This window comes from Micromys minutus (assembly GCF_963924665.1).
Source record: "Micromys minutus genome assembly, chromosome: 24".
Taxonomy (NCBI): Eukaryota; Metazoa; Chordata; class Mammalia; order Rodentia; family Muridae; genus Micromys; species Micromys minutus.
The window spans coordinates 39,375,913-39,489,358 of NC_137959.1; the positions used below are offsets into that span (position 1 = coordinate 39,375,913).

General features: G+C 47.9%; 2 protein-coding genes across 2 annotated transcripts; both read right to left on the reverse strand.

Moving 5' to 3' along the window:
* Nucleotides 1-7,679: 7,679 nt before the first annotated feature.
* GCSH (glycine cleavage system protein H) lies at nucleotides 7,680-18,583 on the reverse strand. The gene is made up of 5 exons (XM_080937007.1): nucleotides 18,392-18,583; nucleotides 14,583-14,662; nucleotides 12,989-13,052; nucleotides 9,794-9,925; nucleotides 7,680-8,857 (listed from the first exon to the last, which is right to left on the reverse strand). Exons 1-5 carry the CDS (start codon nucleotides 18,528-18,530, stop codon nucleotides 8,760-8,762), a joined length of 513 nt encoding a protein of 170 aa, XP_080793133.1. The 5' UTR covers nucleotides 18,531-18,583; the 3' UTR covers nucleotides 7,680-8,759.
* A 4,422-nt stretch (nucleotides 18,584-23,005) lies between these two features.
* On the reverse strand, nucleotides 23,006-100,500 carry LOC308436285 (polycystin-1-like protein 2; the record flags this gene model as incomplete). The annotated part of the gene is made up of 43 exons (XM_080937146.1): nucleotides 23,006-23,185; nucleotides 25,102-25,233; nucleotides 25,658-25,759; nucleotides 27,279-27,489; nucleotides 29,506-29,666; nucleotides 31,355-31,482; nucleotides 33,115-33,248; nucleotides 34,097-34,424; nucleotides 36,350-36,535; nucleotides 38,360-38,497; nucleotides 40,468-40,561; nucleotides 42,221-42,425; nucleotides 44,205-44,433; nucleotides 48,360-48,567; nucleotides 49,485-49,690; nucleotides 50,496-50,695; nucleotides 52,137-52,283; nucleotides 53,518-53,696; nucleotides 54,197-54,298; nucleotides 56,530-56,760; nucleotides 59,591-59,784; nucleotides 61,141-61,360; nucleotides 62,228-62,359; nucleotides 63,490-63,616; nucleotides 65,097-65,221; nucleotides 66,976-67,158; nucleotides 69,029-69,160; nucleotides 70,122-70,313; nucleotides 70,719-70,864; nucleotides 73,939-74,115; nucleotides 75,348-75,489; nucleotides 76,341-76,461; nucleotides 80,082-80,289; nucleotides 81,079-81,196; nucleotides 83,150-83,199; nucleotides 83,998-84,075; nucleotides 85,438-85,842; nucleotides 87,927-88,150; nucleotides 91,329-91,476; nucleotides 94,142-94,252; nucleotides 98,671-98,856; nucleotides 99,353-99,517; nucleotides 100,206-100,500. 43 exons carry the CDS (start codon nucleotides 100,498-100,500, stop codon nucleotides 23,006-23,008), a joined length of 7,380 nt encoding a protein of 2,459 aa, XP_080793272.1.
* Between the last annotated feature and the right edge of the window lie 12,946 nt (nucleotides 100,501-113,446).

Sequence of the window (113,446 nt, forward strand, 5' to 3'; positions counted from 1 at the left end):
GCACCCCAGCAACACCTTGTAACCCTGCACACAGAGCAAGGCTTTACAAGGGGAGGTGCACACACTAAGTCTAAGGAACCTGAAAATACCTGCATCTGCATCACAAAGTAGTCTATCTGACAACAAAAGTAACGGTCCATCATCTCCACAGTTCATAATCCTACCAAGGTGACGTTTTCGCTTTTCCAGAGTAGCCCTTTGCAGCTGTGTGTGTGTGTGTGTGTGTGTGATGAGAAGAGTCTGAAGGTGTGTGTCTATGCAGATTGATAGTGAGGAATGGGGTGAGCCCCATGCTGCAGTAGAAACTGGCCCCCACAATGGTCTAAGAAGATGATCCAGCTGCATTCCAATATACTGCAGCAAAGGAGATTCAGCATTTGTTTATAAGCAACATTTTTATATGTATTTTCCCCATGACCTGCATTGACTCCTTTGACGTCAAGGGAACTAGTCAGAATTTGGTCAGATCACTACATAGCAATCCATTAAATGCCATTTGAGAACACTGAGGTTCCTGGGGCAGAAACTAATGTTCCCCTAGCAAGAGAATGTGGCTGCCCTTTTTCTAATTAAAAAAAAAAAAAAAAAATGGGGCCAGTGAGATGACTTGGCAGGTAAAATGCTCTAAAAGTACAAACCTGATGAACCAAGCACAATCCCCAGAAGCCACAAGATTTAATTTAAAAAGAAAACAAAAGATACTGAGCTGGCTCTGTAACTCCTCCCACACTCCCTAGACCTTCCTAGACGCTTGTTAGTCAGCTAGCCTGGAGTACACAGAACAGAAAAGAGCAGGAGCTGGAAGGAGAACCAACTCCAGAAAGCTGTCTTGTGCCCTTGACACACAAGCCTGGGCACAGTCATGTGATACATGCATGCTAACATAGGAATACCCAATTATACTAATAAACTTTTTACTATTTTAAGGATGGGGGGGCGGTAATTTGCATGTGCTGTGCCCATGAAGGCCAGAGGCACTGGTGCTTTGGGAAATGGGAGTTCCAGTTAGGAGGCACCTGATGCAGATGCAAGGAACCAAACGTGGGTCGTCTGCAAGAGCTCTGGAAAGGTGCTCTCCTTTCCAGCCTCAAAATTATAAACAAATCAGTTAGTTCGTGGCTTCAATGTTAAGTTTTCCTACTATAAATATACCATCAACTTTTGCGACCCTTTTTTTCATCTAATACATATTAACAGTAAACAAAACAAGCAGCAACCAGAGCTGGGTATAATAGCACACGTCCATCATCTCATCCTGGGAGGCTGAAGCAGAAGTTCAAGACTTGTCTCCATCTTCCCTCATCACCCTCCCCCTGCCTCCACTGCCAAAAATAAAAATAAAATCACCAAAACCAGAGATGTGTGGCTTCATCTGTTTGTTTTGGCTTTTCTTTAAGATTTATTTGTTTGTTTGCTTGCTTATTATTTGGGACCCTGGAGAGGTTCTTCAGCAGTTAAGAACATTTGCTGCTCTTGCAGAGGACCCAGGTTCAGTTCCCAGCACCCACATGGCAGCTCACAATTGTCTGTAACTCCAGTTCCAGATAATCTGATTCCTCTCTTGGCTTCTGCAGCATTGCACGTATGTGGTACACATACACATATACAGGTGAGTATGTATTAGTTTTATTTGTGTTATGTGTATGAGTGTTTTGCCTACATGTACATGTGAACTTTCTATGCCTTAATCATGGAGCGATCCTTCTGCCTCTGCTTCTTAAGTGCTAGGATTAAGTCATAACTTATATACAGACTTCTTTTATGTGTATGGATGCTTTGCCAGTATGTATATGTACCACAGGCATGCCCTGTATGCTAGGAGACCAGAGAAGAGCATTGGACCCCCTGAACTAGAGTCAGTCATTAGCTAGGTGTTGGGTACTGAACTTGAGCCCTCTGCGAGAGCAGCCTGTGCTTTTAACTCCTTCGCTGTCTTTCCAGCCCATGTTTTTCCATTTTTTAACTCATGGTTTTGTGTTGTTTTCTTTAAGATTTATTGATTTTATGTATATGAGTACAAAGTAGCTGTCTTCAGACACACCAGAAGAGGGCATCAGATCTCATTACAGATGGTTGTGAGCCACCATGTGGTTACTGGGAATTGAACTCAGAACCTCTGGAAAAGCAGTCAGTGCTCTAACCACTGAGCAAACTCTCCAGCCCCTAAACTCATATTTTTTTTATACAGGGTCTCACATAGCACATACTAGCCCTGAATTCATTATGTAGTGAATTCATGAATTCCTGATCCTCCTGCCTCTACCTCCCGAGTGCTGTGATCACAGAAAACTCAAGCCTTCAAACCCACAAACCTAGGGCTTCAAAATTAAACTACATGTGTCCATCGACTCATGTAAAAGTGTGCACATGGCCTGCTCTTACTCACCTGCCTATTCCCTTGAGACGGGCTCTCGTGAGCCTGAAGTTTACCATTTCAGGTTAAGCTGCCTGCCTAACAACAAACCCAAACATTTCTTCTAGGGTGGGCTTGAAAAGATGGCTCCATTATATTTTGCCACACGAGCAAAGAAAACAGTTTGGTTTCCCAGTACCCACATAAAAAGCCAAATGCTATGATGAATACCTTAAATTCCAGCACTGGGAAGTAGAGACAGGAAGATTCTTGGGACTTGTTGGCTAGCCAGTCTAGTCAAAATCAGAGAACTCTGGGTTCAGTGAGAGAACATGTCTCAAAAAATAAGGTGGGTGAGGGCTGGAGAAATGGCTCAGCAGTTCAAAGCATGTGCTACTCTTGCAAAATACCCACATTCAGTTCCTTGGCACCCACATGGCAACTTACAACAGCCAAAACTTCCACTTGCGGGGGGTCTAATGCCCTCTTCTGGCTTCTATGAGCACCTAGTATGCTCATGGTATATGTACACTTAAGCAAAACACTTGCATACATAAAATCAAAATAAATAAGTTCTAAATTTATACAGATATAAGAAATAAGGTAGAGAGAGATTGAAGAAGATGCCCAATGTCAGCTTCTGGCTCTACACACACATGCGCATCTGAACATATGTGCATACATACACACAAAGACACACAAGGAATAGGGTTTTAGTTCAGTGATGGAAAATACTGAATAAACTAAGTCGTGCATATGACTGACATTACCTTCACAGCGGTGCGGCTAATCATGGGATACAAAGCTTCAATTGGCTGTGTCCATCTGACGTAAACAGCACAACCCTCCCTAGTTTGGGATTTTGTTCATTTTAAAGACAATATTGCTACTGAAGCCAAGATGTCCTGGAATTTGTTAGCCTCAAACTCATGATCCTCTGGCTTCTGCTTCTGAAGTGGCAGGACTTCAGGAAAAGACAAAATTACATATAGCTACAGGTTTTAAATAAGAAATCAACCCTAATCAGGACTGGACACATAGCTCAAGTCAATAAAGCACTTGTCTCACAAGCATGAGATCTGAGTTCAATCCTGAACCACCAGCCAAAAAATGTTAGGTATGATGTCATATGTTTGTATTTCTGATACCAGTATGTCAGAGATAGGTGGATCCCTGGAGCTGGCTGATCCAATTGATGAGCCTCGGTGAGACACCCTATGTCAAAAAACAAGACACACATACACACAGTGAAAAATTTTAATAAAGCAAAATAATTAAAAGTTAGCATGTAGCCGGCAGACTCTCCAGGAAGAAGTGTGTCCCAAAGCCAGACTTTGAAACTGTGAAGCAGAGAACCATGGCCAACCACATTATTTCATAGAACTAAGCACATGACCCTTCTCTTGGGCCTGGACTGTAACACAGTACCTCTGGCTCACACCAACACAAAAGAATATCCTTCCGTCGCTCAGCAGAGCCACATCTCATTCAATCTCATCATGTATAACCTGAAGATGTTGAACCATGTCATGTGCCAGAATCACTGTATGTAGTAGGCTAGAGGTTCTGTTTTACCTTGAAGATGGTATGAACACCTGGTCAAATGTGTACAGGACACAGAGATACTGTGTCCCTGCAGCAGATTCCAAACATAGCAGATCTTTGAAACATTTTGATTTAGAACTATCAGCTGATCGGCTTAGATAACTCAGAACTTGACTCTGACATCCCATAGTTTTCCTTTTCTGCTTTAAGACTACACTGATTTGCTGGGTGTGATGACAAACACCCTTAATCCCAGTGTGATGGAGGCAGAAGCAAAGGCAGGCGGATTTCTGTGGGTTTGAGGCCAACTTGGTCTATATGGTAAACTCCAAGATAGCCAGGACTACAAAGAAAAAAGGAAAAGCTGGTCTTCCTGGGGACCTGAATCCCAGAACCTACATGACAGTTCACATCCATCTGTAACACTAGTTTAGCCTCCGAGGGTACCATGGTATACAGACTTACATGCAGACAACACACGAACACAGTTAAAGAATGAAAAACAGGGGGACAGAGATGTCATTCTGTAGACAGAGCAACTGAACAGCTCATACAGAGTAAAGGGTCCACTCCCAGCAACCAGGCACAAGGAAAGTGTGGGCAGGAGGATTAGAAATCTAATGTCATTCTTGACTACCTAAGAAATTCAAGGTAAGTTGGGGTACTAAGACCCTGTCTAAAAGAAAAAAAAGTGTTCATTCCTATTCCAATTATCAACTTCATATAAGCAGAAGCTACCTAAATGTGTTGAGAACATGGCCTCATGTTCTTGATACACAACCACTGCAAGAAACATTCTCTTGTTGATTATGTCTGCCACAAAAATAAAGAGGCAGTGTACATGTTTGCCTGTCAGTGCGGTCAGAATACAAGATTCCTACTAACTGACACATTCCTAATCTACCAGCAAGCATGGAAAAGGAGGTTGACTGGAAAGAAGCCAAAGCCCAGGATACTGAAGGCAAAAGCACATGCTACTGATGTAGGGAGGCTGGTTTCAGAAACCTCCTATCCACCTTACTAACAGCCTCATCTTACTAAGAGTTTGTCCTTAACTTCAGAAGGTCCCTGAGGGCTGCACCAAGTTCCTCCTAAAGTAACCTAGATCACGCCTCCATAGACCACGCCTTTCAAACGGCTCCTCCCCCGCCCCGCCCAATCCAGGTTCTCCCAGAGCCACACTCCCATCTTCGTCTTGCTTACCCGCCCTGAAGGTTGCTTCCTTCCGCGGCTCTGCCGCCCGTGAAGTGTCTAGGGAGTGTTCCCCGAGGTGAGGACGTAGCCACAGCTACTTAGACGCTCTTATGGGGCCGCGAGGCAAGGGAGGTAAGGAGCGGCTGGTCGCGGCCCACAAGAGCGGGACTGTTGCCCTAGGTTACGGTCGCGTCGGAGGCGGGCTTAAATACAGGCTTGACGGAAGTGACGTAACGCCTCAACAAACCAGCTCAAGGGAGCGTTGCTCGCTGGGGCCCATAGGGTGGTTTCAGGCGGCTGGCCAGCGGCGCCTGCGCGTTGCGCCCCACGTGCTGCCCGGCATCGTCGATGTTGGGCGGCCATTGGAAACAACCTTTTGCCTTCTAGAAGACTACTCCCTTTTTTAGGTAGAATCGTCCCTTCCTTTTTTTTTTTTTTTTGTTTAAGACTTATTTATCTTATGTATGTGAGTATAGTCTCTCTTCAGACACATCAGAAGAGGGCATCAGATCTCATGACAGATGGGTTGCTGGGAATTGAACTCAGGACCTCTGGAAGAGCAGTCAGTGCTCTTATCCGCTAAGCCATCTCTCCAGCCCTCCCCCATCCCACCTTTTCATTCCTTCTTGAGATCTTGTGTGCTAGTGGAATGCAGGAGCAGAACTTGGTGAGAGGACTCATTCCACTTTGCATATTTTTGAGACATGGTTTTGTAGCCTGGTGTGGCATCGAACTCATGGCAACCCTCTTTCCTCAGTGTCCTAAATCAACATTGAGGGGATTGAGGGTTTCCACCCATGTGGATGAAGGATTTGTTCTTTTCAGTGCTGCACACTTTACAGGGATATAAGTAGCCCTTTCTCAAAAGGGGGCCCCCACTTCTCCACCTTGCTGTCCCTGGGTGCCTTTGAGTACAGAAAAACACACCCCAGGCTCAGAACCTATGCTTGAAGTCAGGCATTGGGTGGTAAATCTAGCATCCCAACTCATGTCTAGTTCCAAGGCCCCTCTACTTTCTGGTTTAAAAACTATTAGGAAAACAAGTCTCCAAAAGCAGGGTGAGTCAAAGGCACTTGGAAAAAATAGCTAAGAATTACTACTTTCTTACATTTATAGCATTATTATATATAGTATAGCATACATACAATCTATAGCATAGATTTATAGCATTAACGGCTTCTAAAGATATGGTGTATGCGACACATTATTAAGTTGGAACAAAGTCCTCTTCTAGACTATGAATATGTTAAGATATTTCCCCCATACATATATACACGTATATATGTATGGGGGAAATACTTTAGCATGCATGATACATATTGTAATATATATTGCTATTCCAGTGTATTTCACAACATACAAGGGTGTGACACATTTCTAAAATTTTATTTGTATTTTTAGATTTATGTGTATATATATATGTGTGTGTGTATGTAAAATATGAGTATATATGTATACCATGTTCTTGCTGGGTAGTAATAAAGGCACACTCTTGTCATTGTTTTCTAGAGGTAGGGTTTCACTATGCTGACAGGTCAGACCACCAAGTCAACATCTTCCCTCTGTCTGAGTGCTGTTATTACATGCATATCCCACTAGACCCAGCCACTCAACCATACTCTACAAGTGAAGGTAGGCAAAATTCTTTTTAAACATCCAGAGAAAAGCTCAGAAATGTGTATGTGGGGGGGGGGGTCAGATTTTCCAGTCTGCTGAGGCATTTCTGAAGCATCTTTTCCATACAGGATACTGTGTGGAGAGCCCTCTAGTGGTTCTACTAAGACCCAACATAAAGTCAGCCTCCAAGGTGTTTGTTTTGTGGTGTCTTCTGAACAATCTTATTTTTAACTTTTAAGTGTATTGGTATTCTGACTTAATGTTTGTTGGTGCACCATTCCATCATTCCATGCCTGGTGCCCATGGTGGTTAAAAGACGGATACAGTACTTTGGAACTGGCATTACAGGCATTCATAAGCATCGATGTAGATTCTGGGAATTGAACCCAGGTCTTTTAAAAGAGCAGCCAGAGCTTTAACTGCTGAACCATCTCTCCAACCCCTTACTAAATAATTTCTGAGGTTTTAATCCTTTGAAAACTTTCAAAGATATTAAGACAAACAAGGCAAAGGAAGAAAGTATCCTTCCAAAGATTATTAAAGTCTGGCCAGGTTGTGGTGGTGCATGCTTTAATCCAGCCCTTGGAAGATGAAAGCAGGAAAATCTGGAGTCAAGGTGGTCCTTGGCTACACCCTCCAACTTAGCCTGAGTTTCCTGAGAGCTAATGCAATTATCAAGTGTAGAACTATATGCTGCAGTCAGAAGGAATGAGTTCAGACTGCCCATGGGATCTGTAGCTAAAAGATGTGCCTTGAACTCCTGATCCCCTGGCTTCCACCTTCCAAGTGTTGGGAGCTACCAAGCTTGTAACATCTGTGTGCATATAATTCCAACAGCCAGCCAGCAGTTTTATAATTGATACCAGAGAATATGCCATACCAGCTTTCTGAAATCCTATTGGCAGTAAGTACACTTGAATTGTAAAGAACAGTTAAGCCAGAGCCAGGTAGTTCCAGTGTCTCTTTTTATTATCACAGGGAAAAGAGTGAATGCAAGTTATAAAAATGAATTTGACTTTGGGAAAAACACAGGGTCAATGCATAGAGGACAGTAGGTAAAGGTCGACCTCAGCATGTGCACCTTGTGTATTTGTGATACCTTCAGAGGTCACAAGGCATCAGATCTTCTGGAACTGGAGTTAGGGATGGTTGTGAGCTACCATGTGTGCTGGGAACTGAACCCCTAGGTTGTCTGTAAGAGAAGCTGGAATAGCAAGTCCTCTAGCCTCTGGCCAATTTTTTTTTTTCCTTTTTTTCAACAGTTTCACTTGGTTAGGCAGAGTACACCTCCCTGTTATCCCTAGCACCAGACACAGTAACTTCCTATAATTAAAGTTAACCTTTCTAAAACTAGCAGTCATTAAGTGAAACATTAATATCCAAATGAAACCCAAGATGAACAAAGAGGATGAATGTTTTATTTTTGTTTCTCTCGATGTTGCAAAGCCAGTGCTTCATGGTGGAAAACTAACAGTCAGCACAGCACATGGCAAACAAAGACAGTACTCTCCTGCCTCTGACACTGTACACTTCCTGTATTCCTAGGCAATGAGAGGACACTAAGTCTCTGACCAAAACCCAGTGGTGGATATGGGCAAGTTACAAAATTGTGTAAGATAGAACCAGTTATCCTGAACTATGAAATTCTTATACCCAGTAGGTAGGGTCTCACCGTGTAACTGTGGCTGGTCTGGAACATGTTCTGTAGACCGACCTCGAACGAACATCTGCCCGTTGAGTGCTGGGATTAAATGGTGGTCCTCACCCAACCCAGCTTCATAACCACTTTTTACTAAGGCCTCTAAACACCAGAGCTTAACCCCTAGTCTAAATACTTAGTATGGTGATTATCAAAAAATCTATACACTGTGTTTATCTGCATCCATTAGGAAGTTGGGGGTAGGTGTTCAGTAGCACTGTCAAGAATAGTTTCTTTCCCTCAGTATTGCTAAGTTATTTCAAGTCCTCTATTCTTCACTAGTTTAAGACAAGCATCCTAGAGCAGGTCATGTCCGGTTTTATCTGGAAGTGGAGGGTGACACGGTCACGGTCACTCCTCAATGGACTTCACATATTTCTCATATGCTTCTTCACTCATTAACTCATCCAGCTCAGAAGGGTCACTCAGTGTCATCTTGATCAGCCAACCTGTACCCAAAACAAAACCTTAGTTCAAACTGCCTTTTTGAAAGTCAAATTCATTCAAAATGTAAAATTTCAAGTCCCTCAAATTAATACAGTGTCCTTATTTAAGTGATGTTGTTACTCTAACATACATCCATTCTTTCTTCAATAATTTAGTCCTAAGACATTAGTGGGCTGGAGTAAGATGGCTCAGTTTTTAAGAGACTGCTGCAGCACAGGGCCCAAGGTTGGTCCTGAGCACAGAGATCAGGTGGCTCACGACCTAGTGACTCCAGCCCCAGGGAATTCAATGTCCTCCCCTGGCCTCTAAGGGCACCTGCACTCGAATATCCATCCCCTACACAGAAACAATTTTTTTTCTTGTTTTTGTTCTTCAAGACAGGGTTTTTCTGTTTAACAGTCCGGCTGTCCTGGAACTCACTTTGTAAACCAGGCTGGCCTTGAAGTCAAACATCTGCATGCCTCTTGATTAAAGGTGTGCACCGCCATAATTCAAATAACTTTAAAACATTTTAAAACAAAACCCTGGGACCAGAGAATGATGATGGCTAGTCAGTTAAGAGCACCTGCACATACATGTTTGTTAAAGGCAGACTTAGTATCAGTTAGAGCTAATGGCATGGTGGGGCACGCCTTTAGTCCCAGCACTTAGAGGCAGAAGCAGGAGGATCTCTTGTGAGTTTAAGACCAGCAAGAGCTATGAAGAGACCCTATCTCAAGCCATCCAACCCCCCCCCCCAGGGGGGGAGCATGCCCTAGACTGAAGGGCAGGGCAGCAAGCCAAAGAGAAGCACAACCAAATCCTCACATTGCCACTTATTGGCTGTATGATCTCCGGTTACACTGTTAGGGTTGTTCATCCATCTGTAACATGGAGAAAAGTGCTACAGGCATACTTGACTGAGTTACCTCAGGATTAAGCTCTGAGCAACAACTCACCGTCTTCGTAACAGGATTTGTTGACGAGCCCCGGGTTTTCAGCAAGAGCTTCATTGACTTCAGTTACCTCTCCTGACAGAGGAGAGTAGAGTTCACTGGCAGCCTTCACGCTCTCCAAAGCACCGAACTCCTCTAAAAGGAAGCAGTGAGGAAAATTAGTTAACATCAAGTTAGTGACTTAAAAATTCAAAATGTGTATTTTTGTATTTTAGGAGTGCTGGTGCACACCTTTAATCACAGAGGCAGGAGGATCTCTTAAGTTTACAGCCCACCTGGTGTATAGGGTTGAAACAAACAAAGACAAAAACAGAATATATGGTAGACGCTGTGGCTCAGTGGACAGAACGTTTGCCTTGCAGTCATGTACCGTAGGCTCATTCCTCAGCACTGCACCTGACAGGCAGTGACAGTGCTGACACCTGAACCAGTGCTGACAGCAGGAGAACCAGTTCAAGGTCATCCTCAGCTATACTGGGAGTTAAGAGGCTAGCCTGAGGTAAAGAAGATCCTGTCTCAAACAAACACCCCAAACCAAAAAAAAAAAAAAAAAAAGACTTATTAAAAACTCCTTGAGATGGTTCCTTAGGTAAAGATGCTTGCTTCTAAGCCTGGTGACCTGAGTTCAATCCCCAGGACCAAGGTACAAAGAAAGAACCATCTCTTGCAAGTTGTCCTTCTGACACCCCTCAAAACAAAGTGTTTTAAAACAATTTAAAGACAAACCGTAAAGTGGTTACCTCCCATTCAGTCATGCTAAAATACTCTAAATGTCTTTATTTACAGTCGAAGTTCTGTTGGGTTCATACAAGGAAGGCATAAGTAGCTTAACAAAGTGAACAAAGACTCTGCACATCCGTGAATGGCGAGCTGCTGGTGTGCTGATGCTCAGTAAAACATAATTCTTTCAATTTAGTGTTGCACATCCTGGCCTGTGAAGGAACCCTAAACTGTGTACACAGGACACCACCCAAAGGACTTGGTGAGGCTGAAAGAACTGTGCCAGGATTTGAACTGCAGCCCACCCCAGGGAGCCTGCAGCTTAGAGTGCGCAAAGGTCACCCACCTAGTAAAATGAAACCCAAGTGCCTTCCTTACTCCTGTGAAGAGACACTGTGAGGAAGGAACTTACTAAAGGAAGCGATTAACTGGGGCCTTGCTTACAGAGGGCTCTAGTCTCCTATAATCACAGTGGGGAGGGTAGTGGCATGCAGGCTGTTGGTGTTGGGCCAGTAGCTCAGGGCTCACAGCTGATCAACAAGTCATAGGCCCAGAGAGAAGCACGAGCCTTAAGCCTAAAAACGCCACACCTCCAATCTTACGCTGAGTTCTACTACCTCGGGCCCAAGTATTTCCACATGACCTTATGAACTATCTGCTCCAGTCCAGAGACCCTGTTTTTATTTTGTTCTGTAAAAAAGGTACCTGCTGCCAAGTCTGGTGACCTAAATTCAATCCCTAGACCCACAGGCTGGTAGGGGAGAACTAACTGCCCCAATTGTCCTTTGATACATGCATGCAGTGGCATATCACACACACACACACACACACACACACACACACACACACAAAACCACAGGCAGTAGTGGTGCACACCTTTAATTCCAGAAGGTAGATCTGTTTCAGGCCAGCCTGGTCTACAAAGTAAGTTCCAGAATTGCCAGGACTACACAGAGAACCTTATCTCAAAAAAAAAAAAAAAAAAAAAAAAAAAAAAAAAAAAAAAAAACAAAAAAACAAAAAGGAAAACAAAAACCACCACCACCAAAAAAACAACAAACCAAAAACAAAAAAAACCAAACAAACAACAAAAAAAAAAAACCAAAAAGAAAAAGAAAAATCAAGAATGGATAGGGAGTTCTATACGGCACTGACGCGGTTCATTTCAGGCTTGCCTTATGCACAAGGACCTGAGTTCAGTTACAGAACCCATGTTACAAAGAGAAACTTTGAAAACCTCCCACAAGATAAGAGTGGGTATGTATGGAGAGTCTGCTAAAGATACTTAGAAATCAAGACATCCGAGCCGAGCACTATCTTATATGTATCAAGGAATTCATGGTCAATTCTGTAATTTTGCTGAAGTCACATGACTGGTAAATTGTGAGGCTAGGTTTTAAAAACTAGTTTCTGGGCCGAGGAATGCGTGTTGCCGAAGATCATGCTCAGCTCTACAACAGTTCCAGGGCCCTTCTGAAGCCTGTGCAGACACCAGCACACACATGGTGCATATGCAACATGCAAGCAAACATTCATACACATTAAAATAATAGTAAATATTACTCCCGCACACACACACACAAACAACAAAGGCTCATTTTATGCTGGATTCTCTCTGCTATATGCAAAGGAAGGCAGACTTCAGCTTTTACTTTTGCAGCCCTGGAGATGGAGCCCAGGGTACATATGCATGCTAGCAAAGACACTTGACTACTGAGCCTCACCAACTCCCTTCACAGCCCAAGCCCTCGGTATTCTTTTCCGTGGGTGAGGAGGACAGTGCTGATAGCCTTCCTTCTATCCCCTAACTTCCATTATAAAGTGATACTCTGTGCTCACGACCTGTGACAGCTAGGTATGATATAAACAGCCCAGAGCTTTTTGCGGTAAATACTAAAATGACGACAGGTTCCACACTGCCCCCAGGCACTCTTTCCACACTACCCTTGTCCATCTTTCCTGTTAGTTCTGGCACCCTGTTAGTTCTGACACCAGTGGGCCACCAGCAGCTGCCCTCTCTGCTAGCCATGAACTCTGTCCACACTCCAACCAGCCCGGCAATTTCAAACTCCCCCACCCCTTCTAAAATTTTTCCTACCCTTCTTTCTCGTCCAATGATAGGCCTTGTGCCTGTCCTCTTTTCATTTCAACCACAAGAGCTGGGTGGAGAACTGTAAGAAAGTTCACTGAGAACACTCACTGAGACATTTCTCCAGAACAGGTGACAGCCTTCTTCAGCCTATACACTGGCTGAAGGGGAAAGCTGAGTAAAGAACTCAGGCCCTCAGTGGCTCTCTGCGGAACACCTTTACCCACTCATCTGTAGACTACGTGTAAGTTAATGAATCATTCACTGTCACACATCTCTATTTGGATATTCTCTTTTCCTGAAGTCACTTTAACCAGCCCTGAGTGCAGACAAGTTGTCATTAAGGTGAAGACCATGGACTACAACATTCTAAAATGAGAAACACTCACCTTGTTTTTTCAACTTTGTCCCAACTTCAGGCAGACTACAGTAAACAACATCTCCCAAAGCTTCCTAAGATATAAAAACATTAAAATGTCTAAGAAGTTGACCCCACCAGAAAACAGAAAAGAGACAAACTATATTTTGCCTATGTAAATTTAGTCTATGTTTTGGTCTATATATTTCACACATGCAGGACCACATTCTTACCTCTTCTTTACACCCCATAAACATATAAAATGGGCCAGGTGTGGTGGGATATCTCTAAAATCCAATACTTAGGAGACAGATGAATAAAGTTAGAAGAGACTTCGTGGTACACCCATCAGAGGCTGAGGAAGGAGAACCCAAGTTCAAAACCTAGCTGGGTTATAGAGCAAGTTCAAGGCCAGCTTAGTCACCTCAGCCAGAGCCTATCTCAAAATGAAAAGGCTAGCACCTCAGTGGAGAACCTGCCTAGCATGTATGGGGCCCAGGGTTCACTCCACAGTACTTCAAAAAATAATGATTCAAAATGTTAGGTGTACTGTGGGCACATGAGTTCATGCATTGCATGTATGTGTGCAAAAACACGTGGAAATTAGTGGACAACCTGTAGGAGTCAATTCCCACCTGTCACCTCTACCAGGTACATCCCAAGGATCAAATTTAGGTTGTTAGGCTTCAGCAAGAGCCTTAACTTGATGAGCTATCTCAGCAGGCCTCCAGGCTGGAGTAACCCCAGGCACAAACCGCATGTTCCAAACAAAGTTACTAGCAGTTCTGAGCACCCTGTGCTTTCTACCTCTGCAGATTTAGGCTATGACCCAAACTGCAAGGTCTGAAATCCTACCCATTGATTCTTCAGTGGTCCTCATGGACCTGCCTTCCAGGGCATCGCCGTAGCAGGTGAGTGACCACCTTTCCTCAGCACCCAGATGGGCTGTGTGCCATGCATTTCGTACTTTGCTGTCACATCGGTGATCCCCTTGTAGATAAACACCTGTACTGTGCCCCCTCAGGATATACAGCCATGCCAAAGAAAGTATGAGAGATGCAGAGACCTGAGAATCCAGCATGTCTGAGGAGCTGTGTGTGCATTTTCTAATAGTTCCCCTCTCTGCTGCCTCACCGCACACATGCAGCAGGGTAAGACCACTGAGCGCTACTGCATGGCTGGGGATATAGAGAAAAGACCAGCTAAACAAAAGGAAGGGCTCTCTTTGTATTAGCCCAGTTTATCTTTACTTGTGTTTCCCATCCATCCTTCGGTTCTCATGGTACCTATTATGGTAATCCCCCGAACCCCGCCTCCAGCTCGCGAGTTTGTTCTTAACTACCCAACATGAAAAACTTCTTAAATAATGTTCCCTCCTTTTAAGTGTTGACCCAGTATAGTTGTTTTTTCAAAGAATCTTCCTGTTTAGCAGAGGCTGATCTCAAACTCATGGCATCCTGAGCATGAAGTAACATTTGTGCCACCGTGACAAACAAGGTATGCCTTGTAACAGTACACTGGTGTAAGGGTCTTTAGAAGAGTCCAAAGCACTATACTATTTCCATAAGAGAGAATCCAAACTACTGAGAGCATGCTATTACAAACACGTCAAGGCAATCCAATACCTGTGCAAAATTGCTGATTCCCACTGTTCCAATACCATCCTCTGTTGCTATCCATTCGTGCTTCTCTGTGAATTTACGCACTAAAACAGAAGACCAGTATTTCAGTAATACAGCAACGGCATTTCTTCAAAGGCCCTTCAAACATCACTGCTGTCAAAAGGTTAAGACTTCTCCGGGGTTGGTGTTTGACTTAACATTGTTTCAGTAGTTTGGTGCTCAGGAGAACATTTTATAAAGATAAGGCATTTTAAAAACACTGTGTAGCCACAGATGGACTGAGATGAATGCTGTAAAAATCGGTGTTTATGTAGGTGAGGGCCTTACCTGAATATATGTATGCACACGTTTGCAGAGAACATTGTAGACTGAAGACGTCAGATCCCCAGAAACTTCCAGTTACCCAAACCCAGGTCTTTTGGAACAGCAACTAGTGCTTTAACCACAGAGCTATCTCTCCAACTCCAAAGATATCTTAAATGGAATCTTTGTACACCTTTGGGCTTATCTATTTAACATCGGTCTAAATAACTCAAAAACTTCAGAGTATATTTCCTGAGTTCATTCAATGACTATTTCTCTGAAGACAGGCTTGGGGTGATGGGTTTGGGGAAGCAGAACAAAGTGCTCACACAGAAAGTGATGGAAGCCAGGACACAGCTGATTCATTAGGAATACAGGGGCTGGGGTGGGAATGTGGCAAGTTTAGCTGGACGTGTGGCATATGCCCGACCTAGCACTTAGGAGGTGGTAAGATTGAAAGGTTAAGACCATTAAGATGGCTTTAGAGAGGGCTGGAGATACGGATCAGTGGCTAAGCATACTGACTATTCCAGAGGTCCTGAGTTCAATTCCCAGCAACTACATGGTGGCTCAAAATCATCTGTAATAAGATCTGATGCCCTCTTCTGGTGTGTCTAAAAACAGCTAAAATATACTATATAAAATATAAAAAGATGGCTTTAGAGATGGCTCAGCAGTTAAGATTTATGTTGCATGTGTTCAACTCCCAGCATCCACATGGTGGCTCAGTTATCCTTAACTCCAGACTCAGGGGATTTGACTCCTTGTGGCGACTACAGGTACTGCATGCACATGATGTACTTAAGCACAGGCAAAAACACCCATACACATAAAATAAATAAAATACCACTAGGACAATCTCAGAACACGAGAATCAGTTTCTGAAGGGCCGAGAATGTAGCTCAGTAGATGATAACTTGTCTTCCAGGTGGGAAGTGGGGCTCTAGATCAGTCCCACCAGTAGGGGAGGAGTGCCGACTTATACTGGACACAGTGACCTGTGACTGCCATACTGGGTGGAGAGGCCGAGAAAGGGGGGTCAACTGAGTTCAAGGGAACTTGGGCAACACAAGACCCTGTCTCCAAGAAAAAAAAAAAAGATATGCGGCTGAGAGATGGCTCAGCAGTTAAGAGCATGTGTTGTTCTTGTACAGAACCATAGGAGTGGGTTCTAGCACTCACATGGTGGCTCTCAGCCCTCTGTAACTTCAGTTTCAGTAAGTCTGATAGCCCACTCTGACCTTCAAGGGCACCAGGCACACACGCAGGCAAAACATGTGTAGCATACATCTTTTAAGATATGAAAACCAAAAGATGTAACCTAAAAAGAGCAATGTGAGTGTTCGGTAGAGTTCATAAAGGTGGCAACTTGGTTCCAAGGACCGAAACCGGCTTCCTAAAGTAATTATAACTTGGCCAAGTTCTTAAAAGTCTGCAATTATTTAAGCCTGTCCTTGAAGAAATGGCCTGGAGCTCACTGGAAAGGTACTGTCTGAGCCTTGGCTTCCATTCCCAACCCTGCTAAAAAATAAAGGAAAGGGGATTTGGGTCAAAGATGATGTACAGCTATGTGGCTGTGGCTCTCAACTGCCATTCTCTTCTAGAACTCCCTGATTACATTATTGATCAACACTCATCAGTTCAATACAACACCTGACCAAAGAGGCGGACAATTACAAAGATTTGACCCTTTTGCGCTATCCTTGGTCACAATGGTCACAATGAGTGTCTCTGCTCTGGCCTCAATTTTGCAGCTGTAGCTTGGGCTGGCTCAGCACACTGAGGTCCACTTGCCCTCAGAGTCCGTATCACCCTTTTAGACCAGGAATGTGGCCTAGGCTTAACTTCAGATTGCAGTTCTCCATCAACCCTTGACCTCACTCAAGAAAGCAGATTAGGTAAATAATTACTTTCTTACTAATCCGAGGCCTGGGGAAGTGGCTCAGTGGGATGGGTGCTTGCTATCTGAGGTAGCTCTGGGCTACCATTGCACAGAGTGCGTCTGGTGTTCGCCTGCAGTCCCAGGAGTGTCAGAAGGCTCTGAAGTTCTGTCATCTTCAGCTACAGAGTTCCAGAATAGCCATGTTTCTGCTTTGAGAAAGTAGAAATAAAACCCCACCACGGTTTGGAGCCTCAGAAAAACTGAGCTGAAACTAAAGCTATTGCACTTCAAATACATCATCTTACTTAATATGGGTCAGTGTTTGCTATCTGGCACTACACACTAATAGTTAATAGTCCTGTTTACTGTCACACTGCAGGTGACAGGGCCTGAGTTCATCTCTTCCTCCCAGGAACTCTGAGGTAGCTATTACCTCCAGTGTTCTAACACAGGGCACTGAGGCTCTGAGAAGTTGAGAGTCTGTGCCCAAGACCACACAGCTCTAAGAGGAAAAACCAGAATTGAATAATGTCTGTATTTTAACAAGCACAAGGCTCTGCACCCCGCATAATAAGTGTGCACAATTCTGCCAGTTCAAAGAGGGTAAAAATGAAAACCTGAGTGGTTAAGCAGACCATGGGAATTGATATATTAGGCAATATTTAACTAAATACCTGGAACGAAGTATGTAGCTCCAGTTGGCCTCAGACTCACCGATCCACCTCAGCACTGCTGACATTGTTACAAGTGGAAGGCACGCACCATGCCTGGTTTGAAACTGAGTGCTTATTTGAGCATTTCTTTACCTAGGACTTACAGTCAGTAACGAACTGATGTGTGACAAACTGGAGAAATTTTAGCAAGAAAGGGACAAACGTGGTACTCCACACTGAGGAATAACGTGATCAACATTTTGAGTTCCACAGATTTCTGACCGAGGCACTTGCTGAGAGCAGCCGTTCTGATTTGCGCTGCCTGAGTAAGGTTTCCACTACTTGTACATAAAGAAAAAACTGGTCCCCAGCTAACTGCTAACGCATATAATGGGCAGGTCTCCGAGTTATTTCCAGTCCATCAAATCAGCCTCTTTTGAGCCCCAATACACATCAATGACTCAATTAGAACTCAGAAGTCAAGAACACATTTCCTGCTGTGTGTAGTTCACAGCTCAAGCTTCAACGCTACACTTGGCTTTGCGGGAGGGGGAGGGGGTGGGGAAAGAAAGTAAAAAGCCTTATTTCTGTACTTTGACTTTTCATTCATCTGTATATGCATTATGCTAATTTTAGTGTGTGTTTCTGCTGAATTCCACTTCACAGTTCCCCGTATTAGTCCACCTAGGCGCTCCCAATATTTAGGGTCTCGGTGCACCCAAAAACAAGTTCACCCAGGCACGAGTGGCCAGCTTACCTGAGGGTCCAGCCGTCCTTCCCTCCCAGCTTCACCTTTCTACCCCGGGTTCAAAGTTTGCCCGAGTCCTCTGGCGCCTACTTAGGGAGAAAGGCCGCAGAACCAGGATCCCAAGAGCAAGAAGAAGCGCGGGTAGGGCTCTGGCTGCGAGGTTTGGGAGTGGGGCGCCTGAGGTCTCCGAGCGAGCAGTAGCGGTGACCACGTGCCCCGCACTTACCCGATAGCAAAGCAGATCCGGTGCGCAGCGAGCGGACGGCGGCAGCGCTCGGCACCCAGGGCCGCGGCGGGCAGGAGGTCAGGGCGGTACGCAGGCTGCAGGCCACAGCCCGCACGCCCCTCGCCACTCTCAGCGACATGATCCGAGATCCCGAGGGTAACTGCGCTTCGCCTCTGCCACGGGGTCGGTGGGGTCTGGGTGGGCGGGAGTAAGCGGAGCACCGAGGCCCAGGGGCGGGGCCCGGAACAGACGCGCTCCGATTGGACAGCCTGTGGGCTCCACTTCGGATTGGACAACGCGTGCGAGGGGTGTGTGCATGTCGGGGAGCTGAGGCCCGGATGGGGCTGTGTGAGAGGCGCGGACTGGCTAGGCGGGGAGGCGGGGCCTCACCGGAGGGCGGAGCCTCTCCCCAAGAGTGGGATCTTTCGATAAGAAGCTCCAAGTCCGCAATTTATCGATTGCATCGCTGCAGGGGTCAGAGAAAGATTCCAGCAAGGATGGCTTTGCTGCGCTAATGCAGTCTCATGCCACTAAGCCAAAAAAATCTTAGGGAAGACAAGTGCCGCCAGGCCCTTAAACCGCACAAGGCCTATCTGCACAAGATCACCCTCAGGGGATTCATTTTGCCTAAAGACCGTTCTAGGCATCAAACAGTCAAGCTGACACAGATCATATGCGTTTAAAAATGCTGAAAACAGCCTGGCGTGGTGGCACATTCCTTTAATCCCAGCACTTAGGAGGCAGAGGCAGGTGGATCTCCTAAATCCTATGCCAGTCTGATCTAAAAAGCAAGTTCCCGGGGCTATACAAAGAAAAAAAGAAAGAGAAAAGGAAGAAGGAAAAAGAAAACAATCCAGGAAGTCACTTTATAACCCTAGAGATCCCAAAAGGGGCAGAGACTCTAAACCCAACAGGCAGAACCATGTAATGTATGCAGGCCTAGTACATATCTGATGCAGCACCCAGGAGACAGAAGATGGTGAGTTCACAGCCCATAGCTCTATAGCTGGGTCCTCTGCAAGAGCAGGAATCATCCTTAATCACTGAGTTATTTCCTGGACCCATAAGATTTCTAACATCCATCTAGAAAGCAGGAGTTGTCCATGCTCAGGGTCATCAAGTCAGAGACCTCATTCCTTATGCTCACTGTCGAGGGAAACGGGTTGCCATCATCAATACAAAACAGGGTTTACCCTCAGGTGGCAGCAGAAGGCCCGGGGGAAAGGGGGAGAAGGCTCCCTGAAAAGGCTCGGTTTCCCTTAGCCAAGAGGAAAGCATGGGAAGCATTTGGGGCTGGGAACCCAGAGTCCGTACAGCGGATGAGGGGAAGACAGGAGCAATATAAACTAGAAGCTATACTAGACACCCAAGCTGGGCCAGGGCCACGGCTGGCAAGGGAGTAGCAGTTCTGTAAACACCCCAGTAGAAAACAAAGGTGGTAAGCTTCCATGAAGGACAGCTTCTCCTGGTCTATTGTGGGTTCCAGGACAGCCAGAGATAGATAGATAGATAGATAGATAGATAGATAGATAGATAGATAGATAGATAGATAGATAGATAGATAGGTAGGTAGGTAGGTAGGTAGGTAGGTAGGTAGATAGATAGGTAGATAGATAGATAGATTTTAAAGAGACTGATATCTTGGCTTCCCTAGTCACCACCCTGCTTTGCAGAGGGTCTTTCTGTGTCTGCTATGTGTGTTTCTTCACCTCCTGATAAAAGCCTCTCTTCAGCCATGATTCTGTCTGCTCCTGTTTACTGTGTTCAAGATTTATCAGATGCTACCTGTAGAGATTTTTCTCTGCCTTTTAATTCTTCCCCCCCCCCCATTGGAAATTCTCTGCGTTTACATTTCAGATGTTATCCCTTTCCCATAATCCCCTCCCCCTCCCATTGCCTCCATGAAGGTGCTCCCTCTCCCAACCACTCTCTCCCACCTTAGCACCTTGGCGTTCCTCTACACATTGGGAAACCGAGCCTTTGCTGGACCAAAGGCCTCTCCTCCATTGATGTCAGAAAATGCTCTGCTGCATATGCACCTCGGGCCATGGGTCTTTCCATATAAACTCATTGGTTGGTGTTTTAGTCCCTGGGAGCTGTAGTGGGTTTGGATAGTTGATAATTTTGTTCTTCCCATGGGGTTGCAGACCCTTTCGGCTCCTTCAGTCCTTTCTCTAGCTCCTTCATTGGGGTCCTCATGTTCAGTCTGATGGTTAGCTGCAAGCATCCTCCGCTATATCAATATGGCTCTGGCAGAAGCTCTGAGGGGCATCCATATCATGTTCCTGCCAGTTAGCACTACTTGGCATCAACAATAGTGTGTGGGTTTATTGGGCACATATGGGATGGATCACCGGGTGAGGCAGTCTTTTCTCTAATCCCTGCTCCTCTATTTGTCCTCTTATTTCCTGTTTCTCCTTCTAAGAAAGAATGAGGCATCCACTTTCTGACCTTCCTTCTCTTTGAGCTTCGTAAGTTCTGTGGATGGTTTCTTGGGTATTTCAAGCTTTTTGGGCTAGTATCCACTTATCAATAAGTACATACTATGGGTGTTCTTTAGTGACTGGGTTACCTCACTTTGGATGATAACTTCAAGTTCCATCCATTTGCCTAAAACTTTCATGAAGTCATTATTTTTGATAGCTGAGTAGTTCTCCATTGTGTATGTGTACCACAATTTCTGTATCCATTCCTCTGTTGAAGGACATCTGGGTTCTTTCCAGCTTCTGGCTATTATAAATAAGGCTGCTATAAACATGGTTGTGCATGTGTCCTTGCTAGATGTTAGAACTTCTTTTGGGTATATGCCCAAGAGTGGTATAGCTGGGTCCTCAGGTAGTACTATGTCCAGTTTTCTGAGGAACTGCCAGACTGATTTCCAGAGTGGTTGTACCAGTTTACAGTCCCACCAGCAGTGGAGGAGTGTTCCTCTTTCTCCACATCCTCTCCAGCATTTGCTGTCATGTTTGTTTTTTATCTTAGCCATTCTGACTGGTGTGAGATAGAATCTCAGGGTTGTTTTGATTTGCATTTCCCTGATTGTGGAAAACCTCGATAGCATTCGCCATCACAAGATGGCGCCGACTTCCGTTGTGGCAGCCTGGCCCCTCCCTGTAAACAAACTGTGTGCGCATGTGCAAGAGTGTGTTCGTGCCAAGTCTTTGCCCACCCCGGGGCGTGCCAGTGAGATCATGAGTAAGCGACCAATTAGACGTGGACACGCAGCCTTGGGGACTATATAGGGGACAGCTCGCGGGGCTTCGTGGTCTTCCTCTTCAAGATGCAATAAACGCCTTGCTGCAGAAGGATCCTGGTGTTCCGTGTGCGTCCTTGCTGGCGAGACGGTAGCGCAGGACACCTGATGACTAGGGATGTTGAGCATTTCTTTAGGTGCTTCTCAGCCATTTGATATTCCTCAGTTGAGAATTCTTTGTTTAGCTCTGTACCCCATTTTTTAATAGGATTATTTGGTTCTCTAGAGTCAAACTTCTTGAGTTCTTTGTATATACTGGATACCAGTCCTCTCTCAGATGTAGGATTGGTAAAGCTCTTTTGCCTTTTAATTCTTTAATAGTGAAAATGAACCCAATCAGGACCCCTAGAGGAGCTGGGCATAGGTGTGCACCACCACCATCTGACAAACTATTTTTGACTTTTTTGTTTGGTTGGCTTGGTTTTGGTTGCTGTTTTTGTTGTTGTTTTGGTTTAGTTTGGTTTGGTTTGGTTTGGCTTGGCTTGGCTTGGTTTGAGGCAGGGTTTCCTCTGTGTAGCCCTAGCTGTCTTGGAACACACTCTGTAGAACAGGCTGGCCTTGAACTCAGAGAGCCATTGTTGAATAAAGATGCCCACAGTCCATAGCTAGACAGAAGGGAGGCAGGCAAGGCTTCAGTCCCCAGGCTTAGGGTCTGAGGTGGAGACAGGAAGGAGTGAGGAAGAAGAACAAAGAAGTCTGTGGTAAGTGGGTTGGGATCTTATGGCCATGAGTGCTGACCAGTTGGAGTAAGAGTAGCCTCTACTGAACAGGGCAAGTGACGTCTCAGGGTTATTGGCAGGGATGTAGAGGGTTGGTCTCTGCCCAGCTCCAGTGCTTTAAGGCTTATTATAAATATAAAGGATCTGTGCCTTTTATTTGGGAACTAAACGATATGAGGTGGGGTAGAAACCCCCAATTAATGTTTACTGCTACAGTCCGATGCCTCTGCCTCCTGGGTGCTGGGATTAAAGGTGTGTGCCACCAACCGCTGATGCTCTTCTGGTCTTTAAACCTATTGGTTTGTCATTCTTCGTCCCAGCAAGCTAACAGGATACCTATTAGCATTGAGAAATTTTGAGAACCATTCAAAGACAACTGCCAGTAACTAAAGCTATGAATTAATTGTTCCATAGAGAATGTTCTTTTCAATGTGTGTGTATTTTATTTCAAGGAGAAAATACATCAGAACAAACAAGTTCGTACACAGTGGCACTATTACATATGTATCTATTGTGACTATTTTACCAGGTGGGTTGCAGAACTCCTCTATAGACAGCAAAGCCAGTACTCCAGTGGGAAGCCAGAGTTACTGGCAAATGCAGGCCAGAAGCTCTGACCCCCTGACCCCCATTCCCCACACTCTACCCAGACACCTGTGGATGAACCCGGGGCAAAGCTTGTGCTGGCTGAGAGGACAGAGCCTGGGGGTACAACTGTGGCTGCTCACTGTTGCTCCATGTCGCTTCCCTTTTACATTTGATGCCCAGGAAGCTGATGATTTTCATCAGGAGCAAGTCTGCAATCTCTCCTTCCTCTGACAGCTGCAAGAAGAAAGGATCAAGTATGAGAGAGGGAGGGGGGATGGGATTGGGGGATGGGACTGGGGGAAGGGTATAACAGCCAAAATGTAAATGCAGAGAATATCCAATAGAAAGAGAGAGAGAGAGAAGGAGGGAGAGGGGGGAGGGAGGGAGAGGGGGGTGGGGGGAGGGAGAAAGAAAGAACGAACTAGGTGATGTATCTGGAACCGTCCTAAGGCTTTTCCTGCCCTGTTTAGTCCTGGGATGAGGCAGTAGAGCACGTGGTAGAAGAGCACTCGACTAGAATGCTCTAGGCTTTGGGTTTTATCCTCAGCACCACAAAACAAACAAAAATAGCCTGTTTGTCCCAAGCCCAAAGTGACTAGGTTATCCTAGGCTTGGGATGCCCTTCTACTGGGGCTCTAGCTCCACTGGGGAAGGGCAGGCCTGTGATTTGTGTTGTCTGAGGTGGGCCCTCTGCCTCCACTGACCAAGAAAGTCTGGGCTTTCCTAGACTTTATATCCCAAACTGGACAGAGAAAGCCTCAACTGGTTACCGCATCTAACTTAAGCACCAGCCGTCTTTCAGAGGTGACTGTCACCCCCTCACACTCTTGCCAGGTTCTCTTCCCTGTTACTATTATCCTTCAGTTTGCCCTACTCACTCCTCAGTCCAGCCCAGCATAGGAGGGACTGGGATTCCTGGGGAATGAGAAAGGAAACAGGTGTTTCTCACTATGCCTTTCCCATTATTAACCACAAATGATAGATAGATAGATAGATACATAGATACATAGATAGATACATAGATACATAGATATAGAACTTTAAAGAAAAAGGCATGGCTCTACAAACCTGTAATCTCAGCCCTTACAAGTGAAGACAAGAGAAAATCAAGTTCAAATCCAGCCTGAGCTGTATATCTAGATCCTGTCTCATTCATAAACAAATAAAGCATAAATACATTGTAGGAAATAAGACTGGCAGGCCAGACGTACAGGCTGTAAACACACAGAGCCATACAGAAACGGTGCCACAGGCCTGTGATCCCAGCACTTGGGGACAGAGACAGGAGGATGAGGACTTCAAGGCCAAACTGAGGATATTCGTGAAAACTCCTCTAAAACAAACAGCAAAACCGTACATATATTATCAAGAAAGCCGTCCTATTGGATTAGGGATTCCCACTGCTCCAGCACAGTACCACTTAACTAATTACATTAACAATAACTGTTCTCCAGTATGGTCCTTCATGGAAATAATGGAGCCTAGCACTCTGACCTATCTCTTTAGAGGACAATAATTCAGTCCATAATAGCTGTAAGTCCCTCCAAAATGGTTCTTAGACTGTAAATATAGGCAGTACCCAACTTCAAAAGATTATGTAGGCGGGGTATAGGGCATATGCCTTTGATTTCATCATTAAGGAGGCAGAGGGTGTTTAAGCTGTGTGCTAAGATGAGTACCAGCCTGATCTACAATTTTTTTTTAAAGAGTGAGTTGCCAATGTTAGATAACATGGATGAGCCTCAAAAATACGGCCCTCAGGCTGGAGAGATAGCTCAGCAGTTAAGAGCACTTGATTCTCTTTCTGAGGACCTAGTTTCTGTTCCTCATACCCACACTGGGCAGATCACAACCATATATAACTAGTTCCTGGGAATTCTACAAACTTTTCTGGCCTTCACAGGAACTGCATGCAGGTGGTGCACATACATACAGGCACACACGTACATACAGGCACACACGTACATACAGGCACACACACACACACACACACACACACACACACACTAGCAAATTAAAAAGTAGATTGTCCTAAGAGGAAGAAGCCAGATGGAATAGTGCAAATACACACACTCATCATACTCATGAGCTCGAGCACACACACACACATATGATCTCCTTTATGTGAAGACTAGGTCAAAGGAATTTACCTGGTCAGACTTTTGTTCCTTGCTGAAGGCCACCAGAATGACAGAGATAAACAGATTCAGTACCACAAATGTCATAAAAACTATGCAGGACCCAATGAGGAGGGAGCCAAGGATTGGGCTGTACTCCAGAACCTGCCAGGAAGAAAGCCAGTCATTCTGCTTCCCCTCAGCAGCCAGTCAGGGTGTCTGAACTGAGAAGAGTGGGGACAGTGGCCTCTGGGGTGGGGATTGTGGGCTGAGCTCGCCAGAGCCACCCCACAGTGGTTATGGGCTGCACCCCTACCCACCCTGCTTCCTCTAAAAACAGGCACTACAGCTAGTGAGGGCTGGGCATTTCTACAGCCCAGCATGGCCCTCCTGAGGGGCTGATAGTTATTCTGTAAGCAGGAGCCTCCATGGTAGGCTATCTAAAGGTATAGTGGGCATTTTTATTTGTCTAGAGAAGCCCAATGCTTGGCAGGCACTGCCTTCAAGCTGGCATAGGGCAAGGTGGGCAGGCAATAATTTTTCAGCTTCACATAGATTGCAGTGGCCTCGCCCACCCCACCCCCATTACCTCTTCATAGTTGAAGATCCCCAGCTGAAGGCTGATCATTGTTTCTGCTGCATCAAAGAGGGTTTTGTAGGAACGGAGCTTCCAACCAAATATTAAATTTGACTGTCATGGAAAGAGTATTAATGAACAGGGAAAGAAAATGCAAAGCCTCCCCCCACACCCAATCGCCCTAGTTCTGATGTTTGAGACAGTGGTGTGTCAGCCACTTCCTTGGCCTGGCCACATTGTGGGCACCTATGTGGCTATACAAGTGAATATGTATACACACTCAGTTCAATATGAGACATGGGTCTGTTCATGCATGACTACACACATATGAATTGTGTGTGTGTTTCTGTGGGCATTGATACACGCACATATGCATTTGTGTATGTGTATATTTGTACATGTTATGTGCTCTGGAAGTGTCTGATCCATGAACTTGTCCAGGACCTTGGCTGCATTCTCAGCTTCCCAATGACAGTTACCTCTGCACCCACCAGCACGGGAGTTATCTGGATACTTCAGGGGCTCAGGTAGCCCCTGTCCAACCCTCTGTATCATTTCTTGGCTCAAGGACTCAGTGATGGCACTGGCTACTCATGTCCCAGCCTCTCTGCCTTGGGGAATGGATGGCGCACTTCCCACCATGCTCTCATTTCCCCAACTCTGTCCCAGGACTGTGGTATGGAAGGAAAGCTCAGAAGCCCTTCCTTTTGAGTTAGTGGCGTCTGGCTTTGCAGGAGAATGTGTGGAAGAGAACCGCTCTTTCACAGACCCTGCTCAGTGCACCTCACCCTGGGTGGGATGGAAGGAGAGATGAATGGACAGAGCTGAGATGGCTAGAATGTGCAGAGGAAGTGGGGGATAAGAGCGGGGTACAGACAAAGACTCCTGGGCTGATGTTGCACGTGACCTGAGGGGTAACAGTTGCTAGACTGGACAGAGCTAGGCTGAGATAAGATCAAGGTGGGGCTAAAGGTCAAAGACAAACAGGCACGCAGGACTACGTTGAAAAGCCATGGGCCTTCTGAGCTTCTGGGTTGGAATGTGTATTTGGACAGAGAGCAAGAAGAGGTCAGAAGGAGTTGGCCTTTGCTTTTCTTATTACTTGGTAATAAGAAAGAGTTGGAGACTCGGCGTGGTTAATGTTGGTCAGCTTTCTCTCTAGTGACAAACAGATGTAACTGTCAACATGTAGAGAATGTCGGCCCTGCTGAATCTGAGTATCCATGACAGCATGGCCCACACTCTCGCCTCCCCATCCCTGACCTATCGAGAGAGTAGCCCAATTGATTCACCCACTGCGCATGCCTGAAAGCAGCCATGAGGCTTCTAAGCAACTAGGGTATCAGAACCGGCAGTCTGAAAAGGTCTGGCTGCAGAAAGCAGCCCCATCATGACAGACCATGGGTGCTTTTGGTCTCAGATCTCACACTGCCTCACCTTTTTACTGAGGTTCCCAGGATTGGCATTTGGGGGTGGCAATTTCTTAATCTCCCAGTTAAAAAAGATCCTGGACTCACGAGTCCTGTCACTTCCTTTGGATTCCCAGTCTCCCCCTAACCCTGACTGGCCACAGTACCAAGTAGCCTTTTACTTCCAAGACCTGCCCTGAGGTGCTCCCACAGGAGGCGCTCACCGCAATGGAATAAGCCAGGAGCATGATAAGAATGACGGTGACAAAGCCTGAGATGTCACCCCAGGCACGGCGCAGTGCTGACGTGATTATGTTCATTTTGGGATTCAGCCTGAGCAGGTGCCAAAGCTTCACTGTGGACAGGAGGACGAGGAAGGCGATGACGTAGCCAAGTGCAGCATCAGCCGCTGCTGTCTCGCTGAAACTGATGCCCCTGTGGGAACAAAATGGGAAGACCCCACCCACCACCTCAGATACCAGAGGAGCATGGCTGGAGTCCATCCGGATACAGGGTTAGATTTACCACGATCTCAGAGATCATCGTGTCCTGAAAGTGGTCTGGGAGACAAAGTAGTTCCATTGCCCCCCAAGTCAGGTGGTGGTGGTGGTGGTGATGATGATGGTGATGGTGGTGGTGGTGATGATGATGGTGGTGATGGTGGTGATGATGGTAGTTGTGGTGGTGGTGATGATGGTTGTGGTGGTGGTGGTTGTGGTGGTGGTGGTGGTGGTGATGATGGGGATAAGATTGATAGCAGCAGATGGACCAACAAGGTGGCTCAGTGGATACAAGTAATTTCCATGTAAGCCGGGATACCTGAGTTGGTTCTCAGACCCCCATGTAAATGTGGTACAGGTGGAAGGAGAGAGCCAACTCTTAAAAGTTGTCCTCAGACCTCCGAACATGTGCTGTGGCATGTCTGTGGCCCTCTCCCCCTCCCTCCCCCCAACAAATACTCATAAATAAAATATGCTAAATGTGGTAGTGCATGCCTGTAATCCCAGCACCTGGGAGGCAAAGGCCTGCAGATCTCTTGAGTTCAAATCCAGCCTGGACTCCCACATAGTGAGTTCTGTGATAGCCGTGTACAGACTCCATCTCAAAAACAAACCCAAAAATCAAAATAGGTTAATAAATCAATCATCAAAATGACGGTGATGGTACTGATGAAGGCGTTGGCGATGATGGAGTGACAGAGATGTAACAGTGATGACGAGGAGGGAGATGATGATAGTGATGCTGGTGATGATGATGATGGGGGCGGGGGATGCTGGTGACAGGGAACATAGTCTTGGAGATCCAGGGGTTTGTTCCCAGGACCTTTAGCCAGTAGTCTTGATCACTGGCTGCAGAGCTAGAGAAGGATGGCAAAAGAGGACTATGTTAGGGATGAGGGCTGGGAAGACGGAGAGCAGAGTCTCTTGTGAGCCTTCACCTCCCTGCGTTGGGTCACTAAATGCCACTGACTTATTTGAGTGCAGCTGCCCACCTGTTGAAAGAGGCAAGGGACTGTCCCCCATCTGTTGTGCTACGTGAGAATCCGAGAGTTGCCTTGTGCCATCGCACTTTAAGATGAAGAAGGTGTGTCTGATGACAGCTATGGTGTACTCATATATAATGAATAAATAAATCTTTAAAAAAAAAGATGGCACAGGTCCTGCTGTCTTCCTTTCACAGGTAAGGAAAGGGAGTTGGCACAAGGTCACTCAGCAGGGGATGGGCATGACAACGTCTAAGGGACGGGTGAGCTGGAGCCCAGTGTGTCTGATCTCCAAGCCCTCCATTCTGCATCTGTGCCGTCATATACGTGGATGACATTTTGTCATTGTGAAGCAGGCACTCATGTTGCCCAGGGTGGCCCCAAACTGACGGAGGACAGCCTTAAGCTTTCGAGCCTCCCCCTCAGCCTCACAAGTGCTAGGATTCCCTGTGCGTAGCACCATGCCCAAGCCAGTGCTGATGTATAGGTTTTCTATCAGCTTCTATTAATTCCTCCAGAATGGGTTTCACCAAGCTAGTTTTGTACATGTATGTGATGTGTTTTGATCATGCATGTGTTTTTACTCAGGCCTCTTAACCTCTCTGTTCCTTACCCACCTTCTTCTGGTCCCCCTCCTAAGCAGTCCCCCACCCATGTCATTGGATTGCTCAATCTTTAGAAACAATAATTCCTAGGTCCTTGTCTGAGAAGGTAATTAGTGCCAATTACAGTATGCCTCTCGACTTCGGCTACATATTAGAGTAAGCCAGAGGATGATAAAATACCCATGCCGGAGTGCCATCTCTGGAAGTCTCGGGCCCTGAGTGTGAATCTAAGAGCAGCTGCAATTATACCTGCGAGGACTGCCCTCTGCCCACTTGGGGCCAGCAGGGTTTCCCAAGCCTCCCCCTGACAGGTACAGGAAGGAGAGGCAGGGGAGGGCTAGGGAAAGAGAAGTCATTACATACTCGCCCCTGTTCTTCCGGTAGCGCTGGAGGTCCCGGTCAGCCAGGATGGTTCTCTTTACAAACACCACGAGAGCACTCCAGCTGGCCAGGATGATGGCCAGTTCCAGAAGATTCCACTTGCTGCAAATATAACCCCACTTCTGCTTTCTCATAAGCTTTCCCTGGAAAGGGTCCAGAGAGATTCTGCTTAAAGCTGTGGCAGTGTCTGCCCCTTGGTGCTCAAGGCCTCTAGAGGATGTTACCCTGGCCCCACCCCACATACATAGACTCTCTGGAGATCTCTCCTCAACCTGCTCCTGATAACTCTGGCTAGCAGACTTATGACTGTAAGTACAATAGGTAGGACTGTGTGGATGTGTGTGTTAACAGGGATTAAGCCTGGGGTCTTAAGCTTTCTAGGCATGAGGTCTGCGTCAGGTTAGATCCTCACCATCTTTTAATCTTTTACTTCTTATATTGAGATAGGCCCTTGATAAGGTGCCGAGCCAGGGCACTCAACTTGTTCTGTAGCCCAGGCTGCCCTGGCACTAACAATCCTCCTGCCTCGGCTTCCCAAGGTCTGGGATTACAGGTGTGTGTCATATCCAGTTAGGTACCCTGCTTTAAGAGGCTCATGTTGCCTCATGGGAGATTAGGGAGAAGGTCAGATGACAGACTCTGGCTTCAAATTCTGGATTTGGGGGCTGAGCTTATAGCTCACTGATAAAACACTTGTCTAGCAAGCAGGTAGCCGAAGTAAATAAGCTAACTGTGGTCTATGGGCTTCTGTGTCCTCCTCTAAATACCAGAGCCAGGAGGGCCTTAATTTGTTAAGAAAGCACATCATATCCTTAGCACAGTGCAAACCCCAAACATACCATCCTGATTTTATCTATTCATGGTTGATGCATGCAGGAGTGAGTGCTAGTGTGTGTGTGTGTGTGTGTGTGTGTGTGTGTGTGTGTGAGAGAGAGAGAGAGAGAGAGAGAGAGAGAGAGAGAGATGTGTCAGACAATGACAACTTACAGGAGTGGGTTCTCGTCTACCATGTGAAACAGATCACCATGCTCAGTAGCAAGTGTCCTTACCCACTGAGCCATCTCATCAGCCCATCCTGACTTTAAAGAAGTTGTTAGGTTATGCCAGGCACCATGGCTCCCACCTGTAATCCCAGAAGTTAAGAGGCCAAGGCAGGAAGGTTGTACCCTACAAGATACATAGTAGCCTCCAGACTACCTCAAGCTACAGAGTGAGACCTGCCTCCAAAAAACAATGAATGAACCACAACAACAAAGAAAAGCAAGAAGTTAGCTCATTGTTGGTGCAGAGAATGGTAGTTAACCAAGATACCTGGTTAGATTTCCTGTGTACATTTGGGAGGAAGGAGAACTCCACTTCAGGTAAGGTTGTGACATCTTTCAGCTTCACAGTGTGGCATGGTAGTGAAGGTTAAGGGTACTGGGCCCACAGGTGAGGACAGGAGATGCTAAGAACGCCACATGCTAAGTTCCAACAACCCCAGCTATAGGGACAGTCACCTCTGCTTCCCATAATCCCTTCACTTAAGACTTTGGAAAGTTTCAAGTCAGAAGCCATAGGACCAATGCAAACCCACCTACCCCTAGCAAGGACCAAGCCTGAGGTGTCAGTTCCTTGGGAATACCAGCCCTAGTCCTTCCTGCCGCAGCCTGATTGGTACTCAGGAGCATCAGGAGGTCTACCAGGCAAGCACCTGGGTAAAAACAGACCACCACCAACAAAACAAAAACCAAACAACAACAGCAAAACCCTTTTCCTCCTTCCCTCTGGAGGTGGGAAGTCAAAAGGATGAGCCCCCTTATCTCTGCCCCTGAGCCCTCACCCCCCTCACCTGCACCACCATGTAGTAGAAGAGGAAGAGGAAATAAATGAGCTCAGCTGCCACCACGAAGGGGTGCCAGCCATCCGTGAAGGGGTACAGGCGCAGGGTCTGCAGGGTCACGTGTGAGAAGAAGGTACCTGGGGAGAAAAGTGAGTCCTGTTTACTTATCTGTTGGAGACCCATCTTCTGACCAGATGCCAGCCGAATAATCCCTGCCCTCTCAAGGTCGGCAAGGGGAAGACAGATGTCCTCAGGACAAGGAGATACAAGGGACAAAGTTGGACATGAACAGACTACCAAGGACAGTGGACAATCCAGAAGGGAGCTGCACCAGAAGTTCCACAAGGCCTTCCACCTTTGGCAGATGTGTGCGCACAGCACCTCGCAGAGCACTGAACCCATAGCCCATGTACCCAGCACCTTCGTCAGCCTCCCTACACTGCTCATTAATGCCACCTTCCTCACAGAACTTCCCTGAAGATCATCAAATGGTCCACACTGCAAGCCAACCTTCCTGTGAGTTATCTGCCATCATTTACAGATCTCTCTTTTTTAGTTTGAGGTATGTTCTCACTGTACCCCTAGGTGACCTGGAAGTGTCCTTGTAGACAAAGTTGGCCTTGAACTCACAGAGATCTACCTACCACTGCCTCCTGAATGCCAGGATTAAAGGCGTGTGCCCCCACGCCTTAGCCTGTGTCTTTCCCATGCATTCTTTTTAGTTTGGTTTGGTTTTTATTCTTTTCCCATTAAAATTGACTGAAAGTGTTTTATTGTTAGTTTTGTTTTTTGAGATAGACTCAGGAATCCTAGGCTGTCCTTGAACTTTCTGTGTACTCAGAGATAACCTTGAGGTCCAGATTCTCCTCTGCCTCCTGAGTGCTAGAATCTCAGGGATTTTCCTATGTACTAGTTTATGAGTTAACATTTTAAGCCAATTTGACTAGTAAGGCTAGTGTCTGGACATAAAGCCAGCCCTTAGGGTCACAGAAAGACAGGTTAAAAGTTATGTTCTAGGCCAACAAGGGCTTTGTAGCAAGATCACACACACACACACACACACACACACACACACACATTTAATCTAGTGGGGTGGTCTGATAAAAAATACACCATATGCTGTGTGCATGTATGAAATTCTAAAAGAATCAAATACATGATTTTTAAATTTAGGCTGAATGTGGTGGCTCCTCAATGTAGTCTCAGCAATCAAGAAGTAGAATGTGATAAGTTTGAAGCCTGTCTGGGCTGAGACTGTGTCAAAATAGGCAAACAGAATAGCGATTGAATACTTACTAAATTCAGTGGTTAACAGAGAGGAAGCAAAGTGGTTCTGGGCAACGTGAGTTCTAGCTGAAAAGGTTTTAGGTTGAGTTTTGGGTTTTGGTAGATTGTAATGAACATTTTTAAAAGATGGCAGATGGAGAAAAAGAACAAACAAAAGTATAAAATCCCATTCCAGCAGTCAGTTAGGGTGAGTTGTGTGACTGCCGGTTGGACAGCGATGACCAGTGTGTGTCCCACTGTGGGGTTAAGAGGATAAGCTACCTTCTCTCTCCACTGGATTCCCCAAGAAAATGAAAGAGAGCAGGCCAGAGTAAGAAAGATTAGCTAGGGTACCACTGATGTCCTGCTGTCGGGGACCCAGAGATTCATGACCCATTGCAGGGTGAACCCAGACCCCCAGTGCAACTTCCCTGGACCCCAGTCCCTAAGGCAGCAGGACCCAACTGTGGGGGTGGGGACGTTCCAGGAGAGAGGGCTCTCACCCAGACCACTGGTCTCCAGTGTGAGTGTGACAGTGCAGAACAGATTAACATTGGCGTTGTAGACGGTGAACTCCACAAACACTGCTCTGGTTAGGGTGTCCAGCCAGCCATTGTCAAAGAGGTACTGGAGCATCCTGCAGAGGAAGGGGAGTGCTTGGGTATCTCAGGAGGCTCCCTGCCTGTGAACCCCTGGATGAGCTAGGGCTTACTGTCTAAACCTTCTCCTCTACATGGCTAGCTTTTGGGGAACAGACATCATTTGCCAGCCACAAGGTATGTTAGCTTATAGTCTCCTGAGCATTAGAAGAGAGGTTCTCAAGGGGTCCCCAGTCAGCATTTGTAGCGTATGGTGAATACAGACTCTCAGGCTCTGTCAGATACATCAGAAAAGCTGGGTCAGGGTGCAGGGGCCTGTGCTTGGATATGCCCCATCCAGGGAAGTGGGATGCTTTTTTAAGTCTAAGAGCCATAGTGTTACAGAGGAACCCCATGAAGTACTGGGGCACAGGCAGTAGCTGCAACTATGACAGTTCCTTTGGGATGGCACCTTACATGGAATCAGGTCCTGGAGAACTCAGCCTGGCATAGTACAAAGAGAAATGTGTCCTGGGGTGGCAGAGGGAGTTGAGTTCAAATCCCCACTGCCTCTTGGATAAGAGACTAACTTCTTCAGGCCTCGGTCTCTTCGTTCACAATGGCACTGACATCAGTCCCTCCAGATGGAGCGAATGAAAGTACGTGCTTGCACATACACGCATGCTTAGTAGTGATAGCATGAGGGCCTTGCCTTCCAGGTCTGGGGATGTGCCTAAAACGCTTGGGGCCTGGAAATACTTCCTGAAAGATTCTTTCTTGCCTGTCCCCTCCCATTGTGGGACAAATCAACTCGGCCTGGTCTTATTTTGAAGGCTGCATTGCCATTCCACCAGGCACTCTCAACAGAGGGCATCACTGAGCTAGAAAAGAACCAAGTGGCTCTTACCTTGAGGCGTTTTGGCGATCAGTCCCCAAGGGGACCACATAGCCTCCTCCCCCATACACGGTAAGTTTGCCCCACATAGGATAACCCTGGCATTGGCTCTGGCTCTGGTACTGCCACACCGGAGGGAAGCCATTGCTGTTATTGTGGGCTGAGGCATTCCAGCCTTCTCCATAGTCTGCCAAGTCTTCAACATCCAGAGAATATGGTGCATGGCATCCACTCAACGAAGCCTGTAACTGCTGGGCAACCAAGCAAGAGCTTTCCCGGACCCTCACTTGGCGAATGTGGGCACTGCCAACCAACTTGGAGTTACCGTCAGTGACAAAGCCTGAAGATGAGAACCAGGAGGGCAAGTGTAGCATCTGAAAGCATTCTAACACACCCCAGGCTCCCCCACCCAGATGTGCATATGATCATAGTGTGTAAGCATAGGATGCATGCTGTTAGAACAAGGCTCTGTCCATTTAAGACCCTGAGCACCCTTGAGAAGCCAGAACCTATAGCCTGAAGGGACTAGGTCACACCTCCATGCAGCTCTCTCTGGACAAAATTTGAGCAGTACACTGTGCTGTGGTTTTATGGCTCCTGGTTTATGGTCCTAACCAGTACTGCTGCTCTTCCGGCGCTCTTTATAATGTATGTTATTCTAAATAAAATCACATTATGCAACCCCCCCAAAAGCTTATAAAAGTCTGCTATGTCCTATATTCTGGGGACTGTCCTTCAAATTTTTCAGAAGATGCCTCAGAGGAATGCCCTGGGGCTTTTCTCTGAAGGCACTTCTCTGGCCTCATCCCTCCTCACCCTCCTGTGGTCTCTCTATGTAACCCTGGCTATCCTAGAACTCACAGAAATTCCCCTGCATCTGCCTCCAAAGTCCTGGGATTAAAGATGCAGGCCACACTCATTCTCAGCCTTAATGAAGCTCTCTTAGGTTGGAAAAGGAAGTCTTCCTTCCCTTTTTAAGGGCCTCCTCATGCTTGGCTCTCCCATATGCTGTGCCATTTTCTGTCTGATATTCTCCCTGTCTTGGGGCCCATTATGGTCCTGAGGCCCTTTCTCCTCATAAACCACATTGCTGAAGGGTGGTTATTGTTGGGATTCTGTAAACCCCACCCCTCAGTTACCTAGCAACAGCCAGGTATACCCCACCCCTCAATTACCCAGCAGTAGCCAGGTCTGCTCCGCCCCAGTGACCTGACACTATAAAAGGAGCTGCTTGACCCCTCCTCTCTCTCTTGCTCTTGTGCTCTTGCAGCCTTGCTCTCCCACCCCTACCCCTCCTCTTCCCTTCCCCCCTCTCCCTCCATGTGCTCATGGCTGGCCTCTACTCCTCTACTCTCTCTCTCTCTCTCTCTCTCTCTCTCTCTCTCTCTCTCTCTCTCTCTCTGCCTCTACCACCCTCTTAACTCTCCCATGACCTGAATAAACTCTATTCTGTACTATACCGTTGTGTGGCTGGTCCCTCAGGGGGAAGGTATTCCCAACATGGGCCCCACAGAGGCATCTCCCATGCCTCCCACTCTCTTCATCCTTCCCCTAACAGTTATATGTCAGCTTCCTTTACTGGACCAACCACTGCCACTCTATCATGAATATATCTAACCCATTCATTCTTACACCCTTTTGGATATTCTTTGTTCTACATTCATTCTTTTGGGGGACTACACCTCCACTCTGTCGGCCTGGACACTACCTGTGTCCTTCCCAACCCTCACTTCCTAACAGGCTCCACATCCCAACAGTACTTCCAAGCCCCCCCCTCTCTTGTATCCCACATCTGTCCCCATCTTCTCTAGCATCCTGACTCTGAATACCCTCCACTCCAGCCTCCACATTCTTTCAGACTGATGCTTCTTGCCCCACAGGTTTGTGTTGCTTCCTTATGTAGAAACCTCCACGGTGCCTCTTCTACACGAGGATAAACGTGATTATTAGAGTTCCCCACAACCTCCCCCCCGCCCCTTCCACACAGCTCCACACCGGACTTTCACTCAGGAAATTGCATGGACTTTGCGGTCCTGTGGTGTGCTGGTTTGGCTTGTCTCACATCCTTTCTCCTGCCTACCCAGTTTAGGCTTCCTGCCTCTCATGCAAGATGCCAGTTCACACCAACCTTCTGATAGCCTGTCAAAGCCTATGATCATGATCCTGAGGCTGTTGTGTTTTTAAGCTGTCAGTGACTTAGAGCTGTTCCCACACAGTCACACACACAAGCGGGCCTGACACGCTGTCTCCAGGTTAGAAGGTCACCTGGGTGATGGCCATATAGGTTCTTCATGAGAGTGGTATTGGCCCATTCGAAGAACCCTCTGAAGCCCAGGACAGCTGAAAAGCCTTGAGTGAAGCTACGCTCCAGATGTCTGTTGAAGTGGTAAGCACTGGGGTCCCTTTGCCCATAGGCCACCAGCAGCAGCATCCACAGGAAGCCCAGGTATGCTGGAAAGATGCACAACCTGGTTAGGTGGTCCTTGACTCCCCCCGAGTTCAAGAGGAAAGGGATCTTACATGACTCAGAACATCTTACATGGCTCGGCCCCTGCCACTCAGGCAACAGAAACAGCAGAAAGGAGGGAGATACGCAGAGAGATCCTGCTACTTCCTCTCCACAGGTGCCTCTTTGTGGATTATTCAGATAATAATTTTGAGGCCTGGGATCATGGTAGGAGGATCAGCTAACGTTTATAAAGCATTTAGAACAAGACTCAACCGGGGGTCATGCTCTGTGTTTCTTTTAAGCAGGGTCTCATGTCCCAGGCTGGCACTGAACTTGCTACATCAATGATATTGGCCATGAATTCCTGATCCGCCCAGCATTCGAATTCTAGTTCTGAGCTTGCCACGCTTGACCTGCTCTTCAAAGCTATCTATGTATTATTCTTATGTGTACAGACGTGTGAACATGTGTGTGTCACGGCGGGCATGTAGGTCAGAAGGTAGCATGCAGAAGTCCATTCCCCACTACAGCAATGGGTTTTAGGGAGGGAACCCAGAACACCAGCCTGAGCAGCAAATTGCCTGGCTCACTGGGGATTAGCTGGGGATGGATTGTGGAGCCCGAGCTTGCTAAAGGATTGCTCTCCCACTGAGCTAAACCCCAGAACTGGTTAGCTTCTCTTTCATTTTCCTTATGTGTGTGCCATGCGTGCGCATACGTGTGGGTACACCAGACAATGACGTTGAGTGTCATGTTCTATAACTCTCTGCTTTCCCCTTCAGACAAGGCCTGGCACTGATGCCAGAGCGAGGCTGTCGCCAGCAAGCTCACATTCTTCTTTAGCACTAGGGTGAAAGGTACACACGACCACATCTGGATTTTTACGTGGGTGCTGGGAATCCAAACCAGGGCTTGCAAAGTGGACACTCTTAACCACTCAGCCCCCTCCAGACTCCTGTCAGTGTATTTAAGACAGAATCGTCAAAACCCGGCACCTGCCCTGTGGCATTGCTGCCAATACAGTGACAGAGCAGACAGATCTCTGCTCATGGCGTCCACCTGCTTACTGAAGACAGGTTTGGAGTGTTAGAAGGCTGGAAGGTCCCTTCGTGTGAAAAGATCTGGATCAGAAAGTCACACATGACAACCCAAGCAGGGTGCAGATTCCTGCTGAGCCAGACCTTCCAGCCTTGAGCTTGGGATCTGCAGGGTACCACCACCTGGGGCTGGACGGACACCAATAATGATAATGAATAGGAAAATTGGGAGAGTGGGTCCCACTCTCCCCACGGTCTCCGGCTTCTTTCCTTTCTTGTGGTACTTCCGTCCCTACCCATCTGCCTGGGATCACCTTGCTAGTGAACCATAGCCACCCAGATGTGCTTTAGGGAAATCAGGCAGACAAACACAGATTTGAAAGCTCCTGACCCGAGCAATAGGGAAGGGAGGGTCCTCTCTAAAGCTCTATAAGAGTTAAAGAACTAGAAGAATTAGCCAGAAGGGAAGGTGGAGAAGAGGGTGGGTCCATTCTAGGCAGCTGAGAGGACCCAACAGAACAAAAGACCCAGACACAGAAGAAGCATCCAATCTCAGGAGCTGCAGAAACCTTGACCCTGGGAGCCAGGAGAGAGGACCCAAGTGAGTAGCGCCATAGTAGGGAACACAGACTTCACCCAAAGAGCTTAAAAGATCATATGCAGAAAGGAGAAGTCTGGACAAGTAGCCTTCTACGGAAACTTAGGCCTAGAGGCAGCAAAGGGCTCATCAAAGGACTCAGTGTGTCTGCGCCAAGATGTGCTGAGAACCCAGTGTGGGAGGTTGCCCACCGAAGATTTCTCTGATGAGAGCAAAGGCTTTCTGCTCCTTGAGGCGAGTAGTTTTCATCTTCTCAATGGCAGCGCTGGGAGGAGGCTGGTAAACATCCTTGCTGCTGCGCCTTTGTGTCCAGAGCAAGACATGGGGACCTGTGGACACAAGGACACAAAACAGTCTCCCACATGACAGGGAAACCTGGTGTTGCCATCAGCCGTTCTGATAGGTGTGTGGTGGCCCATCTATCGGTGCGTTCATATCAGTCTGCCTACTCTGTTTCCAGCATTTGTCATCTACTTCCCTGTTGCTCTCCACATTTCCATGTGTGACCTGATACCTGGGGTCTCCACGGCAACACCGGTGACCACTGTAAAAGACAAGGCAGATAGGGCCACCAGGAATCCCAGAATTGCCCCAGACCCTTCAAGTCCCTTCCTGTTCTGCTCCCTATGACCCTCCACCCTCCCCATGAACCACCTCCTTTAAGCTAACTCCTTTAACCTGAGCTCCAGACATAGCATCAGCGAGGCCTTTGCAGGAATCTAGGGTCCAAGTCTTTCCTCCCCTATCCTTCCGGGGATGGCTTAGGGGAGCCAGAAGGGTCTTAATCCTCTGCAGCCTTGCCTTCATCAGACTCCCTTAGCTGCTTCCTTATGCATTGACATGTTTTACTGTTACCTGCCTACATGGTCTATGCTGGCAGGGGTTGTGACCCATTCCATTCAGCCAGTCCCGAGTTGCCCAGGAACAAAAAAATGGACCCCTCAGGGAAATGAACTGTTTTAAATTTCAATCACAGTGATGATAGTTCCACAACCCTCTAAATTTACTAGAATGGATGGATTACATCCAACAGTGAGTGGATTTTATGTCGATTATGCTCTGAATCCATTGCTGCCTGAGACACAGCCAGCTCTCCTGGAAGACTTGCCCAAAGAATGACGGAAGGAACAGCTAGGCTGGGAAGCTGGCGTCTCTTCAGAGAGAAATTACTCTTTCACTGAAAAAGGAGATTTTGATTGTTGAGATTTTTTTTTTTTTTTTTTTTTTTTTTTTTTTTTTTTTTTTGTGGATGTGCAAAGCCAAAACTGTCCCCTGGAATGGAAGATCACAAGCCTAGGACAGGGTGAACCTCTGTGTCCATGAACTCACTGGCTCCTGTTTTATCTAAGCTAATGTCAAGGGCAGTTACTGATTCTGTCTCCTTTGCTCCCTGCTCAGAGGAAAGTCTTCTCAAGGTCCTTTGAGAGCTCCATCAGGATGGGGGGAACTGACCAGGAGCCTCCTAGACCAGCAGCATTCAGCATAGTTCCCATAAATCTTTGTTTACCAAACCCAGCAGGGACAGTTTGGACCCTCAGTCACAGACTGTAGACATTTCTGTCCCAGAAGTCTAACGTGTGGCCACTCTTGGCAGCCTGCCCATGAGCTAGATGAATGCTTTGTTTTCATTTGAAATTTCAGGCATCCACACCTTGGTAAGGAACGCAGAATGGAGCTCCTGTGGTAAAGTGCCTGACAAACTCTGGCTTAGCCTGTGTTCTGTCCCCAGAACCACATAAACTAGCTCAGTGGCACATGCCTGGAGGTGGCAATGGGTTGGGGCATCTGAAGTGCAAATTCATTTTTAGTTATATGCCAAATTCAAGGCCAGTGTAGGCTACTTGAAGATCTGTCTCTAAAATGAATACAGCACTGACTGCTCTTCCAGAGGTCCTGAATTCAAATCCCAGCAACCACATGGTGGCTTACAACCTTCTGTAATGGACAGTGTATTCATATAAAATAAAATAAATAATTCTTTAAAAAAGATACAGCCTGCCTTATCCCCAAGGGCACACACTGGCTAAAGAGTCTGTCCAGACCCCCACAGGAACGCCCCTGGTTAAAAGGTTAAGCTGGGTTATCAGAAAGAAAGTTTGGAAGGGAAGGAATAAAGCTCTTCGAAGGAAGGAAGGAAAGGTATCTCTTGTTTGGCTACTCTAGAATGGCTGATAAAGGCTGGTGGCAGACAACATCTGGGAGTGCCCACGACACAGCACAGATGTTCTCTGCAGGCCTACTCAGCCCTGCTGGACTACTGGCCGGTCCGTCCCGTCTCCACATACCAGGGCCCTATTACCTGGGCTAGACAGATGTTCTGAAAATAAGGATAAGGTCTCTTCATCATCCTCTCTCTTCAAGACCAGCGCAAAGAAAGCAGCAAAGCCCAGCACCTGGAAATCACATCATGTGAGCCCAAGGTCAAAGAGTATTCTCAAGGCCTGAGACCTGGGCATCGACCATTGCCACAGAGGGAGGTCATTATGGGGAAGGAGGGGTACTACCAGTCCGAAAGGCTGACAAGCCTTGAAACTTCCCAGAGCTTCTCACTTGGCTGTCCAGCTACTCAGAGTGTCTCTTACATCTGACTCCATCCCACCCCATCCCCGAAGCTCTGCATCAACAGATACAACCTGCAGCCAGTTTGTTATGCCCAACCAAAGAGCATCCCGTGGTTTGATTTGGAACAATGGGGACACACCCCAGCTCTTCCTAGTCTTCTAGCTTTGGCTGGTGGAATTGTCATAGAAGCTTTTGAGTCTTATTGAAAAGACCTTTTAGGACTGGGAAGGTGGCTCAGTTGGCAGAGTGCTTGCCTGGCATACACGGAGCCCTGGTTTGATCTCCAGCAACATGAATGGAGTTAACAGCATGACATTAACAGAGCAAGACAGCACACACCTGGAATCCCAGCTCTAGGGAGGTGGAGGCTGGAAGATCGGACGTTTGAGGCCAGCCTCAGCTAAATAATCTTGGGCTACAGGACCTTATTTATAAATAAATACATACATATAAGTCAGGGCAGAATAGCAGGGTAGATGGAGGAAGGATTTGAGATGTCCCACTGGAGAAAAAGTTCCAGGGGCTAGGTATGGTAGTGGCGCATAGCTATAGTTTCAGCTCTTGGGTTGCTGAGGCAGGAGGATTGCCATCAATTCTGAGTGAGTCTGGGCTACATATTGAGCACCAGGCTAGCCAGGGCTACATAGGAAGACCCTGCCTCAAAAAACAAACAAGACCAAGTAACTAAGCCTGAGAAGAGTGCCTAAATGGTTGCTTTGCTTTTACAGTTTTCCTGGTCCCCTGACAACTGCCTGGCTCCTTTCAGAGGCAGGTCTGTCCCTGCTCCCTGCTGGTTCTAAGTCTGGGCTTAGTATCCAAGGTTAATATGCTCCCACGTAACATCTCAGGGAATGGGAGCAGATTTTTAAAGGGAACAGTTCTTTAAATTCCTATCTTTTCTCATTTACTTTTTAAAAAAGATTTATTTATTTATTATATATAATTATACTGTCACTGTCTTCAGATACATCAGAAGAGGGCATCAGATCCCATTACAGATGGCTGTGAGCCACCATGTGGTTGCTGGGAATTGAACTCAGGACCTCTGGAAGAGCAGTCAGTGCTCTTAACCACTGAGCCATCTCTCCAGCCCATCTTCTCTCATTTTATACTCTGAAGTTATAGTGTGTGTGTGTGTGTGTGTGTGTGTATTGGTGGGAGTGCTGGGATTGGACCAGAACCTTGTGCTTGCTAGGCAAGCTCTCTACTTCTGAGCTGCATCCCTAGCTTTATGAGTTCTTCCCTGTAAATTTTCCCACAATCCTAAGGGTGACGATGATAAAGAAGCTCGGGTCCTGGGGGACAAGTCTTTTGGGCCATAATGGTACTAACTCCATTATCCCTGCTCAGGGTCAGTGCAGGTAGCAGCTCACGTGTCTATTAAATGAACATTTTAAAAAAATTAGTTATGCTTGAAAAAGAACCAACCACGGGAGGGTAAAGGTGGCTAGTAGGGGTGGGCAGACACTTTGAATGGGGGGCGTTCTGACCTTCAGAGGTTGGGTGATGAACACACTCTCCACGAAGGACACAGCCATGGAGATGAGCCACTTGAGGGAGCTGGCCCTTCCATAGTGCAGGCCATACAGCATCGTGAAGAAGGCCGCCACCCCGCTGGTGCTCACCACCAGGAGCCAGCCCACTAGGACACACCACCAGGGCAGGCCACGAGGGGATCTGCTGGCCCGAGGAGAGCTATAAAAGAGGTTAGACCGACACAGTTAAGGTGCCACCCGAGGACCCTCATTGAAATCCTGATCTGTCCTCATCCTCCAGACGGCCTTGTGCAAGCTGCCTGACCTCTGACAACCTGTTTCTCCTTAATTTGCACCTCCCTGAAAGAGCAGCTCTACAGGCTGCCGTTTGTCCGGTGCTGGCTAGGGGGCACTCTCTCACAGCTAGCCTGGAAGACTGGTTCTATGTCATTAAAAAATCTTTTATTATAAAAGAGTCTAATACAAAAGGCATCAAGCCAGCAAACCCAGCAACACCCCCCCCCACCAGCATTTATCAGCAGCTTTGAACAACTTTCTTCATTGTGTCTGGCACACCCAATCACCCCATCTGTCTTACACCCTCCTTTTGGAGGGGGGAATATTAAAAACATTCCAGGCATAACATAAGATCATCCTAGATTACCTCAGAAGACTTCTCAAGAAGGGTAATTTTCTGAATAATAACTTTTTTTTTACTTGTTGACTACCAAAAGCTGTGTGCGCGTGAGCTATGGAAAGACAGCCCTCGGGTCTCCAGCATCCTAGGTGAGTCTGTTACCACTAAGCTATCTCTCTCTCTCTCTCTCTCTCTCTCTCTCTCTCTCTCTCTCTCTCTCTCTCACACACACACACACACACACACACACACACACACACACACACACACACAGTGTAAGCCACATAATCCCTTTCCTCCCCAGTTTGCTTTTGGTCGAGGTGTTTCACCAAAGCAATAGTAACCCTAATTAAGACGCCCAGCTTTGCCTTGAGCTTGCTATGTAGCTCAAGCTGTTTCTGAACACGGGATCTTCCTGCTTCAGTATTTGGGATTGTAAGATTGCATCAGACCTGGCATACTTAGTTCCATCATCAAGTAAACTGTCTTCAAAGTTTCCTGATTATTAAACAAAAAACTAAAAACACTTGCAGAGAGACACCCTGGCATTCATAAGGATGAGGTCCAACCCCAGCACTTCAGCAAACAAGCAAAACATGAAATAAATGGAGGAAGACATCCTTTGGAGTTGTACATTTTAATCAGTAAAACCAAGGCCCAGAGAGACCCACATGCTTGTAGAGAACTGGTGCCTCCTTCAGAGGGAAATTTGGCACTGGGCTCAGAGGAGGAAGTAGGGTCAGATAAGAGCATTTGCATTCAGGTTAATGCTAGAATCAGGGTAAACAAAGTCAAGGAATGTGTGACTTCCCTTTTGTCTTGATCATCCTAGTAGGCCCCCAGACCCAGTGACTCCAGGGACTTTTTTACTTTGATCACACCTGGTTTGATCTCTTAGTTTATTACCTTTTTAATTACTTTGTCTTTGACCTAAGAACTGACCATATTCTCTGCAAGAACCTAGAATGGTACAAAAGCTGCCTGGGGAAAATTAAACCTGCTTCAGCCTCAGCACTGGCTGGAGTCATGTTATAGTGTTGTCTAATTGTTTTTTTCTTTTCAGTCCTCCCTCCCTCCCTGGAGACCCTGTTGACTGACAGGGCCGGGCTTGATCAGACACTATTCCAGCATCGCAGACTGGACAACAGCCCTCACATACGAGGTCATCTGTAAAGTTCCTTGCAAAGGCTGAGTGCCTTCCAGCAACTAACCCTGTCCCCTTAACCCCTGATGGCTTTAAGGGTACTCAAGGGAGTCTGCCTGCATGGTGTGGTGGACATCTTTCCAAGGCTGGTCAAGACGCCCCAGGCTGCAGCTGGGGAGGGCAGGTGTGTCCATTCAGCATTCAAGGAAGTAGATTACCTGGTATATGCCAGTGCCGGGGTACCAGGCTGTCCCCAGAGGTGACCCTTCAGGACACGTAGCTGCCTGAGGGCCTGGGCATGGCTGTGGCAAGGCCTGAAACCTTGGGGCCCCACCAACTGCAGCTCCCTCTCCACACGATCCAGCTGAAGATAGAGACACCGTCTGTAGATGCCGTCCTTCCAAAGGTCGCTCACCTCCAGCTTGGGCTTGGGGTGCCATGTGTTCTCTATGAGTCAAAGGGAAAAGAGACCAGATGGTGGTAAGTGACAAGGAACCAGCTACAATAAAAACAAAGCAGCAGCCTTGGGCGTACCTGCTGCATGCCAGGTTCAGGAAATCTGAGGTGCACATTGGGTCCAAACAGCCAACTAGCATATCGATGTTTTCCTTTTAGCCTTTTGTCATCGACAGTTTGAAAATGTGCTTACTTATAAAGAGAAGTGCACACTTCCCCACACACCCTTCTTCCAACCCAGTGACTGACCTTAAGAGACCATTGTCTGGCTATTTCCCTCTGGAGGCTTTGTTTTTTTAAATGATATCTATTGCCTATTATCTCTGCCTCTCCATTGCTATTTCTACCTCAGTCTCTGCCTCTGACTTCTCAGTGTATCTGTCTCCATGTGTATGTATGTGTCTGTCTGTCTCTGTGTGTTTGTGTGTGTGTGTGCAAAGCACGCGCGCCACAGCACACTCATGTAGAAGTCAGAGGATAACTTCCAGGACTAGGGTCTCTCTTCTACCAAGTGGGTTCTGGGGATTGAACTCAGGTCATCAGGCTTGGTAGCAAGCCTCTGGATCCACTAATCTATCTTGCTGGCTTTCTGTTTAGAGTCTAAGCCAACCCTAGATACGGGACATCACACCTGCAAATCTTTCTACATGGTTAGACTTGAATATAAGTCCAGTCTTGTTCAGTGCCAAAGCTGGGGTAAGTCCCTGTCTTCTGTTTTCACTTAAAAAATGTTTTTATGTGTACTGGTGTTTACCCCTATGTCCTTGTGATACAGACGTCAGATCCCATGGAACTGGAGCTACAGACAGTTGTGAGCTGCCTTGTGGGTGCTGGGAACTGAACCCAGGTCCTCTGGAAGAACAGCCAGCATTCTTAACCACTGAGCCATCTTCCAACCTCCCCCCCCCCGTTTTCACATTTTGAAAACAATTACTTTATTGTTTTTTCTCACATGTATGATGTGTGTCTGCCACCTGAGTATGAGTACAACAGAGGCCAGAAGAGGACATCGGGTCCCTCGGAACTAGAGTTACAGGCAGTGTGACACGTGCTGAGAACGGGATTTGGGTCCTCTGCAAGAGCAGCAGACCCTCCTAACACAGAGCCATCTTGCTAGCCTTCTTCTCATTCTTCTTGTTTTACAATATGAAAGCTTCCAAGGGAGCCAGGTATGTAGTGCTTGCATGCCTGCAGTAACAAGTTCAAGGCCAGCCTGGTTTATGTAGTGAGACCCTTCTCACAAAACAAAAGCCATTTCAAATAGCCAGAAGGGAAGGCAAAAAGCTGGAGAAGTATGTGCCTTCTCCAGGCTTCCTGGTGGTTATTGCACATGAATTTACTGTTCGAAATGCACAGGCCAACCTGGAACTCAATACCCTAGTGTATCAGCCTCTTGAGTTCTGGGATCACAGACATGTACCACATTGGTCTCCTTAAAGCCCGTACCATTTCATTAAGTATGTTAGTGCATTTTTGCCAGAGATAAAGGCTTCAAAGAGCTTTACCCTTAACTTCAAAGTAAAAATATATAAATAGGTAGAGAGATGGCTCAGTGGTCAAGAGCACTGACTACTCTTCCCAAGGTTCTGAGTTCAATTCCCAGTAACCACATGGTGACTCACAACCATCTGTAATGAGATCTGATGCCTTCTTCTGGTGTGTCTGAAGACAGCTGCAGTGTACTAATATATAATAAATAAATAATATATATTATATATATAAAGTGGCAACAACATTATAAATTTTTAAGGTTCTTAACAATAATCCCATCAAATATCCAGCCAATGGTCATTTCCCATGATTATATCAGGAGCTGATTTCCTCCTCTTCCTTCTCTTTTTAAAGATGTTTAAACATTTATTTATTTAGTGTGTGTGTGTGCATGCATTCATACATGTGTATAAGTGCACTATGGCACACATGTGAAAGTCAGAGTATAGCAGTCGGAGTTGGTTGGTTCTCTTCTTCCAGGGATCAGACCCAAACTGTCAGGTGAGGCAGGGGTGGGGAGGGAGGGGAGTGTTTCCACCTTCTAAGCATTTAAGTCTCCCTCCCTCCTTCCCCTCCCTCCTTCACCTCCCTTCTTCCTCCTTTCCCTGCCTCCTTCCTCCTTTCCCTGCTTCCTTTCCCTCCCTCCTTCCTCCTCTCCCTCCCTCCTTCCTCCTTCACCTCCCTCCTTCCTCCTTTCCCTGCCTCCTTTCCCTCCCTCCTTCTTCCTCTCCCTCCCTCCTTCCTCCTTTCTCTCCCTTCCTCCTTTCTCTCCCTTCCTCCTTTCTCTCCCTTCCTCCTTTTTCTCCCTCCCTCTTTTCTCTCTTCTTCCTTCATAGGATTTTGCTTTGTAGGCCAGGCTAGCTTCAAACTGGTAATCCTCCTGCTTCAGCCTCCTGAATGCTGAGATTATAGGAGTGTACAACAATGTCATGTGTGTGTGTGTGTGTGTGAGCTCATGCATTTGGGTACCCACAAACCATGTGGATGTGGAAATCAAAGGACAACTTGTGAGAGCTTGTTCTCAGACTGGGTGCTGGGTTTGAACTCAGGTAGTGGGGCATAGAAGCCAGCATCTTTATCCACCGGCCCCATTACTGTTTCTCTATAGTTGGATTGTTGGGATTTCAGCTTCTCCGTATTTCTTCTCAGGGCTCGAGACAGAACCTAGGGGTTAGTCACATGCTCTGTCTCTATGCCCAGCTCCCCTAAAGTGCTTTTTTGTCTTTGAGACAGTGAGTGATTCATGTACCCAGGCTGGCCTCAAGCTTTCAGTGTTGCCCAAAATGACCTTGCCCTCCTTCCCAATCCTCCTGATGCTAAGTGCAGGGATTTCGGGCAGCTGCCGCCATACCAGCCAAAAGAAATGTTTAAATATCTCATTTTGTCTTTGTTTTAAATCATAGAAGACATATTTATACTGAGAAACAAAACACAGGCCAAGGAGATGGCTCAGAGGACACAGAAACTTGCTGCCAAGCTTGATGACCCACCCACATGGGAAAACCAGTCACAGGAGTTCTTCTCTGACCCCAAAGCACACTCTTACCCATGTTCAGTGATAAACATGGAGCTGTGTGTGCTGGTACATCTGGGAGATGAAGGCAAGGTCTTGAGTTCCAGCCTGGACCACCTGGTTCTCAAGAGGTGGCTCCCAAGGACCACTTCCTTTTTTTGTTTTTTTAAGATTTATTTTATATAAGTACACTGTAGCTGTCTTTAGACACACCAGAAGAGGGCATCGGACCCCATTATAGATGGTTATGAGCCACCATGTGGTTGCTGGGAATTGAACTCAGGACCTCTGGAAGAGCAGTCAGTGCTCTTAACCACTGAGCCATCTGTCCAGCCCCCAGATCACTTCCTTCTAAAGAGAGTCTGGCCAGCTCCGGTGTGAGGGGTGAGCATGGCTCTGGCAGGCTTTGCCTTCCTTCTCTGCAGTTCCCTCTGCTTTGCTAAATAAATGGTTAGACGACCGCTTTCCTAAAGCTAGCCCCAAGGTCTTTTCCCTTATTTGGTCACTTCCTCCTTCTGAGGCTGGCTACCAAAGTCCAGCTATCAAAGTGTTGAAGTCCAGCAATCAAAGAACCCTTTGGCTCACTTAATTAACATGTTCAATTAAATTAAACACTTCATCTTAAAACAGGTTTCCCTTTTACCTTTATAAACCACCATTTACCTATGAGCCACACCTGTCTCCTCGCTAATCAGAGGCAGTCCTTTGTCCCACTATGGGACAAATACCCTTCCCCGTTCTCCCTTGCCTCTTTTCTCCCCTCTCCTTTGCTCCCTTCTCCCCACGCTCTGTCTTATGTCTGCTCTCGTGTCCCTCTGGGGCAAATAAATCTCCTTTGTGCTGAGAACTTGGTCTTGGGGGTCCTGAGCCTAACACTTCTTTCCCCGTTGGTATAGAAGCAGGGAGGACTTACCTTTCAGTTTAACAGACCCACGTGTGAAGGTCTCTCTCCCTTTGGCTTCCTCCCAGAACCCCTGTCCCGCTGTGCTCTCTGGACAGACGATGCTCTCCATTAAAGCGAGGAGGGAGTTAATGTCCATCAGGTTCATAGAGCCCCAGCCTGAGGCCTGGGGTGGCACCTTCAGGGCTTTAAACAGTGAGCTGATGAGACTCTGTATACCCTGCAAGAAAGCCCAGTGAGGCGAGGGAACATGAGCCACAGGCAAAGGCCCGTGGCACAGAGGCCGAGAACGTAGGCCCATAGCTGTGTGAGCCATGTTTCAACTACAGCTTTGCCCTGGCCCCAGGCATGATCCGAAACCACTGAAAGATCTCTTGTGGGGCTTGAATGGACTCATTCCGGCATCTCAGGCTGCATTACTCAAATCAGCACACACAGCAAGGGTCCTACAAAAGATGACCAAGCACATGCGTGGCAGGGAAATGTGTCTCTTTGGGGGCTTCTAGCACTGTACTTAGAATCATACTGTTACCACTTTCAGTGCTTTCTGGGCATGCTCACAGAGGAGCATACCAACGGGGCCTGCTGATCATTTACCTTCCCTAGAAGGGGCGGGGCAGGAAGGGTCTTGAGACCCTCAACCAACCTCATGCAGTTCTGACACAGAGCATAAGGTCTGGGAGGTGGGGGTGGTGGACATTGGTGAGGAAGGAGGGGAGGTGGCTGCTTTAAGGTCACACATGCTCCTGTCTAACTCTTCTCCATTACCCCAGGAAACTCATTGGTTTCTCCAGGTGAACTTGGTGGACTCCTTTTTTTTTTTTTTTTTTTTTTTTTTGCATTGTCCTTGGAGCCTAGGAGGAGCATGGGCATAGTGCCTCCTGCCACAGAAAGAACTTCATCAACAGAATTTCCAGGGAGGGTGGGATATCCTGCACCCAGTAGGTAGTCAGAAAGTGTGCATGTGTGTGTTCACACATATCGTGTCAGTCTGCATGTTTTCAGCTGGCGAATCTCAGCAACTGTCAGATAACCCAGGCTGCCAGGCCCCACGCAGCAGCCTGCATGACACTCCTGCCCGGTTAGAGCATCCCTCCATTCCCACACAAGCTGAGGCTGAGAACATGCCTTGGTCACGGTTTCAGGTGTCAGAAGTACCCCCTCCGTGGGCTTCGGTGAGGGAGTCAGGTTCGGGGGTCCCTGTTTGCGTTTCCCAGCCTTCTCCACTGTGAGACGAGGTCGGGTGTTCCGAAAGATCTGGACAATCAGGAGGTTGATGGGAAACATAAGGATGGAGCTCTCCAGGCCAACCATCACCTCCTGCCAAGTGAACTCAATCTTACCTAAAGGAAAAAGAGGGGAAGGAGCTGTCGGGTGGAGACAGATGTCCAGAGTCCAGTCTCTCTACCCTCTCAGCAGAAGGCAGCTACACAGCGAAGGATCAACCAAGCACAACTCCTGAGAGGTCACCCATGAGCCTTTAGATGTCCACTCTCTTCCTAAGAGGCCCTTAGCTTACTCAGAGCCATGGGCTAAGCCAGATAGTCCATGCTAACATGGTGGTTTAACACAAGCCTGGGCCATGTGGCTCAGCTTCTTTTCGCAGGGTGGGAGCTAAGGTCAGCTGTGAAGGCACACGGACAAACACATCTATTTTGTCCTAGCAAAGACTGAATCGGGGAGCTTGGTCTGTAAAGTGTCTGCCATGCAAGATTGGGGACTTGTACCCCACACTCCCAAGCAATGTCAGGTGGGGTGGCACCTGCCTATAATCACAGTGCGGAGAGGAGAGACAGGCAGATCAGGGAGACATTTTGGCCAGCCAGTGTAGCCTAGCTGGTAAGCTTCAGTCTTCAAAAGTGGGGTGACTGGCTCCCGAGGAGCAACAGCCACGGCCGAACCCTGGTTTCCGTATGCATGTACACAAGTGTGTATGCACATATGCACACAAACACAAAGACATGTCAAGTTAGGCATGGTAGCACACACCTGTAATAGTTAGTGATATCTGGTCCACAGAGACCTTGTCTCAGAATATCAAATTAATCAAGCAAAGCTGAACATCTCCCTTTAGGTTACAATGGTCTTGTGGGCTAGTGAGACTGGTGCCCACCAGCCCCAGACATCAGAAGTAACCCCAGGATTTACCCAAGTCCATCTTCTGCTCAGCTGGGTCCTTAGGGACACCCCAGAACATGATGCTGGTCAGCATGGTGCAGAGAAGCATCGAGAAGCAACAGGACACCCTCTGCACACGTGTGAAGCTGCTCCGAGTGGAGCTACAGAAGACTGAATACCAGATGTGTCCGTCCTGGAAGCCCGTGGAGGTTTTAGTGAAAAACAGGTGACTGTGGACAGATCAGGAGGGAGAGGTGGGGAGACATTTAGGGAAGGAAACAAATATGTAGAGGGGCTGGTCTCTTAAAAACAAACCAAAGTGGGGCATGCCTTTAACCCCAGCATTTTGGAAGGCAGACTCAGGTGGAGCTTTATGACTTCAAAACCAGCCTGACCTATAGAGCCAATTCTGGGACAGCCAGACCTGGTATACTGAGAAACAGTGTCTCGAAAACAAAACAAAACAAAACCCAAGAACAACCTGGGATTCACCTGTAAGGTTTAGCATGTTTGAGGACTATCGAGATGGTTCAGTAGGTAGACTCCCTTACTACCCAACTATGAACTACATTTTTAAAAAAGCTGGATTAGGTAACTTGTAACCTAGGGAACTCCTAAGGCAATATGGGAGATGTAGATGGGAGATGCTCTCAAGTAAGCAGCAGAGACTCTCAGGCTGGAGAGATAGTTCAGTGGCTAAGAGCACCCACTATGTGCTCGCTGTTTGTTTAAGAGGACCCAAGTTCATGTCCCAGCACCCACATGATGGCAGCTAACAGCTGTTTGTCAGCTCACTTCTAAGAGGTCTGACCCCTTTCCTGGCCCCCCACAGGCACTACATGGTGAACAGGTACACCAGCAGGCAAAACACACGTGCACATAAATCTCAAAAAAACTCCGAAAGAACCAATTCTTAAAAAGTTGCCCTCTGGCCTCTACAGAAATGCCACATCACAGACAAATACACACATATGCCACATACATTTCTAAAACCTAGCAGATTGTGATTTTTACGTTTCACACAGTCTCCTGCCGCACAGGCTGGTCTCAAAATCACTGTTGGAGAATGAACAACCTTACACTCCCGACCCTGCAGCCTCCATTCTCTGGGCACTTGCTGCCCCCCCTCAGAGGCCCCGGGCTTCACGCACGCTGGGCACACACTCTAGCAACTGAGCAACATCCATGCCCCAAGACCTCAGGCAGGTGATGCTATTCCTCTTAGAGTGCCCAGGACACCTCCCATGGGTGGTGCTGCCCACAGAGATCTGGGTCCTCCCACACCATTCACCAGTCAAGAAAAGATACTGCAGGCTTTTCTTTTTCCCCAAAATGATTCTAGGTTGTGTCGCATTGAGTTAAAACCAACCATCCCACCATTCAAACTACCATGGCTGCTAACAGAGAAAAATATCCAGCAACATTTGTCAGGAAATACCAGTGGGGTGAATGATCCCATCTCCTTACTCCCAGGAAAACACGTCTGGCTGCAAATCCTGTTAGAGCCCTCATTCCAACAGAACAGTTGGACCAGCAGAGTCACGTACACAAAGATATCTGGGCCACTGGTTAAAATACGCTTTCGTTAGTGTGCCTGGGCTCTGAGGCTATCTCCCTAAGATTAAAGAAGACAGTGGAATACATTTGCCAAAAAAGACAGAAAGGAAGTACCTAAACTGCTTCCTGTCCTTCTCTGTGGCCACAGGAAACACCTTGTCCAGGACACAGTCTCCAACATCGATGGACAGCCATGAGTTGCAGAGGAAATACCACTTCCGGTCCACCAGAGAGTCATAGACCAGCACCCGGCTCACATACCTGGAGGAGGGAGATCCAGTTCTGAGGATAAGATGTTGGGGTAGGACTCCCTGGGACATCACAGAAGGAAGACCTTCAGAAAGTGAACTCCCAAACAGGCACATGTGGAAAAGTGCATACATGTCCTTCACTTGGTGTATGGGTGACATTTGGCCACCTGTAAGGAGGTTATCCAGCAGAGAGAGCCAGCTTAGCTTTGAAGGCAGCTGATTGTTCTCAGGAGCTGGGAGACACATTCGAAAACTCCAGGCCATGGGGGCTGGAGAGACGGCTCAGCGGTTAAGAGCACTGACTGCTCTTCCAAAAGTCCCAAGTTCAATTTCCAGCAACCACATGGTGGCTCACAACCATCTGTAATGGGCATTTGATGCCCTCTTCTGGTGTGTCTGAGAACAGCTACAATGGACTCATATATAAAAGAATTTTTAAAAATAGCTAAAACCTAAGCAGAAGATATTCTTTCTTTCTCTCTATCTCTTTCTCTCTGACTTTTGTTTTTTGAGACCGGACTTGTCTTAAATTGTCTGTTAAGTCAAAAATGACCTTGAACTTCAACCTCCTGTCTCTCAAGTGCTGGAATTATGAGTGTATATTACCCCGAGTCTTTTTATGTATTTGTTTGTTTGTTTATGAAATAGGGTCTCTCTATGTAGCCCGGGCTATCCTGGAACTCACTTTGTAGACCTTGAACTCACAGTGGTCCACCTGCCTCTGCCTCCCAATTCTTGAGATTAAAGGTGTGTCCTACCACACCTGGAATGCCAAACATTTTTGTGATAAAGTCTCTTACTTTAGCCCAGACTACTACAGTGCTAACTATGTACCCCAGGCTATCCCAAAACATTTTTTTAAGGCTCTACATGCTGATACCGGGTCATACTGGCACTATTGTCTGATCCACTAGTTTTGATCTCAGGAAGAATAGATAGGACCTTGCTCTGAATGTGTAGTTGTGTGTGATCTTGGACAAGTCTTGAGCTGGTGCTATAGGAAGGACAGAGGCAGTCCCAGGGCTGGACACCAGGGCTGGACTTCAGCCTGCCTCCCTTCTTGTCTGGTTTCTATGGACCATGAGCCAGGGGCCTCTCTGACCCTGTTTGCTTCACTTGTGCCAAGCAAAGCTATTCTATGTGTTTTCAGAGGTGTGTGAAAGCCAGGAAATGAGGCATTGACTCAAGCATTGAGGCCAGACTAGACATTGAAGGTCCTGGACATTTGTCATCTTCCAGCTCACCATGATGGCCGGTCCCCAGAGTTGTCATGCCACAGCCTGAGGCTCCGCAGTTCTCCCAGGGGGAACAGGGTGGAAAGCAAGAAGACATCAACCCCTCCTCGCTCAAAAACTGCAGCCTCAGGATCTGACAGGTGGTGGGGTTCACTCTCTCCATCTGAGCCATACAGGGTGAGTGTCACCTAGAATCCAGACACCAGCAGCCAGTACTGTAGCTAGTAGGTTCAGCCTTTGCCCAGCCTTCAGAAGTGCTTGATCCCAGCACTGTACAAAACTAGGTATGTAGACACAGGCACAGACATTCACACTCACACACATACACACACTCGAATACACTTACTCTCACACATTCATGCACACATCCATCCATACACACACACATTCATAGTCACACTCACACTCATAAAGTCACACACACATACACACACTCATTACTCACACACATGACACACACATACCTTCACACACTCCCACTGATACTCACACACTGATAATTCACACACACATGCTCACTCACACACATACACACACACACACACAAATTCACACACAAGAATATTCTTTCCTCTAAAATATAAAAATGAAAGGAGGGCACCAGCAACATAAAACCATGGAGCCAAATACACTGCACAATGACAGCCACCTTGGCACCAGGGCAGGCACACCCAGCAGCCACAGGTACCTTTGAAGATGTGGCTGCCCCTCGTCGGTGTCCGGTGTAGACTGTCACCAGGTAGTGGTACTGGGCAAAGGGATCATTATCCTCCAGAACTACGACTTTCACCTGGACAGAAGGGCAGAGTTAGCGGGACCCTACTCAGTGAGCTCACCCCCACCCAGCAGCCGAGAACAAGTCAGTTATCCACAACAGCCACCATGCGAAAGCAAATCTACTTTCATTATAATCTGATCGAGTGAGAACTGTCCTTCCTCTAAATTTCTTTTTTCTCTTTTTTTATTGGATATTCTCTGTATTTACATTTCAAATGTTATCTCCTTTCCCCCCTCTCCCATACTCCCTCCTCCCTGTTTCTATGAAGATACTCCCACCCACCCACTCCCACCTCATTGCCCTGGAATTCCCTTACACTGGGGAAACGAGCCTTCACAGGACCAAAGCCTTCTCCTCCTATTGATGCCAGACAATGCCATTCTCTGCTACAGAGACCTGTCCGTTATGGAAGCAGGGCTTCAAGAAAAATGCCAGCAAAGGCAAGGAAGAATTAAGTGCTATCTTTATAAGTGTGAACTGTGGAGTTAGGTTAGAAATGGGCTTGGCATTAAACTGAGAGTGTTCAGTGTTAGGTATGGTGAGCCAACTGTTGATACAATCAGATTTGTTCCCCCAGGAAATTCAGAAGAAATGAGATGTTCAGATGTTTTAGAGAGAGCGTCAAGTGGCCTGACTTAGCTGGGGGCCATGGTGACTTCTGGGTCACGCTGTCCTGCTCTCTCTCCCATGAAAGTTTTACATCAGCTTCTGAGGCACTGCTTTCAGGGATGTAAAGTCATCTTTGTCACAGACACACTCTTTGGGAGCAGCTGACCCATCTGTGACGTATCTGGGTGTGACTAAGACCTGTGCATCTCATCCTGGCTCGGTCAGATCTCGTCAAGGACTGGTGAGCTGTCACTGCCGCCTAACCAACCTGCCAGCTCCCCAGGGGCTCACCCTATAGTTCCTCTTAGAAAACACCCACAGCCTTAACTCCACTTTAGAGCCTGCCTTCTGGGAGCCAACCTGTGGCATTTAAGGTGTATTATATACACCTTACATATATAAATCATATGTATTCTATATATATTGGGGTGTTTCTTTTGTGAGATAAGGTCTCACTATGTAGATTTGACTGGCCTGCAGTTCTCTATGTAGACCAACCTGACCTTGAATTCATAGAAATCTATATATCTTAGCCTTCTGAGTGCTGAGATTAGATGTGTGTGCCATTATAGTGTGTGTGTGTGTGTGTGTGTGTGAGAGAGAGAGAGAGAGAGAGAGAGAGAGAGAGAGAGAGAGAGAGAGAGATTGTACACATGGCCACAGTGTCCAAAGAGGCCAGACTAGTCAGACTAGTGCATCAGATCCCCTGGAATTGGGGTTACAGGTGGTTGTGAGCTGCCTGAATGGGTTCTAGGGACGGACCTTGAGCTTGGACCCTGTGCAACATCAGTATGTGATATTTTTGTCATTTGTTTTCTATGTTTGTGTGTTTTGTCTGCATTTGTGTGGGCATGTGCATGCATGTGAATCTCCTGGAACTGGAGTGACTTGAGTTAGGGATGGTTGTGAGTCACCATATGAGTGCTCAGAACTGAACCCAGGTTCTTTGCAAGAGCAGCAAATGCTCTTAATCACGGAGCCATCTCTCGAGCCCCATTTTTTTTTTTTTTTTTTTTTTTTTGTGGTTTTGTCTTTGTCGTTAATTTTTTTAGACGAGATCTCATTATGTATCCCTGGCTGGCCCGAAAACATACTGTGTAGACCAGGCATGCCTTCAACTCAGAGTTCCTCCTGCCTCTGCGTCCAGATGCTGGGAATAAAGCCTGGATCTACTATACCAGACCCAGCTGTGTGTGCTCTTAACTGCTGGGCTATCCCTCCAGCCCCAACCTGAGACATTCACATATCAAAGTTCCGTCTCATGTGAACGCTGAATGACACCTGTGATGTTCTGTGACAGTATCCCTAGTGATGGATGGGGAGGATGAAGGAGTGATGGACAGCTACAAGCTCTGCCACACTGAGCCTTCACACTCTCCTGTGTGTTCCCTCGGATGTTAGTGAACATAAATGGGGTGGAGCCCGCATGCAATGAGTGTTTGGTTGGTGATTGATAACACAGTCTCCCCGATGATTAGATGACAAGGGATGTTCTGTAAATGTGTAGGCAGAAGGGTTAACTCCCCTGAAATGACCCCAGGGGTTAGACTACCACAATTGGTCTCTCCACAGACCCCTGGCCTCTAGTCTCTACAGACCCTGCTCCTCCCATTCCCAGGAACCCAGAACCTCACCTTGGCCTGATCCTGGATGTCCTTTCTCCTTGCCCAGATCACTACCAGCACGTAGACCATGCAGAGGCAGCCCACTGTGGTGACCACAACGGGGTTGTCCTCAAAGGTAGCAAAGAGCTCAGCAGTCTGGTAGACGCTGATGGCATTGGGCATCACCAGGAACGTGCTTCCGAAGAAGGTGAGGTGGTTGCACAGGCAGTGTGTGTGGGAGGTGGTGGTTCGTGGGCCCACCTGCAAACCCCAAAGAGACCAAGTTTGGGAGATGCATCTGCTTCAGCCCAGTGAGGAAAAGTGCTGAACACCTCAGTGTGGGCACCACACACTCAGCCTTTTAGATCCATGGATTTAGCCAACCTCTGGTCAAAATTATATATTTCTTTAGGGTTGGGGATGTAACTTTGTTGGCAGAGAGCTTGCCTAGAATGCATGAAGCCCTGGGTTGAATCAACATCACATGAAATGGATGTGGTGGTGCTCATCTGTCATCCCAGAATTAGAAGGCAGGAGGGTCAGGTGTTCAAGGCTAACCTGGGCCACACAAGACTCTGGCGGACTGGCTATGTAGGCCAGAGGCACCAAATCTGCCTGGAGCTGGAGTTACGAAGCTGCTGATGTGCGTGCCGGGGACTGAACTGGGCTTCAGGATCGAGGGTCGGAGTTCAGAGTCCCAGAACCCAAATGGACGCATAAAGGTGGACCTGCTAACATGCCGGTAATCCCAGCCTCAGAGCAGGGAGGCAGGATCCCTAGAGAAAGCTGGGTACTGAGCCTAGCCATGCCAGCTAGCCATGGGTGTGACTGAGGCAGCCTGACTCACTGAATGAGGTGGAAAATGGAGCATGACACTGAGCACCAGCTTCTGGCCTACATACACGTGTGTGCACATGTGGGTGTACCCACTCACATTCAAAACGCACGTGCACACACAATGAAAAGTGAACATTCATTTTCAGAGAGCCTATTGTTGACTTTCATCTTGCTGGGGATCAAACCCTAACCTTCCCAGTAATGTTTCTTTCCTTCCTTCCTATCTGTCTGTCCATCTGTCCATCCCTTCTCCCTTCCTCCCCCCTTCCTTTCTTCTTTCTTTCTTTCTTCTTCTTTCTTATTTTGGATTTTTTGTCTAATCTGCTTGCCAGATCAAAGGTGCACACTACCACACTGGGCTTCTGACACAGGGTCTTTCATTGGCCTGGAGCTCACCATGGAGACCAGATTGGTCAGGCCACTTGAATCTGCCTCTCCACAAGGGATGCCTGGCACTTTCCTTTTACATATAACCTAGGACCTGTGCTCACAAAGCAAGCACTTGTCAACTGGGCCATCGCTTCAACCCCAGGGGCATATTTTAAATGGCATCTCTAACATCTGGGAACTCACTTCTGTACTCAAGAGTCTTAGGTTTGGTTGAGCGAAACCCATGCCTTCTCCCTGCCACCACCCTGATTCTGTCCCTGGCTTCCCTCTTATAGACATCGTTGTTTTTTACGACCAGAGGGTTTAACACAGTGATTCCCTCTGACATGTGGAGCCTGCTCTGTAAGTTAGGCATTGTGCAAAGTTCCCTACACCCCTGAGCCCCACTCAATTTTATCCCATTTTAGAATAGTAAAGCTCAGAGAGGCGGGGCAACTTCCCCAAGTTCATCCAGCGAGTATGGACTACCCTCAAATCTATTTGACGGCAGACTGAGCCCTAAGGTGCAGGGGCATCCCACGTTAGCCATATAAGGTAGCCTTGAGAAGTCAGTGCTCTATGAGGTCACTGCCCTCCCAGGCCTGTTCCTGAGAGGCAAAGGCTGGTGCCTGGAGTGTGGGCACCTTCTAACTCTTAGGAACATCTTTGTGCCATTCCTTTCCATGGGCCATGAGTGTGGCAGCCAGAAGCCAGGGTGGGGTTTGACCAGGAAGCTGTTCCTGCAGCCGATCCAACCCAGAAGGGGCTCATCCTCAGTGTCCTTCCATAGCTACAGGATGACATGGCTTTTGCTCTGTGTCCTCAGATAGGCGTCTAATCTGATGGTTTTTCTCGACCATATACTCCCACTGCCGGGACAGAGTGAACAGTTGGTCAGTAAATCGAAGAAGGTACCACGCCCATAGATGCAGAGGGGAGAGGGATAAATTTGGATTCTCCATGGAGGCAGCCAATATTGGTAGGGCCTGGGATGGTAGAGAAGTCTAACAGTGGGTAACAGGAGGCAGCTGGAAGGGCTCCCAGGAGATGGCACCCAGGAGGAGGCCAGAAGGGGTGTGTGTGGGGAGGGGCTACTGGAGCTTTCTAGATAGAAATAAGTAAGGAGAGCGTTTAAGGGAGGTGCAGCCTCTGTGACTCAAGATTGGGATAATATGGTCCTATCCAGATAGTGCTCTGATGGCCTCAAAGCCAAAGTCTCCCTGCAGGACACTGTCATGTGGGCCTCAAGCCTGTGGTGCAGAGTGGATAAAAATTCGATCACAATAAGGTCATTCTGAACCTGGACAGTTGGGGAAGCTGTGTCGTCACAGTGATGATTGGGCCACGGGCAGACCTGGTGGCTGTGAGGCACAGGCCCTCTGAGTTGTGTGGGATTTGGAGGCAGATCCATCCACTTTCCCAATCCACTGTCTCATTACCTGTGAAATGAGAACCGCAGCTCTCCTGACGCCATCTGAAGCGCTGACGTGCTCATGCTGGTAAAGGTGAACTCGGGACACAGCCCAGGTCATTTTCTGGGAAGTGACACCCTGGCCTGCCATGCCCCCCCCCCCACACAACCAGGAGCCTTCTGAATCATACCTATTCATACTCAGTGACCCTGAACTTCTGGCTCCTGAGATGGGCTCAGGTAAGAGCTTGGGACCATACTGCCAAGCAGGATGAAGCAGGAAGTGTACACTGAAGTTTATAGCAGGAAATCTGAGCTAGTCAATGAAAATGGGCTTAGGTGAGGGGAAGGATGACATTCTGAGACAGGAATGGCTTATGCAGAGCACCTTGGAGAAGCCAGAGGCTCCAAAGGGGACACTCCAAGAGTAGACACACCCACCAGGCCTCCCCAGCTTATTCATCACACCCTTACCCGGCACCCAGAGTTGTCCCAGGTCTCCTGGGTTTCATCCCAGAAGACACAGTGTGCCAGGAAGGTGGTAATGCCAACTGTGAGGTTCCTGCCAGCGGTAGACTCCAGATCGTCCTTGGCGACTACCCTCAAATAGTAGATTCCTTCTCCAGAGGGCAGGTCCTCTGGGTGCAGAATCCATGTGGGAAGATCACCTGCAGGAAACAAGGCTCTGGTCTCATCGAAACTAGAGGACACCAAGGTGATATGGCAGAGATATAGATCTCGAGGCAGCTCCATTGTTCTAGGTGTTCCTTGTTCCTTGTGCAGGGGCACATAAGGACATGAAGGGCTCGTGTCCTTATTGGCTATGTGATATCAGACTGGTTGATGAATGTCTATGCTCTTTTTTTTTTTTTTTTTTTTTTTTTTTTTTTTTTTTTTTTGCTTGATTTGCAGTTTTGAAGCAGAATCTTATGTAGACCAGGCTGGCCTCAAACTTGCTATATAGCCAAGGTTGGCTCTACTCGCCCTACTGGTCCTCCTGCCATAGCCTTCCAAGTGCTGGAATTGCTCTGCACCTGGATAGACCCTCTCTGCTCATATCTGGAACATGCGACTCTCTACAACTGGCCTTGGAAAGTTATCTGTGGGCTCACCTGCATCTCCATTGCAGATAATAAATGTTTATCTAATGGAGTAAATAACATCAATAACATTTGCCCATGAAGGCTACTGAAGAAGGTGGGTTCTTTGCTTTTTCATTAAATAAATGTGTGTGTGTGTATCTGTGTCTCTGTATCTGTGTGTGCGTGTGTGTGTTTGTGGTATGCATAGTATGTATGTGTGCCTATGTGGCATGTGTGTGTGTGTTGTATGTGCATATGTGTGTGTGCATGTATGTGTGTGCATGTGTGTATGGTGCGTCTGCCTGTGTGTGTACACATGTGTGCATGTATGGAGACCAAAGGCTGACACTGTGGGCCTCCCTCAATGCTTCTCCACCTTATTTCATGTTTTAAAAATATTTATTTTTATTACTTCTCATTATGTGCACTTGGTATGTGGATGTGAGCATGTGTGTGTGCTCCTTGGCATGTGTGGGTATGTATGGATGCTCCTTTAGCTGGAGTTACAAGGGGGATTGGGAGCCACCCAGCATGAATGTTGGGAACCAGGCCAGATTCCTCTGCAAGTACAGTGTGTCCTGTAACTGCTGAGCTATCTTTCCAGCTCTGTGGGTTTGTTTATTGGTTGTTTGGTTGGTTGGTTTTCCGTTTTACATATTTTGAGACAAGTTCTTTCTCTAAAATCTGCAACCTCAGATTCAGCTAGGCTAGCTGCCAGTAAACCCCAGAATCCTCTTGACTCTGATCCTTCCCCACCCAGGATTGGGATCCCAGGCACAGGCTTTTTATGTGGTTTCTGAGGATGGAATTCTGGTCCTTATACTTTAATGACTGAGCCATCTCCCCAACCTTGTTCTTTTATTTTTCTTTGACACCTTAGTTTGAAGCTGGACACATCTGGGAAGCCGCTCAGGAAAATAGCCCAGGAAGCTGACTACCTACCTGTGTTGGCCACAGGAGGCAGGTGTGTTTGGGCATCATAGCTGGTCTCATTGGGATGGTAGCCATAGCCCAGGCTGAGTGTGAGTGGAACTCCAGGTCCCCAGTGCAGCTGGATCCCCAGAGTGGTTTCCCCTGCCGTCACATTCACTGACAGAGCTTCATGGCTGGCTAGGCTCAGCATCTTTGGTTTGATGTGTGCTGAAATCCGGGGCAGCAGGATCTGTTTTCAAAAACAAAGAATTGCGTCTAGGCATCAAGTGGGCAGGGAAAGTGATATATGTCCAAAGCCCCGAGGTGTCAGTGTGGAAGGGCTCACATGGACAGGAAGAGCTCTGCCTTTGGGGAAGTGAAGTGTCTTTCCATCCTCTTGGTTCTACAGGCCACCTGTGGTCCCAAGTTTCTGGTCCATTCACCCCAACCTCACCCTGTGTCATGAACAGCAGTCACTGTCTCCCCTCAACCCATCACACCACCTGTTTCCTTCTTCTGAGGTCCCCTGTGACCCCACTGTCTCCCCTCAACCCTTTACTGTTTCCCTCTTCTGAGGCCCCCTGTGACTCCACTGGGCCCCTGGATAATTTAGACTCAACAGCCGATCTCCAGGTCCTTAACTGCTCCTCCCTGCCGAGTCCCTGGTGGCACGTTCACAAGTGCCACAGGTGACAGTGGAGACATCCCTGCAAACTGTTAAGCAATCATTGAGGGGAGCAGATGAGTATAAAAAAGTCAGTAAGCAAGCTCTTAAAAGAATCTAAGTGCCCACTGCACCGTGGCACATAACCCTTCTTGCTCGACTTTAAAAAGAATCTAACAGCTTCTGGAGGCTACATCATGAACCTTGCAAATGAATATTTGGTTTGTGCAATGATTAGAATTCCACCCAACAGAGTTATATCCCAGGAGAACTTTTCACATCCCAAGATGTGTGAATGGCCATATGTGCAGGGTTTTCAGTTGAATACAATGTTTCATAGTGTCGGGAACACACTGAGAAGTCCTTTGTCCTCTCAACTGTCCCATCTGATCCCAAACCAAGCTGAAGAGAAGGCCAAGTGCCACCTGAATGCTGCTAATAGAGCAGCACTACCTCAATATCCTGTGCCAGGTTCTTCACTGGGATGGGATGGCCGCTGGAGCTGGTCAGACGAAGCCCACCAACAGTGCCGCTGACATCAAATTGGCTTCGGGGAGGAAAGGGGTTCCGTGAGAAACTCATCATCTGAAAGCCCAAGAGCAAGAAGGACTGATGAGGGTCTGGGGTGAACAGGCCCCTGTGTAAACAGTGAAATCCAGAGACTGGTGACTGGCCCTTGCTCTAAGGGGTGGATGCAGTGTCCTGCCTTTAACTGATGGTACTTTCCAGAGATGTGGCCTCAAAGGCTGGCTCTGGGAATCAGCAAGGTTTTCTCCCCCCACCCCCAGTTGATATAATCAGATCTCCACATCTTCAGTTTTACGTCTGTGAATTCAACTAAATGTGGACTGAAAATATTTGAGAAAAAAAATGCATTTGTACTAATAATGGGTACTGACTTTTTCCTAAATAACATGTTATCATTAACTACTTCCCTAGCATTTACATTGTATCAAAACTGTTACAAGCAACCTGGACTTGATTTAAAGTATATGCAGAGGTATAGCTGGCCATAGTGGCAGTGCCTTTAACTCCAGCCCTCAGAAGGCAGAAATAGGCAGAATTCACAGGCAGACCTCTGTGAGTTCAAGACCAGCTTGGTTTACATAGTGAATTCTGGGCCAGCCAAGACTCCTTCCCTCCTTCCCCACCCTCTCTCTGCCTATACATGTCTGTGTGGACATATGCATATGTGTTTGTATTTGTATGTGTATATATGTATATGTGAAGCTATACATAGGTTTTATGTGACTGCTATAAAAGCATCCTATGAAGGACTGGGCAGCCACAGATTTGAAATTCATGTTCCCAGGCATCTTAAAACCAACCTCATGGGTACCAAGGATAAAAAGAAGCGTCTAAGAAGATGTTGGTCTGTTTTCACTGGCATTCAGGGAAATCAGATGTGTCTTAATCTGGGATGGAAGGGGCCCTAGTGTTTTTATGTCCTAGTTATAGACAGAAACCTAGGGGGCTCCACTATCAACTCACAAAGCCAAGGCTGCTGGAGGAAATTTGCAACCTACTGGAATAGAACAGACTTGGGTGTCCAGAGCTGTGGGGTCTGAATCACACTTGTGCTTGTGCTGTGGCTCTGGGGAGATACTGAACCTCAGCTGTGATGGACGGGGCCACAGCATCACCAATGAGCAAACACAAGGGCAAGCACTCTGCACACAATAAAGGCCATCTCCGAGGATGCATTGCTGGGTTACCCTTATGTCCACAGGCTCCTGGCTGTCCTCCATGGGGTAGAGGAATGTGGCGGCAGGCAGGGTGAAGGTCACAGAGTCAGTGGCAGCAGTGTGCACTGAAGAACCTTGCCAACTCCTTGGCTGGATTCTGACCACAGGGCGAAAATAGGAAGAAAAGAAGTTGTATTTGAGGAAGAACCCCCATCGTGTGTGTGCTTGGAGGAGGAGGGTTCCACTTTATTTTCAGAGATGGCTGTATTTGGTTTTTTTTTTTTTGTTTGTTTGTTTGTTTGTTTGTTTTTTTAGCAACTTCAGTGTTTCAAATAGGAGCAGCATCAGAAGCTGCTGGTGCCTCTGTGTGTGGGTCAGAGGCCCATGGACAAGTTTGTACCAGAGTTGCTTAGCATTGCCTCCCAATCCCTGTCAGTACTTAGCAGGTGGCTGGCAAATCACTTCTCCAAGTTTCTCTCCCCTACCTGCCCTAACCTTTGATACCATGACCTTCCAGCCCCATATTTTCTGGCCTTTGTCCTTGTCCCATCTGATGAGACCAGGGACCTGTTTTTGGAGCTGGATACTGCTTATGAAATCTGCCACTGGGAACCAAGAGAGCTACCATGGTCTGAAGAGTCAAGGACCAGGGCTTAGTGAGGGAGCCTTCATCCTGCCTACAGGGCAGGGAGTGGCACCGAGGTGTGTGTCTGTTTCCTCTGGGTTGCAAATGATCCTCACCACCTCATATCCGACTAGCTGTGATCAGTTAATGCCCCTAGGACTGGGCCCGTTAACATTCTATTCTGGAAGAGCAAGAAAGCTCACAAGGTTTATGGGACTCCTCCCGTAGGCTCCTCCCACCCCCAAGGATATATAAGCAGATAATAATTGTTAAAAAAAAATGGAGCTTTTTTTTTCAGTCAGGTACCCACCCACCCATAAGTTACCCTACCCCTGTAAACTAATGTCAGTAAGTACTAAGTTAGGTAGACGTGGGTGAAACTATTTCCAAGTTTCTGTTGTTTTCCTCTCTATATGGGTGAATTAAAATAGCCACCAGGCTACCCAGGGTAGTTCATGTGCCTATAAAACCCAGCACTGAGGCAGGGGAAGAGTGATTACTGTAATTCTGAGACCAGTCAGGCCTATGTAAATAATCCCAGGTCAGCCAAGGACACGCAGCAAGAGCTACTCTCAACAAATCAATACGTAAACACATTAGAAGATACAACAGAAATATCCTGAAGCCCCAGTCAGCGCTCACTGACACAAACCTTCCTGAAAAAGCTCAGGCAAGTGTGTCTGGGATTGCTACAGGCTCTCTATAACAACGGGATGGCCAGGGCTATCCATGACACAGTTAAGAATCATGTATGTGAGGGGGTGGTGTACCCCTTATTAGCCCCTTTACCTGCACAGCTCCAGTGATTCTAACACTCCCCTTATCCCTCCATAATTCCCTTTCTGTCCCACAAAAACCTACCATGGTGGAAACACTCCATTACACCCATGCACCAAGCTCAGGTCCCAGAACTTCTCCAGCCCTGAGACCAGCCTCTGAGCCATGCCTTGGGTAGCATGAGATGTGGGTTAGGGCATCAACTTTCCTGAGCATGCATAGTGGAGCTCAGTACCTGTTTGTATACACAGAGATGGAAGGGGTGGCCAGGATGGCCGGAAGGCCTCCTGGTAATGTCCCCAGCAGGAGGGCGCTCTGCAAATGATCTACTACTTGAAGCAGGTGGGTCACAATGTGAGCCTGGAAAGGAAGCAAAACATAACCATGAACTGTCATCATGGTCCCTTTGGCTGCTGTCACCAGGTTAGTGTGGAATTCTTAGTAGGGACTAGGAGATGATAGAGAAAGACAGTCCTGCAGGTCATAGGCAAAGCAGGCATCTACAAGAAGTCTGGAACATCTGCTGGTTCCCTCGGGCTCTTCTATCCACACAGCAACTCCATGAAGCGAGCCCTTTCCCTCCCCTTGGTGGAAGAGAACGCAGAAAGGAGGTGGCTTAGGAAAGTCACATATTGGTGGGATGAATCGGGGCTCTCAGAGAATCTGGCTTCAGGATCCATAAAGAGCCACTGCGCTGTGTGACCCTCGGCTGTGTGACTGTACATGGGGCCTAGGTCTCGCTCCAGCAGAGGTAAAAGCCATAGACAAGGCTCAGCTCCCTGCCCCATCCGAACGTCCAAATCAGACACATTTGGTGCCAGTTAGTTGGTTCAATGGGTAAGATGCTTAGAGCTAAACCTGACAACCCAAATTCCATCCCAGGGACTCATGTACACACTAATAGAATGTGGACATCCCATCCCACATGACGGAAGGAGAGAATCGATTCCCATCACTTGTCCTCTGACCTCCACATGCATGCTATGGCTTGTGTGGCCCAAAAATAAATCAATGTTTAGAAATGTCATGTGCTCACGATGACAAACAAGGCTAGGGTAAAGACCTAGCTGAGGATCTGTTAGGATGTGTGTGTGTGTGTGTCTATGTGTATACCTGTCTGTGTATTTGTGTTTGTGCATATCCATATGACTACATGAGATGTCATTGCATGTATGTATGTGTCTGAGCATGTACATGCAAGTCAGTGTGAACACCAACATGAAAGTGTGAGTGCGGATGAGTGAATTTGGGTGTTGGTCTGAGGGCACGTGTTTAAGTATGTGTGAGTACACATGAGGAAGTTGATGTGTCGCTGAAACTACTTGTAAGGGTCTATATGTCACTGTGTTGTTGTATGTGGATGAAAGTCAATGTCTGTATGTATGTGCTTGAAGGGACGAAGCATGTGTATTTGGGGGCTTCCAGGGATGTGCATGCGTGTGTGGCCATGTGGCTGTTCACATGTAGTTGTGAAGCGTATGTATGTAAGTGTGTGTAAGGGTGAGCATGGGAGTCTATGTTTAGTATCTGAATGTGTGGACACATGTAAGATATCTTTGCATGTGTCTGTCCTTCAGGTGTTGTTACTGTTGTTGTTTTGGGTGGGAATGGTAGCCCACTGATAGAAGACTGTGGAGCAGCTACCATATTTGGCTTTGTGGCTCCACCATGATGCTATCCTGAAAGACAGTACTCTCAAAACCCTCCAGTGACTCTCGGGTGACCCCTGTACTTCATTTCTTGCTCTGAGTGGCTGACTCCTAATGACATTCTGTGTTTTGGTTACAGGAACCGGGACATTGCCCAAGCTTACCAAGTGGTCCATATAGCCTGTCCAGTGGGTAGCTGATGGGGTGAGGCAGAGTACCTTCAGGTACAGACAAGGAAAGGAGGCTTAGGGAAGCTGGGTGGCTTAGTTCCCAAGAGACAGGTGGGATTCACTAAGTGAAGCACCCCTATTCTGTGTGCTATCCACACTTGCTTTCTAGAACCTTCCCCCCAGCATCCAAGAAGTGCTATAATCTCAACCCATGTGGAGGTTTGTGAGAAGGATCTGCCTGGCAACACTAGCATGTCTCTGTGTGCAGGTCCTGCATCTGGTCCAGTGCACCCACCTGGCTGCTATTGGCTTCCACAGGCTCTTCTGATCCATGGTTGAGGGAAGCTTCTAGAACATTCCCCACAGCCTCAAACATGGCCCTGGTGGCTTTCTGGCGTCTCTGATCCTCAGGATGAACCTTGGTACTAGCTGCCAACAGGGCTTCAGTGGCATGCTGCAGAGCCTGGCTGGCCTCCCACTGTGATCACCCAAAGAAGGAAAAAAGGTGAGCCCCTGCTAGGGACAGATCATTCAGAGGATAAGGAGTATATTGGAATGGTGCATAGGAAGGTCCAAGGCAGGGAAAGGCGAGACCAGAGCTTGACACAAGCAGCCTGACTTAAACCTGCCTCCTTTCTCTTTACCAGAGTTGAAGTTCTTCTGTGAGAATAGCCTTGTCTGTCTCTGAATCCTTCCCAGAGTACTTTGCACAATGTCCTATACACAGCAGACATTTGGTAACATTTACTGACTAGGGGGATGTGGTACTGATGAGAGGAGAATGGACGGAGGCTGGCTGGATGGAAGATAGATTGGAGGATGGTATAAGCATATCAGATGAACAATAGATTGAAGATACATGAAATAAGTGGAGGACAAATGGAGAATGGTGGGGATGATGGGTAGAGAAAGGATGGATGGATAGATGAGAGATGGGTAGATGGATGGATGGATGGATGGATGGATGGATGGATGGATGGGTGGATGGGTAGATAGATAGATGATGGATGGGTGGATGGATGGAAGGTGGATGGATAATGGATGGATGATAGATGGATGGGTAGATGGATGGATAGGTGGGTGGATGAGTGGATGGGTAGATGGATGGATGGGTGAGTAGAAGGAAGGATGGATGAATGGGTGGATGGATGGATGAATGGGTGAGTAGAAGGAAAGATGGATGAATGGGTGGATGGATGAATGAATGGATGGGTGGGTGAATTAATGGCAGATAGTTGGTCATAACACTCATCACAGTTTTGTAATTTCATGTGTGTTTGTAAAGTCTTTGTTTAATGTCTAGGCACCCCAGTAGCCTCGAAGTACCATTAGGGCAGGTCCATGTATGAAGAAGTTTGATATCTGTTCACAGGCATTCATTCCAGAAGCACTTGTAGAACGAGTAAATTGGTGAAAGCACAGGGCACAGAAGGGGGATGGAAAACGTATATAGGGGTTTATGTGCGGGGGTGCAGAAGACAGATGTGCAGATGTGCAGATGGGGCAGGAACAGGAAGTGTCATATCAACAGCATAGGACCCTGGAATAGTTCTAGCCTTGCTGGCTTCATGTTGGGAGATCTGTGATGACAGCCTCCTTGGCAGAACAGCTGGGCTGCCCCCACCCCCTGGCTTTATGACTTCACTTTTGACCCTGGTCTGCCATAACCCTGGGAACATGGTACTTGGCTATGATTCTTCAGAAGGATGATCCTGAAGCAATGTAAGTCATCAATTTGAAGGTGATCCCAGGGAACATTCTAGAGGAGTGAGGGGGTAAGGATGGGAAGGGTCAGAGGTCAATGCAGAAGGTGCTCTCAAGCCCGTTGAGATTTAATCTGGGACTCAGTCCCACTCAGGACTTACTCACCAAGAGTGTCTAGGAGCTGAGGAACTTGTACCCTACCCTTACTGGTCACTGAGCACTGTGTGAATCCCCTGCCATGTAAGCAGGCAGGGAAGCTCTGAGGGTCAGAGACACCCTAGACTAGAAAGGCAGGAGCCAGCAGCTGCGTGTTAGGTTGACACACAGTGGGTCAGCAGCAATATCTAGACACACACTTGGGACCCAAGATGAATAAGATCCAGGTACTTTTGCTGGTGCCCACTAGTGTGTAGTAAACATACAGACCATAAGCCAAGTGTGAGGCACCTGGGCCTCCTATGATCCATCTTCCCTCGCACCACCCATGAAGCACTCTTAGGAAGAAGATGGCAAAAGTCCTGTAGCCCCAGGACAGCGTCATAGCTGAGGGATTTCTTTGATCTATCCTCTAATGAGTTGCCACCCCCATACCATGGAGGGAGGGATGTGTGCCATAGCCTGGCTCAGCCAGTGGAAAGTCTTACCTGGGCCACAGGTGTGAGCTCCTCACGTCGATGAGTCATCTCTCTCAGCGCCTCAGCCAAAGCCTGGACCCTCTGCACGTTCTCTAGGCCAGTGGTGACCGTGGACAGTGATCTCAGCACAAGCTCTCTGACCTTGGCACAGAGGGAGAAAGGCCAGGAGATGGATGAGCTGTATTTCAGAGGCACTGTGAAGGCATTTCAAGAGAACTTGGGGTCCCAGGAATGACAGTGGCCATCCGGCTCCGTAGACCTCCATGTATGGTAGAGGGGATAAGAGCCAAAAGAAACCCACATCTGGACCTTTGAAACCAGTGACCATGTTGCCCCGCAGAAAAAAGAAAAGGTACTTTGGCAAAAATCATTCTGAAGATATAGTTCAGTTTAGCACCTTCAAATGGGGAGTTACAGGTGGGAATTGTGTAATCGCAAGGGTCTCCATAAGGGAGAAGTATGAACTTTGGGGAATAAGGAGGGAAAAGAAGAGGGTTCAAAAATGTGGTAAGGAGGTGCTGGGGTGATAGCTTGTTTAGTAAAGTACCTGGTATGGAAGAATAAAGACCTATGTTTGATTCTCTAGAGCACACACACACAGACACACACACACACACACAGACACAAACGCATGTACATACACAGACACGCAGTGCATACATACGTGTGCACACACATGTACATGCACGCACATATGCAAACACACACTAGGATCCCAGGACTGGTGATGACCTCTAGAAGTTAGAAAATGTAAGGAGTAGATTCTTCCCTAAGGTCTCCAGAACATTCTCAGCCTTGCCTAGGCATGCCTGATCACTTTCCTCCTCTGATCCTGGGTTTTGGGATCTGTAGTCTGAGGAATTGAGAGTAAGGCTCTTGACTTCCCTTCGGATTGCAGAAGACTGTGACTCCACGCAGTTGGGCAGAGAAAGCGGGTTACCAATAAAAAAGACACTCCCTTCACTTTATGCCACTCAGTGGAAAAACAAAAGCAGGAAGTAACTGTGACCACTGGGGCACACTCAAGGCTTCTCCACTCATAAGCCCCATTCCCCCACCCCAAGAAACCATATGTAGATCTTAAAGGACCCATTTCATGCACCTTCCTCTTGATGTCCACTCTAAGTTGCCCAGAGCCTGGGTTCTGGTACTCCTCGTTGAGTTCAGAGGACACAGCCTTGGCAAACAGGAGAAGCTGTTCATGGCCTTGCTCGTGGTGCAGAGCTGTGGTGATTCTCTCTGACACAATCTCCTGGAATGTCGTATCTTCTACACCTGTGTCACCATGTCCCACCTGGCAGGGGAACCAGAAACAGGATCAGTGGTCTTTGTTCAAGATGCTGGTCCCTAAAGCCATGGGTCTGGGAGCAGGGCAGGCCCAGCAAAGGAGTGCTCACACTTCCTGAGGCTGGGGGGCACCTGGACTCATTCGGATCAGACAATTGGTGGCTTCCACTGCCACATCTTGGGCAAGCTCACATCCCACCTCTAGCTGCTCTCCTCATCCCATCCATCCCCTCACCCACACCTGCTCTGAGACGTGAACTCCTTTTGAGATCTCTCCAGGCTCTGCCCAGAGTTCTGCTGGCTGATTACCCATGATGCCCTCAGCTGCCTCCACATACCATGTAGTTCCTGTAGTTCAGCCGGGCGGAAACATTTCCCAGTAAAGAAACACTAGCCATCAACCACCGCCCACCTTAACTGTCACTTGGGTCTGCTGTCTGTCCCCTGCCTGATTGGTGACCGAGATGACCACCGTCAAGACAAAATCATCCTTTTCCTCTCCAAATGGCAGGTACACAACAGGGAGGGCTGGTTCGGAACCACAGTGGAGACAGGAGCCTGGCAAATGGAAATGCAGTGATTAGGAGGGCAAAGCCAAACCCCTAGCCACAGGGACAGAGAAGTCCCAGCTATTGAAGGTGTGACAGCCACTCCGGAACCCACAGGGTTGGGGAGAAGTCCACCACATTGGTTGCTATGCTTTTAGAACCATTTCTCTAAAGTGTATAAAAAATCAAGGAACTATCTCCCCATTTATAGGTGGGTTTCTGATTTTTAGGTTTTTGTTTTGTGTTTATTTTTTGTAGCCTTGGATTCTTTTTAAAGATTTATTTATTTATTTATTTATGTATATAAGTGCACTATAGCTTTCTCAGACACACCAGAAGAAAGAAAGCATCAGATCCCATTACAGATGGTTGTGAGCCACCATGTGGTTGCTGGGAATTGAACTCAGGACCTCTGGGAGAGCAGTGAGTGTTCTTAACCACTGAGCCATCTCTCCAGCCCTTGGTTTGGTTTTTAAATTAAAAAAAAAAGATTTATTTTTGTGTACAGATGTTTTGCCCACGTGTTTATCTGTGCACCACATGTATGCCTGGTGCCTAAGGGGCCTGATGAGGATGTTGGATCTCCTGGAACAGGAGCTACAGATGTTGTGAGCCACCATGTAGGTGGTGGGAATGGAACCTGCATCCACTAGAAGAGCAACATGTGCTCTTAACTGCTGAGCCATCTCTCCTGCCTAGAGGTGGTTTGTTTTGGCATTTAGTTAGTTAGTTAGTTAGTTAGTTAGTTAGTTAGTTAGTTAGTTAGGTTTTGTTCTTTTAATGTGGAGAAACAAATTATGACATCAACAAAAACAAGTTAGGGAATGGATGAAGAGAAAGGAATAGCGAAAGGAAGAGAATCAGCCACCTGACTCCACTCAGACAAGACCCACACCTCTGCAGGAACCAGAAACATGAGCTGAGTGGATTTGTTTTGTTGTTTTAAAATCTCTCAGTGTGTGTGTGTGTGTGTGTGTGTGTGTGTGTGTATGGTGTTATATATGTGGTGTGTGATGTGTCGTGATGTCTGAGTATATGTATGTGGGGGGGAGAAGAGGAGGAGGAGGAAGAGGAGGATACCCACATACCACACATATGGAGTGCAGAAGATAGCTTTGTGGTGCTGCTTTTCTCCTAACACCTTTATGTGGGTCTGAGGATAACACTCAAGTCCCAGACCAGAGCAGAAAGCATCTGTTCTCACTGAGCTATCTAGTCAGCCCATTGGTGATTTTTTGTTTGTTGCTACTCACTTGGGGTTTTGTTTTTGTTTCTTTGTTGTTGTTTTCAATTTTTTTGATTGGTTTTCTGAGACAATGTCTCCCTCTGTAGCCCAGGCTGGTCTAGAACTCACCATGGAGTCCAGGCTGATCTTGAGCCCAAGGTAATCCTCATTCCCTGGCCTCTCAAGTGCTGCGGCTGTAGACCTGAGCTACCACCCTTGATGTCCACATTAGTTTGGGGGTTTGTTTTAACAGAAATGGGAACGGAATCTAGGGCCTCACACAGATAAGACTCCAGACAAGCACTCTTCTCCCAGCCTTCACCCCAGCCTCACAGCACCTACAGAGAAGCGCCCTGTCACTATTCTTGAACAGCGCCCCCTGTGGGAGCTGGCTTACCAGTTATCTTGGTTTACCAGTTGTCTCTGCTGGTAGATGTTAAAGATTGTGAAGGTAGTGATTTCTTCTGCTGTGCTTACTGCAGCATGCCTAGGACTCAGAACACAGCCCGACATTGGTCACCTATCTGTTATAAACACGAGTGAGCAGATGAGTATCTTTTTTCCTTGAAGGAACCCCACACATCATGGGAGTCTCCAGCCATTGTGTAATGCACAGGCAACCATGAAGCTATTGGCTTGCAAGTGAACAGTCAATGTTGTGAGACTTCTTGTTGAGCCATGTGAGATGGGGCTTGGGGACAAAGGGGAAAAGTGGCCTCTCCCTTTGCATGTAGAGGGGAAGTGTTTAGAAATAAAGCCTACTTGTATTTTCTTCTCTGTCCACACTCAGACCCTGTCATTGTCACCTTAACAGCCCAGCAAACTGTACCTTCTTTGACAGGACACCCCACAAAGACTATATTCCCTCAGAAGGGCTTACACCCACCTCTCCCTGGTCAGGGTACACTGTTTATGCCATGTAGTGTTTGGGCAGGATATTGCAGAGTATGCCTGTACCACTTATAGTTGGGAAGAAAGTTCCACTGGATCTAAGGCCCACACAGAGCTTGTGTGACAGTCCCCAAATGCCCAAGTCCACAGGGAGAACCTATGGTAATGAAAATACAGCGGTAAATGGAGTGAGCTGCCCCACGCCACCCACCACTTCTTATCCACTGCCGTCCTGGGTGTGGTTATCATGGCTGTCACGGCTGACTGGATGATTGCCACACAGTGTAGGTAGGGCCTTTGACGGTTCACCCCCTGTGAACCTTTGCAAAAAAAAAAATATTCTTTGAGATTTGCTTGCTCTGTGACACTGCCATTCTCTGCCTCCGCCACTTACAAGTCAGGGTCAGTGAACATGTGGAAGGTTCTATAAGCCAGATCCAGCTCTGCTGTCAAGGTAACTACAACTTCAGGCTTGCAAAGAGTCACAGTGCCCTCCTCTGTCCCGTCCCCCTCCCCACTCTCTCGTTTTTTCTCTTCTCTCTCTCCCCTTTCCTTTCCTCTCTCTCTTCCTCTCCTCTCTTTCTCCCTTAACTCTCCGTCTATGTCTCTCTCCGTGTATGTGTGTGTGTGTGTGTGTGTGTGTGTGTGTGTGTGTGTGTGTAAGGGTGTTGAGGACTATGACCTGGTATGCCCCTACCTGTTGTGTTTCTTCATCCATTTCACCATTTTATATATACTACACTGGGAAAAAGTCAATGCATCCCCTGCATTTGAACAGATGCTGCTATTGCATGCTGCCCTTCTGGTACGATGACTGGGCCAGTGCTTTGGGGGTGACCAAGACTTAAGAGTCCCCGATCCTGTCAACCTCTCCCATTATAGAACTATTGCAGCTGACAGGGACAGTCTCCATTCTTGCAGAAGACGAGTCTAAGAGCTTAGGAAAGAGCAGAGTCTCTGGCTGGTACCTGACTGCACACAGAAGCAGTACTCCACAGGGTCCGGGGCTGTGGGGGTGCTGCAGAAGATAGCGAAGCTCGTCAGGACAGAACCTTCCTCCGGGTCAATCAAGCAGGCAGGCGCCTCAGGTGGAGGTAGCACGCTGACCACGTAGGTATCCTCCCCGTAGGCGTGGCTGGCCAGTGCTGGGAAGGGAAGAGTCATCGTGCTTCAGGGACCACGTGCCCAAAACTTAATCCCCTCTTCAGGATGACCTGGGAGCTTGTTCAACAAGGATTTCTGGCCCTCTACAGACTGGCAGCCTCTGAAGAAGGTCCCCCAATATTCCTTTCTAACAATTATCCCCAGTGCAGGGCCCCAGGCTGAGGTGGGCAGAGGTGGGGCTGGAGTTCTGCTAGTTCCTGTCTAAGCAGCCTTGGCTTGACCTCTGTCATCTGTAAAGTGGAACCAATAATAACTTCCTCGTTGGACTATATGAGCAGATTACCCAGAAGTCAGATCGCCGAGCCAGGGAGGAACTGAGACTGGAGCTGGGAGCAGGCAGATGCTACTCAGGAACTGTTTGTTTCCAGCCTCACGCCCTCAGCACCGTGAGCCCCTGCGTGTCCTGCCAATGTGCCACCACATCTGACACAGCCATGGAGTTCAAAAGAACACTGGTCACAAGAGCTGAGCAAAGGAAACTCTTTTTCCTTTTTATTTTTATTTTTCTATGTGCATTGGTGCTTTGCCTGCAAGTCTGTCTGTCTGTCTGTAAATAGAGCCACAGATCCTCTGGAGCTGGAGTTACATACAGTTGTGGGCAGCCATGTGGGAGCTGAGGCTTGAACCCAGGTCCTCCAGAAGAGCAGCCATCCCTCCATGCCCCACAAAGGAGAATCTTAATTGGTTACAACTAAAGTCTTGTCCTAACTCAGTTGAGAAGGTCTGAGATAGAGCAGGTGTGTCCGCCGCACAAGGGCCTACCTCAGTTTGTCTGAGTGTGGGCTCTCTGTGGACTGTGTTAGAAAATACAGAACCAACAGGCACACACACAGTGGTACCTACCTGTGGTCCTTGCACTTAGGTAATGTAGAGTCAAAGGAAGGGCTCTTAGAAAGCACAGCCTTTGTTCTGTGACTCCGAGCACTGAGTAATCCTGACTTCTGGCAGTACACACAGGTTGGCTTAGGGTGACCAGCTTGTACTATGGGCATCCTGTCAATCATCTTGCATGATGACAGTTCCAGGACAGGCATTTACAACACCCCAGATTCACACGTGGGGAAACTGAGGCAACATGAAGTCAAATCCTTTGCCCAAAGTCTTCCAAGCAGAAAACTCCATATCTGGCACCATGCTAGGCCAAAGTCCCTTATTTTAGTGTTTCCAAGTTTGTCTTGGTCTTATAACAAGAGATGGGGTGACAGCTTCTCACCTGTGACCCGGATGTGAATAACAGGTCCCCAGGTCTGCAGGAAGCTGCTGTTCAGCAGCAGCACGGAGGAGTTGCTGTGAAGGAGTGTCAATGATCGTGGCCAAAATCCTCTGAGTCTGCAGGCTGGGGGGAGGGGCTGAACCTGCAAGGGAAGAGGACTAAGGCCCTTAAAGTCTATTACATAGACCCCTGGACATCCTCAGTCCTGTGGCTTCTAATCCCCTGGGCCTGTCAAATTGTTTTCTGATGAGGGAATGGTATCATCGCTGCTACCCAAGAGGTCAGGAAAAAATCTTCAGCCTTGCCTCTTGCCTGAGGTCAGATTCCAAGAAAAGGAACCTGATGAGGGTTGTGTGCAGGTCTCTTATGCAGGGAGGAGTCTTAGGATGGGTGTGTGTGCAGATCACCTATGGAGGGAGGAGTCTGATGAGGGTTGTGTGCAGGTCTCTTATGCAGGGAGGAGTCTTAGGATGGGTGTGTGTGCAGATCACCTATGGAGGGAGGAGTCTGATGAGGGTTGTGTGCAGGTCTCTTATGCAGGGAGGAGTCTTAGGATGGGTGTGTGTGCAGATCACCTATGGAGGGAGGAGTCTAATGAGGGATGTGTGTAGGTATCTTATGCAGGGTGAACTTGCTGGGAAATCAGCCAGGCAAGTAAACAGGGCAGAGAAGGGGGTGAGAGCAAGCACTTTTAAGACGCATCTTTCTCAGGCTGGAGAGATGGCTCAGCAGTTAAGAGCACTGACTGCTCTTCCAGAGGTCCTGAGTTCAAATCCCAGCATCCACATGGTGGCACACAACCATCTGTAATGGAGATCCAATGCCCTCTTCTGGTGTGTCTGAAGACAGGGACAGTGTACTCACATACATTAAAGGGAGGAGGAGGAGGAGGAAGAGGAAGAGGAAGAGGAGGAGGAGGAGAAGGAGAAGAAGGAGAAAGAAGCATCCTTCACAGTGTGGCCCCATGGGACCTCGGTGGCTCTGACATCTCACCTTCTCTGGTGAGGCATCATCTAAATACCAGTTGAACATGGCCACGGGAGTTTCATCTCCCACAGTGACAGAGAGCAGAATGTCTTGGTCGGCTTTCACTGGCCGGCAGTTCCTCTGACACCTGGAAGGTACGGAGAATAAAGAGAGAAAGCTCCCTCAAACATCATGACCACTTGCCTGGTCTTTGCCCAGTTCTTAAGCCTGTGGAGAAGGTGGGACATGGCCTTTGTCCACATGAAAGATGGAATAAATGCACCAAAGCTCCAACCTAAGCCAGGACAGAGCCTTGGTCTGCAGACAGAAGAAGAGTCGAGACATGACCAGATCTCCGTGTCACTCCATTTGCAGTGATGTGGGGGTGGGGTAGGGGTGCAGGACAGGTCCCTGGTTTCCAATCCTAACCCTGTCACTAAGGAAGATTTGGCTTGTATGAACTGCTTAAAGTTATAAGAACTTGTTTCCTTTAGCTGTAAAGGAGGTGGAGAAAGCCAGTGCTGGTGGCTTCATAGCACACATGTGGTTCTCAGAGTAGCTCTGAGAGTGACATGTCAGAGCCCCAAGGGCACTTGGGAGCACACCAGGCTCAGAGGACATGCATGATTGGTCCTGGGTGGCGCACTTAGTGGGTGGATGGAACATGAACCATGAGTCAGAGTCCAAACCCTGGTCCTTCTCTTGTGCTTTTGGTGTGTGTGTATGTGTGAGTATGCGTGTGCATGCATGTGTGTATGGATGTACACAGGTCTGTGTGCATGTGTGGATGTGTATATGCACAGGTGTCTGTGTACATGTGTACATGTGTTTGTATAGACATGTGTGCATGCATGCATTGTGTATGTGTGTACACAGGTATGTGCATGTATGTATACACATGGGTCTGCATGTGTGTGTATGTGAGTGTGTCCACAGGTGTCTTGTACTTGCATATGTGTATGCGTGCATGTGTGTATGGTATATGTGTATATGTGTGCATGTGTATGCATGTGGGGGGTCTCTCTGTGTGTGTGTGTGTGTGTGTGTGAAGTCAAAGGTTGATACCTCCCCCCTCCCTGGAGCCCCTGACAGGTCACTTCAACATCAGCTACACATTTAATGTCTCCCCAAGTCCTCTCAGTCTTAACTCCATGAATCTGTCAAACTTCCTAATTCTCTTACTAGTGTCTTCCCTAGTGCAAGTATGCTGGTGGGTTTCTACAGACCTTCCAGGCTGTTCTCCAGCCCTCCCTGCAGAGACAAGGTCTCAGCTCCCACCAGTGGGAAGCATTGGTGGGGGCCCAGGAGGTTTGAGGGGGAGATGGTGGGCTGGGGAGAGCACAAGGTTGTTCATTTATTTCTTACCAAAGGGCTGGCTCGGCAGAATCAGCACCCCCTAGTCAAGGCCATAGCTTCTGTCCCTCTCCACAGAGGGGATTCTAGCCATCCTCTGTCTTACCTCTGCAGACCAGAGGCACTTCCACACTGTCATTTGGGTTAGTCCTGTTCACTCACATGTGAAAGAGGAAGCCTATTCATCCGTGATAAGTTTCTGACTACCGTGAGCCATCTGCTTCCAGCTGGCTCACAGGCCCAGTGACCTCAAGCTTCTACCTTGACTCCTGTAAGATGCTACACCGAGTCTGTGAGAGCAAACTGTTTTGAATCAAGCTGGGAACATGTCCCCTCCTGCTCTGGAACCTTGGGTAGCTCCTGGGTGGTAGACTTTGCAAGGTCCTGCCTCTCCCTTTCTCCTCCTCCTCCCCAAGCCCTTCCTCTGAGTCTCTGTTAAACTCCATATCTTACAGATGGAGTCTTTCCTGTTCCCTGGATGAAGAAATTGTCATGGGCTTCTGCTGTCCCTTTGTGCCATTTGTTTTGGATCCCTGCTGGGGACAGCATACCATGACAGGGACTGCCAGCAGTGGCCGGGGATGGAGACAGCTCCTTGTGAAAAAAGATGGTGTCTGGGACCCTGAGAAGCAGGAGACACATCTCTCCAGGGGACTCGTCATCTGAAATAAGAGACTGCCTGAAGTAGGCTGGGATGGAGACATCTAAATAGCCCAAGGCAGCTCTTTGTAAAAAACAGTTGTTCCCATTTCTCCTAACCTTAGCCCTGGACAATGTCTGTACAGATTTCATTTGTCAGTGACTACTTTTCAGTTGGCCTTGGTGTGTATAATTAGTCTACTATATCTGACTTTCCTATTCCGTTCTCCTGCTCTGGTGGATTCTGTGAAACTAGATGTTTCTTGATGTAATGATTCTTAAACAATTGGAAACTGAGGCACAGGGGCCCAGCACAGCACAGTCCTAATGGCCCAGGTGTGTGCTGTGTGCTCTCATCTTGGAAACGATGTAATAATTGTACTATGGTAGTTCCAGATTAATGCTCGACTTGCAGAGAAAGTTTGAAGTAGTTATTAGAAAATGAATTAGAGCCGACATTGGGACCCCAAGAAAGGAAAACGTTATTAAAGTTATGAAATAAGTTTTGCACATTTGAGATTATAGAATGCATGGAATTAATTATATACTAGTAAAACTAAGTCAAAATACTGGGATTCTTAGGAGAGTCATTGTGTGCAATGTGCAGGAACAGAAAGCTGGAGGAACTGCTGAGTTAGGGGTTAACTTGACTCTGGCCACGGCCTGGCAGCTTTACCCATGTCATTTATCATTAGAGCTTCACAGGAAAATGCAAGTAGCTGACCTTGGAGCTCTGAGCTCTGAAATATAAATAAGTTCAAAGTTAAAGCTTAAATCATGATGTTTGCAATTATTACTATTTTGGCCTCAGGCCTGGGAATAGGGGAAGCTTGAAACTGTGAGGAACAATTGTAATTCTTAATTCTTTGTGGGATGTGGTTATTCTTTTGAATTTGATTTGGCAATGATTATACAGTGTCCTTTTATTCTACCTGCTTTTGGAGTGTCAATAAAAGACTGGGGCAGGAGAAAGGTGAGTGAGGGAGTGAGAGAGAGAGAGAGAGAGAGAGAGAGAGAGAGAGAGAGAGAGAGGGAGGGAGGGAGGAAGAGAGGGAGGGAGAGGAGAGTGCATGTGGTGTGTGCAAGCTATGTGTGAGGTGTGTATGAAGAGTGTAAGAGTGTGTGAGAATAAAAGGGGGAACGAACAGAGATGTGTATGAGTGTGGGCATTCGAGAAAAGAAAAGCACAAAGAAAAACAGAGTGTGCAAAAGCATGCAGAGTGTGTACAGCCTCAAGCTGTGGGCAAGTGAGAGAGAAAGAGAACACACACACACACACACACACACACACACACATACACACACACGGGGGCGGGGGGAATAACTTTAAGCCTTAGAAAATTGCCTGTCAGGGGCTGGAGAGATGGCTCAGAGGTTAAGAGCACTGTCTGCTCTTCCAGAGGTCTTGAGTTCAATTCCCAGCAACCACATGGTGGCTCACAGCCATCTGTAATGAAGTCTGGTGACCTCTTCTGGCCTGCAGGCATACATGAAGGTGGAATGCTGTATACGTAATAAATAAATATTTAAAAAAACAAAAAAAAAGGAAGAAAAATTACCTGTCAGCTCATACCCAAAAAGTAGTCTGCGTTTATTTAGCATACACCTTCCAGATATCCCTGTTTCCAGTTGAGAACTCCGATCCTGTGTCCAGGCTAGACCCCGGCAGACCCCAGGATGCCACCCCTATGGGAGCATGGGTGAGACTGGTTGACCCACCCTTAAAGTCCACCTCCCGGTGATGCCAGCTGACGACGTGGCACCCACATGCCTCACCTGATCTGAGGCTCAAGATCAAGGGGAGCAGACACGTAGAGGCACTGTTCTGTTTCTTTCTCCAGTTCTTGGCCCCTTAGGATAGCCAAATGCAGGGTGACGGCGGAGTTGGGAGGTGGCAGACAGAAGGTGGGGAGCACCAGCAACCTCTGGTCTGTGTAGAGCAGTTGCCTCTCCACACAGGCATTCCACTGAGCCCAGCAATGTCCTGAGAGAGATGGGAAGGCGCTTGGGCACAGCATCCCTAAGCCCAACACACCGTGGATGTTCTAGTTTAGCAAATCTTCTGCCAATGGATTTGTTTCATTGAGACAGGGTCTGGCTGCACAACCCAAGCTAAGTCTCAAACTCACGGACTTCCTGCTTCTGCCTCCTGACTGACAGGGTTGCAGGAGTAAGCCCCCCCCCCACCCTCCAGGTGTCCCATTTTATTTTGGTGTGTGTGTGTGTGTGTGTGTGTGTGTGTGTGTGTGGTGTGGTGTGTGTGTGGTGTGTGAGTGTGTGTGTATGTGTGTGTGGTGTGGTGTGGTGTGTGTGTGGTGTGATGTGGTGTGTGTGTGGTGTGTGTGGTGTGTGAGTGTGTGTGTATGTGTGTGTGGTGTGGTGTGTATATGTGGTGTGTGTGGTGTGGTGTGTGTGTGTGTGATGTGTGTGGTGTGTGTGATGTTGTTAGTTAGAAACGATTGACCCTCTCAGAGAAGGCCTTTCTTGGTCACTGATCTCATCTGGATTTGTCAGTGGGTGACATGAATGAACAAAGCAACCTGGCTTTTAGGTTTTGTTACTGTTTGTTAAATCTCCCCAGGCCCCTGTCACACACATTCACAGGCACCATCTCTCCTTGGTTTGCTGTTGCCTCCATGCCTATCTCTGAGGTTTACACTCTGCCACACACGGGCAGACAGTGTCAGGCATGGGCTGTATCCAAAGAGAGAACAGACGAGTCTGACGGTGCTCTCATCAATGAAACGGTGGGCAGCAGAGTCACACTACCTACCACAGGACCAGTGGAAGTCCAGGCCCGGGTCATCATCCGGCCAGCCCAGTGTGACTTCTGTGAAAGGGTCCACGTACAGTTCAGGCCCAGCGAACACCTTTGCGTCCCCTTTGCGGCTCTGCAGAGGAAGGAGTCCCCCAGTGAAAGAACACTTCATCAGTCAGCTTCGCTGTACAGTGCTGCCGCCAACCTTACCACCAACCTACCCCACCACCCCGGAGTAGCACCCACAGGGAGAGACTAAGAGCAGAGAAGGTTCTGGATGGTCATCTGCTCGCAGGTTTCCCTGTGGAGGCGGGGAGTGCCTTCCTAAGACTCACTGCGTACATAGCTTTATCTTCAGTGTAGGTTTAGGACTCACTGTGAGGTCACCTACATGGATAGAGGCCGTTCTGGACCAGGGCCTGTGCTGCTGATGGGGGACATGGTAACAGAGACCCAACTGCTGCCCTTAAGGGACATTAACAGACACTTAACACTCAGAGTGCCACGCATGCTTCCTTAGAGGGGATCCAGTTAGAGGAAGCAGGAGAATTTAGAAGGCAGAGGCAATCAGTCAGGAATATAGGCCTTGAGGGATTTGGGGAGAAGTGGCTCAGTTATTAAGGTCTTTGTTTTGCAAGCACAATGATATGAAGTCACCCCCTCCACGAACCTACCAAGGGTGGTGGCTGGTAACCCCAGCCTTGGAAAGAAAAATTAGATGAATGGATCTCTGAGCTCACCGGTAAGCCAGACTAGACTTTGTGCTGAGCTCCAGGATAATGAGAAGTACTGCCTAGAAAACAAGGCCAAGGTAGATAGATGGCTCTCGAGGAACAGAGGTTGTTCTCTGATCCCCACATACTCACACACGTGTAAGGCTTAGGGCCCAGCCAAGTCTCAGAGCGGGTCAAGAGCCTGTGTCCTCCAGCCATGTTCTGAGTCTCTGCCTATCTGTCCCTGGGATGATTTGCTAGCATCTGACACCCACAGAGACATGGAAGAGACAGGGAAGCTTCCCTGTGGGACCACCCAGAAGTATCAGAAGGAGTGACAGACGGTGCCAGCTGGGCAGCCATGGAGAGCGTGGGTCAGCTCTAGAAGAGGTATCAGCGGGCCAGGGTCGAATTCTGGAAGGAATAGCTGATGGGACAAACAACTTAGCCATGGGTCCTGTCGCTCGAGCCTTGACCCAGAATCACACAAGGCTACAGCGGAAGTCACCCTCTGATGGCCTGTGTGTGTCATGTGTACGTGGAGGTCAGGGGACACCCCAGGTGTCAGTCCTTGCTTTCTACAGCTCTTACACGACACGGCTCTTATTCTCCACTGTATATGCCTGGCTAAGTGGCCTTTGTGCTCCCGGGAGTTCTTACGTCTCCACTTCCTATCGGGGCATCGGGCTTGATTACAGACAGGTGCTTGTTATCACACTCAGCTTACACCTCAGAGCAAGAGCTTTACCCACTGAGCCATCCTCTCCATCCTCCTGTCCCCTCTGAGCACACCTGTGAGTGCACATGCGCTATCAGTTTGCCTGGTTCCTAGCAGACACACAACTCTCAGTCCCCATCTTTCACCCGTTTCTCTCTGAGCTCTGGGAAGGCAGAGAGCACGTCTGCCTTTTGGCATCACGCCTCAGCCCCTGATGTCAATTCTTGAGCACCGCAGGTGCACAGTAGATCTTTGTTATCAGCAAACTGAAGACCCTGGCGTCAACACCAAAGAACCTGAGCTTATTTCCCCAAATCGGTGCTAACAGCTATGAATTTCCCTCTGAGCACTGCTTCATTATAATTTTAATTAGAAATATCTTTTAATTTCGCCTATCATTAACTGTTTTTGCCTATTATTTTTTTTTAACAGAAGTGTGCTATTTACTTCCTAAGGCCTACCTACACAACCCTCAACCCTGGGTCTTTTTGCTTTAACAACCTAGCCCTGTAGTGGTTAGAAAACATGTTTGGGGGCTTTTTTTTTTCCAAATGGAAGAAAGCTTAGGGACCCTGTCAGTTCCTCAACTCAAAACACAAAGCAGAGTGCTTGGATATTGTTTCCTTGTGAAGTTAGATGTTTTAAAGATGCTCACGTTCTTTGCCTCAGCATTTATTCCAGACAGCTCTTGGAGACTGGAAGGCGCTGTGAACATAATGAGAACAAGAATCAAGCTTTGGTGGAAAACATAAAACATAAAGTCAGAGCCATGCAAGGATCACGGCACATACTCAAGGTCCCAGCTATGGGCAGGGAGTGGTTGGGGCAGCAGGAGGAGATGAGCCTAGAGCTTGTGGCAAGTCTAGACAACAGGATAAGACCCTTCTCAAACAAATGTGAAAAAAAAAAAAAACAAGGTGGTCATGTTGAAGATGCCCCAAGATGTCTACCATTCAGGTGATAGAGACACAGGTGACAAGGTTCTGGGAGACAGATGTGCAGCTGCCTCACCTGAGTCTTGCCTGAGTGCTGGGATCTGACCTCAGGCTCTCACACCTGCACAAGCAAGCTCTTAACCCGAAGTCACCCCCCAGCCCTCATCTTCTGTATTTCGTTACTGTTTTTGTGGCACGAGGGTATGGTCCGGGGTTTCTGTATGCTAAGGAAGAACTGAGCCACACCCTCAGGCCATCACGGGAGCTGGTGAAGAACACTTCAGCCCGCCTCCTACACTCTGATGGTTTCTAGATTATAATGCCTAAAGTAATGGGAACATATTGTCTGAGCACCGTGCTACACAGTTCAGGGAGTCACGGCGCAAGAACATCTTTGCACATTCAGAACTTTAACGACACTTTTCTGTGACCATGTCTTTAGAGCATCCAGAAAGAAGAGTCTGCAACTGTGGACCGGGCTCTGTGTTCACAGCCCTATTTGAAGGGCTCCTTGTGAGACGCCAGGCGAGTTCAGTGTCCTAGTCTCCTGAGAGTACAAACACCTTACCTGTGACTGTGACGTTCCCGATGTCCAAGCTCAGGTCTGAGAAAGCATTCTGCACATGCACGGTGACCAGGAAGGTGCCTGCAAGGCAAGTGGGGGAGGAGTCACTGACGTTATCACAAATTCCACAACATAACGGAGACAGCGCTCCCTAGGTGTCCCTGTCTGGCAGCCTTGACTGCAGCCCTGGAATCTCTCAGCCTCTACGCACTTAGGAGTCCTACTATGTGCCAGGCCTGAGGCAAGACTCCAGGAGCACGCAGGTGAAGGTACTCGACAAGGAGACATAGGAGGCTTGGGGTGGGGTATGGTGTGTGAGTCGAAAGTGGAACAGGGCTACCCTTCAAAGGATGAGAAGGTTCTTCGAGGCTGGAGAACTCCGTAGGCGGGTTCTTTACTCATGCCCTATGGGATCAGCCTGTGATGGCGGATGGGGGTGGGGAGTAGAGAGGGTAAGAATAGATAGATGGCTGTTGTCTGCTTCTGGGAAATACAGCAAACCAAGTGTGGATAAGAACTATCTATGAACCAGACATAAGCCTTCAGGGGAGGGATGGTGAAGGGAGCAGGGCCAGGCCGGGAAAGGAAGATGCTGTGTCCGTGCAGCCAGATGAAGGGGAGGTACAGCCCTCATCATCCTGCGGGTTGTAGTCTGAGGGGCCCAGCAGATGGTCTCCGGAGCTCTCAGAGACTACTACGAGAGGCAGTTTCAAACTTGTCCACCAAGGATGGAGTCCTGACCCTTTGTGTCCTCCCTCTTACTGGAGAGGCCCAGACCATCTCGCCTCAAGGAGAAAAGAAGTCTGTTAAACTAAAAATGAGCGAAAGGCCACTGGATTGGTCCAGATTTTACCAGCTAAAAAGGGGATAGAGTCCAATGAATAGCTTCAATGGGAACAGCAAGTGAGTCCAACTTTAGGACATGGGGACATGGTTTCCACAGAGTTCAACTCAAGAACGTGGCAACTGAGCTACTATAAATAAATGAAATAAATAAATCTCATAATGTTTTAAGTAAGTTTACATGTTTACGTGGGACCACATTCCTATCTATCCTGGGACCCACATGGCTCACGGGGCACAGATATGTCTGCCAGTTGTCAGGGGGATTAAAGCCCCAGTGTGGTGTGTATCTTTTTCATTTTTCCATCCTTTGGCTTCTTCCTGTTCCAAGCCAGACTCTTGGAGAAGAGGATGGTGGAAAAAAGCGTCAGGACTGTGCTGGAGGAGGAGGCTGTGGGTCTTGGGCTGCGTTTAGCAAAGTCTCCGTGGCTCTCTTGTGGAATCTTTGTTCTCTCAGCAGACCTTTGGCAGAAGGCCTGAGACCCTCATACCTGCCTAGTGTAACCTCTTTCCTGGCACATCTCTGAGCCCCAGGGGAACCAAATCAGAAATATAAAAAGGTGTGTGGGGGTTGCCAGGGGGCGCTGCCAACCCCAGTACCTTCAGCAGGAACCACCACGTGGTAGTTCCCGGACGACTGCCCAACGCTCTCCTCCTTCTGGGAGAAGTTTACATTGAGTCCCGCCATCTCGAAGGTCAGCTCCTCCAGGGTACCATGAGCCACTGAGACATTTACCAACAAGTGCCCCCCAAGCTCCACGTGGTCAGAAGCCCAGGAGGCCTGCAGCCCCGACAGCAGCTCCACAAAGTGGACGGTGAAGTTTCCAGAGGGGGTGGAGGTGGTACTATTGCTGACAGCTTGGATCTTCAGATGGTGCCTCCCAGGGCCCAGCAGCTCCTGGATTTCTCTGTCCAGGGTCAGATTGTAAAGCTGTGAGCCCCTCTGGGTGATGAACTCAGCCAGAGTTCTATTACCCGAAAGCACTCTGTAAGTCGTTCCGGTTCCTATCGGGAGTAAGGGAAATTCAGAAAGGCTGTTACCAACTGTGTAGGAAGCATTCTAAGATAGTTCAGGCTGAGTTCTGGTGTCAAATTCTGCAGTAGACATAGATATGGGTCCAAAGAAATAAGTGAGGATGGACCCGCCTCCCTAAATGCTAACGGTAAGTATATTTTGAGTTTTGGCTTACATAAGTGATTATTCATTTTATTTATTTCATTTTATTTATTACTTTCTGAATCCTCTCTGATAAGTTTTTATATTGCTTGGTTGCTTGGTTTTGAGACAGGGTCTAATGTAGCCCAGGCTGTCCTTGACCTCACTATGTAGTAGAGGCTGGCCTCTCAGGAGTTAGGATTACAGGGACGTACCACTGTGCTCAGTTTGGAGATCAAACCCAGGGTTTCTTGAATGGCAAGTACTCTTCTAACTGAGCCCCAGCTGCAGCCCCAATGTTATTTATTTAAGCCCTTGAACCCAGAAATTGATAGCAAATATTTAGACCATCCCATTGATAGGGACCCCTCCCCCACCTTCGTCGGGAAACTGAAAAAGAGGCATCTGGGGGCAGGGCACAAAAACTTTGAAGGAGGATGAACTTCAAGCATTGTTTTCAGCCAAAATAGGCGAAGGTGTTTCCTTCAACAGCCACCGCTGACCTCCTAGGACAGGTAAATCTCTATGAAACTCAACTTGTTCCCTACAAATGGGGCCTCCCCATCCTTGCAGGCTGCAGATGTCTGTCCTAACTGGATGCCAAATATGGTAGTAGTTTGAAAGTGTGATGTATGCAGCTAGATGGTATTCCTTCTAGTAGAAGCCACCGTCAAAGAAATTTCTCATTTGGGTGCTAATGAAAAGGAGAAGAAAGGAAGGAAGAGGAGGAGAAGGAAGAGGACATACTGTTGGTAGTGATGAGAGTCCTGATGATGGTGACAATTGGTGATGCTGATCATTTGCTGAAGATGGCAATACCATAAAGCCCTACAGGAGCAGGACCTTTCACTTTCATTTGAATTCCCACCTCCCCCCACACCTGGCAGAACTGACACTTATTGTATTTGTAGGAAGACTAAATAAACCAATGAAAGATTGTTTTACTTTACCCCGGGCGGGCGCACATCCAGGAAGGAATATCATGAGTGTCAGAGCCCATCCCAATCCCATAAAGAAGATCAGAGTGAAGGGTGTCATACTGGGTTAGATCCTTCCTCATTTGATGACCATCACCATCACCACCACCACCATCATCCTCATCATCCTTACGCCATCATCCTCAACATCCCCCACACCACCATCTCCATCATCCTAGCTCTGCACTGCATAATTTATGTCGACAGGGTTCCATTCAGAGCTCTAACCAGACTGCACTTTGTGGGGAGGCGTTGCTGTGGATGAGGCAGGGACAGCAGCGGTGCTACTTAAAATATCGATGGCAACTGATCCAAACACCATAATGGATGCGCTAAGGAGTTATGGATCCCGTGGGCACAATTAGAGTGATCTCTGTAAGAAATTAGAATGGAAGCTGTAACCAATCAGCGCGGAAGCCTTGGCTAATCAAGGCAGATGTTGTAACCAATCAGAACGGCCTCTGGTTTAATTAGAAGACACTGTGTCCAATCAGAGTGTACCCTCGCCAGAACTCTGGACATGCTTGTATGGTGCGTGTACTGCTGACTGCTTGGCCTCATGGCCACAGGATGACGCCACGCTCGTGGTCAACATTGGCTGTGTGACAAGGGCAGCTCCTCTCAGCCACACCCCTTTCTATTGAAATTCCCCTGGAGGGAAGTGGTATAGAGGGCCAGAGTTTCAGATAGGATTGTGGACATGCCTTGGGAGGGTGGGGGTTCTCTCTGGCTCACTAACCTTCTGGCTTAGGGTAGATTAACATGGAGTTTATCCTGAGTGGGCCATTACAGGCCAAGTACTTACCCCCTGAAGATGCCACGGGTGTTAAATAAATGAACACAAAGTAGCTATGTTAAATAAATGAACACAAAGTAGCTGTCAGATTAGCCGGATAGGACTTGGAAGAGGCAAATCCTCCCATGTGCCCTCCACCTACTCCATCTTGCAGACTCACCTCCATCAAGATGCACCTGAATCCACAGGGGTTCCCCAAAGACAGCCTGACAGAGAAGTCCAGATCCAGACAGGCCAGCGCACCCAGTGACACGGGGTGTCTCCATCTTCTCTCGAAGTACCACTTGCTTCTGAGCGGTCACGTGCCACTCGCTGGTCGTACACTCAGCAAACACTGTGAACTCCCCAGGAGAGCTGAACTGGTGGGTCACGTTGCTGGACACACTGTGGGGGGAGCGGTGGGTTAAAGGAACACAGTTTCAACAATCACACATGCATCCTCAACTCCCGCTCTCTCCAAAGGCAAGATGGCGTGGGGGGCGGGGGAAGGGCGGCATATAGCATGTAGTACAGTCGGGTGAGGGTTTGCCTAGCCTGGATGCGGCTCAGAGTTTGATCTCCAGTCCTCCATTAACTGGGTGTGATGACGCAGTGATCCCAGCACCCCACAGAAGATTAGAAGTTCGAGGCCATCCTCTGCTACATAGTGATTTTTGAGGCTAGTCTGGACTGTCTCAAAAACAACAACAAGAAAGTTTGACAGAGGAGGAAAAAAAAAAGATGTCACATAGCACACCCTGTGTCAGGGGAGGTCACACTGTGGCACCTCAGCATCGGATCAGGAATAGCATGGATCAGCCTTGAAAAATGTCAGCTGCCAGCCCTTTGAAAACAATTACTTGTGTACGTGTGTGTGTGTGTGTGTGTGTGTGTGTGTGTGTGTGTGTGTGTGTAGTCCAGTGACCTTCAGGGGTCCTCCTGTCTCCCGAGTTCTGGGGTTACAATGAATCCCACCATGCCTGACTTTTTTATGTAGGTACTGGGGATCAAACTCACCGGCAAGCTTGGCTTCCATTTTACTATGTCCAATGTGGCCTAGAGTCTTCTCATTCCCGGCCTGTACCCTCATCTCCTGTCCCTGCCCCTCCTCCTATCTACTGACTCTCTACTTCCTTTGTCCCACTCCAAGGCCACCAATCAATGTGTGGCTCTCCTCCAGGAGAGTTTGCCTTCTCCTGTTCATCTGTGGCTGATCCTTGTGTTCTTGGCATAAGCCTGACCGGTTTTTTTCAGGTCACCACCCCTTTATGCTCCCAATCGCTTTTTCTTGCTTCTCAGGGATTCATGTGACTTTGGTGCTTACTAATTCGGGGCCACCCTTGGCTACAGGTTGACAGTGCAGATGGTGTCTGTCTAGTTCTCCGTCAATATCCCTTAGTATCTGAAATGGGATGGTTCTGAGGTTCCTGACAGGCAAGAGAACCCATGGATGTTCAAGCCCTTTGTCCAAAACATTTGTCCTTAACTCATATGCCTCCTGTTCCCATCAATATCTGGTCCTAGGTACCCACTTTCCTCTCCTAGGAACAGTCTCCTCAGACAGGCAAGCATTTTTTTCCTGGGCAGGATACGTTTGAGTTTTCCAGAATTTCTCATTTACCCTCATACCCATGAACACAAGGGTAAATGAGTGTTTTGCAGGGCACGACCTGCTTCTTTAGGTCCAAGCCAGTCCCTCCCCTAGACCAGAGGCTCTCAACCTGTGGGTTGCGACCCCTTTGGAGTCAACCTTTTCACGGGGTTGCCTAAGACCATCAGAAAATACAAATATTTACATTACTCTTCATGACAGTGGCAAAATGGCAGTTATGAAGTAGCAGTGAAAATAATTTTATGGTTGGAGTCATCACAGCATGTGGAACTGTGTAGAGGGTCAGAGCATCAGGAAGGTCTCTGCTTCTGCAACCAAATCCAAAAGACTGTAGCTTTAGACTTCTTCCCAACCACTGCCTTTGTGCTCTCCAGTGGCCTGTGTGTACCTAGTCCCTCCACAAGGTTTGTATTGCCTTATAATTAACATTTTCCCAACAAGATTGTCACCCCAATACAGCCCAGGTGTCAAGGCAACTCCTGGTGGGAACAGAAAAACAGTCAATTTCCGGTCCTGCCAGTAGGGGGCACATGTTACCCAGTTCCGGGCTTGGACAAGGTTGGCCTTATATAAAATGTCCTGTAAGACCCATAGTACAATCTCAGATATGCAGAGGCTTTTCCAGGATAGAGGAAGAAAGCAGCCCAACGTATGTATGAACAAGGACATCAAACACAAGGCAAAAGGGAAGCTTCCAAAGGAGAACATTCTGGTTCATCAGTCTGGTTCTCTACAAGGTTTTGTAGGTACCCATGGTAGGAATGGCGTCCAATTTAAAAGTTTCTATCTCTTAGACTAGCAAGTTGCTAAGTGCAACTAGAAGTCTATAGCTTAGTGGTAGAGCACTATCTTAGTGTGCATGAGACCCTAGGTTCAAACCCCCAGCATTGCAAAACAGTCAAACAAGTAAGAGGCCTGGGGGGTGTGGCGGCTCATACCTATAGCCCAGCATTCTTTAGGAGGCTCATGAGGCAAGAGGGGAAGAAGTTCAAGGCCAGCCTGGGATATGTATTAAGTACGGAATTAGATTCTATCTAGAAGGGAGTGGGGGAGAGAATAGGGGAGAGACAGACAGACAGACAGACAGAGGGGGTGCTCAGTGACTAAGCTTGCTGTCAGGCCTGATTGAGTTCCATTCTCAGAATCCACATGGTGGAAGGAGATGTCTGCTTCCTTAAAGTTATCCTCTGACCTCTACATGGGCACGTGACCCTATAATAAATAAATGTTTTGGAAAGAAGGATTTAAATAGAAAGGAAGAAAGGAAGGATGGAAAGAGGGAAGGACGGAAGGAAGGGAGGGAGGGAGGCAATCAGGGAAAACGAGGAGCTAAGCACAGTGACATTTGCACACTATGGCTTCTGTGCTGCAGGTCAGGTGTTAATAATGCTGCTGGCAAAACCAAGAGCGTTGACAAGGGACCATCCCGGGGTGAATGGAAATGACAGAAGTGGTTGGGTAATTTCAGGGTTCAGTTGAAACAGAGGAAACTGGATCACTCGGGTGTGGTGAGGGTGGAGGGGTGTGGTGTCATCTGTTTCTCCTAAAAGAGACAACATGCTGGTGGTGTTTGTTTAGAGCTGCTGCCCAAAATAGGTGTCAGGGAGAAAGGGTTGCTTTGTGTTGGGGTGCTGCACACACACACACACACACACACACACACACACACACACACACACACGTACTGTACTCTTAATTCTAGAAACCGCACGGAATCCAGCCCAGGCCAGCCTGTGTAATGGTGAACAGCACGTACCCTCAGCTGATGTCTAGTTAGCCATGGAACATGTGAGAAAGGGAGGCCATCCTTGTCACCACCCACAGGGTCAGCCCAGCCAGGAAATCCAGGCAGCTGTCCCGAGAGCCATGAGAAATGAAAAGCACAGTTCCGGCCACCAGGTTTGGGGTAGCTTGTTACACAGCGAAAGCTGACGGATACAACCTGCCTTAAGGGTCAGAGGTCACTCTTACCTGGGAGGGTAGTAGGGGTCAAAGATATGGCCATCTCCCATGCTGAGTACACAGGACAGGTTTCCAGTGTAGGGAGAAAGGAGCCACATCAGGGAGATGGTGACATCGTCAAAGATGAAGCTCTCGTTGGGCACCACCAGCCGCAGGCCTGCAGATCCAAGAAGCATCATGATGTGTAAATTTGTGATCCAACGATGTTTGTTTCTGCTATAAACTCACTACCGATGCGGCCATCGCCTTTATACAAGGCATTTAAAGCTTATGATAGTTTTACCATTTTTATTATATTCTAGTTTAGTTTGAGACAGTCTCTTTATATATCACCTCCTGACCTGGAACTCACTGTGTAAACCAGGCTAGCTTCAAACTCACAGAGAGCCACCCGCCTCTGCCTCCTGATTTACTTTTGAGAGATCTATTTGCTTGGTTACTTATTGTGTGTGGCACATACCTGAACATGTATGCATGTGTATGTGACAGTTATCTCAGATGATACAACACAAGATGTAGTTTCAGATGACCTTGGACTTCTGAACCTCCTGCCTCTGCCTCAGGAATTCTGAGATTGTAAGCATGCCTGGATATATGGGGTGCTGGAGGTCAAGCGTGGGACCTCTCACATACAAAGTGGATATTCAGCCACGTACCTGGCAGGACCCTAAAAGCCTGCACACCCCTCAAGACCCCTGTTCTGATGACTAGTGGCAGTCATTGTCACCACAGTCCTGCATTGCGTCATAGAGAGGGTTACAGGCACACAAGCACACCTGAACACACATGTTCTTCTATTTGCACAGATGGTGCAGGCCATGTTTGCTACCCACGACCTGGAACTTTTTAACCTAAGGCATCACAGAGCTTTGGTCTATGTGACAGTCCTAGAGCTGTGCCTACAGCTTCATAATACACCTTAACTTATTTAACTGGGACACCGAATATTCAAGTCTATTTTATGATGGCTAATACTACTAACACAAAAAAACAATGCTCCCCCCCCCCCAGCTTTCTTTAAGAATGGCTAAAGTTGGCAGATGAGTAAGCTACTTCATATTAAAGTTGGTAAGCCATGAACTTCAAAAGCTGGGGTGTGGTGGGGTGAGACAAGCAGATCTAGCAGGGGCTCTACCTAGCCCTGTGCAAACTTGTGCACTGCTGCCTTCCTGTGCCTGAATGCTAAGTTGGAAGTGAAAAACTCTCTGGATGGAGGCAGAAGAGCATCAGACTCTCAACCTTAGCTGGGAGGGTGTGCTCAGGGTGCAGCTGGGACCAGTAAGGGATGTTCAGTGTACAGCTGGGAGACCAGTAAGGGGTGCTCAGGGTGCAGCTGGGACCTCTGGCCCCCTCTTCATGAACCAGAGGACAGCTCTATCAGAACACCCTGGTTCACAGGGACAGAATAAAATGTGGTTGCCACACCCTCCCCTGCCCTAAGCCACACACTCCAGTGACACACTTCAGCTGACAGAACTCAAAAGACACGCTTTGTCCACTAGCAAAACCACCAAAGTCGATGCCAAGGAATATGAACCTGCTCTTCCTAGACAATAAGAAAGGAAGAATCACCCTCGGTCTTCCCTCCCTCCCACCACCCCCAATGATTCATCTTTTCCTCTCAGGTCCTCATGGCTAATGCACTGGGCAGAAGTTGCTTTTCTGAGTCATTTGTCACAGGATAGCACAGTGTGTTGTCTCACCCTTAAAGGAAGTTGGCGTACGCACTCTCTGTAGGAAAGTGAATTAATGCACATCTTCGGGAGGGTAATTTAGTGCTGTCTGATGGCACTTAAAATGCACTTAGCTAACTACTAGCAATTTCTTTCTCTGAAAATAATCCCAGGGCCATGTCAAGATAGGCGAGCACTGTGGTGGTAGCCACACAGCACTCAGTCTGAGTGGCATCCGCCACAGGATGGGGGAAGTCTCAGGGGGCCTCATCCTTCACTAGGGAGCCATGGGCAGTGGAGGGATGCTGGAGGAGGGGGGGGTCACTGTCTCCAGTGTGGCGCGGCCACTTCTGAGGTACTCATGCTTCAGTGGACAGTACCACAGCCATGCTCACACCCAAGACCCTGGTTAAACTCTGGGTCACAGAACCAAGCCACTCCTCCCTCTAAGATGTAAGGAAATGACTTAGAGATGTGTCCGGGATATATCATAAATGAAAAAGAAAGGACAGGCTATAGATTAATATGGTTCATATGATTACGTTTTAGTTCAAAATGCGTATATATTCACTCACAGCCATGGCTGCCAACATTTCTAAAAAGTGAAGAGAAAATGGCCTCTCAATATTGCTAGCATTTCCGTAGGGGGAATGGAGGTTGTCACGTTGAAGGGAAGGACTCTCCCTTCTTTATCACGACATTTTTACAAGTGGTGATAATGTGGGTTATTTCGTGACTTTTAGGGTTTTAATTTTAGAGCTGGAGAGAGGGTTCAGTAGTTAGGTGTGCCTGTCGCCCTTGCAGAGGATCTAGGTTCAGTTCCCAGCTCCTTCATGGAGGCTCACAGCATCTGGAACTCCAGTTCTAGGGGCTTTATCACCCTCTGCAGGTACCACATGCATATTGCACCCATATATACAAGAAGGCAAAGCATTCATGCATATAAAATAAACACACACATGCACACACACACACTCATGCACACATGCACACGTGCATGCAAATGGCTCCAAGACAGCAGGCCAGGAGGCAGGATGTCTGGCCACAGGGAAGCTGTTGTAGGGAAAATGTCACCTGGGGAGGAGAATTTCAGGTTGACATACCAGAGAAATCAGAAAAAGTCCCATGCCCACTCAGTTGGAGACTCACCTTCCAGACACCGGAACTGCACCCACAGGTAGCTGCCCCTGGTGGGGCATGGGTCTCCAAAGTAGGTCCCATCTGCCGCAACCTGGCATGCCTGCAGCCCCTGACACTGGCCTGGGAGACATCCGCATTGCACAGAGAGAGGATCGGCGTGGGAGAGAAGAGGACACACACTCAGCAGAGCCTCACAGATGTTACTTTAACCACTCAGGCGCTCAGCACCCGCCCGTCAAATGCCTGCCGACCCTCACAGGCTCTGAGCTAGGACGGCAGGAAGACCGCCCATGCTTGCTCTAAGCTGTGACGTAGTTTAAATGCCTATGTAGTTGTTTAGCCAGCAAGACACATTGCCTACCCATCCCCAGTCCCCAGACACCATCCTGGGCAGGGATTCCACCTTTCTTCTCTGTTATACTGCTACCAACCCCAGCTTGTAGAAACAGAAACAGAGGCCGATGTTTCCATAAGTCAAGGACACCAAGGGACACCAGGAAACCGCTACGAGAGGCTGGGAAGTGGCCTTGCTGATACCTTGATCTTAGGCTCTGACCTCTATAACCATTAGACAATAGCTATCTGTTATTTGGCATTCCCAGTTAGAGATCCCCGTTCTGATAAGCCTGGAACCTTGCTCTCCTTTTTTTCCTTCCTTCATCTCTCTTTCAGCCTTGGACAGAGTGGTCCAAGCCAGAAACATCACACCATCCTGAACTCTCACCAGTGAGCAATCCCACCAGGCTCGTTTCTCTGCCTGAAATCTTCCCAGTTCTCAAGTGTGCCACCCACATCTCCCACCGATGTTTCAGATGCCAGGCTTCATGTTTGTATTCTAGGACACACAGGCACTCCCAGCAGCTTGGGTGCCTTAAAAACCAAATTCCAGATTCACCCCCACTCCCACCCCCTGCCTAGCAACCTCTATCTCTTCACAGCAGGAGAAAGCCTGCTGGATGGACTTCCTGTCTATCCTGTGCTCTAGAATCACACCACGCACTCTGGAGTTTCCTATACCACCAAACACCCTCTTCCTGTAGGACTTTACACACTCCTTCCCTGCCCCTGCCCAAAACCCCCATCTGCACCTTTCCTGGTGGTCTCTTACTTCCCATCTTCTCTGGGGAGTCAATCAGTCAGTGGACCCCTTCCCCGCTCTCATGTCCCCTCACCCGACTCTGTTCCACAACACAAACAATCTCATTTCCCAGACACCCAAGCACGTGTGGAGGACACATGTTCATCTCCAGCTGCTCAAACAGTGGCTCGGAACAGCACAGGCTCTTGTCCTTCCGTTCTAAAGGTCAGAAATCTGGGTGGGCTGGACTGACTGCTTTCCCTTCTTGGGATTCTGGGAAAGGCAGCAGCCAACACCACTTCTGAGGCAGAGTCCAGTCCTCAGATGCTTCAAGTTTCTCTTCATCCTCGAACGTAGCCTCTCCAAGCCCCTTCAGTGAACACACTGGGAACCTCGCTGGCTTCTCCTCCCCAGCTCTCTTCTGTTTCCCTGAGGAGGAAGTCCCCTGCCTAGAGGGCTTGTGGCCTTTCATGGTTCTCAACTAGACAATCCTAGAGATTGAGTTGGGGATGGGGGATTTCTATCCCCAAGCCAGGTGATTGGTGACCTTAAGTAAACCTGAGAAGTCCCTGTGCCTTGTGATGGCTTTTTGAGCCTTGGCTCATCACTCCTACAGTTCTAGGGAATTAGGATACGGCAAAGGGTGTTTGACTTCTCAGATCTTCCAAGACTTTAAAAAACAGCTCCCTGGACTGAACGCCCTGTTTAATAACCTGACATGATTGGTGATTGACATATTATCTCCCCCGCTCCCATTCCTTCCCCTCTGGTCCTTCCCCTTCCTCCCCCCCATCTCTTCCTTTTCCCCTTTCTTTTTTTCTACACTTTTAAAAACAACAACAACAACAAAACCAAGGCCTCACTAGGTAGCTGAAACAGGATAGTCTTGAACTCAGAGATTTCTACCTGCTTCTGCCATCTAACTGCTGAGATTAAAGGGCCATAGCAGACTGATCTCTGGTTTTGGAGTCTCGTTCTGCCATTCAGGCTGACCTTAATCTTTGGCCCCAAATAATCCTCTTGTCTCCACTTCCTGAGCTGCTGGGACTGTTGTTATAGGCCACAGCATCCAACTCAAAACATTAATTCTTTCCATTGTGGCTTTTAGGGGTGTGAGGGGTTCTTCGAATTAAACCTAAGATTCCCCGCCCCCATGCCAGGCAGGCTGTCTGTAGTGAGCTAAACCCCCAGCTCTCTGCTTCATACCCTAGCACAACCAGGTCTACTTGGTGACCGCCACCTGTGGGCATCCACAGCACTAGATGACAGTTTCCAGAGGCCTGGGAGTATTTTAGATGTTCTGCGCACACAGCTGGTAGATCTAAAACGCATTTTAATGAGTAAATGCACCGTGCCTTTTGCTCCTCCCACGGCAACATTTATCTGTCTCCTCACTGGACTCTGAGCTCTTCAAAAAGCAGACTCTTGATTCATCCTATCTCTACAGAGCCCAGGGTAGTGCACAGTTGGTCCTCAATAAATGTTTATTGGCCACTTGGTGGTTGAGTGATCGGGTACTCCAATACAATCAGATGTTGGGGCCCTGCCAGGTTCTCTCACCCTTTCCTAGTGGGGTCCGGGTTTCCCTTCCGATGTGCTCTCTGGGATATGCTGACCCTGTTTCCGAACCTTACAGCTAACTGTTGAGGAAGCAGACAGCCCTGCCTCCAGCGTGCTGGGGTGAGGAAGCCTCTTCCCTCAGCTTGTCCAGCTGAGGCCCTTCCATCTTGGAGGGCCTTCCATCTTGGAGGGCCTTCCATCTTGGAGGGTCCAGCGCCAGAGTCTGGAACTCAGAAGGTAGATGTTGAGAACTACAAGCTGACTTCAGTATTTTCTACTCCCAGCCAGCTCCGGGGGAGCAAGGACACTGTGGCCAACATGTGGGACAAAGAGGAATAGGCAGAGAAGAGTTCCAAGGGACAAGAGATATGCTCTCCCCAGCAGGAGGAGAGTACTCAGTACCCCACACTCCTCACAGGGTCTTTGTTTACAGACAGATCCTCTGAGAAGAAATGCGAACAATGAGGTTGAACCCGAGGCCCCCTAGGGCTCCTGGGTGGGGCGTGCAACCCTGTGTCCTCATTAGCTGAGGAGCTGAAACCATCTACTTTTCCAGGTCCCTGGTGTCAGAACAGTGGTCACTGCAACAAACAAGGACAGACCGATTCCCTAGTGTCCTGGATCCAGGAAGGTTCTGGAGTCTTCACAGGAGACCCCAGGAAGTCCCGGTAGTCCCTGAAACTGAGTCCTTTGATGGAGCAAGAACTGGTCAGAGGAGATTTTTATCTGATTTAAAGGGAGGTTGGGGGAGCCAAAGGGAAACCACCACATAAGTAGGGGATAGCATCAGAACTGTCTAAGGGCTGGGGAGAAGACACTGTCAATAAAACACCTGCCTGGGACCCAAGTTCAACCCCCCGGACCCAGATAAAAAAGCAGGGTGAACCCAGGTAGAAAAGCGGGGTACAGTGGTACAAATGTATAATCCTAGCACTGGGGAAGTGGAGACAGGCAGACGCCTGAGGTTCATTGGCTAGCTTGTCTAGTCTAACCTAGTCTAAGTGAGTTCCACTCCAGTGAGACCCCACCCTCCCCCACCGTAAGGTGGATAAACCCTGAGAGATGACACCTAAGGTTGTCTTCTGGCTTACACGCATGGGAGGGTGAGGAAAGAAGCATTTCGTAAGAGGCAAAATAAATAAACTAGAACAGCATAAGCCGAGAGGTACCCCACAGCTCAAAAACAACCTGAAGCTGCCACAGAAGACAGCACCATTTACATAACCAAGATCACAGAGGGTTTAGGCATGTGCAGGAAGAAGGCAGAACTGAGGACCAGATGTGCTGTTTGACAGTGTTTCCAGCAGTAAAGGCACAGGGTGGGAGCCATAGTCAGTTCTTGATGAATACATCTGAAGTTAATGCTACAATGTTCCATGATATTGAGAACTAACAAAGGTGGATAGAGGCTGTCTGGGAGTTTATCACACTATTTCTTACTCTTGGCTGGCTTGTTTGAGATGGCCAGTGTAGCATAGGCTGTTCTATAACTTGCTAGGTAGCTGAGGGTGGCCTTGAACTCCTGATCTCTTTCCTCCTTACCCTAAGTCAGAGGATCACAGACATAAGCCACCCAATCCAGCTCTCTTTGCTCTTGCCTGTAGATTTGAACTGTCTTGTCATTTTAAAAAATGGGTTAACTAAGTTGATGATCTCTGCAGTCATGAGGGGGAGGAGATTAGAAGCCTTCCTGCCTCAGGAGTGGGATTTGATGACCGTGGCTGCTTCAATGTCCTATTCAAGAGCTTGGTGATGTGGACAGAGACTGGTTGGGTCCCCACATGGAGGGAACCCAGGTCATATCTGAAGAGCATCAGAATTTTCCAGAACCCTCTAATGTGAATAGAAAACCAGCAACTGCTCTCTGATCCAGCCAGAGCTGTGGGGCCCTGGGTCCTACCTGCCACCTCATCCTTGACGCTGACCCAGCCACATTCTCCCTCCAGGTCTGAGGGAGGCCAGACCCCCCGAGTGCACAAATAGGGGGTCTGCCGCCCGTAGAAAGCTTCCTGGACTAGGATGACCTCTCCTGAGTCACAGTGCATGGTGGTGTTGTGGCCTTCACAAGCCAGGCTGCGGCCGATCCCTGCAACAAAGGGAAGGTGACAACTTAGGAACATACACTGATCTGGAGAAAGTGCTGGCTAGGACTGTGAGACACAAGGATGGAGTGGGCTCAGCTGGAGAGGAGGAGAGAGACCCAGAGAGATACAGAGCATCATACAGGTGGAGGCTTGGGAGTGGGAGGCACCCAGAGACGGAAAGGGAGAAAGTCCCAAACAAGCAAGGTAGTGTCAGAAGTCTACAGGGAAGGTGCCTGAACAGGAAGATGAGGGACCCAGAGAGAAAGATGGGGAAGAGAGGGGAAAGGAAGGGACCCACCAAGAGACATGGAGATACAGAGTTAGGGATAAAGAAAGACCCCAAGAAACCTACAGAGATGGAGCAGATCAATATAAAGAGAGATGGTTAGAGAGGTGAGGAACGGGGTGGGTGTAGGGGGGAGGATGAGAAGGGGAATGGGAAGCTGATAGGCAGGGAGAGAGGGTGGGGCAGGGAGGGAACCCCACAGACCAGCTTACCAAACTCGCAGATGAAGGCAAAGGTCTGTGCACAATCCTCTAGGGCAGCCCACTGAGACAAAGGACCACTCCCAATGTAGCCACAGGTCCCTGGGGCAGGTGTGGCCTGCCCTTCCTGCCAGTTGCTGTAATTCACATTTGAGGTGTCCAGCCAGGTTCCAGAGCCTGAATGGAAGCAAGTGCAGCAGGGCTTGGCAGGAGTCCTCCCTTACACGCTCTTATGCGTAGCGCTTGCCGGAGCTCAACTCCTCCTGTGTCTTAGGTACTCAATCAACTGCTCCCTTCTCACACCAGAGAATGGATACGTCCTCACCATTAGTTTCAAATGCTCAGACATAACTGGACGCCATCTTGGAGAACCCATAAAAGACGGTTCTTTAGTTACCTAGCTAGGAGTAACAAAATGTAGAGCCAAGAGTATTCCATGATGCTCACGGGTAGATGACTCAGGGCATCTACTCAGCCGTGTCTGGGCATGGGTTGAGCTCATACTGAAGTGCCTTGCATTGCTCTAGAAGTTTCTAGAGTCTGAGAACGTGGTTGGAACTGTTCAGGTGGTAGACTCGGCAGCTTCCTAGGGGAGCTTTGCCCTCAGAACATACGTACAGAGGCGGTACACCACAGTGAGCGTGGACTGCAGAGCCAGAGTAATTTGAGCATGTTTTTAGACCACCCCCTCTGCCAGTTACTATACATGAATTATTTTACCTGGTCCACCAAGCAACTAAAGAGGAGTGTCTTTTTGCTATGAAAATCAGGACATGTTGATTTGCCCCATGGGGTTCTGGGTAAGAAGTAGCAACAGGCATTTTTATCACACGCTTCTCATCAGACCCAGCTATGCAGCACCTACCTCCCGAGGTGCCATTGCGTGCTGAGCCTCCCGTGAGTCCGATCCACCATTCTCTGTCTTGGGTAATGTGTCTCTGCAGGAACCGCTGGGTGTCTTCATCAGGAATGAAGACCAGATGGCCTCCGCGCCCTTCGCACCAGCCCTGGGCACCGTGGAAGGTGTATTCCAGCGGCACAAACTCATAGCAGTTGTCTCTGAAGAACACCTGGCTTCTTGAGCAGAGGTTGCTTCCTTCTGACTTAGCCACAGTGGCCCTAGTGCTCAGTGTGAGTCCCAGGAGCACCAAGCCTGCCATGCTCACCCTGTGACCACTGCTGGGGCTGCAGGATGGAGATTGGTCCTTCATATGCTACCATCCCCACAGCCACCCGCCATCCATCTTCCTTTTCTTCTTCGCACCAAATAACAACTCTTTTGTTTCTGGGACAAAATATGCGGGGTGAATGCGTCTGTGTTTTGGCTTCATCCAACTCTTTGTTCAGTACCTGTCAGAAAAGCAATTCATGTTCAGATTTCTTCAAGGGAAAGATAGAGTTGCTATGATACCTGTTTGATAGATTCTTTACTATTCTTTTCCTCTTTTGGGGGGGCCGTTACCTGAGTGCCCAGCATTTCCAGAAAAGCAGGCAGCATGTGGGAGGTTTGTTATATAACCAGCATTGTGAATTATGGAATGGCTCACATACAGAGTGCCACCCATATGCAGTCCTTTTGTGTGGAAGGACAGCTGCGCCCAGATGATAACCGACTTCCCCTTCTGACACATTCGTCATCGTTGTCCTGACCAGAGGATAAAGCATCCCTACAAAATTTATTTCATGGCATCAAATAACTTTTATGACCTATTCATCCTCAGCTATCACCCAGACCATCTGGAGCGTGACCAGGGTCTGTGGCAAAGCGTAAGGGTCTTATCTTTGTACGCAAGGCTCTGTCTAGTCTAGCCTCAGACAACACGTCCGTCCTTCTGGCTCACTTCTTCTCCTTCAAGGCTTGACTCAGAAATTACTTCCTGAGACTGGAGAGATGACTCAGTGTGAAAGCACAAGCCACACAAGCTGCCTGAGTTTGGTCCCCAGAATCTCTGTAACAGTCCAGATGTGGAGGTGTGCGCATTTAATTCCAGTACTGCAAGATTCTAGCAAGACATAGCAAACGATCTGAGGAACAAATCTTCTGCAGGCTCTCTGCTGCCCCAGCTTCCCACCTTAAAATATGTTGTTACACCCCTACCTGTGTGTGTGTGTCTGCCTGTCTGTCTGTCTGTCTTTCTGTGTGTGTCTGTCTCTGTGTGTGTCTTTGTATGTCTGTGTGTGTCTATGTCTCCATGTGTGTTTGTGTGTGTCTGTGTAGGTCTGTGTGTCTATATCTCTGTGTGTCTGTGTGTCTATGTGTGTCTTTATATGTCTCTGTGTGTGTGTCTGTGTCTATGTGTGTGTCTGTGTGTCTGTGTGTCTATGTGTGTCTTTGTATGTCTGTGTGTGTCTATGTCTCTGTGTGTGTTTATGTGTCTGTGTAGGTCTGTGTGTCTATATCTCTGTGTGTCTGTGTGTCTATATGTGTCTTTATATATCTCGGTGTGTGTGTGTGTCTATGTCTCTGTGTGTGTGTCCGTGTAGGTCTGTGTGTCTATATCTCTGTGTGTCTGTGTGTCTATGTGTGTCTTTATATATCTCGGTGTGTGTGTGTCTATGTCTCTGTGTGTGTTTGTGTGTGTCTGTGTAGGTCTGTGTGTCTATATCTCTGTGTGTCTGTGTGTGTGTGTATGTGTCTGTTTATGTGTGCATGTCTGTGTCTATGTGTGTGTGTGTCCTTGTGTGTCTGTGTGTGTCTGTATGTGTCTATGCAGGTCTGTGTGTTTGTATATCTATATCTCTGTGTGTCTATGTATGTCTTTATATGTCTCTCCATGTGTGTCTGTGTCTATGTGTGTGTGTGTCTGTGTGTTTGTGTCTCTCTCTGTGTGTTTGTGTCTCTGTATGTGTCTACGTCTCTGTGTGTGTCTGTGTCTCTCTGTGTGTGTCTCTGTGTGTGTGTCTCTGTGTGTGTCTGTGTCTTTGTGTGTGTGTCTCTGTGTGTGTCTGAGTGTGTAGGGGTCAGTCCCCCCGCTCCATGGGTTTCAAACTCCACTGGTGAGGCCTGAGCATAGAACAATTGGTAAATCAGTTCTCTCCCTTAACTTCACTCACTGAACTGTCTCTCCAGCCTCCTACTTCAGTTTCTGAGAGAGGCTCTCTCACTGACCTTGAAGCTCACTAGTTAGACTGGCCAGTGGCCACCAGGAATCCTCCTGTCTCCCCCGTGCTGTGATCATAGCCTTAACTCTGATGTGGGTTTGGGTGCTAAAGCTCAGGTCCTGTTGCTTCTGTGGAAATTTTCCGAATCATCTCTCCCCAGCTTCATCTGTAATTATCACATTTTATCTCAATCCCACTCACCCCAACTGGCGACCATAAGTTTACAGCTCTGCATCTGGATTTGCCCGTTCTGGACGTTTCATACAAACGGAGTCTTCAGGATAATCGCATGCCATATCTGGCTTGTGTCACCGAGGATCACCCTCTGTGGGCTCACACACGTCACAGTGTGTACTCATAGGCACATCACACATGTCATAGCATGTACTCATAGGCACATACAACCTACTGATGTTATGCAACTCTCTAGTCTACAAAGTTCACACTCAGCTGGGGATGTAGAGGGCTTGCTTGCCTGGCAAGTGGGGAGGCCCTGGGCCCACTCTTCAGAGCTGTAAAAACAGAGCAAAAAACAAAGTCCCCAGTGTGGACTTCACAACTGTGTCAGAAAAACATTACAAACACACACACACACACACACACACACACACACACCATGTAATACTTTAATCAAGTTTGCATTTTTAAGACTTGTGTGCTTTCTAAATAGATACTTCCTGTTTATCTTATATGCACTGGTGTCTGGCCTGTTCCTATGTCTGTGAAGGTGTCAGGTCTTGGAGTTACAGACAGTTCCGAGTTGCCACGTGGTTGCTGGGATTTGAACCCAGGTCCTCTGGAAGAGCAGGCAGCGCTTGTGTACTTTTAATTCTATGTTAATTTATTATTTACTTTGTGTGCACTCAGGGGGAGTTGGTTCTCTCCTTTCATCTTGTGAGTCTCAGAGAAATGAATTCAGGTTGTCAGACTTGGTAGGTCCTGGAGGCCTTAAATTCAGTAATAGTAGTGTCGGGGGCGGCGGCGGCAGTGGCAGGGTGTACCTGCCACCACACACATGTAGAGGTCAGAGGACAATTTTATGAAGTCAGTTCCACCTTTACTTGAGTTCCAGGGAATCAGTCTCAGGTCATCAGGTTTGAGCAGCAAGCTCCTTTGCCTATGGAACCCTCTCGCCGGCCCCAAATTTTATGATTCTATTTTGGGTTATATTCATAGCTATCCTTGGTCACATGTGGTCCAGGTCACTGGTTGGATACCCCTCATACTGCTCTTTTTAAGTCTCAGCAAGCTTTATGGGGATAGACCTCACTTTCTCCATTTTCAGCTGCATTTCTGGGAACGTTCAGGCTGTATTTCTCTGTGAGTTCCTTGGGGGATGAGAGAGTCCCTCTGACCACATCTATTCTATGACTGGCTCATTGCAGGATTTGATGGATGTCCACTTGTCCCCGACTTTCTGAGGCTGATCCTTCCCCTCTACCCCCATTTCTGCAGACCTCTCAGAGCCCCGAGAAGTGGAGCTGTCAGATAGAGGAGGGGCAAAGTCGGGAGCAGGGCAGGATGTGGTGTCGCTGATGACTCAGAGGCTGGAATGCAGACTGGGCAGAACTGGCCTGTTATCTGCAGAGGCCAAACTTCTAGTGACTTCCATCAGTAAACTATGTGAAAGGCCGCACGCAATGATAGTGTATCTCCTGGGTGAGGGCTTAGTTTATACTTCTAATGAGATGAACTTGGGGACCTCAGACGACACTTGAGAATCCGCAGGCTAACTTCCAGTTTGGAATTCTTTGAATCCTGATAAAGTATAAGTTGCCAGCCTTGGGGTTCATCCTGGTGGATCCACTAGCTCTCAGGGTCCCTTGGCCTCTGTGTCTGTGAGATCCACATATCTAGGAGCCAGGACACGACTGTCCTCGTGGGAGAGTGTTGTTAGTGACCTGGTCGGCCATCTGAATTTGTGGGAGAGCTCAGCCACCGTGGGGGCAGGGAGAGCTCGTTTGTTTGGTCTAAACAGCATGGGTCCATAAAAAGAACTCTAATGAGGCATTGGGGAGGTGGCTCGTCAGTTAAGTGCTTTGCCAACAAGCACGAGGACCAAGCTTGGGACCAAGTGCCTCTGTAGAAAAGGCAGGCATGGTGCTATGTGAGCATAGTCCCTGGAGAGGTAGAAACAGGCAGATGCCTGGGGCTCACTGGCCGGCCATCCTAGTCAATTTTGTGAGCTCCAGGTCCGTAAGAGAATTCCAACCTCATCTAAAAAAGAAAAAAGAGGTGGACAGAGCACCCAAACTTGTTCTCTTGTCTCCACATGCATGTGCAAACACAATCATACACACACACACACACACACACACACACACACGCAAACCTGCTATAATATGTGCACCCTGTGGCACCAGTGTTCCATTCTGGGGTTGGTATCCAGTTCAGCTTGGATTCCGATGAAGCCAACACAGGCAAGGATCTGCTGCAAGCAATCTGTGTGAGAGGAGACCCAGAAACTGCTCGCAGACCCCTCACAGACACCTGCTTATTGGTCATAGAATCTCTTGAATTTTTCTGTCACCCTGACATGTCTGCTTTACAGGGAGGAGCCTCACAACCATGTTCTCTTGCGTGTAGGTGTGACCCAGACATAGTGTGTGTGCCCCATACTGTGTTCCGCATGTCTGTCTGGCATAGCCCGAAAGCCTTCTCTGTGTTGTTAAGGATTGTGGTCATGGTTGTTGCCATGGTAATGCTCAAGGATCTTTCCTACGGACAAGCAATGGGGCTCTTGGCCTCCTTCTCATGTGTGACAGGGTTAGAAGTCTCTCACAAGAACTCAAAAGTGACCAGCCAGAGTCAGTGGGCCGTTACCTTGTGTGTGATCAATAGTGTCAACTTGGCAAGATCCAGAATCACCTAGAAGACAGACCTCTGGGTGTGCCCTGTGAGGGATCTAAATAAAGTGATTGACAGCAAGGAAGACCCACCCTAAACATCCCAGACTGGATAAAAAGGAGAAAGCAAGCTGAGTACCAGTACCCACTCTCTCTGCTTCCTGGCTGTGGATGTCATGTGACCAGCTGCCTCATGCTCCTGCCGCCATGTCTTCTCCATCATGGCGGACTGTACTCCTTCAAACTGTGAGCCAACATGAACCCTTCCTTAAGTTACTTCTGTCATGTGGTTTACCACAGCAGTGAGAAGGAAACAGATACAACTTGACTCCCTCATACTTTGAGCCAGGGGACACCCCAACCAGACTGAGTTATGGCATGGACTTAATAATGTGTCATTAATGTCTTTTTGCCACTGTTCACAATGTCTTACACATAACATCTTCCAAGGCCACGTGTAATGTCACAGTGCCTGCTAGGTATGACACCATTATGTTATTGATAATCCCTTGCCTTAATAAACTTGCTCAGCCCCTGCTGGGATCTCACGGGTTCACCGCTGAAGAAATCTCTGTCTTGAGGCCTACTTCTGGTAGGGAGTGGGGTGACCGGGTCACACAGGCGTACTCCCAGAACTGGGACAGCAGAACTACCTGGCTTGAACACCCCTGTGATTCTCACCATGAGCTCAATGCTCCATTTAAACTAAATAATTCTCCACCCCTACCTCCCCCACAGCTTGTGTCTCCAAGCCCTCCAGTCCCCTGGCAGACTGGTTCTAGAAAGCATGCTTCCCAGCTGGGTAATGCTTGGGGTGCCTTCCTGTGTTCTTTACTCCAACATTCAGAAGCCACTGAGGAGAAACTGGTACTAACCGAGACGCTCGGAATAGTGAGCGGACTTCTCTTGATTATTTTTTAACATTTAAGAAGATATATATTTTTTATTTTATGTGTGTGTTGCTTGCATTTGTGTCTGTGTGCCACATGATAGAAGAGAGCATCAGATTTCCTCAGACTAGAGTTACAGGTACTAGCAGCCAACATGTGGGGTGCTGGGACCAGATTGTACTCCTAACTGCTGAGCCAGCTCTCCAGCCTTTTAGTGTGTGTGTGTGTGTGTGTGTGTGTATGTGTTTGCCATAGTACATGAGTAGATGTCAGAAAACAACTTACAGGAGTTGTTTCTCCCCAACCTTTCATTTAGTCTCTGTGTGTACATGTATGTGTGCATGTGTGTACATGTGTGTGCAATGCATGTACATGTATGTGTGCATGTGTGTACATGTATGTGCAATGTATGTACATGTATGTGTGCGTGCGCATGTATATTTATGTATACACGTGTGTGCATATATGTGTGATGCATGTATGTGTGTGTACATGGGTGTGTGGGCATGTGTGTGTACATGTTATAGCACATGAGTGGATGTCAGAAGACATACAGTTGTTCTTTCTGGTCTATTGATCAAGTTCAGGCCATCAGGCTTGGTGGCTGAGCCATCGCACCAGCCCTCTTGTGATTTTCTTTCTTTCTTTTTTTTTAAGATCCATGTGTAGCTGAGTCCTTCTGCCTTGCTATCACGTGCTTGCTGCCGGATCTCACAGGATAACCTGAACTTTGAAAGACTGATGGCACAGAATGAGGCAGGGTTTGGGTGTGATGAGGATTGCTTGCAATCCCAGTGCCAGGGATACAGAGACAGGCAGATCTCTGGAGCTTGCTGAGCAGGCAGCCTAGCGAAACCGGCAAGTTTCAGGCCAGAGATAGACAAGTCTCAAAGAAAAAAAAAACAAAAAACAAAACAACAAATTGTTCATCACCTGAGAAATTACACCCAAGATTGTCCTCTGGCCTTTACCTCATACTTATATACAGTGTTCTCATTCTCTCTCCCTCTCCCTCTCCTTCTCTCTCCCTCTCCCTCTCTCAGAGAATGTGACAAAGGTGGAGGTTGGTAGTAGGGGCAGAGCTGAAAGAAGGGGTCACAATCTCACAGAGCCAAAGGCCTTGCTCCACCAGTTGCCCAGCACCCAGAAAAATGACAGCCACCCCAGTCACTCCACAGAGGTGGAGGTCACACACAACCCCACCCCAGCCTTTGGATATGCTGTTTCCTCAACAAAGGTTGTACCTCTTCAGCGTTTGCTGGCTCTCGTGCCCACCTGCTTTCCCCAGGAAATCCTTAACACTGACCTCCTCCTGCCAGTCTAACGGAAGCTGACTGGCTTCTTCCTGTCCTCACAGTAGTGTGATCTCCTTCCATCTTGGCATGGTTTGAAGGTATCAGCAAGCTTCCAAAGAGGGCTGTAGAGAGCTTGGGGGAAGCTAAAAGCACCCATTGCAAGGATCAGGCTACCATCACCGTCACCCAGTTTTACACTGCTGTTGTTCCCTCAGTGTTGTGGGTTGAATTGTGTCCCTCAGGAAGATCTGCAACATCTTGAAGTGTGACATTATCTGGGACCAGCTTTGCAATGTGATCAGGTTAAGTGGAGGCCTAACAAGGATAGAATGATCAATAATGTAACCAGGGCCCTAATAGTGAAACTTTGTCATAGTCGCACAGAGGGAAAAGTGAAAGAATGTTTCATGAGGAAATAGAGTGTCCAAACTCAGACACGGAGGCGGGACAGAGGTGAGAGCATTACATTATATGCCAAGGGGGGCACCAAGGTCACATGCAAGTGGTAGAAGAAATGCTAGGAGATGCAGAAAAAACCAATTCTTCAAACCTGAAACCAGTAGCCCTCACTTGGATATCCAACTTGTGACCTCCAGCATGGAGGGTCGATTCCTGTCCTTAAGCTGGCCAGTTTGTGGTACTCTGTAAAGGACTCTAAAAGACTCCAGTTCAGTGGCCACAGCATGACGAGCTACAGGCGTGTGTCTGTGCACCAAGTGTCTTCTGAATGCCCACTTCATGCCACACATGCTGTTCTCTTTCCATAAGGGCTGCAGCTGCCGCCTCAACGGGGACTTTGCCTTTCACCTTTAAACCCAAAAATCGAGACTTGGACCTTATCTGACCAGCTTATCACCCTGGCTAATTAGCAGCACCACGTAGAACTTAACTTAATTGGAAAACTGCAAAGTAATTTAGATAGGATAACACTATCTTCAACAGGGAGGGTAACATTGGTTCATAGTGGGCAGCCACTTCTAGGAACAGATACAAGGTTGCAAAATAAGACTGTGGGGATGTTTTATAATAATACAACTTGTAGGACCTGCTGATTTCAGCTTTTACTTTGTGTGTGTATGTGCACATGCATGAAAGAGTGGAGGGGAGGGAGAGGGAGGGGAGGGGAGGGGGAGAGGGAGAAAGAGAGGGAAAGAGGGAGAGAGAGAGGGAGAGGGAGAGAGGGAGAGGGAGAGGGAGAGGGAGAGGGAGAGGGAGAGGGAGAGAGAGAGAGAGAGAGAGAGAGAGAGAGAGAGAGAGAGAGAGAGAGAGAATGTGTTTTCTTAAAGTCCTGTCCTCTGAGCCCAGCTGCCACCATCTTCAGGATCGATCTGCTGGCAAAAAGATGATCACAGCTGAGCTTGTTGAATATCCATATCTGAGGGAATAAAAATATCCACAGGAGGAAATAGAGAGACAAAGTTTAAAGCAGAGACCGAAGCAAAGGCCATCCAGAGATGCCCCACCTGGGGATCCAGCCCATATACAGCCATCAAACCCAGAGACGATTGCTGATACCAACAAGTACATGCTGACAGGAGCCTGGTACAGCTGTCTCCTGAGAGGCTCTGCCAGATCATGACAAATACAGAGGCGGATGCTCACAGCCAACCACTGAACTGAGAACGGGGTCCCCAATGGAGGAGTTAGAGAAAGGAATGAAAGAGCTGAAGGGGTTGCAAACCCATAAGAACAACAATACCAACCAACCAGAGCTCTCAGGGACTAAACCACTATCCAAAGAGTAAAAATGGACAAACCCATGGCTCTAAATGCATATGTAGCAGAGGATGGCCTTGTTGGGCATCAATGGAAGAGAAGCCCTTGGTCCTGCCCAGGCTTGATGCCCAGTGTAGGGGAATGTCAGGGCGGGAGGTAAGAGGTGGTGGGTGAGTGGTTGGGTGGGGCACCCTCATAGGGGCAGGGGGAGGGAGTGGGATGGGACTTTATGAAGGGGAAACTGGGAAAGAGGATAGCACTTGAAATGTAAATTAAATATATCCAAAAAAAAAGAGGAAAAACTACATCTATAAAATGACCAATAAAATAAAAGAATATCCATGTTTTGCCTCTGTGAACAGACACCATGACCAAGGCAACTCTTATAAAGACACATTTAATTGGGGTCGGCTTACAGGTTCAGAGGTTCAGCCCATTATTATCAAGTCAGGAGGGGCATGACAGCAGACACGAGGCTGGAAGAGCTGGGAGTTCTACATCTTTGTCCAAAGACAGACAGGAGAAGACTAGCTTCCAGACAGTTAGAAGGAGGGTCTCCAAACCAACCCCCCATAGCAATACACTTCCTCCAACAAGGCCACACCTCCTAGTAGTGCCACTCCCTGGGCCAAGCATATTCAAACTACCACATTTCTCTTGGAAGGAATTTTAGTAATACATACATACTTACTGTATGAGTGAGTGTATGCATGTGCAGGTCAGGTGCCAATCTTAGGTGATGTCCCAGTTCATTTTCGAGACAGGGTCTCACTGGCCTGGAGTTCACCTAGTAGGTTCGTCTGGGTTGCCAATGAAGCCCAGGGACCCTCCTGTTTCTGCCCCCCAGATATCCTGAAACTCACTATATAGACCAGGCTGGCCTTGAACTTACAGAAATCTGCCTGCCCCTGCCTCCTGAGTGCTGTAGTAAAAGGTGTGTGCCACCGTGCCTAGTTTCCCACACAGCTTTTTTCCCACACAGAGTTTGGGGCATTGAGCTGGGGTCTCATGCTTGCATGCCCAGCGCTTGGCTGTGAGCCAGCACCCCAGCTCTCCCTGTTTACTTGTTAACCCCATTAATCCATTCTGTGGGATAGGTTGTCCCATAAAATCAGAGACATGCACCCCCTGGCCACTACCCACATTACTGGCACTCCTGTGTTCAGACTTTTCACCCCATCACAGAGTATGATTCCCTACCCCAGGTGCACAGATCGGCCAGGTCTGGATGGCTTCCTCAACAACTCACGGGATGAAGTACTGGCTATGAGGGGTGAGATGTGATGTACGCCGAGTATAGACACTAGGTCACTGGGTCACTAGGTCACAGGCACTAGGTCCCTGTGTCTTCCATTAGCCTTAGCTCTTATGTTCTTCTTCCCTTCCAAGGGGGGCTGGTAGAGGCTGCTGGCTACCCCTCTGAGTACCTGATGCTCCCAGGGCAAGCTGAGGCTTCGCACATGTCAAGCCATCCCTCTTGCAGGGGCAGATCCCACCGAAGTATCTGTCTGGCCACCAAGGCAGCACTGACTGTACCGTGGAGGAAGTTCAACTGCTGGGGATCGCTATCCTCTGAGATTTACAGCCACTGTGACCTTAGTCAGAGTATCTGTGACTGCCTTTGGGCAGCCTCAACAAGGTTAGGTCTATGGTCATTCATTCCTTCACATAGGGTAAGGGAATGGCCAACAGCCCACTTGAGGTTGCAGCCACTCCCTCCTGCACCCCCCCTTTTTTTTAATTTGTTTATTTATTTATATGAGTAGCTGTCTTCAGACATACCAGAAGAGGGCATCAGACCCCATTAGAGATGGTTGTGAGTCACTATGTAGCTGCTGGGAATTGAACTCAGAACCTCTAGAAGAGCAGTCAGTAAGTACTCTTAACCGCCATCTCTCCAACCTGCACCCTTTTACCAGCTATAGGGAATTCTGTTCCAGCTGTGTGTGGTCTCTGATAGTCCAGTAGTTCACAGGAGGCAGATGACTAACTGTGGTGGGGAGTCCATCTAAGCATCCATGGGGAAGAAAGCTCTCGTCCATTCTCTGCAGGGATATTTGGAGATGTAGCCAGGGCTCATTCATGTTTCTAAAATTATGGATTTGCCAAGCTGGAATCATGTGGTCCTATCTGGGTTGAATGAACTCTCAGGAAATGTTTTTCAGTGTGTGTGTGTGTGTGTGTGTGTGAGAGAGAGAGAGAAGAGAGAGAGAGAGAGAGAGAGAGAGAGAGAGAGAGAGAGAGAGAGAGAGAGAGAGAGAGAGAGCTTGGATGCTTAGTAAGAAAATACACCTGAGATCATGGCTGTAGCCTTATATCTTATCTTATCTGTAAGATGCAGTTTAATTTTTTTTTTATTAGTGATTGATGGGAGAAGGCCCAGCCCACTGTGGGTGGTGGTCCTGGCTGGTGGTCCTGGGTTCTGTAGAAAGCATGGGAAAGAAACTAGTAAGCACCATCCCTTTATGGCCTCTGCATCCGCTCCTGCCTCCAGATTCCTGTCCTGCTTGAGTTCCTGTCCTGACTTATTTTGATAATGAACATGGAACATATCATTATCAAAATAAACTCTTTCCACTCCAATTTGCCTTTTTCACTGTGATCTTTTATCACAACAATAGAAAACCCTAACTATGACACACCCCCTCCATTATTTGTTAGTCATAATTGCCTCTGCCCCCTAGTTACATGTAACATTGCCTCTGCCCCCTAGTTACATGTAACATTGCCTCTGCCCCTTAGATACATGAAATATTATTTATTCCTCTGCTAGCTCAGCACTATCAACAAAACTTTCGGGGGGTAGTGTAATTGTTTTTCCTCTGAGCCTTCAGTGTGTACCAGATACATGTACAAGGATGTAGCTTTCATGGCTTAGAATAAGTAGTTCTGGCATGGATACATGTGTATGGTCACGACAGCAGCATAAAGTAACAGGCGATCATGGAACTTCCTGGAAATATGAACAGAGAAAAAAAAAAAGTCCTTCTTAGAAGAGAGAGAGAGAAGATAGGTCTTGGGGTTCTGATATCCTTACATCCTGCTTCCTAGCTGTGGAAAAAGAGACTCCGAGAGAGTAACGTGGCCCAGGCCCACAGGAACTGCAGCCCTGTGTCAATCAAACTCACTGTCTCTTCCCTGGTGACGGACCCCTCAGCTCCAGCTGTGCACAGTAGAAACATTCCTAAATCACCGGCCTCTGGACCCACCGAGATTCTGAGTCAGTGAATCTGGAGCCCAGCCCGGTAACAGCACTTTGCAAATTCTCACCAGGTGATGACAACATGCAGCCAGGGGAGGAAGTACAGCCTGTTCTAGAACATTCTGAAACCCTCCTAATGACTCTCTGCTCAGCTCTCACCCTCCTCCACAGCTGGGCTATGTGAAGGCAAGCACCGTGGCTCTCTCCCTCTCTCCCTGTGTCCCCAAACCCCAAACCCAACCCAAACCGTGTGTGTGTGTGTGTGTGTGTGTGTGTGTGTGTGTTCCACATACATGAGCCGATGTGCTGCCTGCCTCCACCTCCATAGCACTGGGATTATATACAGGCAACAGACAGCACCGGAACCAGGCTTGGCTTTTCTTTCCTTCTTTTTCTTTCTCTCTTCTTTCTTTCTTTCTTTCTTTCTTTCTTTCTTTCTTTCTTTCTTTCTTTCTCTCTTTCTTCCTTCCTTCCTTCTTTCTCTCCCTCCTCCCTCCCTTCTTTCTTTCTTTCCTTTTCTTTTTTTGTAACACCAGTCCTGAGGATTGAACTCAGGGCCTCTTACAGGTCAAATGCTTTACTGACTGGTCCCTGTCCGGAACCCCGGAGCATCTTTAGTTGCATAATTTATTTAAATACATAACACAGAGAAATCTCATACATAGTCACAAGGTGTCCTGTGGTGTTTTGATTCCCGCATGTGTTGTGGAGTGTGGAAGCCAGCCTGTGGAAGCCTTCTGCTGCTCTCCTGGCTGAGGGCATCACTCTGAGCAACAGGAATCAAAGTCCTCCAACTCCCATTCAATGCTCTCGGAAACGCAATGTGGATTTTGGGCAATGGCGTCACACAGAATATCGGGAAACTCTAGACAAGACAGTCATGGTTCCTCCCTCTTATTGGCCTGAGCTGAAGTGAAGGACCTCGCTGGACTGGCTATCCAGAAGATCTCAAGGAGCCTCCTAGCTCCACCTCGCAGCTCTGGAATTCTGGGTGCTCCCAGCAGAACTCAAAGCCTCACAGGTGCACAGGCCCTGGTGTTGTTTTGTGGTTTAAT

Bases quoted from the DNA above. Each gene is read 5' to 3' on its own strand.
- GCSH (XM_080937007.1), bottom strand. From the start codon at position 18,530: ATGTCGCTGAGAGTGGCGAGGGGCGTGCGGGCTGTGGCCTGCAGCCTG. The intron at 13,053-14,582 runs GTATTGGATTGC...TTTATATCTTAG, and splicing joins GAATCAGCAATTTTGCACAG to GAAGCTTTGGGAGATGTTGT. The intron at 9,926-12,988 runs GTGAGTGTTTCT...GCTTCCTTTTAG, and splicing joins GACAAAGTTGAAAAAACAAG to AGGAGTTCGGTGCTTTGGAG.